General features: G+C 46.5%; 2 protein-coding genes and 1 non-coding gene across 9 annotated transcripts; 2 read left to right on the top strand and 1 right to left on the bottom strand.

Annotated features, from left to right (window-relative positions):
* Positions 1–5218: 5218 nt before the first annotated feature.
* On the bottom strand, positions 5219–83230 carry LOC101872461 (uncharacterized). 5 transcript variants are annotated; one of them, XM_031049147.2, is made up of 17 exons: positions 83162–83230; positions 71603–71684; positions 39034–39318; positions 33778–33887; positions 31924–31997; positions 31302–31387; positions 30498–30537; positions 29402–29482; positions 22264–22371; positions 18007–18116; positions 17070–17118; positions 15544–15664; positions 14551–14645; positions 12811–12876; positions 11328–11427; positions 10026–10178; positions 5219–9808 (listed from the first exon to the last, which is right to left on the bottom strand). In XM_031049147.2, the coding sequence occupies exons 5-17, from the start codon at positions 31987–31989 to the stop codon at positions 8541–8543; spliced, it is 2343 nt and encodes a 780-aa protein (XP_030905007.2). In that variant the 5' UTR covers positions 31990–31997; positions 33778–33887; positions 39034–39318; positions 71603–71684; positions 83162–83230; the 3' UTR covers positions 5219–8540. The 5 variants fall into 5 exon arrangements, with proteins under 5 accessions (XP_030905007.2, XP_030905003.2, XP_030905005.2 ...); XM_031049143.2 differs by lacking the exon at positions 33778–33887; XM_031049145.2 differs by lacking the exons at positions 33778–33887; positions 83162–83230 and adding an exon at positions 82059–82078.
* Positions 83231–83349: 119 nt separating this feature from the next.
* Positions 83350–83422, top strand: TRNAA-AGC (transfer RNA alanine (anticodon AGC)). Its single transcript has one exon. It is a non-coding gene; the product is annotated as a tRNA-Ala (tRNA).
* Positions 83423–88336: 4914 nt separating this feature from the next.
* LOC101870386 (ribonuclease inhibitor) lies at positions 88337–101755 on the top strand. 3 transcript variants are annotated; one of them, XM_005149223.4, is made up of 10 exons: positions 88337–88513; positions 92024–92129; positions 93413–93583; positions 95308–95478; positions 96162–96332; positions 97141–97311; positions 97794–97964; positions 98777–98947; positions 100379–100549; positions 100965–101755. In XM_005149223.4, exons 2-10 carry the CDS (start codon positions 92044–92046, stop codon positions 101050–101052), a joined length of 1371 nt encoding a protein of 456 aa, XP_005149280.2. In that variant the 5' UTR covers positions 88337–88513; positions 92024–92043; the 3' UTR covers positions 101053–101755. The 3 variants fall into 3 exon arrangements, with proteins under 3 accessions (XP_005149280.2, XP_030904939.2, XP_030904938.2); XM_031049079.2 differs by lacking the exon at positions 88337–88513 and adding an exon at positions 90339–90359; XM_031049078.2 differs by lacking the exon at positions 88337–88513 and adding an exon at positions 90344–90442.
* Positions 101756–111321: the final 9566 nt, after the last annotated feature.

Here is a 111321-nt window from a genome sequence, read left to right as displayed (position 1 = left end):
GGAGTGCAGTTTTCAGTAGCGCATGTCCCCATGATGGAGGACTGCTGAGATGCTGAGTCTGGTGTTATATGGTGGGGCTGGACCAGAAAACCTCCCAACCTAGGTTGTTTCAAGTGTGAAGTCTGCAAGTACGGGCTTTGTTCCTAAGTCAGTAGCTTGTGTGCAACTGCAGGCAGGGCAGAGGGCAGGGCTACTTCACCTTAACTGTTAGGGTCTGGGGTGATGTGGGGGCCCTTGCTTGGTACTGTTACTGCACTAGGAACCTGGTGCTCATTTTCTGCAATAGAGCTTATCTCCTCTTTCACCAGGCCCTTGGTGATCAATGGGATATCTGTATCTGCAGGGCTTCAGATGAGAAGTAACGCTGTGTTTGGAGCTCTCTCGGGGGCTGGACTCCGGATAGCTCTAACCACTGAGAGTATCTTCTTTCTGGTTGGGAGCCAGAGGCCAAAGTCAAGGACCAGGAGCCACAGTTAAGGGAGCTACGGAGCTCTAGGGAGCACCAGGGTGAGGTGTCTTCACAGAGCAAGCACCACCTGCAGTCACACAAGAGCCCCTTCAGAGAGCTCTCTGCACCTCTGAGGGTGAGGTTTTCCAGCTTGCTCAGGAAAGCTCTGGGTCTGGTCAAGCCACATGTGTTAGCTGTTTGAGTGTCTTCTTGTTGCAAAATATTGTTGTTTCCTTGGGGCATTCCTCATGGCTGTGTACTTCAAGTGGTTCCACTAACCAGCCCCTCTTTTCTATGGGCTGGTTATAGTCCTATTTTCTGTATGGCTAAATCAGTGTGCTAGGAATGACTAGGATTCTGCAGGTGGACCTAGAAGTTCTTCAGCAGCCAGAGTACACCTTTATCTCAGTGCAGGTGGTAGGACAGAGCTACAATAGGACAGCACTTCAGAATTCCATTAGGCAGGTAGGAGCTGAACTAGAGGACCTGACTGATGGGTGGTGCTCTAATTCTAGCAGGTTGCAGACCAGTCTCAGTCATGTTGTGGATTGCACCCAGCACAAGTAAGGCAGCCAGCACCCTCTGTCAAACAGTGCTGGCCAGTGACATGGCTGTCTCAGGAGATGGAAGCACCACTAGTTGCTGTAATTAGAAGATAACAAGAAACCCAGACTCTCAGGTCAGTGATCAAGTCCATGCTGAAAGTTGGAGGTAGGCTGGGAGCAAAATGAGGTGCTAAAAGCTTCATACCACACCTCTTCCCCCGAAATTATGTATTAATCATGTATTAATACAGTACTGCATCTTTGTTCCAGGAGGTTGGCTTCAGGAGAATCACGACAGATCTTCAGTGTGCACTAAGATATGTCAGCTCTGATCTGATCTTCAGGGTAGACACAAACCAGATTGTATCACTTCACTAAGGTGAAGCTGTTACTTCAGCAGTGTTTCATTTGCTGACTTGGTGCTGCTTATGTGGGTACAGATTAGCAGCTTGCTGGTCATGACAGGCAGGAGGTCAGTACATGAGTTTACGTGTTCTCTGCTTGTTATTTGAACTTGAGTCTGAAAGCAGTATCAGGGTTACATTTTCATTAGAGTGAATGTAGGTGTGGAGAAGGAGTTGCTGGGTTTGGAGTCAATTTAGTTGATTTTCCCCATTGTTACTTAAGGTGCATTTGTTCTAGAAGTACTTGGACTGGAAGATGGGGTTTTCAGATCCTGAAGTTGTTTCCCTTATGACAAGGAGTTGGTTGCCCATCTCAGTTCTACTTCTGTGGCACAAGCTTAAGTAAGCAGGTTAAGTACAGTTATTCTGAAGAGCCATTCCTGTTGCATAGCTGGAAGCTGCAGAAGTCCACAGAGGTAAGCTTTTTGCTATATTTGGGAACATCAGCTCATATTTGGCAGCTGTGATCTCTTCAGCTGGTCATGACAAGGCTGGCCTAAATGTGGTGCTGTGCTGTGGATCTTGGGCAAGTGTGAACACCACCTCTGAGAAGGCTTCAGGCAGCATTGCACTGATTATCTGTTGAGGCTATGTCTCTGTGATGGAGGAGTGCCACCTTTGAACCTGTACTTAAATGATGGAATAGCTGAGGAGGTCTGGTCTGGTTGGGTCCCCTTGTCTCAGGACTGATGTATAAGCTTTTCTTTCCCACATAATTTAAGCACCCCACACCCTATTACAGAAGGGTTGGGGCTCCAGAGACATCACAGCTGAGTCAACTGACAAAACTGCTTACAAGTCCTTAAAGATGCTGATTAAGTGCTAGAACAGATCTTTTGCCTTTTGGTCTGCGAGGGCTTCCACAGGAGCCTATTCCTAAGCCAGCAGTGATGGTGACTCCAAAACACATGAGCGCATGGTGCTTGTGGAAGGCTTTGCAAGCATCTGGGTCAAGTATGCAGGAGCTGGCAGCCGTGACTCATTGCTGGAGATATACCTGATAGGCAAAGAGGGGGTAGCTGAATCAATATCTTGAGTTTTATGGAGCAGCCCTGGCTAAATGCTGTCCTCGTTCCCCTTATTTGCAGTGTGGTTGGGTGAGGAGGAGCAGATCATATTTCTCTTCTGGACTACAATCCAGTCTGTTACTGCAGACCTTTCCAGTTGAGTGGTTCTCCTGTATCATTTCTCCTTGGCTCCAACAAAGCCAACCATGCACAGGGCAGATGAGGATTTGCAGCCCATCTATCTGTAGGTACCATTAGGGACCTGATACCAGTTTTGGAGCAAGGATGGAAGTTTCTTACAGTTCACTTTTCTGTGTGTCTTATGAAGAACCTGTTTTATTGTGTGAAAGAATAGGGTGACTCCACTCCCTTGGACTCATTTCTTTGTGTGTGCCTTCAAAGCTATCTCTATGCTCATCTTGGGCTCTTCTGTAATTGCTGCCAGTGAGCAGGGATGCTCAAGGGATGGGACCAGCTGCTGTGTCTCCCAGCGAGATAATGGCTGAGTTGTTTCAGCTCTCTCTGGTTTGCTTATCACCTGTGCTGTCATGGTGCCTGTGTCCTGTCCAGGTGAGCATGACTGCCTTGCTACCAGGAGGATGCTTAGTATATGCCCTGTGGGCTTCCTCAGCTGCCAAGGGTTGTAGATTTGGGAAATGGTTTGGGGCAGACCTTCCTTTTTCAGCTGCTGGGCTATTTTCTCCATGTGCTGGTTTATACCTAATGACGTACTGTAGAAAAGGGTGGCATTTCTCAGAGGATGATGTGACACCAAGCCCCTGGCTACCAGCAGCTGGTGGGAGCTGGGTTATGCAGATGGGCCTGGCTCCATGTGCAGCTTTGTTCCCTTTAGAGCAGATGAGCCTTGTGGATTGAGTACAGGGTGTGTGGTTTAGAAGGGCCAAGGTACCGGCCCCAGCCAAGGCTGCTGGGGCTTGGACTACATGCTCTGCACTGTCTGTGCCCTTGCTTTGCTTCCCACCTCCCACCCTCCACGCCACAGCTCCTTTGCAGCACTCCAGCAATACAGCAGCATGTGAGCACAGCAGCACGTGTGCATCATGCAACTACCACAGCAGCAGGTGAGCAGCACAGCAAGCCAAAGAGGAGGAAGACTCCCAGGGCCAGCCAAACTCTCCGGTATTGCCTCTTCCAAACAGGCTGGGGTGCAAAGCTGCCAGACACAGCTCACCCATCTCTCTCCCCTGCTGCATCCCAGAACCAGCCCAAAGCCTTGCTCCCTCCCTCGGCTTGGCTTTGCTCCAGGCTCCACTTAGCATCACTTATTCAGTGCTGACTTGCTGCTGTTTTGCAGAGGCACGCAGCAGGGTTGCTGAGCTCTTAGCCATTGTGGGTGGTGGGCAGGGAGGAGGATGAGGAGCACAGCTGTGGCTCGGAAGAGAGCCAGCGAATGACAGGATGAGATGTGGCCTGTCTGCCCCAGCTCCTGGCACTGGGGTTTGGCTGTTGATGAGCCAGGAAGGACAAGCCATAGGAGGCTGCCAGGACACCAGAGGTGAGGGCAGCTTGTGATGCTTCTGGGTCCATGTTAAGTGGTTTTTGGGTAGGGACCAGCACGGGGACCAGGGAGCCTGAGAGCTGGTTTAGGAGTTGTCAGCAAGCTATGAGGAGCAATGGCTCCAACAGGTAAAGGAAGGGCTTAGTGGGAATTTAGTGCAGAGGGAGAGGTAGTGGGAGGACCTGGCTGACAAGGCCAGTTTCATTTAAGCAGCTTCTACAGAGTTCATTTGCTACTGGTCCCAGTGCTGTGCAGCAAGTGGGTATTGGTAAGCTTGGGCTTAGAAATACACAGCTATCCTGTTCTTGGTCCCTAGAAGCAGTAAATTATTATTTGATGGTGTTGATGGGGTGATGCATAGGGATGCCATGTTCCCTGCATTACCCTTTGGTCCCAGGGTGGCATGTAGTTAATTGTGGCTCATCCTTTTTGCTGTCAGGCTTTCTGCTCTCTGGTAGAGACAAATGATCCTGTGTTTACTGTAACCATGTTGTTTAAGTACCAAATGGTACCTTTTTCATAGGAGAAACCAGAATACTGCCCAAATTTAACACCCCAAAGAGAACAGTACCATGGTTTTCCAAGCACTGGCCGTTAAACTTAGGGTGTGCCAGAGGTACTGCTCACACAGCCTGTTAAAACCCATTTTCAGCTGTGAGCAGCACCACCTTATGGTCCCAGTAACTGGTGGAAGCATGACTCAGTCCTGACTCACATCTTGCCGCTGGAGTTGCACCCGCCTGCCTTGCAAGGAGCTGTGGCTGCCGGCTCCCTGTCCCATCCCACCCTCCAGCGCTGCCTGCAGGCAGGAAAACAAACTCCAACCCCAAAATCTCATCCAAATGGGAGAGCTGCAGGCCGGGCTGCTGGCCACCGGCCTCGTGCTGGGAGGGCTGTGCAGGGGGTAGGGCCAGGATGCTTGCCTTGGCTCAGGGAGCTGGGAGGGGACAGCGGGGTGTAGGAAGAAAGAGTTTTCTTGCTGCTGGGGAGGCCTGGATTGAACCTCGGCAGAAAAGCTGGGGAGGAAGGGGGGGGATGGAGTATGTTGGACCCACCGCAGCTGAAGCATGCCTGGTGAACCAAGCCAAAAACCAGCAGGAGACGGCAACCGGTCTTCTGTAGCATCTGTCGACGCAAGAAACCTCATGCAGTCTGATTTTATGCTAAACATCTTTAACTGTTATAATTACAACCATGTAAAACACAGCATCAAATACTCTGGACAGTCTGTGTGGATCGGTGTAAAAAGGAATGATTGGCCTTCCCCCCCCCCCCCCCCAAAAAAAAACCCTGTCCTTATAAAAACCCACCAAAAAAAATACTAAAGAAAATTGTTTGTTGGTTGGTTTTTTAAGTAATAATTATAATACATTAGAAAGAGTCACGGAGGAAGCGTTCCACGCTGTAAACAAAAATAGCAATTAAAAAGAAAAGCAGATGGTAGCCAGGCTATTCAAGGCCATGGCCAAGAGACCTGACCTCAACCACCATCCTGTGCTGGAGCTGGGCCCCAGCACCAGTCTCTGTGGCTCCTGCTGCCCACTGGTGCCACAGTCACTCAAAGTGCTCAATTACAGAAAAACCCCAAAACAAACAACAACAAACCCCAAACCCACAACACTGATCTTTAAAACTACATGGAGGGCAGCGAGGTGAGAGTTATCCCAGGGCTGGAGGGCAAGGATGGGGAGAGCAGGGAAGCTGTTTTCCTGAGTTTGCTCACGGTAAGAGAGGCTTTTGCTAAGGGGCTGAGGCTGCTGTAGGAGACTGGGGCAGGGGTGTGAGTGGCTTGGGCCAGTTACTTGTTCTGCTGAGCTGCCATCCTTGCCCTTCTTCCCACCTCCAGCGAACGCACTGAGGCTGGACCACGTCCTGCCCACCCCTGGTGCCACAGACCTGCCATGGCCACACCTTCCTCTGCAGCAAGAGGCAGAGAAGGAGCCAGGATCTCCTGTCAATTATGCTCTGATGTGCTGAAGTGAGAGCATCATTACAAGGAAACCAATGCACATTGCTGGCTCCCAGGAACTCTTCCCAAACCTGCCAGCTTTCAGGGGCTGCAGGCTGGAGAAGAGCTGCTTACGTGGCACAGTGAAGAGCTGACAGACCTTCCCAGCAAGAAGCACACTACAGTGGGAAGGAAGAGCCTGTAGCTGCCTGGTCCAGAGGTCATTGCAACCAGCTGGTGGCTTCCCTCAGGCTTGGAGGTGAGCAAGGACCTCCCTGCTCATTCCCATTAGGATTGGGAGGGGAGGAACCCTCTCAGACTCTTGTTGAACACCATGCTATGGGTACTGTGCATTTGACAGCTCTCCAAAACTAGAAGAAACCACCTTTTAAAACATGAATACTGCAAAACATCCCAAACATGCACTGGGTTTAGGAGCCCAATGCACGTGCAATACTATGTGCAAAGGCTGTGTGCCCAAAATGTGGGGGAATAAGTTAAAATGAGGGGAAAAAGACATCTCAGCTCTTGCAAATGAGCAAAATGCTCAGCTGTCTTAACAGGAGTCCTGCATGTGCTTCAGAGAGAGGCCAGACACCCCCCAAGCTACAGAAACCAAGCCAAGAGCTGACCACCCACCCTCAGATGCTTCTTGTTGCTTCCCAACATGCTCCAACAGCCAGTGGGCTGCTAGCAAAGGGCAATTGATACCTGTCTTGAAATACTACCCAGGTATTTTAACACACAAATGGGTTTAACTACTGCATGGTTACTGAAAAACACTCTAAAACCAGTTCAAGCACCATTGTCCTAGAAAGGACCCATGGTGTCCCAAAACACAAATGTTGAACATTCATAACCACTTCTCCTCAAAGAGCAAGTGCTGACTCCTCACAACTCTCCTGTGAGGTAGCTAATAGGGTTATCTCTGCTTTGCAGAGGGGAAAAAGATGGGCAAGGTTAGAGACTCAGCAGAAGATGGGGTCTCTGACAGCAGGGGTTGCAACAGAAGCTGAGGGTGCTGTGTCTGTCTGGTTACAGCCAAAGGTAGGGTGCTCCTTTCAATGCTACTCCTGCTGCTAACAAAAAAGCCCCCTAAACTGATAAACTCCACAAAGTAATTTAGTGGAAGTTTTCTGCTGGGCTTCCAGGTAGGCTTCAGGTCAGGTTATGTTACTGAAGCAGCCTGTGAGATAAAAAAGTTTTCAAAGTCTTCTCAGAACTTAAAGGAGCCCAGCATCTCCATTGAAGGGATGGGAATCACACCTGCAGTCCCACCTAAGGAGACATCTGCAGCCACCCCTTCTGGACAGCACAGTCAAATACCACATACCTGGACTAGTTTATTTCCTGCTGCTTCCATGTATCTTCCTTAAGTAGATACCGGGAACAGGAATTTGGAGCAGCTCTTTCAGTGGGGTGAGCTTTCCCTGGGTCCCTGGACACCTCCACCCAACGGTCTGGGCTGTCCAGCAGCAACACCCTGGGATCAGGAGGGGATGGACAGGCCACTAGGACTTGGTACATGAAGGGCAAATGGGTATGGGGGGTACCCATCCTGTTATCTTCTCAGCAATAGGCTGTGGAGATGTTGATGCTCTACATCATCATCTTCCAAACTTCTGTGCCCAGATTTCCTTTCTTGGTAGTTAATTGCTGGGTGGACTAAACCAGAAACGCTGATATCAAGTTATGGGCAATGTGTTCCCCCTCCCCAGCACCTATTCCATTTCCACCCTGACTCATAACTTGAAGTATAAGCAGACTTCAGTTTCAGCACCGTGATTAGACACTACCACACCACACATCCAGCAGCTTGCTAATAAAGGCAGGAAGTTTCCCAAGGCAGTAGCCCATTTTCCTCAAGCCTGCCCCCCCCCCTCTGGACCTGAGCAAGAAAGGTCAGCAGAAAGGCCATTCAGCCCAAGAGCCCAGGCTCTACCTTCACTGTCCTTGTCACCTTGAAAACTTAGGAAAGAATCACCCTGCTGGCAGTCCTCCACCAGGGTCACACCAAGGAGACTGCCCAGGGACTTACCTGTTGTTAAACCTCCTCTCCAGGACATCATCCACCACTGCAGCAGAAGCCAGTTACAGCTGGGCTGTGGAATTGCATAGAGTAGGCAGTGGGGTGCCTGTGTCCTGCCAGGACACCATGGTCCTGCCTGAAAATGCTGCTGCCTACACCTGCAGGTCTGGGGAAAGAAGCTATTGAAAGATCTATTGCTATAAAGGCCTTTGAAAGCAATGCTGTTGGCTGCACTGATCGAGCTTTTTAAAGAAAGCATTCTGGACTCCTATGCCTTGTACCCACTTCCACGCTATGGGTACATGTGGCAGGCAGGAGCAGAAGGGAACACACAACACGTTCACCAGCCCTGCCTCTCTCCCACACACCGTGAGGCTTGAGAAGCTTCAAGGAACACAAAATGAAAGCGGTGTCTAATTTGTCCATAAGAAAGATGCAAACCCAGTTTGCTCATGCCTCCTGGTGCTGGCAGCCACGGCTCCATCTTCTTACCAGGTGCTCGTACCAAAGCACAGCTCAACAGGCGATGGCTGCTGTGCTGTCACCCTGACACAGCCCTGCTGAAGGAGGGGGTTCTGAAAACAGGGCAAGGGTGCTGCTCCAGCATCTGCTTCCTGTCCTTTGCCTCCCCCCATTTCCACTAAAACGTCACGGATTTGGGCAGCTTCGCCAGAGAAGAAGAGCCGGAAAGGAAATTGTTCTCCGAGTGGGATTTGGCAACCTGTGGCAGTAAGTTTGGTTTGGGGCTTAGGGGGGGTCGTGGGGCTTTGAGCGCGTTTAATGGTTTCTGGAAGCTTTTTTGGGCATCTACCTCCTCCGGGTCCAGCACAAGAGGTGGTGGCACGGAGACGGCAGGCAGGGGACATCCAGTCTCGGGCAGTGGCAGTGCCACCTGCTTCCTGTTTGCTACATCCTGCTCTGTTGCATGGGCTAGGTGGAGGGGAGTGGTGGTTTTGATAACGGTGTAGGGGCTGTTCCTCTCCACCATGGGGGACAGCGCTCGCTGTAAGGGATAGCCCTCACCCAGCCCCACTGCTTCCACCTTGATGCTGGATAAGATGGGCACGCTGCCACTCGCCAGCCCCTGCTGCCAGTGCATGGTGGCACTCTCTGGCCCGTTCTGCTGCAGGCTGGTGAGCTCCCCCACAGATGCAGCTTTGGATGCCAAGTGCTTCAGGTCCATTTTGTCTGGTGGTGCTGCTCTGCAGCGTTTCTCAGCTGTCTCCTCCTGGTGCTCGTTCTCAGGGGAACTGTCATGCTGAGACTCACTGGAGAGATGCTGTGAGCCACCCAGCAGAGGATGAGGGGGTGCCTCGAGCACTTTCTCTCTGCCGAAGGAAGATGCTTGTTCTCCCACCGGCAGGGCAGCAGGATTTAGCTGCCATACAGCATGGTCCGTAGCAGAAAACTCAATGGTGCTCGAGTCAGGAGGACTCGATGTATTTTGGAGAGAGGAGTCTGAGGAGCCGACCTCAGCAGAGGTGGGGAGGGAAACCAACTCATGGTCCACCATGGCACACACGGAAGTGAGAGGAGTCTGCTCCAGAGGCAGGGCTGTGGGCAAGAGGTGATGATGGGCCTGTATCTCGCTTGCCTTCAAAAGAGACGGTGGCTGTCCATCCCCTGTGGGTTCCATCTGACCCTCCTCTCCCAGTGAGACCCCGCCAGAAGGACACAAGTGGATGTCTGTCACTTCAGCTGCTTCACTGCCTTGGAGGGTGGCAATCCCCACCTCTGCCACCATCTCTCCTGGAGCCTTGGGAGCTCTGTGGGGATGTGGTTCCCTGTCCACAGGATGCTCACCCACCCGGCCATTCTGGCCATTGGCTGCCACGTTGCCCTTCATGGGTACTGGGTTGAGGGAGAGTTCTAGGCCCAGGGGTTTCCGTGGGAACTCCTCAGGCTTTGCTGCATTGGAAGCAAGAGAAAATAAACCCCAAATTATGCATCAGTTCATTTTTGCACCTGTCATGCAGATGGAGGCAGATGCTGTACAGTGGATGCCAGCCTGTCTGGGCTGCCCCTGGCTCCCAGAGCATCACACCAGAGGGGTGCTCTGGTCCCCAAGGGACACGGGTACTGCCAACCATTGCTGCTGGGCTGCCCGTGTTTCCCTGCTACCCACCTGGCGGGGGGAGGTCACATTTCATCTTGCGCAGTTCAGTCATGGACACCTGCAGCTGCTCGATGACAGCATCATCCTCGTACTGCAGGGAAGCGGCGATTTTCTCCTGCAGAAACTCCCGTAAATCTTCCAACGTCATCTTCAGTAAGCGCTCTGGGGGCAGCAGACAGGAGGAATGGCAGTGGCATGGCCAAAGCGTGGGTTGCAGTGCTTTGGTTTTATCTGGGATTCTGCTGCTGTTCCCACTGTGAGGTGGGACAACCTGGACATTTCTGCCTCTCTCCTATCTTCCCGATGTTACTCAGGATTGTTGATACATTTACATGCCTGTGCCACTCTGGGCAGTAGCTCAGCAATGGCTGGAACCTATGCTGACCAGGATGCATGTTTTAGGCCATTTCTGCAAGTTCTCAGCAATACCTCTAGGAGGAGGAAAAGCTCCACGATATAGACCCGGAGTGTCAGACTGAACAGCCACCAGGCATGGATGCAGGCACAGACGCTGAACCACCCCAGGGATGCAGCAAGGGATGGGATGCAGGCAGGGATGCCAATCCACATCACACATTCCTTAGGAAGGAGAGATTATTTCTCTCCTTCTGCCTGCCTGCCAGTTTCCCAGTCTTTGCAAACAAATGGGATACCTGAAGATGTATTATTTCTTGATAGCCTGTTTTTCACTCAACTGAAGAAAGAGCAGGATGGGTGTCTGCAGAAGCCATCACATGCAGCCACATAAATCCCACTGGCCCAAAGATTCCTAGCATAAGCTATCAGCATCTCTCCTGTCCCAGATTAAAGATCTAACAGGATGAAAAAGCAAGACTGCTAGCTTATGGGAGCAGAGGGGTTCAAAGTCCCAAAGATCTCTGTAGAAACATTGCTATCTTGATGTTACGTAAGAAAACCAGGTTTTGGTCATTTTAGAAGCATATTAAATGGATTTATTTCTCCCTCTACAGCTTTTTCAGCTGAAGTGCCACAGAGCTTTGCAGACAGATGGGTTAATGTCTACATTGCCCCTAAACCCATGGTAATAAAAGATGTAGGGCGCAGCATGCATAAAGAGGCAGCTGGGAGTGTTTCAGCTGGGGGTTGCTGTGCACAAAGCACAGCATTTCAACCCTTGTGGCATCTCATTTCCTCCCCAAAGCATCATCATGGGATTGTCCTTTTTTGTGGCCAGCACAGGGCACCAAGCAAGCTCATAGTGACCAGCAAGGCTTTCTGGGTCAACAGCATAAGGGTGGCCTAGCACAGAGCCATTTCTGCCATACGAGACACACTCTACTAGGACCTTACTTTTGTGCAGTTTGAGTATGGTGTAAGCCATGGCCGTCAGCACCCTCTCTCCTTCTAGGATGTAGATATCCCACAGCCGCAAGGTGAGAGTGAACGGGGTCTGTTTCAAACATAAAATCAGCTCATTAGCATCACACATGTTAGCACTGATTGATTGAACAATTGTAGTGAGGTTGTTGGCATCACTATGTCTCCTTGCACCAAAACACACAGCAGGGCAAGGCACTGGATGACCAGGATTCATCTGTAACACAAAAACCTCTTTGATCAGCTATGGTTTTGCCTTAAAGCCAATACCCTTGGGTGGCTGCAAAAGTACTTACAATCCATCCACGAATGCAGAAAAAAAGGAGAAAGTTTCTACACAGGCATGCTAGCACATGGGTTTGCCTACACACTCAGCCTTGCCAGTGCACAAAGCCACTCCTGTATCCATCTATATTGCCCAGACAGATGTAGGGCTATTTATGGGACAGGTCTGAAGGCATAAAGAAAAATAAATAAATAAAATCACTCCTTTGGTGCCTAGAGAAGTGGTCTTCCTTATATGCAGGCTTATTTATGTCTTCTAGACAAATCTCTGCAAGAGTCTTTCATTTCCACCCAGACCCAATCTTACAAACAGGGGTGAACTAATGATGGAGCAGCCCATTATCTCCCAACAAAGATTCAAGGCATGACACCAACACAAAAATTAATACTAGTTCCACTGTGACATCTAAGTTCAAATTTAGGATGCTGTGCTTACTCTCCAGAGTCTGGCATGACGGCCATCACAGCTCTTTTACCACGTTACTGCAGTTAAAGGAACTTTTGCATTTTATACAGCATTCAGGGACAGACTGCAAACCAGGAGCTCCCTCTCAAGGGGAAACGGTCATCCACTGTTTTATAGGAGATGGGGCAGCAGAAAATTGACACACAGACATCATAAACATGAGCAAGTTTGGATACTGCTTTTAAGTGTGCAAGCACAATAGTGCCCCTAAAAATAAATTAGTCTTGGCTCAGGACTGGCAAATTAGCTCTGGACAAATCAGAGCAATTTTCTCACACTTCCATGTGTCTCCAGTGCCCAGTCTGCTCCTTTGCCTGCAATTGCTGCAGTGCTATTTGTTGAGCTTTGTGCCTCCAGCTCTCCATCTCCCTATGTTGTTTCCAGAGCCAAAGTGAGGTTAATTGCCTTTGCACCAGTGCCAGTGGGCAAGATAAAGATCTCTCCCAAGTTTGCAGCTTATACTGCTGCTGCTGAGCCTTCTCCCAGTGACTTCTTGTGATGAGGCAGCATAAACTGGCTTGCCATCAGTGACATTCAGTTATTTTTAACTTCTCCCTTATTAAAGTTTTTGCCTTATGAGTGGGCACAATATTCCACCTTACAAAATACCAACACTTCCTTCAAATTATGATACATTTATAAAAACAGGCAGATTAACCATGCATGCAAGCAGCAGGGCTGCAAACAATCCAAAAGCATCCTCACCCGGTCGATGAAACACTGCAAGAACCACTTGGTTGTATAAATCCCTGTAGTCATCTGCTCCTTGTCCTAGGAGGAGATAGCAAAAAGAGAGGCAGGCGTTTTACCAAGCTGGCTGCAGAAGGTTCAAGCAACTCACAGGGCTCTGGGGGAGGCTGGCTGGCTGATTTGTTAAAGCTGGGGTCTGGGTGAAGGATCTCTCTGCAGTCTGTCTGTCTTCCAACAAAGCCCCTGCTTCAAATACCGGTGTTGAAGCCCTGCTCTGGGTCTTTGCCCAAGAGTTGCACTGAACCTGATCCGTGATATGGCCAGACTTCAGCCACAACTTTGGAGAGGGATTCCTAGAAGCTTTCTCTGACTTCTACCTGCTCCAGGGAGTTACAAAACACTTCCATGAATCCAAACCATGCACTCCTTGCAGACTATCTTTTTTGTTTCCATAGCAATTCCCATGTGAGCCTCTTTGAGCACCACAAAAATTATTAAGCCCAAGTATTCCACAGGTAAATCCAGACCAGCAGTCAAGCCAGCTTTGTTAGCACTACCTAATTTGCATGTCATGGCTGCTGCAGGAGCAGGATAGCTTGACAGACTAAGGAAAACTTTAAAACCTCACCATCACCACCCTGGTCTATCACTTTTCCATCCCTATCTGAGACCCAGCACAGCACTCATGCACAGCTTTGCTTTTTCTGGCATAGCTGATGGCAGGGCACAGCTGGTGCTGGGATGCACAGTGCCCTGCAAGTGCATAAAGTTGATGTGACTGTTCCTGCAAAGCCAGCAAGGCAGTGAGGATGGGAAGAAAAAGAAGCCTAGGGGATTAACACCCAGCTCTGATCTTTGCTTTGGCTAGTCTTGGGCACCTGCAAGCCTGCGGAGCCTTTGGGAGCCAGGAGGCACAAGCAGCTTTCAGAGAGTTATTTCCATCCTCCTTGCTCATCCTCCCCAAGGGCACAATTAGGTGAAAACCTGTCCTGACTCTGTTTCACTCTTACAGACAGGGCCAGCTCATTTGCAGCACAAAGCAAGAGCTGTTGCAGATGATGGCAATATAAACAGCTTTCCCTGAAGCTGGACTTCCAAACCCCTTGGGAGCATAGGAAACCTTCAGAAGTCTGGCCACTGAATACCAACTGTCCACAGCAAATGCAAGAGGGTGGGGAAGGGGAAAAAGAAAAGGAAGCAGGTGTTGCAAAATAGTAGCCTAGACATTAAACTGCAGTTGATGCATCCTGCAGATGCTCTTCCAGACACCAAATGGGCTCCTACCATCTGCCAGAGAGAAGAACAACTGGACGTGCCCAAGCAACAAAACACACAGCAAATCTTATACCCCTCCTGTCTTAAAATAACAGCAAACCTGTTAAATGCAGTCACTTGGGGCTAATAATTATTGAATTAAGTCCAGCATCACCTTTTGGGCTTTGCATATGGTATAAGAACACAGCCCAGGCTTGCTGCTGTACAAAACAGCTCCTTTTGCTGCAGGCTCTGTGAGCCTTCCTGACTGGCTTTCTGAAGGAAGCTGTTAGATTTTAGCAGTTCCTACACTCATGATGACCAGCAAGCAAATGATAACCAAGATTCAGGCACCCTATTTAATAAATGCTTGCCTCTTTGCAGCTGAAGCAGTTCTACATGGTTAGAAATATGTTCAGTAGTGCATATCCCTGGCAGAACATTACACTAATTGCTCCAGCATTAAAACATTATTATTAGCATGGGATAGCAGAAGTATACCATGTGCTTCTTCAGTTTTGGAACCATCTTGCTTAAAATCTGCTCGTGGTGAGCCTGGAATCTCTGCAGCTTCGGGAACCCAGGAATGAAAAAACCTAATGAGAAAAGATGGGAGAAATAAAAAATAATCAGAAAGGCTCTGACGTAGTCATGGGGGCAGCCTGCTTTTCTAGAAACTCATCCCCTGGCTTTGCCTGTTGAAGTCAGCAGGACTACAGTGCACCCAGCTGCCTCCTCTGGCATCCCTCCAGAGCCCACCCTTCAACCCATTCCACATGGGCAACAGCACTCTCGGCACTAGCCCCAGCACAGCAGACTCGCTCACCACCCCACCTGAGCCTTGGCTTGGTCAAGACCTCTCTCAACACATCTTGATGCTTACCGGGAAAAGTTGATGTTTGAACAAAACCTTGCGCAGCACTCCATAATCTAGTAGGACATGCATTTAAGACTGCCTGGAGCTATCAAGCCGCAAGGCTTAGCCCTCCGCTGATAAAATAACCTTCTGTGCATAGATTATTGCTAACCACAAGTAAGACAAAAGGATCTCTAATGTGTTTGAAATAAAATCATTCAGTACATTTGGTGGAATCACATCTTCATAAAAACACAAGGGTATGTGGCTCTGGCATGCTAGAAACAGAGCATTACGTGATGCTCTTACATGTACTTCTGTGAGACTTCTTAAAAAAACCTGCAACCTTGAGTTAACTGACTGCCAAGGGCAAGGCACTTGGGAGGGAAGACAGCACCTCTGCGAAAGCATTGATTACTGAGCACTAAAGCTCAGTGCTGATAAACCACATTTTTCTCTGATGAACTCGTCTGTCTCCAAGAGTGAAGTTCAGCTCCATAATCGGGTTACATCAGCACGTAACTAAGTCTTACCCATTTTAAACAAGTATGTAGAGAAAAATGAGTCTCTACTGACCAACCCAAACAGCCTTCCCTCCCACTGCAAGAGCTCCCATCCGCGTCCCACCCCAGCCTTACCATGCATGGCGTGACGCTGATTGGTCAGCAGCTGTGCCAGTGCCCAAAACGCATCCTCTTCGTTTAAGTACATCAGGAGAATGGCTGCAATCTGGCTCATCCCTTGGCAGTAGCTCACTTCCTACAAGAGCCAAGAGGGGCACACATGCTGCTATGCTGTCAGACCCCACCATGATGCTAAACCTGCAGAAGCAGGTCAGTCTGTCTGTGTTTACCTTTCCTCTGTCTCACTCTAAGGTCTTTATCGTTTATGCTCAGATTCACACCTCCCGTATGTCTGCAGCATCTACCATGTTAATGTATCATAAAGTGGCTTGGGTTGGAAGGGACCTTTGAAGAACATCTAGCCCTGCCGCGGGCAAGGACACCTTCTACTAGACCAGGTTGCTCAAAGCCCCCTCTAACCTGGCCTTGAACACTTCCAGGGATGGAGCAGACACAGCTTCTCTGGACAGCCTGTGCCAGTGCCTCAGCACCCTCATTGTAAAGAAACGTCTCCCTTATGTCCAATCTAAACCTATCATCTTTTGGTTTAAAAATGTTGCCCCTTGTCATGTCACTAGAGGCCCTGGTAAAAAGTCTTTCCATCTTTCTAAGACCCCCTTCTATACTGAAAGGCTAAAATAGGCTCCCCCTGGAGAGCTTTCTCTTACCCAGGCTGAACAACCCCAGCTCTCAGCCTTTCTCCATGGGAGAGGTGTTCCAGCACTCTTGACCATTTTTGTGCCCTTCCTCGAGACTAACTCTAGCAGGCACTGCCCCCCACCATGCCGCTCTCCTCTCCAGCCCTGCTCAAGCCTGGAAGGTGAGGGACAGAAATCTCAACATAAGAGGTGCCTTCAGCTACTTCAAGGAATAGGGGATGGGATGACAAGGAGCATGTGGCTTCAATCCTGTTTTGGATTCCTTCAGCCACATGAGCACTGAAGTAATTAAAGAATAAACAAATCTGGTAAGCATTTATCTGGTATGAGGGAAGGTAGGATCTTTCTTTCCTTAACTATCTCCACTTAGCATCTTTTGTGTCTTCTGCGGTAACTGTGCCCTCCTGGAGATGGAGACAGTAAGTTCATCTGCTAATTTAGTCTCATTCCGACTGTGCCCTTCAGCTAAAAATGATTGGTTTGCTGCAGTAAGTTCAGTATATGGCAAGAAGTGAGAACTCAATGGACTTTCACAGCCAGGAGGTTAGTCTTGCTGCAAAGTCAAAGGGCAATCCCCTTTGCTGAGACTCAACCAAAATGCATCTGCCAGATGTCATTTACCAGATGACAAAATGAACTTACTGTGCAGTCTTGTGCTGCTTGTGAGTCTTGCAGCTGTCTGTACAAACCAGTATTAGGACTTAAAATTAGACTTGCCACTGGCTAAGTGTGGGGATGCATAGACACAAATGCACATAAATAAATATATGTGAATTCACATATAAAAATATATATATAAACCTTTTTTAATTTTTATATATACATATATATATATATAAAGCACAACACTATTCACTTCAACTAGACTAACTTACTACTTACGGTGTTATAGACTGAGTATGCTGATAGGACATGGAAGAGTGCCTGTTGCCTGGGGAGAAAGAAGGATATTAAAACACCTGAGCACGAGGTCTCCAGATTTATCTGCACACCAACGCATAAGCACAGAGAGCAAAAGCTCTGAAAACACCCAGCCAGCTGGCACTTATGCCTTTTGCAAGGAGCAGGGCTCACAGAACCAGATAGCACCTTGATGGGCACGTGGGACAGCACCTCTTTCTTCAGGTGGGAGTTATCAGCAGACCCACAGAGCAGGGCTGAATCAGTCTGCTCCATCACCAGGTCTCCTGGAGAGACATGCATGTACCTAAACACACTGTGTTCAACCTTTTGGTTTGGAGTGGTGGTGGGATTTTAACAGACTTGCAATCAAGCAAGCATCAAGCATTATACGTCCTGGGGGAAGGCACTGACACCATTTTATTAGTAGGCTGCTTTCTCCCTTCCCTCCTTGCTGAAGAATACATATAGATACAGAGTGCAGGCTTGGTCCTAGACAGGTGACAAAGCCACTTTGTTAAACCTCTTCAACCCCCTATGTTGTGGAAGCCAAGTCCACCCCATACCACCCAGCTCCTGAAGGACCCACCCTGTCATCCCAGCCATCCCAGACCAAGCCCTCTACAACTGCAACCCTAGCACCTTGGGGAACAAGGCACCACAACAGGCTGATGCTTGGCTCAAGAAATTGGGATGAACATGGTCCAGTGTGGACTTTTCCAAAGACAGAATCAGAATCCCAACATCTGTGGCTCGTATCATGTGCTGATGGTTTGTGAAGCAGACAGACATGGCTTTGCTTTCCTGTGAGCTACTCTGAGCCAGGGTACTGGTGGCCACCACAAACCAGGAGGCTGCTGACCACCCCATCCAGCTCACCCCATGCATACCCAATGGCTCTGAAGCCTCCCATACTTACTTCACTCCATAGCGATCCCGAAACATGATGTGGTTTCGGAAGGTGCGGTTAACATCCAAATCTATCTGCTTGATTTCCGACGAAAAGCTCTTTGCTTGTTCTTTCATTTGCTGGGAGAGGGGTAGACAGAAAGGAGGAGTCAGGCACCATTTCAGCCCAATGCCTCTGTCCCTCCACACAGCAAGAAGGCATGCTTCCTAGAGCAGGAGTGTGTGAGCTGCACAGAGCTATCACAGAGCCACTTGGGGACGCTGCCATCTTGCACTGAGCAACAATCTGCATCCCAGAGGCGAACTCCCAGCCCCTCGGCTGTGCTGCTGGCTCAGTGAGAAGGGGACAACCCCACACTCACAATCCAGCCATTGCCCATGTTTTAATGCAAAGTTTTCAGAATTTAAAATAATCTTTTCAATAAGTTCTGCTCTGATTTCTTTGATTTCTTTGTGGTATCCAGTCTGGCTGCCTTAAAGCATTAAGACCTCTGCTGGTGCTTAAGGAATGATACACTTCCTTAAGGAACCAACACAGATGATGTATGCACCAAGTCCCTGAACTTTTCAGAGGCTCAGCTATAATAAAATCTAAACTGTTATGATGGGCTCTATGAAGTGCTCTCCAACTGCTACTTCCCCTGCAGAAGAGAATCATCTTAGGTTTAAGAAACTTCCCCTAGGAAAGCAGTTTTGAGGTATTCTCTTGGACTGGTGCAAATGGTAAGTAAGAGTCCAGAACAGAAGCTAAACTCAAAGCTAAGAATGCCCATGTTCCCTCTGATGCTGACTAATCATTTAAGGAAGCATCACAGAGATAAAGGACTGAAGTCCACTGCAAAAAAAAGGAAATTCAAACCAAAGCTAAGCCCATCTCAACCAATTGCACCCTTAGTGTCCCAAGTTGAAGATGGATGAATGGACGAATCCTGCTGCAGTCCCACTTGTAACCCACTGTTCAGCCCTGTGCATGCAGGCAAGGACCGTTTTGCTATTACCAAGCATCTCATCTCACAGCCTTTAGACAACACTGGTGATTATGCCCCCCTTTAATATCTCTTCAGGGTCAATATCCCTCCTCCAAGTTAGCTGCATTAATAAAATACATTTTGTGACTGTCTTCAGGCAGCCTGAGATCCACCAGCAGGTTGGGAGAAGCAGAGATGAGCATCAAGCCCAGCTTGCCTTGAGTACAGGATCAAGACCCATCCTTGCTCACACAGGAGACAGAAAATAGTACATCTGCATAGATACTTAATCATCTGCTCCAGCAGCTACTATCCTTGCTTGTCAGCCTGATACAAAGTGCTTCCAGGCTGCTGTTGACCTCCCAGGATGACCACATCAGCTCTGGGGAACATCAAAAGGTCATTAGTACCCAGATGTATCCAGTACAGCCAACACTCGGGGCAGTCACAGCATCTTGGGAATATTAACTCCAGCCTTGAAAGCAGCTGTATGGATGAGCAACAGTGCATAGGCTATTTTGAATTACTGCCTGCACAAGACAAGGGAGGATAAAAGTGACAACAGAATGAAGATTTGATTAACATCATTTCCCTGATGTAAATCCCATGCTCTCTGCATCTTACAGCTCCCTGCCCTCTATAAAGCAGCCAGAATACCTGAGACAAGATGACTATTCATATGCACCGCATCACTTCAATTCAAATTTCCCTGCTAAAGCCCCTCTTGTTTTCCCTGCCAAAGCAACACAGAAACCTCTCAAAGACTGTAAAAAATCCTACTCTGGGCCTTTTTTAAATCAGTGCACCTAAACAGCAGTGATTCTGAATAGCTGAATTGCAGGTAGGTTGCACTTTGTCACCTCCATGCACCCAGAAGGCTTGTTTACCATTCTGCAGATAAACAAGAAGCCCAAGATGGGTTGTTCTCCTTTTTTCCCTTAAGTAACCTGGGGACTCTGCAGATCCTCTGATGAGCTCATTAGTGCTGCAAGCTGGTGGCAGACCACAGGCTGGGAAGCTGGAGGTGCCATCCCAGAGACTTCTTATAAAGCAGCAGATAGTCAGGATGCCTCTGCTCTGCCCCCTGGCCAGCATATTTCTCCTGCCACCTTCTCATCTATCCTCAAGCCCTCTCAGTTGTGGCTATACAACCCCAGGGAAGCAGAGCACCACACCCACATTAAAACCAAGTGTGGCATGTCCCATAGTAGCCTCCAGGCTCCTGAAGCATCAGGGCAACTGAGCTGCCATGACCTTGAGGGAGACTTGGAGACTTGCATGGAGAGGACTTGGAGGACAGCTGGGAAAAGATAAAGCACTGTGGAAGCAACAGGACCCATCTTTTTAATTGCATCACTCTAGAGGCAGCACGGTCACAGGGGGCAAGGTATCCAACGTGGCTGGGAAAGTAGCTCCTCTACCAGCCCAAGTGCAGGGGACATCTCTGCAGTGGGGAGCATAAAAAAGATAAAACCACCTGGCATGGGCCAGGTGGCACACTCAGAACTCCAGGAGCATGCAAAAGTCAGGCTTTTGTGCCATGGTTCACAATCAAAAAGAAAGGGAGTGGCCTTGGGACCAGCCCCTCCAGGACACAGAGCTGGAACTGACGCTTAGTCCCTTCCTGAAAGCAAACCCCCTGCACTAAGGACCTGCACTAAGCCTCTTCTGGAGGAAATCAGGGGAGAGCTAATTACTGGTGGCAGGTGGCATCAAAGAAGAGGTAGATTAAGAAGAGCTTGTAGAGGGTTTGCATCCAGCAAAGCCTATTAGGCCTGAAGCTCCTGTTTATCACAGACCCCTCTGGAGCACAGATAAACTCCTTATGACTTTCATTTGTTTGGACTGCTTGCTGCCTGCACAGCACAGCTTCAAGGGAGGGAGCATGATAAGAATCTGCATTCTGGGAGAGCTTTCTTATCTCTGCTTATTACCCTAAGCCCAGCGCACCTTCCCTGAGCCCCTGCACGTGACTCCCCCCAAGTGGCATCTCACTATTAACATCTATGCTTGACTAACTATAATTAATGTTAGCATCATTCTGCTTAACAGGCAGGGATTTTTAGGAACACCTGCACGAAAGTAGCAGTCAGCCTCCTGCCTCTGACAGGCAAATGTCTCCACAACAGCCTGATCTTCACTTGGGTACCTAATGCAAGCTAAATGGTAACACAAGTTTGGAAAATAGGTTAATTATCAACCAGGGGGTTCCACACACTGCCTATGGAAAAAGGCACAGTAAAGGAGCTGATATGCTCCCCCCAAACCAGCAAAATACAGGAAGCACCATCATTCAAGTTCTTGTTCAATACACACTACACAAATTGCCTCTTTTGTACCAAGGGATCCACACCTACAGCATGCAGTGCTCTGGTAGGAAGCAATGCAAGGCAGGCTTTTATCCTATCTGCAGAGAAAATTGATTTTAAGAGTGAATTTTAATAGAAACTTTCATGACACTTATAAAAATATTGAAGATAGAAGATAAAAAAAAACACTTCAATCCAAGTTCTTCCAACACTGCCAGCTAACTTCCAGCTGCACACCTAAGTTGTAAGCCAGGACCCTGTGCTCAGAAATCCCCTCACCAAGCTTGCAAGACCCACCCTCACCCAACCCTTAATAGGGTTTCTTGACTGATGCTCCATTTTCGGCTGGTTTAAGGCTTTTGGCCTTGCTGCCCATTTCAAAATGCCCCGAGTGAAAGTTTCAAGCACATGGAGAGGTTTGGGTACCTCCATCCAGCACTTACCCACTTCAGAGTACTTGTGGCTACTCCACAGTTCCCCAAGCTCCCTGGAGTGATATGAGCAGTACCTTTCCTAAGCTTCCCCTCCCTCTTTCCTGCAGATGCAGTAACATTGACAGCATCTTTGCTCACAACTACCAGTAGAATAAACAGAAGCAGCATATTAGGGAAAGTAGCAGAATAACGTGTTGAAAAGCCCCAGCCTAATATATACACATGGTTAAACAGTTTATACCCTTTGCACTTTCAGCCTTCACTAATTTTAAACCTTTCCTTCTCAAGGTCACAGCAGTTCACAGATGGATCAGGCCCCACCACCAGCACACAGTGTACATTGCTCAACACTCTGCTAGTGTGTGAAGGAGGGTGCAAGGGCTGGATGTCCCCCAGACCATCCCTGTAGGTACTCCCATTTCCCTCCTGCCCATGCAAGTGGAGATGGAGGTGCCTGCATCCACCATGGGTCCCACTTGCCCTTGCTGATGAAGCCCCACCAAACCAGTGTCCCCATCACCTTGCTCCAATTTTTTTTGCCAGTAACAGTCCGTACCTCATATTTTCCCTCGTTCTCTTTCTTCATCTTCTCAACATCCAGCAGAAGTGACCAGACCTGGCCTCGCACCTGAAGTGGGATCCCTTTGTACACTCGCCGGCACATCTGTGCAGAGGGAAACGTGCAAGATTAGCTGGTCCTGCTGATGGCCAAACACATTTGCTCCTTGGTTTGCTGCTACAGAGCACCAGCCATCTGAGGGGACTTCCCAACCAATCGCTTCTTCTGACTGCACTGGTGCAAAGAGGGCATCTCCAACCTGACAGATGAGCTGAGCACCTGCATCCAAAGACATACTCAGCCAAAATCAAGCCACATCTTATGCTTTTATAACCTTACTGGAAGACCTGGAAACAGACCATTTATATGTGGAGACATCTCAGGTGCTTCACCGTGATCACATTCTGTGCACACAAGCACGCACCCAGACTCCTTCCCAAAGGCCAGACACAGCACCCTTGGCTTTGAAACGTTTCATTTGAGCTGCCATGGCTGGTAGCACCTGGATCCTCAGAGATTGGGAAAAAAAAATACATTTCTCTTTGGAAAGGAGAGCCCTTATGACAGCCATAAGGATGAGTCTACAGCAACTCTCACAGCTTGACAAGCAGCAAGGAGACTGTTGGCTACACCAAGGGCACTCTCTGGAATGCACAGGGTACTCTTTAGACCAGGAGGAGGATTAGAGACAAACATGCATGTGTCCCCTCCTCCTGCCTCCGCATGTTTACTTCATCTCACAGATGCCTCTTTCCTTTTTTCTTGCCATAAAGCCCTCTCTCTCTCTCTAAAGAGACCATTAAACTTCCAAAGGGAAACAGAAAAAAAGAGCTTTTGTTCCATCCCTGACTTCTCCCATTGAAAGAAAAAGCTCCGAAAAAAGAAAAAAGCCTTATTTCTGAATATTTTCCACTCTTTCATTCATCCTACCCACGAAATGCCTTGTAGCTGCACTACAAAGCCAACTGTGGCACTCCAGGTTCCTGAGGACCTGGAAGTATGCTGAAGTCCCTGCTGCACATGCCCAAGCTCCAGTTGTGGAGGAGATTTACACTGCAACATGGTGATCCACCAGGACTAGACAATTCATTGAGAGGGGACAGAGGATTTACGGGAATGAGCTTGGGCCTGAGCAGGGCAGTGCCCAAGCAGACAATCTGCTGGCCTGGCATTGCCCTGGTACAAATGCAACCAACCTCCTCCCACATCCCTCCTCTTTTCCTTTAGGGTGCTCTACTTCATGCATTTCAGGCTGATGCAAGATAAGGCCTGCAATTTATAGGGAAGCATCAAGATTCTAGCAGAAGATCCTTTGGACATGGTACTGTGCTCTCAACCCACCTGGGCTCAGAGCCTCTGAGAGCAGAGACCCATACACACACCCATGCTCCTTGTTCTGCAATGCACCTAACCCATTACAAAACAGAGCAATGACAGCTCTTGTCCCACAGGTTTAGTATGATATAAGACAGAGGGTGGGGTTCAAATAGACAGGATGGGGACAGCAAAGAAATAACACCACTGTCCCAGTCAAAATAAGTATATAAATTAGCTATGCAATGAATGCCAAGACCACCATGTAGTTCTAGAACAGTTAAATGTGTACTAGAACACCTTTCCACCCCATTATGGTGAATATTTCAGTATTTCTGCCGACACGGAAAGTGTCAGTGTAATGTATCCTGATCCTGTAAGTGTAAAGAACATTTAACATTTAAACCATCATTCTCAGCACTTGCTAAATGCTTGCTCTGCCCCAAGTGTTGCTTAGCACCTGTTTTGAAGGTCCAGTGCATAGGCAGGACCATACCCTACAGATATCCTTTGCCAAATGCTGCCCTCCCCTCTGTGTACATCAAATTAGAGCTGTCCACTAAAAACCATCTCATTACTACAATGCGCCCATGGAAGGCTACCATCTGATTCAACAGCACCTAGTGTTTTAAGTGGGACATCACTAATTCACTGCATGCACACCCAGGGGAGTCACTCCTGCTCATCCAAGCTCACACAAGGATGTGTTTCTGCAGGATAGAAAACCTTCATGCCATGCAGGAAAGTTTCATTCCCATGGCTGAAAGACCAAGGAGACAAACAAAAGATTCCCGTTCCCTGGAAGTCACTAAATCAGGACAAAGTAAGTACAATGTATCAGGAGACACAAAGCAAAGGGGCTATATGAAACACATAGTCAAAGCAGTAATGGTAAGGTGCCCACAAAAAAACCTGGCTCCTGCAAGCATTTGTGACTTCATGAAGCAAAAGCTGAGATGGAATCAAGAAAGTGGAATATGTACCAATTCAGATATAACCACCAATTCAGAAGGAAATTCTTTATTTCCAGTGCATTATGAGAGGCCAACTGACAGCTGCACAGGTAGAAGATGATACTCAGCTCTGTGGGAAGAAAATAATTTTGGTTTGAACCCCTAGAGCTGGTATTGTTGTTCTTTCATGAGTGCAACCCTCACTGGCATGTAATAAATGTCTCTAATGATATTCTCCACATGAGTGTGGCAGGAACAAGGGAGATACAGAACATGCTGAGATGGAACTGAACTGAAATGCCTCTCTGTTATTTATCCAGGGGCTTTCCTCCTCCCACCACCTCCAGACATGAAAGTGATAAAACCTCAGAGCTGTTAGTCATGTGGAGGAAAAATGAGCAATTTTCCTTCATCATGAAACTTGAAGGGAAACAGGGAAGTTATCATTAAAAGCCACATTTAAGCTGGGATGAACTGACAGAGGGAATGCAGCAGGTGATGGCAACTCCTGCTCCATGTGAGAAAATAAAACCCCAAACCTCAAGGTCACCATCTTCTGTCTCTCATAAACCTCTCAGCCCTTACAGATGGTAAAAGAGCACCTAGACCATGCCCCATGCAGACTAACAGACCAACGCATGGCAGAAAGAACAGGCATCATCCTATCTCACAAATGGCTCAAAGAGCAATCTTTCTGGAGAGGAAGGACTCCTTCACTTTCTCCACCAGTCATGTGCCAGGGGAGCTGAGCTGTGAAAATCTTCACCACCACCACCACCCCAGAGAAGAGGACTTCTTTTTTGTACCACAAAGTCACTGATAATATGACCACGCAAGACACATGGCAGCCTAGACTTCACTGCACGTGGTTTTCTTTTTGTATGGATAATGCTTGTTCCCAACTCAGCTGTTGTCCCCTGCAGCTGGAGCCTTGGCTATGCCAGATGGGGTGCCAGCAGATCTGCAGGAGATTCATCCACAAAGCAGGGGAAAATTTAAATCCTAAAGTTAATGTATAGGCATATACATTTATTACCAAGGCTACCTCTGGGGGAGTGAAAAATGCTACCTGCCTTTCCAAAACGGCAAAACCCAGCAGCAGTCACCCTACAGCTCCCAGGCACAATTCCTTTTCTTTCCCATGGCATTTGCGAGCAGGAGACCTGACTTCAGCTGACCCTGCCATGACAAATGTCTGCTAGCTATCCCCAGCACTGGCAGATTATTTGCTCTTGGGGGCCTGTGTGAGTGCACACAGATCTCCAATTCATCCTAAACCACTTTGCTGGCATGCACTGGATTAAGTGCCCTGCACTCCTGTGACCTCAGCAGAGACAAGGCCACCCCTGTGCACAAAGACAGGCTTTGCCTAAAAACCAGGCAACTCTGGCCAAAGACATTGCTCCCTCTAAAGGTCCCATCCCGCACGGCCCACAGGCAGCAAGAAGCAGCTTGCAAATGACGCAGAGATCATATCCTCTTTCTAAGACTGATACTTCTGGCTTAAATCCACTTATTTCAGTGCTACAATGAATAAATTACCCCACTACTGGAGTGCATGCAGCACAGACTCTTTCTCTCCACAGAACTGTGCTGCCTTAATTGTGTAGATTCTTACATGACACCAACCGTTTCTTAATCTTCCCAAGCAGAGTCAGATTGGGATTTCAATTCAGGTTTAAAACAGCAGTGAAGAAGATACAGATCACTTGAGCCTCCCTGTGCTGAATCCTGAATTACACAGTGTAGCACTTTGTTGCAGGTTTCATGTACTGTAACTGCAAAGCAGCGTGGTGCTTGCATAGCCTCCTTTGTTTTTGTACCCCTTCCCTTGTGGAAGTACAGCCAGGGAAAGGCACCACTGAGTCAGTCTAACCCCATCCATACAAGGAATTGTGCTGGTGTCACTTTTTGTTGCTGTTGCTACTGAAAGTAAATCAGATCATTACAAAACGTGTCTAAAACAGAGATGAAGACAGATCTGATGTGATGATGAGCATAAGGGACCCCAGAGCATTGCTTCAGTTAAGATAATCCTATTTGTTACTCCTCCTTAAACAGGTTATGGCAGGCGATGCTGTTTTATGAACTGCAAAAGGCCCTCCTCTTTTCTTCGGCCTTATTTCCTACAGTCTGTGACAGCCACAATGCTCAGGCTGCAGTGAGCAGCATGCAGGGATGCACACTGGCAGCAGATAGGGGAACAGAAAGCAAAACCACCTGCTCTCTGGCAACGGCTTAAACCAGGAGTATGAAAAAGCTGCTTCCTGGCCTGCTGACAGGTTGTTGCTCTGGGACAAGTGTACACAGCGGGTACACAACCTCTCTCCCTGCTGACATTTCATAACACAGAAGCTGAAACAACAACCTAAGCCCCAATTAGGTATTAAGACAGTGCAGAACACAACAGCCTGTTTGATAAGCCAAGAGTCTCTCTTTATCAAGCACTTGATACGGTCAAGCTGTCTGGCAGCTCTGGCACATTAACTGGAACCCAAAAGGTTGCCCCTGAAGTCTACAAAGTCCCAGCCTGTAAAATAAGATGGGTTTCTACATCCCAAAGTCAAGGCAGCTTCCCCATTAAACTGTCTGGGGCTCCTGCAACAAGATTATTTCCCCTTGTAATATAGTGCAGACTACCAAAATTAACAAAGGGAAGGCTCCTGCCTCCAGTGAGAGGTTTGGGTTTTTTTCAAGGATGACATCCTAGTCTTTATTAAAACAACACAAGCTGCTGTCTTGTGACACTCAGGCTTCCTTCACGTCAGAAAGTGGCAAAAACAAACCTGAAGGAAATGTGCAATGCAAACATGACAGCATGAGTGCTCAGAGAAGGAACAAAACCAACCCACTGTGCTTTAGAAAAAAACAGATCAAGGGTTTGTCACATTTGCTTTAGCTAGAAAAAAACCCATAACCATCTGAAGGGCATGATTGTGCTCTCAGCATAAGGTCCTTGAAATGCCATGTCTGAGCTGCATGGCAGCAGGAATCCTTGAGCAGCTTACATGCTCCTGACACAAGAGGTCACCTGCACATCGAGGTGAAGGATATGAAAGATACAACCTGGTTTTATTATTGTTTAAAGCACTCTTTTTATGCCTGTCAGGGGTTTTGCACATAACACTACATGGCTGCTCCAATGCACAGACCTTCCTGCCTGCACCTGCACTTGGTGCAAGGCAGCAGAGTGTTAGGGCTACATAGGACTAAAACTTCTTTCTACTCCCTGGGGTCACCAGACTGCTTCTTTCCTGCCAGGGGGCAACTGCTGCTTCTCTGTTTGCTGGGAGGAGGAGACAGCCATTTCCAGTTCCCTAGCATGGGGACAATGCCATGTCTGTGCCCAAGAGCCATCAACCATTTACAGGCTGTTATAAATAGCATCATTTATTCCATTACAAAAGCTCTGTGATTTTCTGACTTAAAACCCTTCAAAATCCACTTGCTAGCCCTTTGCCATTCAGCAGACCTGAGCAACATTGGCTGCAATGTGCTTAATACCCACTAGTTATCAGGGTAAATCCAAAAGACAGATGGGGATCACTGCTACTCCACACACCCCTTACCAACTGACCCATGGAAGCCCAGGTGTGTTAAAAACATTCAATACGCATCCCAAACATCCTCCAGGGCTTCAAGGAGTTTCCTGCACTCTGCTGGAATTTGGTGTTTTACCCAAAAGGCCATTAACCAGCTAGTGTTAACTTCTAATTAGGGAAACCAAAGCCATGGGAGAGCCCTTTTTACCTGTGGAGGAGCACTGATGAACAAAAAGAACAACCCTGAAATGAACAGAAGGATTATAAAATCCTAAGCCCATCTCTACCCCATCCCAGCTGTAAAATTAAGATAAGGGGTTATTTTTGTTTTGTTTTTAAAAAAGGACAAGACTGCAGCTGGTCTTTGGCTGGCTGAACCTGACATCACTCTGGATGGCCAGCTGAGGGGGATGCTCTGCTCAATATGCCCCCTGCAGCTATGCAGATATCCTCTGCACAACTTTTCAACTGAGCTCAAGTCTTTCCAGAGGACTCTCAACAAGTCCCAGAAGCAATAGAGCCAAACACCCTGATCCTCCTGCCAAACAAGAAGGCTGCAAAGGCCATGGTGACAAGGTGACTCTGGGCTTCAAGACCCATTCCTGCGCACAGTGTCCTAAACAGAGCAGGTCAGGCATAATGCTCTTCCTCATACCTAACAAGGGTCCTGTTGTTAGGTTCAAGGGTTTTCTGTTTCAGTAGGTTTGTAATTGGAATATATTACAAATATTATTTATTAAAACCAACATAGTTTTGCAATAGTGCTTGGTGCAGTCTCTTTTAAACACCAAAGCCGAGACACAAGGTTGGTTTCTCTGTCCTTGATTTCCACAGATGGGTGCACACAATCTATCACCTAAGCAGCTTCTTAGGCACAGCTAGAAGCAAAATGCAAGATCTAGGTGATGTCCTAGAAAAACAACATATGAGGAACATCAGCTGAACTGCATAGGTCACATCTCCCATGCCATTCCCAGGTGGTGGAGACAGAAACAACCTGCAGCATGCAATGCCCCTTGCTCCTATAGGGAAAGGACCCAGCTAGGCACACAAACATCTCTGCTGTGCACAGGGAAGCAGAAGTGCAAATGTGTTAGCAACATTTAGGAAACCATTTTTAAAACTATGCTTGTCAGAACAGGCCTTTTTCCTTCTCTTTTCCCCCAGCAACTTCAAGGAAAGAATTAAAATATTACAGACCAACTGGAAAATATTGCCTAATTCTACCTGTGATCTCTGATCTCTGTATCAACTTTTCAAAGCCTGACTCATTGGAAGGATGCACTCCCCACCCACCAGACACATGCTCTTTCTTTTCCTCTTTACCTTGTCACTGTTTCTGTATTTGCTCCATTTCTTCAGCATCTTCAGCCACTTGTCCACACGTTCAATTTCCTGCTGTTTTTGCTGGTGGAAGGGGGAAGAAGACAGGACAAATTTAAGAAAAAAAGCCCCAGAAGATACCTCCTAAACCCACAAAACTTCATTCTCTTTATCTTTAAACTTCTACACAAAGACTTCACATTGGGGATAGGAATAATCCAGATACTTGCAGGAACTGGTAATTTCAACCCATGGTAATTACAGCAGCACTGGTAAAAAGGAAGAGACACTCAGGCTTAATGTAGAGAAAGCATTTCTAAGAGGAATATTCCCTGACAACAAATATCTTTGCAGGTTCAGCTAGTCTCAAATTGTATCATTGTATCAGCCTGGCAGAAATAAGACGCTATTTGGTTTCAAGTAGCAGGATCCTAACAGAGGACACACTCTCAGCTCAGGGGAGATGGGGATGGAGATGATGTTACCTACAACCTCCACTGCTTTTCCCTTTTCAAGCTACAGCTGCTGAGCACTGTGCCAAAGCAGCCTGGGAAAGAGAAGGCTCCATGAAGATCTCATAGCAGCCTTCCAGTATCTGAAGGGGGCCTACAGGGATGCTGGGGAGGGACTCTTCATTAGGGACTGTAGTGATAGGACAAGGGGTAATGGGTTAAAACTTAAACAGCAGAGGATTAGATTGGATCTAAGGAAGAAATTCTTTACTGTTAGGGTGGTGAGGCACTGGAATGGGTTGTCCAGGGAGGCTGTGAATGCTCCATCCCTGGCAGTGTTCAAGGCCAGGCTGGATGAAGCCTTGGGTGATATGATTCTATGATTCTATGAAAACCCCAAAACTGCTTTAAGAGGTGCCATTACAGCGTAACATGGATAAAGGGAGATGCCTGACGCAGCAAAACAAAAGCTCCAACATTTGAGCAACATGCAGTTTCCACCTCTGCATGAGCAGCAATGACCAGTGGACACTGTTTGCCAGCTTTGCTCTCACATGCACATTTGCTTCCTCAAAATCCATCCCTTCCCCAGCTGGTGTGACAAGGATCTGATCGATACCCATGATGACAGAGCTGGCAGCTCTCACCTTCTCTTCCAAGGCGGTGCGGGTTGGCAGCTCCTGCTCGCTGGAAAAGCAAGAGGTGACCGGTTACTTTGTGGGCAAGAAAGGGTGTGGACGAGCACACAGGGTGCTGCAGCTCAGGGACCACCTTGCGCACTTGAGGAGATATGGCTCAGGGGCTTCCTGCCTTTCCTACAGCTGTCCCCAATGAGAAGAGGGCAAAGGAAGGACCAGACAAAACCCCATCATCCTACAGAAAGGCTCATGGAGGATCTCTGGAGAGCAATTGCTTTGAACCCCCCTCCTGCACTAAAAAAGACCTACTATAACAACTTTTTGTTCAGATTTAGAATAAAAACAGTTCTTTTAAACATTCTCCCCAGGCAGAGGCCACCTAAATCATCTGTGCCCTGCTTAAGATGGGGATTTTCTAAGGGAACCAAGAATGACCACGTATATTTTCTCATCTCTTCTTACACCTCACTGAATCATCAGCTGCAAACACAAGAGCATATCCCTCTGCAACAGACCATGGGCCTTCACGAAGTACAGAAGCACCAGCTTGCACCTTCTGATGCCAGGCTTGTGAACCATTGCAAAATGGTTTGCAAATGCAAAGCCATTTCTGAGTCTTGCCTTGCAGCAGATTCAAAGCATCAGAGTATTTGAATATGTGTGGCTGAGGGAGGAGGCACATCTAGTCTTTCCTCCTGCATCTGGGACTGATCAAGCCAAGCCACAGAGCAGCTTATGGGTCTGCCATGCTTGGCGCAGATGGATGCACAGACATGTGAGTCAGAGAGGATAGGAGAGGGTAGGAGGACTTACTGCAGGAATCCAAACCGGTCCGTAACTTTATATAGTGTAAAATCAGCATCTTCCCACAGGTCAATCTGAGCTCCCTCCTGCCTGCCCTGAAAGCAGAAAGGACACCTGTGAGCCAGCTCCAGCATCAGGAATGCCCCAGTGCCTGAATCCCAGACCCAGTGCCTGCATCCCACCCCGTGGCACGCTAAAAAGCATAGAGCTAGGAGACCAAAACCTGCTCTAAAGAGATAAATACAATGCAGGCAAGAGAAAAATGTGCAAGTTCAGCCTATCCAGCATTCCAGTGTGCCTCTGCTATAGGCTGGGAAGGGCTGTATATCAGAGAAACTAGTGCTGTCAAGCATAAGCCATTCTGGTGCTAGGGAGCACTGATGTACTGGAAGTCCAGGACCTTTTGGTATCTGTGCTGAGCATACAAGGGATCTGTGAGAAACTCTGGGGATGTGGTGAGAAGGGGTGTGCATGCAGAAGCAGGTAGGGGGAGCTGGCACAAGGCCTGATGGCATGAGGGTTACTGGGGTGATGCTTGCAGGGATGCGAAAGTTCTTATTCAAAGCAATCCTAATCAGTAAAACAGCTTCATACTTAGCCTGCATTATGGGGAGAAATATAAGGTTGGTACCTTCTCATACTTAGCAACAATCTCTGCTTTTTCCTGGGCTATTAAAGACTCTATATCTTTCTTCATGTCAGAAGCTGTAAGACACAAAAAAAGGGGCGTGGGTTAAGTAAATGTGTACACAGCATGGGAAATTTAGGAAACTGCTGATAGAAAAAACCTTTGCTAACAACTTCAGCTTCCAGACATATCCTATAGCTAAAACTAGGCTGAGGTTGAAAAGCTGCATGCATGTACAAAGCATGCATGCAGCTTGCCTGCACATAGCAGGACTGCCAGGCTTCCTTCTCTCTGCACACAACTGAATTTGAGCAAGGGGGAGTCCTGTCTGCTGGAAGACAAGACACTGTGCCTTTGTTCTTAGGCACACACATGCCTGTATGAAAGACATCGTGCTTTTAAATCAAGACATGCAAACCAGACACGGAGCCCTTGCACTGCACAGGTCATTCACCAGCTGGGTGCTACACAGCACAGTGTTTGTGTGGATGACAGCAAACTACCATGCTCTTGACCTCAGCGATGGATGTGAAGCTGTGAGATGCTCAGTAGGGGCATCCAGAGGCAGATTTAACACCAAAGGAGAAACTAAAAAGAGAAGGTTTTGCCTACTGAAGTGTGCATACAAGTAGATTTGCCTCTCTAGATGACTGCCTTCTATACACCCCCTAAAAGAAAAACAACACAGCAGCAAGATGACCACGGAGTCCCCATCTACTCTGAGATGGGCCAGTCTTGATATAAACAAGACTCAGTCTAGCTCTCTGGGGTCTGTGCCAACTGCTCTGCTTTGTCCCATACACATAGGTACAAGCAAGATAACTTCCCACATCAAACGTGACTCGAGTGTTGTCTTGTAGAAACCCAAAGGAGAATGCTTCCTGTAAAGCCATAGGTAGTTTCCTGCTGTTCACCAAAGAAAAAGGCTGATTTAACACAGAGGAGAAAACATGGGCAGACAAAACCCACAGGGAACACAGTCCTCAGGAAGAGGGCAGAGGGAAGGTTTACCAGGTCCTCCTTCTCTGAAATGATGATTTGTGACCAGCCCAGCTCAGACCACACAATGACTATGGCATCATCTAAAGCCAGGCTACTACAAGCCACATTACCCAAACCTTTGTGCTTCAGAAGCAATGCAGTAAACTTGCTCTTGAGCAGCTATTGCACAGTGTTTTTATCTGTGGATAGCAATGACTCTCTTCTCTTGAAAGAGGTGGTCACCAGCTCTTCGGGATAGGACCAGAGCACAGCAATGCAGGATTTACTTTCCAGCTTCAGATGCAACATGGAAGTCATCTGTTCTTTTTTATTTTCAAAATTCTGTAATTTCTCATACAAGGCTTTCAAGTCTGTTCTGGCAGGGGGATCACAGATGTTCCAGGGAGCTCCTTTCAGCCCTACAAGCAGCCTCTCATCTGTATTACTTAATTTGTTTAGCTTTCATATGTTCTGGGTAAATCACTGGATCGTTTGTAATGTGGCAGTGGGGAAAATATTTTAAGGCTGCTCAAGAACAAGTTTGCTTCAAGCTGCCACTGCAGTTCTCTAATGGACACCAAGTACTACCCTGACCTCCCTTCAGGAGGAACCTGAAGGGTTCTTGTAGGATATGCTATCCCAGCTTCTGAGTGAAGCCGCATCTGGATGGCAGTACTCGGCACCAGATGAGCCAGAGCAGCCAAAGGTGTTGTACTTGGAATGACCTGAAGAATGCAATTTTTCCTTGAGGGTAAAAACCCAAGAGCAGTAAGAAAGAACTGGGAGAGCTATGATGAGCAAAAGCATCAGTGCTCTCCAAGGCTCAGCCCGCTTCTCTGTGTCTTCAGACATCCATAAGTGATTGTCTCATCTTACCAACTTCTTAATCCAACCTGCTCGCTGCCACCATGTCTTTCAGGCACAGATGGAGACTGCCAGGAGATCCATCTTTCCCAAACTCTTCATTTTGAAAGCAGCCATTGCTCCTGGTGTGACAGAAATATTAAACCATGTGCAATACCCAGGGCAGCTCTCCTGTGACACATTATCAGTCAGCAGCACAGGCAATTCACTGCTTTACACTCACTAACAGACACCAGAAAAAAGCAAACTCTTCAAATTCACAGCAAGAATGGGTGTTGTCTTTCCCCATTATTAACTCCACAACCAAAACAAAGCAAGGATGGAAATATTAAAGCAATTTTGTTCCCTTATTTTTCCAAGCTACATCTCTTACTTCAAATGTTCCCGTGAATTTTGCTCAATACATGTTAATCACAGCTTCATTTTTCAAAGTAGCAAGGTCTGAGTAACTGTCTCTGAGTAACAGTCTCATGGTGTCATCTAATCTAGCTTCATTTTCTCCTTCTCACATCTCTCTTATGTGAAGTTTAACTCAAAGACAAATTCACTCCCCCACTTCTGACATTTGTTTCTCAGTTGTTAGCTAGGGGGCCAAAGAATTCAAATTAGGTCCTTTACATGCAGCTAAAAATACAAATATTCTGCAAGCTTGAGGGAAAAAATAAACTGTGCGTCAAATTAAACGGTCATTTTTTCCAAGACGTTTGCAAAGAGAAAGTTATTCTGAAAGTCTCTGACCACACTCTGTAATAGAATAACCAAAGGGAAGGCAGTTCAGTAACATGGATGTGTTTACAGAGCAGAAGACAGCAGGAAGACCACATATATTTTGGCATCTGCTTCTGCAAAAGCCTCTCTGCAGCCAGAAATGCCAGAGTGGTGCAAAGGAGACAGACTGGCATCTCATGCCTGGAACATGCACATTTGTCTTCTCTTTCTGCTGTAACAGCACAAAAGCCCAAGTTTAGGAAAACTAGAAAGCAGACTATGTTGATGGCAGGATGGAGATGGCAGGTGGCTGCACCCGCCTTGGCTTCTGACCACAACCCTGCTGCTTTCTGGAGTACAAAGGTGTCACTGTGTTTGACTAGGTAGTTTTCAAAATACTCTGGAGAAACAACAGAATAGAGCTTAGCTCTGTAACAACCTGTGCTGAATAAAGATATTGAATATGGGTATTTTTATTATTTAATAAAATAAAGAATGTGGATAGTTTGAATATTGTATATATAATACAACTGAATGTATGAATTTAATTTATACATTGAATATGGGTATATTTATTATTTAATATGAGTGCATACTATAACTCGAGTAGCTTGACACCATAAAGTTATAGCATTTGCTTGAGGGAAATGACACATTATTTATATGAAAACTACTGAGACATTTATTTTCTGGAGAGCCTGAAGATACGCATCATTCTGCCTGAATATAAATAGGCTACCCATAAATAGGCACAGCCTGTAACTGCCACACTTCTCCATATATTTGTATAAGACTGAAGACTTTTTAATACACCACTCAAATTATTTTCTCCAGCTTGCCACCCAATTTCTTCTATGAGTTGTGTATTTTCTCAGCAAACAGGGTTGGGGTTTTTGCATGACAAACACACAAGGTGAAACAGCTATGAAAAGGAGCAGTAAATAAATGTGAACAACGTGAGAATAGTATTAAATAAATTTACCAGGATGTAAGCAAAAGATAGCCCCAAGACATGCACACTTAAATTCAACTGGGAAACAAAGTCAACAACTAGCTCCTTTGAAAAAGAATGAGTTGAAAACCCCCACCATCTGTCATCTCACACCAAAACTTGCAGCTTCCAATTCAAGGAAGTAGAAATCAATACAAAAAAACAGTAAGCTTGAAGATACTTAATGAAAATGCATGTTACTGCCTACCAGTATGGAACTCTATCTAGTCATCAGCAAGCCTGAAATAAAATATCCAAGTTTTGAATGAGAACAACATCCCTGGAATTAATCCACCAGCTGGGATCTCAAGTATTGGCAGCAGAAGGAAGGTGTCTGCATCAAAAATCCAAGACTTGGTGCCAACACTGTTACCTGTAGATCAGATTTACTATTATTACCTTCCCCCAAAAGTCCTGTGTTTTTCCAGTAATATCTGCTCCCACTGCCTCTTATGGGGCGGAACCCATGAGGACCAGCCTGGCCAGGAGCATGGGAACCTCTGGCCACCAGGCATTCAAATCTTGTGTTGCAACCCTGCTCACTGCCCAGAAGAGGAACTGAACATTTCCCATGGCCCCGTGACAGTGCTCCTCGTGCCACAACCCAGGACATCCCCTGTCACCCTCAATCTCAACATGATGCCTCCTGCTTATAAACCCATTAGCAAACACCCTGCCTGGTTTGCTCCCTCTGTGCCAGGACCTGCAGAAGACACAGACACTGCCACCTTCTTCCACAGAAGTCACTTGCCAAAGTTGTCCTCTCCCCACTGCTCAATTTATGTGCAACAAGGACAAACTTCCATTAAACATCACCAGGATGTGAGACAAGTATGCAGAATCTGATCCATCAGAAAAGCAATTGGATATAGACTGGAACTGAGACATCAGTCCTGCAGAGGGTTGCAGGTGGTTGCACATCAGCATGTCTTGAGATGACCTCTCAGAAATTCACCACGACCATGATTCCAGATGTGACTCTTCTAGGTCCTCCTTACAAACTGCTTTTACTGTTGGGACCTTGGCCAGAAAGCATTTTCTCAGCCTCTGAATGGAGTAGGTGCGGTGATGTTACCAAGCAATCCATCTGAGCTGAACTTTTAGTCTCTCCAAGCCCTTTCTGCCTTCTTACAAAGAAAGTACAAAACCTTTACATGCTTTTATACTGGTTTTAGGTAAGTTTTATACTATCAGGCTGCACAAGCATCATACTTAGTTTGCTTGACTTCACCATTTTGCTGTAAGGTGAACTGTAGATCCAGCATCACCTGGCAGAAGGGCTTTTGAAAACTAAAATATCAGCAAAATCTCCTCTTTTCAGGAAGTACACCATAGCATCATGCTCTCAACTGTGGGCTAGGTTTGGGGATATTCTAGAACCCAATTTTTAAACATTCTATATTGCAGAAAAGTCACTCAAGCCACTTGAGGTTACAGACTATATGTTTTGTAACCTCCCCCTTCCCACTGCATTCACCAGTCAAAGCAAATTAAAGGTAAGCATGATGCAGGCACACAGCCACATACAGTCAAGTTATGAAATTTTACCTGTTACCCCTGCCAAGGAGAGTCAGTTCAACTGCTGCACCCCTCCCCAGCATGACAGATCTCCAGGACATAATGTACAAAATTTGCATTTTTGCTTCAGTAACCTCTCATAGCTTGTAGTGTTTCCCCTGCCCATCTGCACCCAAACCCACAAAAACATATAATTTTTGTTCGGCAAGCTACTGCAAGCAGAAGGTCATTGAAAAAGGAGAAATGGAGGCAACTTTTGACAGCCATACATCAACACCACGCTGGCGTATATCAGACTGAAACTACTGCTGTGGAATAAAATCGTAAAGGTACAAACTTAATACAGCCACATCTACTGCTGCCGAAACTCAACAAGTTACTGTTCCTGTTTCTTGTTCTATTTTAAAAGCATATTTTAACACAGTGTTTTATGTTTTCAGCCATCTAAGATACAAACCTGTGATTTCTCTTCTGGTGGAAAAGGCTTAAAATAAATGCTTAAGCATCTATGCAAGTGAAAAAGCTTATACAACATCTGCTAAGAGATGAGACCCCTGCATGAGGCGCACCTGCAGTCTGCACCACTTCTCAGTAAAGCACTGCTCTCACTTCTAAAGCTATTACTAATTGTAACAGTGACTCGTGCACTCACACACCCTGGAATAAACCATGTGAAGTGGTGCAACAGGCTGCTTGTGAAGCGGCTAAAGCAAGCTGCAGAACATTGAATAAACCCTATGGGGGGAGAAGGGGGTAAGTGCATCAAACAGCACCTTGACATGCTTCAAACCATGCTATTAGCTTTGTGCCACCTCCCCATCCCGATTGCCTGGTATAATTAGGAGGGCACAGTCAGTGGCTGTAATCTGAGGAGCTGTCATCTAAGGCTCTTCTCTCACATGCTTAAAGGCCTCTCAAAAGCAAAGCCAGTTAAACCACCGCATATACCTACCAAGCACAGCCAAAATGAGTACGGCTTTGGGTCTGCTTCAGTTGCATTGCCATGGCCCAAGGAAACCTCAAAGCCTCCTAAGATACCAAGGAGGAGCTGCAGGCTGCTGCAGGCAGGTGCTGGCACGCATGCGCGCGTGCCCAGGAGGTGACGGGCCGCAGAAGGAAGTGACAGCCACGCGCTGCCAGAAGCAAGCAGAGCTTCTGCTTCACAAGACATGGCTCCCCACATGGAAATCAAGCTGCTACTGAGGTCTTGGTACAAGACTGGCCAGCATGCCCACCTCCATAGTCACAGCTGCCACGGTATTGCTTACTAGAAACCCAAATTTCAATCCCAAAATGGACAACACACTCAAGAACCTTACACTGAGAACTTCTGCTGATCCCCACCCACAGCTCCTCTCTCATTAACAAACCCAGACTGCAAACAACCTGGCCAGGCACCAGCTTCAGTACTACACACCACTGACTCCACTTCACCAATCTTAGCCCAAATCTGGCACTCACTCACAACCCTTCTTCCAAAAAGGAAGCCAGACTTGCACTCAGTCAATTATGACTTCAGGAATGAAATTACTATCAAGCAGGATGAACCAAGATACAGGAGATCCTGTTTGCATGTTTATTTCCTTGACTACAACAAAAACTCAGGAGCACACAAGCAGGCTGGTTTGGGTTTTTTTTGTTTAAGGGCATAAGGAGCAGTTACCAGTTGAACTGCAAGGAGGTTTATGATTTAACTGTCTCAGGGTCTTTGAAAATGACTGCCCATAAGTCACTTTAAATGAATCAAATATGTGCTACGGAAAATTCAAATGAGCTCCCTGTATCTGAAACTGCACTGGATGCTGTGTTGGACAAAAACATGCTCACTTCCCTTAGCAGAGCCACTGGGAACACTCAAGTAAGAACCTCACTTTGAGGACACTAACAAAGTCACAGCACCATCACAGACAAGACCCTGCAGATTTATCAGCACAATGACCCACAGCACACAACAGCTCTTGGGGTGATTCTCACCTACTCTGGAGCCACTTTGGGAGTTCAGAGAAGAAAACATGGAAATAAAACCCAGCTCCCAAGCAACATGCCCTTACCTGAACCTGGTATCTGGTGCCGAGATGCATCAGCTCAGCTGCACTCGTCCTCTTCCCTGTGGGCATCTACCCGGCAGGAGCTGGTTGTCTCTGCCGTGGGGTGGCGAGGACCCCCAGCCACTGCAGACCACTGATCAAATGCGCTTTGTCCTCACCCGTGCTGTCCAGGTTCAGTGACGCTCTCCCCTTCCCTCCTCTGGCACATGAGAGCTCGCTGCGAGTGTCTGGGAGAAAAGGCAAGGAGGGAGGTAATCCACACGCAGGCTCTCTCTTCCCCTGGGCTCACTGCAAAGGAGATAAGGGAGTTAAGTTTTCCAGTTCTGGTACAGCAGAGGCACCATCATTTACATTCAGGGGAAAGACAGGTTGCATTGGAGTGGGCAGAAAGGCAGTATCTCAGCCGGCTGGGGAAGGAATAGGCTGTATTTGGAGGGTACCCAATGGCAGAAAAGAAAGTACACTCATCTAGGCTGCAAGCAAAGCCTTGGTGTAGGTCATGCTCAGATTTTGTTGATTTGGTGGTGTTCTCAGGATGAGTTTCCTCCCCACCCAGCTCACAGCATCAGCCCAGCCAGGACTTGTGCTAACACAGAGGGCTCATTATAGTGATTTTGTTTGGGGCTGGGCAGGAGTTTTATAACTATCTGACCATACATGCTAGGTATTGAAAACCAGCCTGCGTGTGCTTCCAGCTGCTTGCTGGGAAGGGACTCTTCATTAGGAACTGTAATGGTAGGACAACGGGTAACAGGTTAAAAGTTAAATAGAGGAAGTTCAGGTTAGATAAAGGAGGAAGTTCTTTACTGGGAGGGTGGTGAGGCACTGGAATGGGTTGCCCAGGGAAGTTGTGAATGCTCCATCCCTGGTGGTGTTCAAGGCTAGGCTGGACAGAGCCTTGGGTGGCACGGTTGAGTGTGAGGTGTCCCTGCCCATGGCAAGGAGGTTTGAACTAGATGATCTTAAGGTCCTTTCCAACCCTAACTATAACCAATTCTATGATTTTATGATGCTCAGCTAAGACACAACTCAGCACCTGGTTTGCAGCAGGGGAGCTGTGCTTTAGCCCATTTTCTGGCCTGACTGTGTGCCAGGTGATGGAGATCTTCCCATACAGATCTCTGACTCTACCGCACTTTTGTACCAGCAAACACATGCTACTGACAGCTCAGCAGGCAGAATATGTCCCCTGCCCAAGCCGAAGGCACAGTATTACACCTGACTTCAGCCAATCCAAGAGTATGTTGCTGCCAAGAAGGGATCCCATGGAGGATCCAGGCCATTCCTCCAGGACTTTGCTCAGGTTAAGACGAGTAACACAACATAACCAACCCGCATGGCAGAAGAGCTGGCACCAGCAGTGCCATCTGAGCCACCTTTCAGCGTTTGCAGTACCTACCTGATGCCTCCAAACAGCTAATGCAGTTCAAAGGACACCAGAACCTAACATATAGCTATCAGTTCTTTTAAAGCAAGTTTTTAATTCTCACCTTAAGCAACGTGCTGGTTTCACAAGCGTGAAATCAAGACATCACCCCAAAGTGCAACACTTCTGTCTAAAGCCAGTAAGTGCTGGGAGGCGGAAGTGTGTGTTGATGCTTGGGAGAGGAAGCACAGCTCCTTTTCGTCAGAAGCAGCCACTTTAATAACACCACCTCTCCTCCGATCCCTCTCACAAGCACCTGCAAATGGACTTTTCTCCATATTCCTGGGCTGTCCTGTGCTGAATTTCCCTGCTGTCACTCCTTCAGCACCTAGATACAACTACTCAGAGATCCCCAAAGCACAGAAGACTTCACACCCTTTCAGAGTGTTATTATAGGTTACTTCCATCAAGTAGCCTGTAATACAGATTACATTATATATACATTACCACTGAGTAACTTATAAGACTTACACACATTATAATACAGATTACACACATTTCCCAATTTCCTTCCAAATTTGCACCAAGCCACCAACTTTTTAAAGTATGATGGCAAGCTGTGGCCACAATGATTAATAATTCTTTGCCACTAGACTATAGCAATACAGTGAAATCTATATACATTGGCCAAGTCTTCTAGTTATAGAAATCACCAAACATAAGGCTGCAATTACTTGCTATGCACACTCCCCACAATGAGCTCACACAGCAACACTGCCAGTAAATAAAACCTCAACCTTCCTGTGCTCTCAGCACGACATCTTGCTCTCACATTGACACACATTTTTTGTGCTCTACCTTAGCACTCAGGTTAAGGTCTTCTGCCCTAGGATGGAGATAGGAGGAGAGAAGCAAGACGGCTGATAGAGATTTGGTCTCCTCCTTGCTTACACTTGATAAGCCCAGCCTTGATGCTTCTGTGAACTCTCAGCTGTTGCAACGTCAGAAGACATAAGCTAAACCCTCCAAGCAGAATAGTGAGTCTACAAGCAATTCCTCGTCAACCTCTATTTTTAGACCTCAGGGGGAATAAAAGAGCATCCAAACATTTTTTTAAGCTCTTTTTGACAGGAACTCATCTTCTCCAGACAACAATAGCAAAAAAACCCCAAACAAACCAGCACAAATAAATCCTAAGATGCTTATGTTTTTATGGACTTACATTTTTTAAAAGCTTCATTATTTGAATGATGTCTCATTAAAAAAGGGAAGCAAACTAAAGAATGCAAAAGCCCACATGCTGCTTTGGGAATTGAAGACTAATTTTCTCTTTGCATTCCCTCCTTTCTCCCTTCCAGTGTCTATAAAAAGGCCAGAAATGCTGAGGAGGAAGGGGAGGGGGGAATGTCAATGACCATCCCCCTTTTTTGGATGATGCACTGACCTAGAAAGAAACTACACAAACACAGAGCTAAGGAACCAGCTTCTTCTATTTACTTAAGACTGGAAGAGCAGTTCACATTTCTTTAACCGTAAACTAAAGGAAGCTACAACGATGGTCATTCTCCACTTGGACATGCATTCCTCTGAAAGTACTGTATTTTATTCTTTTCACTCCATGTACAACACCACAGGACACGCTACTCTTCTCTTTTACCATACCCTGGTCACTCTTGCCTCCAATTATACATGACAATTTTGGGTAAGCTAAAAGCTCTTACCACATCTCCTTTTGCTATTTAAAACTTTACTGCTTTTCAGCTCAGCAGCCACTGCCAGCTAGAGGCCACCCACATGGAACATGTGCCTGAAGCAGCAGGGTGAGGACACGTATCCTCGCCATACCTAAGATGCTACCCTGGGCACTGTGGAGCAAGTGAAGGTCACTAACCAAAACCAAAGGAACAAGGATGCAAAAATAAGCTACCGTGCTGCCAGCACCCTGTGCTCTCCTTTGTAGAGAGGGGTGGCATCTTTTTTAAAACACAAATAAGGAAGTAACAAAAAAGTCACTGGGGCAGCTGATGAAATAAATGGGTAGGAATCTAAAAATACCTAATAATAATGAGACGTAGCTTGTCTGTCGAAAGCTCGCCCAAAATAATCCCTGAGGTAAATGATTTATAAGTTACAAACATGTTAAAGTGAGACCCATGCTGACTGTGTGGGTCCTGCATTGCCTGCCAGAGCCCCTTGCTCCACCCCATGTTTGGAAGGGGAGGCAGCTTGAGCCATTCGCCTGACCCTGAGCCACACTAATGCCCATCCTCTAGGAAAATATGTATTTTAAATGAGGTTCTCTGAGTACACCCTCATTCCTTCAGCTGCTTTAATGAGTTTATTCAGCTCACATCGCCTCCAAATACACATCCCCATACAGTAAATGATTTGTATTTGGCAGCCTCTGCAGAGAACACTCCCTGACCATTTTGCTGGCAGTACCTTGGACTTGCACTACCTTCAAGCAGCATCTCAGGATGCTACTGAGATATTGTTCACTTCTTTTCTTCTACCAAGGCCCCTTGCAAGCACATCTAGTAACAGAAAATTTCAGGAAAACAATAATATTTGATCTGACATTGGAAAGTACTGAGAAAATGTCTCCCAGAGCTCTTTTACAGCCTTGAACCATATGCAGGGCAGCATTAGGATACACATATTTTTAAGGAGTTTGAAAACAATCTTTTTTTAATTACAACATAACCTTTCCCTTCCTTTTTGCTTGTTGATAATTCCTAAAATTACCCCAACTGAACAGCCACAAGAATTTTTGCTTTTTTTGTGTGTGTGCAAAAGCAATATTTTATATAAAAAAGAAAATTTGATACTTAGGCTCCCTTTGAGGAAACTGGTCACACAGGAAGTCCTCCCCTCTTCCCTTTGTCAAAAACATTAATAAAATCCAACTGGAGGTGAAGACTTGAGGCACGTGTAACGCTTCAGCTTACAAAAAAAGCAATGCTCGTGTAGAACACCCTGTTAAAAGCAGCTTGTCAGCTTTGGACCCTATGTAAAAATAACTGTTTGTTTGCTTTTAATAGTGTTGAAATCAGTATCTGTGTCATTTGGTCAGGGCTCCAAAAAACATCTTACAATCCACAATGTATTTGGCTGTACCACTTCACTGTAGTCAACATAAAATTAAACCTGACAGTATAAATGGATCCACTGAGACTGCTGGGGTTGAAAGACAGATAAGCGACTTTCCAGCCAGGGAAATGAAATGGTACTGTAAGTACCATATTACTGCAATGACGGTTTCTGTACTTCAGATGTAAGTGCAATGAAATTATGTTCTGAGGGAGTGGTGGAAACACAGCTGGGTGGGTTGGTGCTGGATGTGGGTAAGAGCCAAGTGTGAAAGAGGATGCCAATCTCCTGCTTACTGGCGAAGTGCCACACTGGCCAGTGACCTGCAGCAAGCAGGATCAGCTCCCAGCCATCAACAGCAGCTGAAACCATGGTCCAAGTCCACACCACCAACCAGAAACTCATGCAAGCATGGTGCATTTCTCATCACTGCAGTGGGGAGTCCCAGTCCAAGAGCAAAACCATGCTAGTCGCTGGTGCAGTGGGTGTAAACAGCTGACACCTTTTCACATCTGCTTGCGGGATAAAACGAGTCTTCCCCCCACCTCCATTAGCACCATGTTCACCCCAAAGACCCCAACAGCACTTTTTTCTTTGCAAGTGCACCCCCAGCACTTGGGGTACTTCCTAAATAGCTGAACAGCAGCCTCTAGAAGGCTCAGCCGCAACTGCTCATGTCCCCATGCTGCTGTCCCTGAGGCTGTACCACAATGGCAGTGCTTTTCCCCAACCCATGACAGGGAGGCCAAGCTCGTAGCATGCACTCCTCCACCAGGGAGATGCCCAGAGCACTACCACATTTCATGGTATGTACCACCGCATAAAAACATACACCCCCAGCACCCCTAGGCCAACCAGCTGAACTTGAAATTCAGGTTTGCCAACCCAGTGTCTTTCCTACCTCTGGTTGGGAAATCTCCTACAATGATCACAACATCAGGAGCAGGTATGAATTCAGCTTGGTTTCAGGGGAAGAAAGCACATTATCTGGTTCATCCCTCATTTTATCCCATGAGACTCAAAGGTGGAAGGGTGGCACAAGGAATGGCCAGAGCCAGCCCCACATTTGGAGCCCAGCTCCATGTGATGCATGGAGAACCCTGAACTGGTCTGGTGTGGACCTGAACCCACAGGTGCCACCATGCAGTCCAGTACCAATGAGGATGTACAGCTGATTGAGCCAGATCACAGAGACATCAAACCAGACATCATCTTTCCCTTTCTAGCTTTTCAGAGGTGTTCAGGCAGCACCTTCAAATGAGTATGCTTGAGAAAGCAACACAAGGAGCTTAAAAAAAAACAATGCTCAAAAGCTGTGTGGATCAATTGCCTACAATTTTTGTTTTGCATGCCCACAGCACTTCTAACATGGACAATGCATAACAATGGAAGCAGGATAAAAGTCAACGGGGACCACAGCAGGCTCAAGTCTAGTAATGAAAATGTTTGAGAAGGGTTTTCCCAATGAAAAGGGAAAGGTAACAATGCCTGCATCTAGCACATGTAACTAAAATTACAAAACCCCTTAGATGAGCTAAAAATCAGAGGGAGAAGCTTAAGTAGATGAGAGCCTATGGCAGTGATATAAAGACAAGCAGTTGATAAAATGCGGACCCATGCAAGGCTGCCCATAAAAGTAGCATCAGGCGCTGTTCTCCCCAGGGAACAAACCAGCACAACTCAACCATCACCTGTGTTTCAAGATGCAGTCTTAGCTGGAGACATGCTCAGTTAAAATAATAATAATAATAATAATAATAATAAAGTAATTTGAAAGATGCATTTATCTTCAAGGCCGTGCTGGATGAGGCTGGATGAGGCTTGGAGCAACCTGGTCTAGTGGAAGGTGTCCCTGCCCATGGAAGGGGGTTGGAACTGAATGATATTTAAGGTCCCTTCCAACCCAAACCATTCTGTCATTCTATCATCTTAAAAATGCTTTAACATTCACTCAACAAAGCAACAATCAGAGTTCACATAAAACACATTCACTTCAAATGGTTCACTTAAAGACGCCAAATTTCAGTTAATTGCTACAAAAGACATTTGCAGCAGCTTGCGGAATGAGCATCTTCCTGTTCCAAGACCAAAACCTGAGAGAGCTGAATGCATCCTACTGAAGTGCAGCTCTTCTTGGCACTGTGCAAAAAGGCTTGGAAAAGGAAAGTTGTCAATAAATAAGTATCTGAGGGCAGTGGAAAGTGTTTTGACAGAAAAGGCATAAAGAAATCACTTGTTTCCCCCCCCCTAAAGAACAGAGCCACCACAAAGAATAAGGTCCATGCTTGAGTTAGAACATGCCTGCAGGCCTTAAAATAAGACTTCAAAATATAACGGCAACTGCATGGGAGTTTTTTGCATTTTATTTTTTTACAGAACATCAAGTCCTTCAGCAGGAATGATTCTTCCAGAGAGCAGAGATCAGAGCTGTTTTTTCTTTATCATCACCATTAGCTGAGAAGAGCCTCTGTGAGCCCACCCTTCAGTTTAAGACACAGTTGCTTCAGTCTTGTCCTGGCTGAATACAAGCCAAGGAGTATTCTTCTTGTTCCCCATTTCCCATGTAAGCCCAGAACTGGAATTCCATCTCAGCTCACTTGTTGCAGACCTTCCTTTAACACCTGCTTCAGACAGACATATGTCTGCAGCACCTTTCCCACCTGCTTCAAGCAGCCTATCCTCTCCTTACGGATCAATCCCCAGCCTATCCTTTCTTAGGCCCCACAACAGGAGGGTGTGTACTAAATCTCTTTTGCAGCAGTCAAGACTGTGCCGCACTAAAGCTATTACATGTTTATCCCACTTCCTTCCATTGACAGAAAACAAAAGCTTGTACTGTTGCTTACTGATACCACAAAGTATTTGCTTTCCCAGATTGTTTCTCCCTCTTTGTTTCAGAAGGGGTTTCAGTAGAATAACAAGCCCACTCTGAACAAGAAGCAGCAGCGGGTGATTTGGGACAGAGGCCCTTCAGAGCCCACATGGCAAATCCAGCCTGGACTCAGCTGCAGCCCAGTCCTGTCCTTCCCATCCCTGCTGGGACTACACACTCCAGCACCTCCTCCACCACCCTACAGGTCCTGCGGATGCAGGAGAAGACAATGCTTCAACTGCATAGCTTGAAGAGGTGGGGACAACTCTGCATCACCTGATCTGGCTTCAAATGGCTGCCCCTCTTTTACAGCTGCAGATCATCTCCAGAAGATGCTCTGCCCACTCTGAGTATCTGCTGTATCATACTCTGAGTATCATGCTTTGAGTATCTGCTGTTTCTCTCTCCTTACCCTGCATGGCACTTCCTTCCTGCCAGATGCTTTATCACCATGTTTCACCTCAAAACCATCCATATGAAGTTTCCATTCTTGCTGATATTGCTCTTTTATTCAGTGACAAAGAAAACACTCGCACCAGGCACTAAGCCCGCAGTGCTCCTGCCAATAAGTGATGCAGAATTAAACACAGGTGCCACATGAAAACACTGTGCCAAGCTTACAGTTCCCAAAAAAACACTGAATGCATGCACACAGTCACTTTTTATTTATACTTCTTTTCTAAACAACCAGAATAACAAATATCAGGTCCTAAAACCAAGGGCACCAAAAATCCAAGTACCATTCAGGATATTAAATACTCAACTACCCCAAACCAAACTAGTCATGGCTCAGAGAACATGTCCTTCATATCATTTATTGACAATCAGCAGAAACTCCTGACCATGTTCCTTGTCCCTTCCCTAGGCTCAACCTAAGCCAGACACTTTTCCAGCCCTATTGGCAGGTTCAACTTCCCCAGTGCCCACCATTACGCAGTTGCAAGCTGCAGATGCAGCACCAACACCTCTTGCCTGTCCTTCCTCCTGCCTGCATTCACATGGTGTGTGCCTTCTATTTACACACAGCTTAATTACTTTCCTCACCTTCCATGCCATGAAAGCACAAGCATGGAGAAGCACTTAACTGTGCAGTTCACTTTGGAAAGCCCAACCACCTCTGCTGGTAGCTACCAAGAGACAGCTAGCATCTGCAACCCAACCTGAAAACACTTCTCCCCTGCTCTTTATACCACCGCTCTTGGTGAAGTTTTTCATGACCATACTGATGGTCATGTAACACCAGCTCCTCTGACCCCAGGGATCTGTGCTTTTCAGTCTGTAGATATCAGGTGAGAAGTGCGGCAGCCTGTGGATTGATGAAGATGACCTTCAGGTTTTACACGGGAATTTGTTGGCTCTCTCATCATTTCAGAGACATTTGCAAGTTAAGTTCCAAGTGTCTCCAGTCAGCCACATAGCCCAAACCACTACACAAAGACCTAAAGCTGCCATTCCTTATGCCTGCCCTCCCATGGGATTCCTGTACTAGGGCATCTCCACCAGCAGATCATTACTCTGTCCAAGCTTTTCAATCTGTTGTCCAAATTCTTTTTTATTTTTTACATTCTCAACTGGTTTTAAGAAGCAGGCAGTGGCAATCTTACAGTTGCCGCAGGTGGGGGAAAAGCACAGCCCCCTCTCTGACCCAGGAAATGTCTCTCTCATGATGCACCCAACTTTTAACATTGCACCTTCTTAGGCACCGAAATCCACAGTAAACACATTTTGATAGCTCTCCTGCCTGTGGGCTGCTCCTCTCTCCTCTCTTCCCCCCAGCAATGTATCTTTGGCTGAAAAAGCTTCTGGAACTACAAAAATTTTAAAGAAAGTGTTAGAAAAAATGTATTATTAAGAAGAGGTCATAAAAGAACAACTTGAGAATAGCTGCAGCTAAAAATACACAGTCCCCACACCCCTTCTCCAGTGAAAACATTATCAGATGTCACTTCTCAATGGTAAAAACATGCTTGCTTTTTAATTAAGATCATATTTTGAACACTGGATTTTCTTGCCAGGGAATACAAGAGACCCTGGGAAAAGATCTTGTTTGCTGCCTCAGAGTTCCCATTTTTCTGTGCCACCTGATGGCAAGATACTGTCTGAAACTGGCACCTGCAAATCTGTATTTTCTTTTAGCAGCACCTAACTTGGCAAAAGAACCTTCTAAAGAGTACAAAGTATCCCGGCCACCCCTACTGAGTTGCAGAGTGTTTGTGCAATATGGCTTTATTTTTATTTTTTAATACTTCAGAGTATCGAGGTGGAGAATGTGGGAAGGAGATAACGTCAACAAGCAGAGCAGCCATGCAGAGCAAGCATTGGCGCCTGGCTGGAACCCGCCTCTCATCTGACCCAAATCCTAGGGAGGGCTGGAAAAATCTGCATTATGGACAAAATGAATTGTCTACTCAGTCTGCTGCATGAAATCCCGCAGCTCTAAAGGTGTAATCAACATTTAGTGGACAGCAAAATAGCCATGAGGTACAGCAACCTGATGGCTTCCTTCTGTAGTACAATGAATAAAGGGAGTCAATTAAATCCCCCCAGCAGGGAGTTTTGTACCATTTAATTGCTTAAATAAGCTCTGGTTTATTGATCACATAGAAAAATACTCAGGAATTACTTTAGGAGGATAAGGGAAAGCCTATGTGTTTACATTTAAACAAACTAAGCTTGTATAGGGGAATGTTAGAACAACACAGCACGCTTTTTCCTCCAAAGACGTAAATGAAATCCAGAGATAACTTCCGCAGAAGGTTCAGGTCACACTCTTTACTTACTAACCTTCAGCAAATACACAGCTTTCCCCCATTCAGAAATGCTCAAACCAATACTTTTTTAAGAAACCACACACAAAAAAAGGAACTTTGTCAGTCCATTACTTCGCTGGCTAAATCTTGCCCTGCTGTCCCACTCCGCCACTCCCTTCCCTTCACCATAAAACAAGCAGCACATCTCAGATGTACCCATTCCCCCGGCTCTCTGCCTGTCCATGCAGGCATTCATACTTTTAGTCCACCTGCTCCCTTGCCAAAGTTATCTGAAACTGACTGATGTAAAATCCATTAGCATTGAAGATAGAGTGTGCAAGCCTCTTGCTTCTCTGAGAAGTCAGGTTGAACACCCACCAAAAAGCATTTCAAAGGACTAACCTGAAAGCCGTGAGCAGGAAAACCACCACAGCCATGTTACACTGTTAAAATGTTTGCTAAAGGAGATGCACCAATCTGCCGGGGCAGTGCAGCCACAGAGCAGAACCACAGAGATGCACTGGGAAAGACGGAAGGCTCAGCTTCATGGCCACCACTTCCCTCCATCCGCTCAGCCCAGCGGAACTTGGAAGACGTGCCCACATGATGTCACTACTGGGTTGGCGTCTAAATAAAGGAAGCTTTTTATAGAATTTCCCACTGTCATACTTAATAGGGTAAGCCCAAAGAGCCACGACATCAAGCAAAAGGGAAGGAAAAGGGAAAACAATCACTGGGGCCAGGGCAGGTGGGTGGTGCCTTAGGAAAGGAACCAAAACAAACCCAAATTTACTCCCTAGTACCTACATGTTGGATAAAAAGCAGAGGTAAGAGCAGCGCATAACATAAGGGAGATGTGTTTTTACACCATCTGTCACAAGGAAGCACAGACTATTTCTGCACCAGGGTAGGGAAAGGAAGGATAAAGGCAAGAGGGAGGAGAGGGAGAGAAAAATTTTACTTAAGAGAGTAAACAAAACGTAATTCTAAGTCAGAGGGGTTTTCCAGCTTCATATTATTCATGTGGTAATTACTGTGCTTCCTAAGAGGGAACTGGGGTTTCTGAACAACCAGGAGACACTTGGCTGCAAACACCTTAAGCTCAAACAATCGGCAAGCAGCATTTGCTGAAAGTTCTCAAAAAAAATAAGCCTAGCATAAAAAAAAAACCCAACTAAACAAAGAAAACCTTAACGAAAACAAAACCAGCTGGCAGTTTGGTCGAGTTCATGCATGCCTGCATGTCATTCTCTTCTTCATAACTGTTCATCACTTCCACAGCGCTACAGAGCAGTTCCCCTTCCTCCTGCTGCTCCTCCTCTCTGCATCTTCAGGCGGGCATCCACATGGAGAACAGTTGCAATAGCCTAGTGACTCACGCTGCAGCAATGTGGGTGGGAACTGCTCCCAGGACCAGCTTCTAAGGACACAGCCTTTTATGGTATTTTTAGAGTGGAAGCTGTTGTGGTTTGGAGCACTTTGCCTTCTGTCTTGCAGGAGCCTCAGAGAAAAGAGCTTATGCTCCCCTGGCACTGTAGGATGCAACAGTGAGGAACTCAGGCAGGTGATGAGCAAACCCATGCCAGGCTCTGTAGACTCCCTCACTCATGGATGCTCCATGATGTTACCCACTCTGCACAGCAGCATCATAGCTCGTCCACAGGCTCTCCCATCCACACTGTGGGTTGTTTGGTGACTGCACTGCTCCACTGACAATCTCCAAACCAGATGGAAGAGTGGGACATGGGTATGAGCTATTCTGCGGACAGCTTAACTACTGCAGCCCAGCTTTCTAAGGAGTCATTCCCTGTGTCCTCCTATGGCAATACACTAACGACCTCTTCATCATCTCTAGTGAAGGGCCTCCAGATACACTGTTTCTGCTCTTGATGGGCTGAGGGCATATGAAAAGCTGGCAGGGCTGCCTGAGTCCCATCTGCCTTCCCTCAGGGAGAGTTGTCAATTTCAGACCACATCTCTCCAGCAAGTAGAAAATGAACTCTCTAGGCTTTCTACACCATAAAAAAGTGGCTGAAATAGGGCAAGAGGTTATTAGGAAAAAGCAGGCAGATGAAAATTACACCAGATTAAAAGCATCAGGGAGAAGGGCAGTGGCAAAAAAGCCACTTTGTGGGCTTGTGGACCACAGCACATACGACTCAAAAGTGGCATGGTAATGAAACAGACTCAGCTGTGTTCTTTTAAAACTGAAGGCCACACATGAAATTAAAAGAGTACCTTAAACATTACCCTGCAGGGCTTGAAACAGGACTTTGGTTGCAAATGTGCAGTGGATTACTTTACAGGACAGCTCTCTGTTCTCCTTTGTGCCTGAAGCATTAAATGCTCTAGAACAGATGGGCATGAAGTTTCTGCATCCCCAATCATAACTCCAACCAGTCCTTTTACAGCTGTTAAATTCAAGAGGATGCAAAATTATAATGCACACACACTTAAAAAGCCCAGGAGAAAAAGCTATCAGGATGAAGGAAACAGTAGCAATCAATCCTCCTAATGCAAAGCCACTGGTGTCAAAGGTATTTTTTTAATTCCTTTTGAAATCCCAGCGAGCTCTGCAAGGAGTCAACTTATGAGCCGGGACGGATGAATGACAGACCACCCCTACAGACAGATTTCACCGAGTGGGAAGATGCAGCAGAAAGCTCCTCTGGAGGCAACTTCTCACATACAAGAGACACAGCAGAAGGGAAGTTTGGAGGAGGTCTGTGTCAGCAAGAGCTACACAGCCCACAACATACCTTGGAGGTGAGCAAACAGCAGCAGACCACTGCAACAAAGCTCCCTCCCAGCATCTGCTAGACAAGATGCTCCACACCAGGGGGACAGCCAGAGCTTCCCAGACAGACTAACACAGAGTCCTAAAATACATTTCCAAGTTTAGGGAGTGTTCTTGCTCTTAGATAACAAATCAAGATTACAGATTTAAACTTTAAAAAAAATCACATGAAAGGCTCCATCCTGTTCAAAGGAATACAATGAATTTCCTGTGGTCTTGTCCTAAAGACCACAACATCACACCCGATTACTATCCCATCTTACTCCTAAGTCCTGCAGAGCCAGCCTGGTCATAGGAGAGCTGCCTTGCCTCTTTTCTCATTAAACTACTTATTTCTCATTAAACTACTAAGTGGCTGTGAAAGAGGTAGGGCAACTCAATTTTCATTATCCTTTACTTGGTACAGCATTTTCAAATTTAATTTAAAGAAAGAATCAGGAAGAAAAACAAACCGAACAATAACCAGCCTAAAGCTCCTATGACACAAAAGAGACACATCCAAGCCTGAACTTGGGTTCACATCTCCCACAACAGACAGACCTCTCTGCATGAAGCCATTAGTTATCAAAACTGCCATTCATACCGCCTGGAAAGCCAGGGAAAGGAGGAAACTCCAGTTTGCCCCAACACGCTCAACTTTGGAGTTGCTGCAGGCAACTTGGTGCCGCTCTGACCTTAGTGTGCTGGCGGACTTCAGGGACCCACAAGACCATGCACCTCCTCTTGCCTCCAGCTGTGCAGTACACTGCATTTAGCATTATTTTTTGATACTTTTGATAATCTAAGCTTTGCAGCTGACGGTGCAAGCTCTGACTCCTCATGATTTTTCCCTGCTTACCTTCTTCCTTCCCCTCCCAAATTTGCAGATGGGTTTAAGCCCACAGCAGCTTCAGCTCTGAACACTTCTCAAAGCAGTTTGCATCATCTGGTTTGAGCTTGATATAGTGACTACAGGAACCCTTGTAAGGAGAAAAAAAAATAATCTGAGAAATTGCACCCCCCCCCCAAGTTCTGCAGATGCAGGACCAAAACCATTTAAAAAAGACAGGTAAGAGACTTCCAGAAGGAGATGCAGACAGTGGCAGTAGACCCTAATCCCCAGCTTTCAAAGCCCTTTAATACGAAAAGGAAGTTCTTCATTGCCATCCCACCCAGGAGGAAAGAAGGGAACAGGAGACTGTGACACAGGTGATGCTTCAAACAGATGGTATGACAATTTACAGGAGGGGAAAGGGAAGGGGAGAAAGAAAAGCATCCCACTGTGTGCAAACCTAATGACCTGTTACCTTCACCAGTCATTTGTAGGGTCACAGCCTTCAGCTAAGGATCCGCTTGGCTAGGACCAGTTTACAAATTATATAGTAACTGAACTCTTTAAAAGCCTTGCAGGAAAATGCACCAAAATAAATAAAAGTCAGCTGGACAGGCTCTGCCTGACAACTCATTTTTTTTACGCAGCCAATACAATGCCTTGCAGAGATGCTGCATGAATCAACCCATTTTGGCAGCACATGTCTAGCCAGGAAGAGCAGGATGCATCACCATGCCAGTATATGTGGAACACCCCCCAAAGGGCTCTGTTTACCCAGCAGGAGCCCATGCAATCCCTACACAAAGCCTGTAAGCACATTTAAGGCTCAAGAGTCATCTGAAACAGGTCCATTCTCCCCTCCCACTCCCCATAAATACAGTCAAAATTGGGTCATCTCCTAACAATGAATCGGCGACACTCATTTAAGCCCCTGCTGCAGTGCCAACATAATCTAGGTCCTTTCACTGTCCTTGTACTGAAAGTGCTAAAGATGCTTTTGTACATCTTCTGAGGTACTCCATGTAAAAAAAATGTGGTAACTGGGGCACTGCATTCAGCTGCTCTTGGAAAAAAGAAAAGTCAGCATTCCCCTTCCCTCTCAAGAAGCTCTTAGGAGGCTTGGACAGAAAAACATTGCCTACTTCAAACATGGCTCCACCAGGATGGCTAGAATTGGGTGTTAGGGATGAGGACAAGCACAACTACTGGGTACCACTTGGGTCTGCAGTATGAAAACCACTGGCAATGTGACACCATACGGAGAACAAGAACCCTTACCTGCATCCTGCAGCTATGCAGCACCCAGAAGTCACATTTTAAGTTATAGCATGCCACCACAACTGCAGCATTCAATAGATAAAGCATCATATTTTCTTTAAAAGCTATTGAGTGCTCCTAAATCTCTTCAAATCTTTTTGGAGGATGAAAAGACTATTCAGTTGCACTATTTTAGCATTACAAGGTTGCTTGGTTCCCCCCAGGTGGCAAGTTTTTCTGTTATCTTTGCATGGCAGTAAAAGTTTAAGGGGTTTTGGTGGTGATTTGTTTTTTTTCTTTTCTTGCTCATTCCTAACACCTCAGAACTGTGACACTTTCCTGCATAGCAGCTTTTGGAGTTACTTTATTGGCACGGTTGTCCTCCTCCTTTCTGAAATGGAAACATTCAGAGGTGTGTGCAAAGAGATCAGATGGAAAGAACAGGGCAGCCTCCACTAAAGTAACCATTAACTGGGAAAAACACACACTTGTAAAAGGGACATTTTCACAAGATGGAAGGCCCATTATTTATTTGGGTTTTTTTAAAAAATACCAAACATTAATAGCTCTGCATTAATAAAAAAAAACCAAACAACAAACCAACACCCAACCAAAACCCAACAACCAAATCAAAACTTCGCATGCACCCATAACAGAAACTCTAACAACTTCAACATTACCTAACTGTTCCACTACCTACATACAATTCTAGCAGACTTTTTTTCCAAATCCCACTACATACTGTAATGGAGCCACATTTCAGGATTTAAGGTTTTATAAACAGACGATTTTAAATGCAAAGTCTGCAAAAATAACCCCTCTTCCCCTCAAAAAAAGGAAGCTTCAAGTCCAATCCTGTCACAGAGGCCATTCCCCAAATGATGCACAGAAAGACATTTTGTGCCTGTCTGTAGGAAGCAGCATCAGCTTTATGACAGCACTGCTGAAGAGGACTTTGTAACAAAATTCATTCAATTTTGACAGAGATGCAAGCTTGGGAGAAGACTGGGAGTTTTTTTAAAGATCACATTCTTAAATGCGGGAACTGAGGCACATAAACATTAACCAATTCCTTGTGCAGTAGAAAATACACTTCTCACTGCCATCAGTGTCATCTTTGCTAACAGCTAACAAGCTTTGCTAACATGGCAAGAGGCATGAGAGGGCTAAACTGAGGACAAGCTCAGCAATTAACTCTGAATTCCCTGACTCCACTCCTCACAGCATCCACAGTATTATTTTTCAGGAGGAAAACAGGAGAAAGCTTGTACAGGAAACAAGACAACAGCAAACTGGGGAAATGCACACAACCAGAAGGGTCAGCCTAGCTTGTGTTGGAGATGGGGCAGATACCAGCACACTTCCTAGCCATCTTGTGAGACATGCAAAGACTGAAGGTGTTCAGAAGCTGAACTACTGTGCCCTTATGTCTAAATATAGGGGAATAATATTAAAATAGTCTTAATCTTGTATAAGCACTGAATAAAAAAAGCTAAGATAACAAGGGGCTTGCATTAGATGTCCCACTGTCACTGCAACATGCATGCAGCAGGTAATCAGGGGGTTTATAGCCAGTATTTGGCATTGTTTTGTTGCTATTTTTCTTCGGACTGTAAGAGCATTCTCTTTCCTATGAAGCTTACGGGAGGAGAAAAAGTAATAGAAAAAGGCACCCCTCCTGGCACTGCTCTGGCAGAGTTCTGCTCATTCAGGCTGCTGAAGTCAGAAATTTATTATGGCAATTAATCAAGAGAGCTGACACAGAGGAGCATGTCAGGGAGCAGCAGGCTCCCGAGGCTGCTCCCTGCTGCCTCCCCTGAGATGAGTACCGCAGCTCTTGGCTGCACTCCTCTGTCTCCACCGTGGACAAGAAAACTGGGGAGTCTGCTCACAGTCAAGTTTACAAATGTTTCAGCAATTGCCTCCCCTTCAAGCAGCTGCCTGAAAGCGTAGCCAAAACTGGGCCCCCTGCCACATCATCGAGCTGCCCTAACTAATGAGCTCTTCTGTCTGCAAACCCAAGCCTTGACAGACACTCTCTGGCACGTGGGTACATAACACGCTCAGCACAACCACAGATGCTGACTGCTCCCAACCTGTCACAAGGCTTCTCCATTCCCTGCACCATGCACCTTATGAGACACCAGCCCCTTGACTTCAGATTGCCAAAGGCTGGCACTTCACGGGCTCTGCTCCAGCAGGAAGGCAGGAGGTCAGAAGAAAGCTCTCCAACAATACTCGACTACTTTGCAAAACCAGACTGTGCCAAATTTCATCCCATGATGGAAGGGACACATGGGCACACCAAACCCCACAGAAGTTTAGTTCTCGGGACAGCTAATGCTAACTACACTGTAGCAGGTCACCTGATGTGATGCATAACATCTGTCTCTGCTCTCCTCCTCTCTTCAGGAGAACGATATGTCCATGGCATACCTTAACCTGAACAGCAGAATTTTGGTGCTGTGTTACCACAAGGTTTTTCTGCAACACAAAAGGCCAAAGAAAGCTGCTTGCATTTGGAGCAAAAGATGGAGAATTCTACAGTGCTCTGCTGTGGCATGGGACAAACAGCAACCAAGTGCTTTCAGAGAGCAGATGACAACAGCCTGGTTTTGCTGGTTCTATTCCTGAAGTAGCATCGCTCATGTTCTGGTCCCAGGTGAAGAACAAATCCTGCATGCACATCAAACACATCAAAAACATGGTTTCTCACAGGAAACCATGTCAGGTACCATGGGATGATCCAAAAAGGAAAAGGAGAGAAGAAATCCTACCAAGCAATCAGCACTCAGCCAGGCAGACAGCTGTTTCCTCTGCTCAGACCCATCATGAACTAATTTAGACATCTTAGTGCTTGGGAGCCCTTGCTATGGACAAAGGCCCTTCTCAATCTGATCTAGCACCAGCCACCAGAAGATGGGGAAGGGAGAGAGTTTTAAAGAAATCCCATTGGGAATAGAAACCAAGACATGCAGGATAAGTTTCACCAAACCTATCACCATCCAGTTTCTACTGTTTTGCTGTTGATGGATCTCCAATCCTCTCAACAAGGACCAGCAAAGGAAAAACACCAAGGCTTGGCACAGAATGAGAGATCTATAGGCTTAACTTCTAGCCTGCTCCCTTCACAAGTCACCTGGAGCAAAAGCCCCCAACATATGCACTAACTGGCACAGCTTCCCCTTTTCCTCCAAAGTCCATACCAATTAATACCTCTATATGCACAAAGCAGAAATCGAGAGATGCAAAGAAAAAATCTTTGCTGAGGCAAGATCAGAAAAACCCACCACCAACACAGAGCTGTTCTCTCCATGCACCACAGTAAATTAAGCTGCTGGAAAGTGTACTTCTACTCTGGAGCATAACAATCAATTCACTAGATGCATTATTATTTCCACCAAGCCATCTCAAGTAGTACTGCTCTTGCATAGGAACCTGTGAGTTGGGCTTTGGATGCATTAGATTGTCATGAGGATGAACATCAATCCTGGCAATCTTGAGGAAACAGAGCTGGTTGTTCTTATCACAGCATTTGGAAAACTAAAATGAGTTCATTCGCAGCTTTCAGTACTTTTAAGTGAGTGACTAAATGAAGTGAGCAGCCAACTTCTGTCTTCCTCTAAATGAACCGCTGAGAGCACTGCTCTCCCTTCATTTTTAGCTGGAAAGACAGCACAGAGGTATTCAGATACAGAATAGAAACACTGATAAATTGCCTTATGTTTCAGCAACAAAACAAATGCAAGATGTGCAACAAAATGCCTGATGAGTAATAGATGTGGGGTGATGTGGGCATGTTTCTAAATTCCTTCTTTTCACTATGCTCAACAACTCCTCCAGCAAGAAAGTCAATGCAATGAAGCACCGAACACTTTTTCAACTAAGTCTGCAATTACCCTATTTTCTCTCCAATTAGAATGTCAGTTGTAATCCTCTTCAAAGCATCCACAGTGTTTGCCTAAATGCAGACTGCAGAGCAGAAGTCAAGGCAGACAGTACATTGTCATGAAATATGAAGCCATGGACATTACAAAAAAGGCATCTATGTACCAAGGTGAGAAAACAAAGCCTGCAAGAGCCACTGGTGTCATGCAAACCATGTTAGGAGCAAGGAACAACTGTTCACAGTGAAAGACCATAAGACAGCAGATTAAAGAAGCAAAGAGAAGGAAATAATTAGTGACCCACAATTGGGCTGTGGCATGTAACTTAGAGAAAGCCATAGGATGTGTCTGCAAAGTAATAAGCAAACTGCAGGACAAGAAGATACTCTGCAGCTGTTAAACCCAGTGACTCATTCTTCTTCCCACAGGATGCACTCTTGTCATCACTAGTAGGGGGTTACAGGCCAAGTTGGACCTTGGCTGGAGCCAGCAAGCAGGTCTTCCATTCCTGAGCTAACATACATTGTCATTGCAGCAAAGCTGGGAGAGGTCTGGGCTCCAGCATTTAAGCCCTCTCTCTGAGCACTTTAAAGAGACCATCTCTGCCAGGAGTCTGCAATGTGAGCAAATCAAGGAGAGAGATCATTGATGTTTCTAACTGTCCTTGCAGAGAGCAACCACCACCTACTCTATCTTGGGCAGAGAATTTGGAGGGGAAACATAATTTTCTCTGGTATAGAGCCCAGAGCAGTGAGATACATCATGTCCTGTTTTCTCCACAGCACGTCACTCTGAAACAGAAACTGCAAGTGTTCAAATGGACATGAACAAGTGAAGCAATTCCTCATTAACCCAAAGGCAGCTCAGACTCCAGGACTGAGATCCTCCAAATGAGGATTTACTCAACATCCACAACCATCAGGTCATTACAAAAGGAATCCATTCCCATTAATTGGCTACAAGCTTTACAGAGGAAATCTGAGGGCAACAGGCATCTCCATCTACCTGCACATCCCTACTACATCAACTACTGCAATCTTAGATGCTGCAACAAGCAGACCGTGCTTACAAAACTCCTGCAACACCAGGCAGGACAAGCTTCCCTGAATATTCCAGGATCACCTCCTTACACCACAAGCTTTTCCACAGCGAACACTTACCAAAACCATTAATTGATGGATGAGGCTGAACGGCTGTGAAAAATAGTACACACACAAGGAATATGAAGGCAGTACTGTCACATACTGCTGAATAGAGGGGATTTGAAGCTACTTCATTCCTGTACCTGTCCTCTAGCAGTTGAAGGACCAGAGCACTGCTCCCAAGCAGTTCCTCTGTTTCACCAAGTGTCCTAGGCAAAACCTGGCACAAGCAAACCTGACAGGGCTACTCCAGGTGTGGTTTTGCTCCAAAACAAAAATACCTGTCATTAACAGGAGAAACATTCATGGCAAAGATGATGCTGATCAGCTCCGCTTTAGAGTTGCTCTGTCAGAAGATGCATGAACACAGAAAGGTCCAGGAAACAGGTTAATGGCTTAGGCAGAGGACATCTCCATCTCCCTTGAACCAGGGACAGATGCAACACAAGTAAATACAGAGCAGAGCTCAACAATCCTTTTCCATGCAGCAACCAATCACCCAGAACAAATTAGCAGCAACAAAGATGAGGTGGAGTTCTCTTATTCTGAAGGTTTTTTAGCCACTTCTGCCCCAAGAGAGGACTTTATCCAGATCATTCAACTTGTCCTCCAAGGCAAGGTACCTTGTCAGCCTTCTGCCTTAATGTCAGAAATCACATTTGCTTGCTAGCTACTTTCCAAGAAGGTTGACAAAGATTTGGTTTCTCTGCACTCCTCCTGTACTTCCCACTCTCGGCAGCTGCTTCAAGCATTCATGCATGCTATGAGCAACCAGGCACTCTCACACCAGGTTACTCACTTCTGAATACAAGGAGCCAAAACTTGTAATAAAATGATAGGTTACTAAAATTTTATGAGGATTCTCTCACCAATTGCTGGTTAAATAAAAGACTGAGCACTATGGACATCACAGACAGTAAAAATGAGTGAACACAAAAACTCTGGACCAGGCATCTCTCAGTCCACAAAGAGGTAAAGATAAGTGACATGGCTCTAGCCACCTCCAGGGCTGGCAGAGACCATTTAGCAATGGCATGCAAACCCCTTTGTTATTGGGAAGGTACACGCAGAAACATGTTATGCTTCAGGGCACACAAATCTCTTCACCAAGAAGATTAAAACCAGGACATCCCGTCAATGGGGTCTGTGCATTCATGGTCCCCCAGCTGTGAGAAAATGAGAGCTGACAGCAGTGTCAATACAAGCAGCCTGTCCTCTCTCCTGTTCACTAGACTTATGTGCCAACAATGCAGCCTGTGGTCATATCATACCTACTATTTACACTGAGCTACAACAATCCTTCTTCTCATTTCCTCTCCCACCTCATACCAGCCAGGCTTTTGGCAATTAAAAGAGTAACCAGAATAAATAGCCCTCCTGCTCCCCTGTTTGCAGGGGTGCATCCTTAACCCAGCATTGCAAATTACATAGTAATGAAAACACTAACCTAAGCATCTCTACCATGTGCCAAACTTTCAAATAAACTAACCCACTTCAGCACAAACCTAAGTGTCCTACAGACCAGGGCTCTCACCATACTGACATGGGGAGATGCTTGTGTAGAGCAGCCAAGCAAGATCCTTGGTGCTGCTGCGCACTGGTGCTGCACTCTGCTTTACCACACAAGCTGAAAATGGAGGTGGATGCTGGGACCAGGTTCCCTTCCTCCCCACTGTACTTCTCATTGCAACCACAGTGGAGAATAGAATTAGAGCTGCCCTAGAAAGGTGCAGCTCAACTCATCTAAACAAAGCAAGACCTGATACACGATTTTCCTGCATCCTAGCTCAGCATCTTATGCCAGTCTTCCATCACCCAGATTGCTTTTGCTTAGGACTGCATGATAGGCAAATGTGCATCACCCTCATCAGGCTATGATAATGTCTGGAATCTCCGAACTGTAGGTTACTGGTCAAAGCAGTAACCCTTTGGAGGTGTCTGATGACTTGTTTTTATCTCTCTCACCTATATCATTTTATCTGAATAGCAGATGCTTCCTTTGTTAGTTTTGGTTTCTGTTCTGTTCAGAGGTCTGCTTGTTTTTCTTATTTGAGTTGCTCTTAACAAAAAGCCCAGCTCCAGGCTGTGGCATAACTCATGCATTAGGCAGCCAGCAGACTGTTCTTTTTGATCTGTTAGTAACAGCTGGTTTTTTCTTTTCAATTCCAGGGTGAGTAGCTTAGCTCAGCCTCCAGGGAAAAAATACAGCAATGTCATATCTCAAACTAAGCAGAGTGCTTCAGTGCAAAGCTTGCAAAACACACACGAGTTGGTGCCCTCCAGCACCTGCTCAGTAGATGAAACACACCAGGGGACAAGTATACCAAACTGAGAAGGCTGACAGCTCCTCCCCTCACCTCTTTGCTTCAGAAGTGTCCCAAAAATCCTCTCAAGAACTCAAGGGAATCCAATCAGCATCCATCTCCCTGCTACTTCCATTAATTTTAATTCTAGACTTGGAAAGAAAATCACATGCAACTGAAATTAATCCAAAGACTTGTCTTTGGTAGGGTCACATTTCCCACCAAAAAGGAGGTGACTGTCTAATTTGCAGATCAGTACCGCTTATAAAGTACTTCACTAAGTATGACTGCTGTGACTTTTCAAGTTCAGTCCAATATCCACATAGTTAAGTATAACATGAATAGTTATTTCTAAAAGTAGTTGTATGAGACTTAAAAAAAATCACGCTCTGAGCATTTTGCAGGGTCTTTGTATCATATCAATATATACATCTTATGTTCATGTGTGCAGCTGCAACTATTAAGGAAGTATTAAGATCTAACTTCTAAATTATTAGCACCAGGTCTGTTTTCTCACACCTCATCCTTGCAGCTTTTGCAATCTTGTGAGGGATAGCAGAGAATTATTTTATGCATACCAATACAAAGATGACAAGGAAGCAAGTACAGGAGAACAGAACTGCCTTGCACCTCTGCAACATGTCGACTTGGAAGCACAGAACCAAAGCCACTGTAGCTAAACTAGTATACCACTATCATTACCTCGACAGCACAATTAATACATTATGGCAAAGTTATAATAATAGGCTCTTTAAAAGGTAGGCAAGCTGCAAACCCTATCCATATTATTTTATGTGACAAAGTGTGCCAAGCCTGATACTGTGCTCGAGCAATGGAAAAAAACAGACTTTTAGGCATATCCCCAAGACAACCACTCACAAGCAGACACAGCAGCTGGTTTTTCCACAGATGCTGCGAGCTGGGTATGCTTGCAGGCTTTTCCATACCAGATGTACAAAGTCTCTCGACTCAAAGTTTAATCCAAAGGGTTTCCATCAGGGAAGCAAGAGTCTCTTTCATCACATGCCTGCCAAACTTCTAAGGCTAGAAAGCTCAAGCAAGCTGCATAGTCCCTGGATCTTTTAATTTTTTTTCCCCCAAATTAACAGACCAATAGCCTTGGCATCAGGCTACTTACAGAAATCTTCCCTCTCAACACTAACACTAAACATTTAGCCAAGAAAGCTTCTTAATTGAGGTAGAGGACCAGCTAATTTAAACATAATGCAGCCTACCTGGAGGAGTTTTAATACACCAGCCAAAAAGAGTTGAAGAGAGAAACTGCTGCAGCGTAGAGATGACAACTGCTCATCTCATCTTGGAGGCCTTAAGGGCATCTCTAATTTTGGTGGCAGTAAGAGAAAGAAATGACATTTTCTCTCAGAAATAATATTCAGATAACTAACTGAATTCTAAATTTAGGCAACTGTCAATTACAAGGCCTTCTGAAAATTTATTATTTTAAGTGAGCACTAATTCTAACCAGGTTTTCTAAGGAGGAGCACAATCAACCTCTTACTTTATACCTTTTGCAGTTTTACGTAATCATGATTATACCTACCTAAGGGATGCTGCAGTGACATGGTTAAGTCTTTCATTGAATTATTTCTTCATTTAACCTACATATAAAGCCTTCTAAAGGCTGAAAGTCAGTATTTTGGCTGGTATATGAAAACAGCCAAAGAAATAGCTGCTTAGAGCAACCTTAAGTGAAACAAGGCTAAAGAATGAAAGAAAGAGATCCATCTTTTCCTATGGAAATAAAAGTCATTACCATGCTTGGGGTATTACTCCAGGTCAATACAAGCAAGCACTTCCATATTTTTGAAGATAAAAAATTAATATCCCTCCACACCTATCACCAAGCTTCTCAGAGTGGCTGACACAGGAAGGCATGACTTGAAAAGAGGTCAAAGACTGAAACAGGAGGACACAACCTCCTCTACTCCAAGACCAACCCATCGCCAGCAGCAAACACACATACTACAGCTGCCCTGCCACAAAACTTAACCAAGGAAAAGCATCTCCCAAAAAAACCTAGAAAGGTTTTAACTGTGAATAAAAGTACTCAAGTTTTAAACACATGAACTCAAAAGAGATCCTCTGAGAAATGTTCCTTTCATGTGGCTTCTCTAAAGGCATTGTCATTACAGTATAAAGCAGAGAAACTAATTCATTCAACATGCATTTGGCCTCTAGTTGCTTAATCCAAACATTTTTCTATGACCATTTAAGCAGTCAGATGACATGGAGGATGTTTTGACTAGAAGATGCACCACTGTTTTTTCACATGTGGATTTTATTGCAAAATTCTGGTATTAGACTGGAAAAAAAATCTAATTCAAAGGACAAATGAGAACAATGAATTAATAGAAAGTTAATGATCTCTAATTTTGTCCCATTCTCCCCCTCCACCCTTTTTAATTTTTTTTATGTTTTCCTATCTTAAGGGGCACAACAGCTAAAGGAGCATTTTGCTCCTTTCAGTGCACCCCACTCAATCACTCAGTCGTGCCAAGTACTAGGATTGCACCATTCAAACAGTTAACACTCAGGAAACTTATCTCCTAAGCATCAGGATCACAAGCTGCAAACACTGCAATGTCATGTAATTGGCTGAGAAGATCTCAGTGACTTGTTGTGGGTGGCTCACATCCTGTCCTGAGCAGTTTGCTCACCACAGTTCTCCCACTGCTGGATCCCAGGTACCCAACAGAAGAGGAGATTTTGCCCCCCTCAACAAAATTAATGTTCGATAGCAGAGAGGGGAGAAGTTGGACACTTCCTGGAAGACACCACTGCTATGCCACAGATACCACCTATCTGGGTTGATATAACCCAGAGCCTTTCACCAGTATTCAGAACTCAAAGGGCAGGGAGGAAAATTCTAAAATGCAAATAAAGCCCAGTTCTCACTTAAAAAGGTATTTAGTTCAAAAAAACAAAAACAATCTAAGTGGAGAAATTAATTATTGCAACTCATTTTAAATTAGGGAAGCAAATCTAAGTCTTTGCACAGCCAGAAGATCACACTCTGAACAAACCAATGGAGGTTTGCAGATGGACACCATCCTGACCATAGGGTCCAGCTTTTGGGTGAAGAGATAAATGTCTTTGGTGTAAAGCTATGTCATGCCTGGTAAACGCATACTGCGTACAGATCCTAATACTAACCTGTTATTTCTGGAGGGAATGAGTGGGTGGGAAGGAGCGCCGGAAACAGGCACTGGGCTGGAAGAGGAGAACAGATTTAACACGTGGGATGCTATGTAGAAACCAGAAGTAGTGGGGCTTGTTATGTTGTCAGAAACGTTTCAGAACTCCATCAAGTCTATGAAATCCGGCTTACAGCTGAACTTAGCATGATCTTAACTGAAACCTGGCCAAAACCCAAGCAAAAACCCTGCAAGAATCATGCTTTCAGAAACTCAAATGTGAGCACTACAAAAGCAGTTTTCCTGCCTGGAGCTTTGAATACGAGACCTTCTGTAACAGGAAAGAAATATTTTCTGCAAAGTGACCCCAAGGACTCCAGAAGCATTTAGGAGACTGCTTTAGTCAAAGGGAAAAAAATAAAAAGGCCATAAAATTGGAAGACAATGTGAGTAATGTTGAGCTATTCATTCCAAAATGAAAGCTGCTGCTTGGAGGGAAGAGGAAATGCCCACCACAATAGCTTTGGAAAACACTGCCCAAAACCCTCAGGGAAGAAAGAAAAAAAAATACATACTTAGAGAAATCGAGGATGATAGAACTAACACAGAAGAATTACAGCAGTTGCACATTAGGAAATAAAGACCAAGAAGAAAATCGCCATGGTTGAGCTGTTTATCCCAGCTCTCACAAGCGTGCTTCTTACCCAGTTTAACCCTGGAGTGGATTTAGCCAAAGCCCAGCACAGGGTTTCCAGCAGCTCCCAGCACTTACACCATGCAGGGATAAAGCCCCAACTCCTCCCACAGTGGAGGAGTTTGGTCCCAGGCGTGGGACCAAACCAGCCACTGCCCTGGCCTGCTGGCACTGCGCCTTGAGGCTGTCTCTGCTTAGCACTGTACCGGGGCAGAAAACAAGGAATGAAGGATTGATCGTGGAGGGAAGGAGGCACCTCATCAGCCATGTGTGCCCCTCTCCATCCCCCATGTCTCAGAAACAAGCTACACCTCCTAACATAAAGAGTGAGGGCCCTCCCGATATGGGATGATGTGCACATGGAATAAATATGGGGCTGTGGACAGGAACATGAAAAAAATAAAAAAGGAATTTCAGGAATAAGTGAAGCACCAGTCACCTCCTTGCACCAGCATCTCTCCAGCCTCCAAAAGCTTATCACAGGCCCTGCTGTAGCAGTTTTGCAGGGCTAGAGAACATAAAGCAGAGAGAAAGTTGCAATTCTAGAAAACCACCAGAAACCTTTACCTTCAGGTTGCCATTCCCACCTTCTTCCTCACTATCGTTTTCCTGCACCTCGAGAGCCTGGTGTGAGAACCTCCAGCATCCTCTCAAGGGCACTTAAAGTCCAATCATAGCAGCATATCAGACAGATATGCCTTAACTCTGATTCTCCTCTACTGGGTAAAAATCCAGGAGCAATGCAAGACCAAAGATCTTGTGTGGCCAAAAAAAATGGAGTTAATGTGGACTGCCTCATCCATAGCATCCTACATCCCAACAAGGGATCCAAGCAAGATGCCATAACTTCAGTTTCATAAATCCCCAGCACACTGAAACCAATGCTGGTGGCTTCAGCGTGCTGGTGTTCAGTAATGCTACTGCTCTCTTTCCCTTGCCTTCAGTTACAATACCTCAAAGACCTAAAAATACTAGTTATTATTTAGCCATCCAGTAATTCTTCTGAGAGCTACTTAGGTTGAAAAAAAGAACCCTTATCAGATGTGACCAACAGCACTTCAAAGCAAAGCACTGGCCTTTGTCTAGAAGTGGCACTATTCAGACAGTCTCAAGAAAGCATTAAAATGTAGCCCAAACAAGTCTTAATGAAAGCTGTATTTTTTATCTGAGGAAAAAAAGCCAAGGGAACTACATGGAAATACAGCCAAAAAGAAAAAGACACAATCCCTTATGAACTGATAAAACATTAAATAGCACACTGCATTTATAACATAAAGGGGAAAAAAATAACCAAATAAACAATATCCTTTGTGTTTAGTTTCTTTCTAATTCTGGGATATGTTTTTATTAGCAAGCCCCAGCTTCACGTGAGAGTAATGCAAAAAGGAACACAGAAACCCCAGAGTGAATGACAACTGAAGAGCAGCCATCCATGTGGGTGCTTCTCTTTCCAGAGCAAACAGAAAGTTTTCCAGTGAGTTAACCAAGGAAAGGGAAACTTCACAAAGAGCCACAGTGGGATCTGCCTGGAGAGTATGCTCCATGCAAGTATCAGGGTCAAAACCATTCCCCCTGCCCACTACCAGCAGCCCTCCCAGATGTCCATCTTTTTGCTGTTACTTCCCTTTTCAAAACTGCAGCACAAGCTGCTGGGAAGCCTGCAGTGTGTGGCAAGTAATTACAGAGCAAAGCAGAGCAGAACAACCTCGGGATAAGCAGCAATTTAGATAGGCACTGATCCCTGACCCTCCATTAGGGCTACATGAGATCTCTGCATGTGAAAGCAAATTGAAAGACACTTTAATTGGCATCATCATGCTTAGAGGACCGGGTAAGCATGAACTGTGAAATCCTGAAAGAACAAATCTATATGCCACACCTGCTCATCTGCTCTAAACAAAGGCTCTAAAAACTGTCACCTGAACCTCGCAAAAGACAGCTCCATCCTTTGCTGCAGGGAAGCCAGAGCCAGCCTTGCCACCTCTGTAACCACACAAGCAGACCATGGTTTCAACATTCAGCTGCAGATGTGGCTGGTCCTTGCCTGCCAGACTACCTGGAACTGGAGGATGTCAGCCAAGTGAAGCTCTCAGTCTGTCAAAACCCAGCATATTTGCAAGACACAAAGGCTAGAGCAGATGAAGTCTTGAATCAGGCTGTTCAGCTTCCATTCAGCTCCTTCCAGAGCCTTTCATCTATCACCACTAGAGACAAGTTACTGCTTTGGACATAAGCACTTGAGACACGAGTTTGGTCCAACCCAGGACAGCTATTTTCATGGTGTCTTTGCCAGCAGATTACAGTATATGCCCACATACTTTAAGCATATTTCAACAATATCAGCAGAAGTTCACTGATACGAGAAATATTTTCCTACCAGAGTACTCTGAACTTGAGGTGGACACCTCCTCCTCCAAGCGCTCACCAGCTGGAGCAAAACCCTCCTTGCTTACACCCAAGGGTCAGAAGAAAAGCTGACCAAAGGATGACCTGAGATTCCTGCTCATTTCATAACAAGCCACTGTAAAAGGAAACTGAGCTGAGTATTCACATGCTTAAGGCCATTTAAAGTAGAGACTGGCTTTCTAATATATCAGGATTCTTCTGGCCTCTTAGGGCAAGAGACACAAAGGAAGAGAAATGCATTTCTTTTCAGGAATATAAAAGCACTCCTGATATAATGGGGGGGAGGGGGGAAGGGAAGTCCCCCATAAAAAACATAGAAACAACCACCCACAAACTTTCCTAAGAAAAAGCTTTAAACTTGTGAAACATCTATATCCACATGTCATCACGGGTACAAGAAACATGGGACCAACCACTAGCACAACACTGGGACACATACTAGATGTACTGCATCCCACATGGGCAGGGGATTTGCAAATAGGATTGCAAGGAGCAAGTCCCCAGGGAACCAGGGGAAACTGAATAGCCAAAACAATCCTAATTTGCCAGCTGATACAGAGGTTTTCTCAACAGGAAGATAACAGGTCTTAGGAAAACAAGCCGCCCCTGGAGAGAAGAGTATCATTTTGGCACTTAATTTTTCCGAGTCTTCTCAGGAAGAGTAGGAAATGGCAGAGACTTCCCCCATTGCATAAATTCTTTTATCAGGTTAAATTAGATTAATTCCCCCTGGGAAGACTACTGCTCTACACAGCTGATGGGTGTTCTTGCCTTGATTCTCATGGTGCTTCTATCCCAGTGACAGAGAAAGCATTTAAAAGCTTCACAGAATCACAGAATCCCCCAATTCTTTCACAAAGATATCACTCAGCTACCTGCAGGCAGCATATACCCACTTGGACTGAACACAAAATACACCTAAAAATCTATTGCAACTTCCCCTCTTTCTTCCGGTTTACAAACAACTGGAAGAAAATTGAAACTCAACAATTTCTCCTTGCTTTCTTAATGGAACCATGACAAAGCTGCCCTACAATTGTCTGCTATCAGGGGACAGAGGAGGAAAGAAGGATAAAACAAACTACAGGAGTTAACCTGCAGGAGCAAACAAAATAGTTATGTGCTCAGACATGGAGTAAAGCTGCATTTGTCAGAGGAGTAAGTATCAAAGGTTTTGAACATAGTCATTCACTCCCTGCTGTTACCCTCAGAGGGCTGGTGTCTGCAGCATTAACAGCTAATGGTAACAAATATGCTTTTGTAAAAGGAGTGGTGGAAATGTCTGGGGAGATGCAAGAACAAGAAGGGAAGATCTCTAAAGCTCTGAAGGGTAACTGTTCACATGAGAAGCCAATTCAAGACCCAGAAAGGTTAGGAGCAGTTGGTGAGAGCAGTGATGCATATGAAGAGAGTTTGCCCCTGGAGCAGCAGCTTGGGAGAAGAGGAAGAGACAGCTGCAGCACTGCCCCAGGTCATCCCACAGGGTATCTAACAAGGGTATTCAAACACAGGGGATGATAGTGCCTGAATTATCACAAAGCTCAACCCTTGGTGAGCCGCCAGTGGCCCCAGGACAGGGGAGCCCAACAGGACAGTGCAGAGCACTGTGTGGATGTACTCTTCCCATAGATGCTGTGTTTAAGGTGAGTTTGCTAACTCACTGCTGAACATCAGGACAAGAGGTTGGCTATGTCAACCACCAGACCCGGGACAGCAGCTTCCGTCCATCCACTGCTGGTCAACCTTCGTGGCAGTTGTCACAAGGAAAACCAAGAGCAACACAGACTGAATTATGCACAGCAGCAAATGCAATGCAGTTCACAAATTGCATTACCCATCCTTATGCTCTCACAACAGTGGCTTAAGCTATTTTTTCAAGTCAGCATTTAGCTTTTTTGCTAGCTAATACAACATTTCCTCTCCCTTCCCCCCATCCAAGTATTTGGTGAAATAGCTTCTTCTGCAAATTGTGCTGCAAATGCTGAACTTTTGCCAGTTAGACAGGGAAAGCCTTGTTTAAAAATAAACCACATTTCAGAAAATAGATCCTTCCCAGTATGATGAAGTAGTGGATAATGCATGCAAGCAGACCTGCCAGGAGAACACAATCTCCAGATTTGCATGAGAATCTCAAGCTCAAAAGACAGACAGCCATAATTACCATGACTTGCCTCATCTTAAAAAGCACAGTTAGGGGAAAGAAGAGAGGTAGGGGTGAGCGTGCTGGAGTAAATCAAGTTTCCACCTGTTCTGGCAAGAACAGAAGTGCCACCACTGCCACTTGCCTGTCCTCCTTGTGAATCAAGCTGCTCATAACCCACAGGGGAGGAAGAGGTCAACACACCTCTCCCTGCATGGCCACTACAGGAGGCAAAACCTTATTACAGGAAATTTGCTACAACTTGGGCTTTTGCCACCTGAGTCACCAGGAGTCTGGAGCACTGACTCACTGTCGGCTCCCTCCAACTCAGACATACCTGTGACAGCTTGCTAGCAAATGAAGGCACTCCTACCTTGCTGTTCCCCTCCTCGTTACAGTTCTCCCTTCATCAAGAGGCCTTTATGCCATAAAATTAATGCAAGAAAATGAAAGCACAATGAGAACGCTCTCATGGGAATTCCAGGCAGTGCTCTACTAAGCAGCTATGCTTTAAGCTCCAAAGCAGAGAGCACATCTGCTCACATGGTGCAATAAACCCCAGGAAAAACAGGGGAATTGGGTGGAAACAGCTCCACCCCAACTCCTACTCCTCCATTGTGTTTGTTGCACCACCCAGATAGTCCTGATGAACCAGGTTTTCAAGTAAGATTGCTTTCCATAACAAATCCATTTCACTTTTTTAGGGATCAAGGAAGCTTCACACAGCCAGTCATGGCTATCTCCTCCTGCAATCAAAATGGGCTGTTCAGGAAGACCAAATGCAAGGCAATACCATTTTGGGATGAGATTTATCAGGGACTGAAATTTGCAGAAGCAGCTTCTTTTGCTTTTACAGCAAGCTGAAGGCTCAAAGTCAGCATGCCAAGCCAACCCCTCCTTGTTCATTGATGGTTCCGTGGAAGCATCCATCTACCCCCTTCTCAGGCTTCCCCTAAGCAACCACAAATGGCAAAATATTCCACTCCAGTTCCAGTGGTTGCACACACACCTCTGATCAGCTGCGAACATAATTCCAGTTAATAAAAAAATAGGCTGCAACCCAGCCCTATATTTTCTCCTCCTCAGAGTAATGCAGGAATTGAGGTGCAGGCAGACCTGTTAGTAGCACAGTGCGGGGCGTCACTAAATGCATGTTTGGCATCTCTGCAACTAAACCGACTCAAACAGTCCACTTACACTGCCAAACAGTTTCAAAGAGCGCAGACAAGATTTTTTAGTTGAGCACGGATGCTTTAAAGCAGTAACAAATCAAATAACTCAGGTAAAGGATGCACTGGGCAGCACAGAGAAGGCACTACTCCACTGCTCCTGACAGCAATCCATGGCAGAGCAGAGCATTAATTATCCAGGGAAGAATAAGCTGCTACAGGCTGTTCTTGCTGTACATTAAGAAAACAACAGCAGATTTGTTCGTGGTTGGATAGCAACAAGCAAACATCTTCCTCCCACCCCCTCTCTGGGCTGCAGGCAGGCGCATGCGGTGGGGGAGCTACCACAGGCCAGCAGAGCAGCAGGGCAGAGTAGTGGTGCATGCAGCTGCAAGCTCACAGCCACAAGCTCGACTGGAATCCTCCAGCTGGTGCTACGGGAAGGAAAAGGCCATGTCTGCGTTTGCAAGGAGCCTGGCCTCCAGGAGCTGCTCTCCAGCGATGCTGTGGTTTCCAATGTTCTCCTCAGAGCACTGCCAGCAAGGCTAAATGTAGACCTTATCTTCTGCTTGGCGTTTCCACAACACAACTGGATGGTAAAAAACCTATTCACTGCACAATGTCCTCTCCCACAGTACCTGTCAATTCATACCTATAGGGCAAACCTTGCACAGGTTTCACTTTTGGACACATACAGGCCCTCTCCTCCTCACCAGGAGCACAGCAAACATACCTGTTCAGAGCATAGGCTTCTTTTACGGCAATGACAAGGAGCCAGAACACAATCCCCATCAGTATACAGGAACTGGCAAATCCTGTAAGCATTACAGAGAACATTAATTAGTGATAATAATAAGAACTGGCTGATGAAAGGGAAGGATGGCAAGGCAAACCTCGCAAGAGGTGGGAGAGTGCTAGATCTCAGTCCTGAAAAACCTTCTGCCTAGCCTTGGCACCACAGTGGAGGTACCCAGCACAGAAGTCAGGGGACTTCTCCAAAATCAGAGAAGGAAGCCAAGGTAAGAGGCAAGATGGTAAGTCCCAAACTAAGGCTGGTTGTCCAGCAAAGCCTCCTCAAGAGTCAATGCACTGAAGTTAATATCTAGGTATAGGAGCAAAAAAGAGGCTGATAAATGGGATGGAAGTGGTCACCTGCACAACTCCCCTACTCCTCTCCATGAGATGCTGCTGAAAATCTCCTGCTCCACAGCACTTGTGCAATTTCTTCTAGATTGCAGAGCAGGTGAATCCCATCTGATATCAGAGCCAGTCTGCTTCTGTCTTCCCATTATTACTATTATTATTATTATTGATTCATCACTATGATTTCATAGTAAGTGGTTTTATTTTTCCTACTGATTGCTCTATAAGGCTTTGGTACATCAGTCATGCAAAAGACATCTTGCAGCACTTAGCAAAAGCTGGGACAGAAGTCACCTCCACAGGCTTCAGCAACACCTTGCTGTGAGCATGCCAAAGAAAAGGCATCAGGAAAAAAAGGATGCTTTACTGGTAACAGTTTTAAGCAGCCATAAGGAGACATTTTTCTGGTGATCCAACTGAAGCAAAGATGACTGCATCTAATACAGCTTTAATTTTCCCATTTTGTTCATACAACAGTTCAGGGACAGCAACGAACATGGTGGATGAACAACCATCCTTGAGCACACTGTAACAGAGAGAGGATTTAAAAGTGGGAGGAGTTAAGAAAACAACTGTTAAGAAAACTGGGACAATTTCTCCAGTCAAAGCACCAAACCTGCAAGTGGAAGGTACAGGACTAGCCCGAAAACATCTTACGTACTTCCTGCTGACTGGTCCTCATTATGTACTGCGAGAAAGCTTACTCATGCAGCACATCGGTTTACCTTGGACTGAGAAAGAGAGACTTGCTTGTTTTCCCTAATGTCTGCGGGTGACTCACAGACAACAGCCATTGCCAGCTGGTATTTAAAGAACTGAGAAAAAAACGTAATCCATTCACCCTTCCCTCCCCTTCTCCCCTTTTTCCTTTCCTATTACAGAAGAGCTGTAAGCATTTCTTAGGACAAAAACAATGCTGAAGACCACAAGACCACAGCACAGACCTTGGACTCCAGCCTCAAGCACAAATTTTCCACCACCATTTATAATTGCTCTCCCTGTTGCTTTACATTACCACTCTAGCCAAAACACAAGAGTTATTTACTTGTGTTATGTACCTCCAAGAGGGTCTTCTGTTTTATTTCTGAAGTCAGTAACTGAACACCATTCTGCAGTGGAACATAAAGTCTCTACACAAAGACAGAAATAACATAACAAATCCAACCTGGCCAATAATCTTCTGTGGCAGCTTATTTATAAAAGTATATAAAGACAACTTTCCTCCTCTGGCAAGGAAATTCATACCTTAGCTTCACATGGCTTAAGCCTAAAGAGGCTGCATCAGCTTTGTAGGATTTCATCTGCATTGGTATTGACCCACTCCTGCACCAGAGCTCAGTAGGTGGGGAAGAGCAGCATGTCCACCATGCAGACAACCTCCAGCTCTTTTTGTCTCTAACAACTTTCTCAATGCAATTGCTACTATTAGACAACATTACAGAAACATCACAGGGAAAGTTCAAACTTGTCTCACAGCACTGCTGGGCAAGGCAGAGATGCTTGTAGCTTCTCTAAGCGCTGTTGGATTTAATCAAACCCATGTGAAGATGGCCTGGCCTGCCTTCCCAAAGCAACCTCAGCTCTCAGACAAAGCATTTTGTCATACAGTAGCCAGATACACTGAAACACAGCTAAGTGCCAGGGAATAAGACCCCTGTCCCCAAACTCCCTTGTTCCCAAAACTCCCTTCTCAAAGTGTCCAGCACCACTAGACTTAAGACATATTTGGTGGACATCCAATTTGTCCACTAAAACATGCATTTTTCAGTGTTACCACCCCAGCAACCTCTCTCTGCCCTTCACCTTGACATCATGATGTGTTGCTTGTTGATAGACTGAGCCAATGCTGCAGAGACAAAATAATATTCTTTTTCATCCAGTGTGGAAAATAAAGAATAACCACAGTTTACAAAAAAAAAACAAAAAAGGTCCGTTCATAAGTCAGACAAGAAGATAAATCTACCTTTAGCTTTACAGCTGTAAGAGAACAAGACAGCAGGATTTGTTCTGCTCCTTCACAGAGACACTAACACATCAGGGCCCTGGTCTGTAGTGTATTTAAGCAGAGATATCATATAATCACAGAGTGGTTTGGGTTGGAAGGGACCTTTTAAAGATCATCTAGTCCAATTCCCCGCCATGAGCTGGGACACCTTCCACTAGACCAGGTTGCTCCAAGCCCCGTCCAGCCTGGCCTTGAACACATCCAGGGATGGGGCATCCACAACTTCTCTGGACAATCCATGCCAATGCCTCACCACCCTCACCAAAGAAGATTTCTCTCTTACATTCAATCTAATATTCTCCTTGATATGTTGAACAGAAGGTCTTATTTAAAAGCTGTGCTCAAAGTCCTCCCAGAGGGGTACCTCCCCTTGGTTAACTGTGGAGCCAAACACTTTCAGCACATACATGAAGCCGTCAGTCAGCAGTGCACCTCAAAGGACTCTACCAATATCATAGGCTCCCAGAAATCTTAACACACTTTGCAATCCTTACCCCTCCTTTACAGGGAAGAAAACTGTTAGAAGCAAGACACGCTCTACCAGGAGCTACATGGCTGCCCTTCAGCAAGCCTTGCCCATTGCCTTTCCGTGCTCATCAGCTTAAATGATCCAAAACTACCCCTTGATGCCAAAATACAGTCCTACCTTTTCCCTTCTACCCCTTTCACACATCCCAGACATCTCTAAGCTTGTGGTAGCAACATTGTTTGCTTGATCCAACTGGAAGCCATCCCAGAAAGAAGAAAAAAAAGTGGAAGGATTTCTGGCAGGAGAACAGCCTGAGATCAGCTAAAGCTGGTGGGAAGCATGACCTCAGAAAGACAGCATAGTGGTATGTTTGGAAACCTAGATGAGGCTTTCAAGCTACCATGCTTTGACCCATTATAGCTTTGTCTTTGCACAGGAGTAAGTCACTTAAAACCGACTTTAATGGCTCCATTCACTGTTGAACACTCCCAGCCACACACTTTTCTGAAGACACATCCAAAAACAGCCTGGTGAAGTGCTACCTGAGTTCTTCAAACTAGACTGATGCCCCCAAACAGCCATACACCACAGCTATGCAAGACTCCCAGCTTACCAAGGAATACCAGTAAAACAAAATTTCTCCAAGAGGTCTGGGGATCATTTTTTTTTCCTTTGGTGTGTTTTTTCATAACTAAAGAGTGTTCTTACATGGTTTTCAGGAGAAAAGGAGCAAGGACAAACATATGTAAAGGATCTAGCAAAAGTTCTTAAGCAAAGCAGACAACAGGATGCTGAAAAGAAATACGTAAAGCCTTTTGCAGCACCAAAGCTCAAATCCATCTGGACATTTCTGAGTCTGCCACGGTAGCCCATGGAAGGGACTTTCCAATTTCTTGTAGAGAAACCCTGGGAAATAAGTACAGAAAAACAGAAGCACAGGCTCAAACTCTAAGCCAGTCCTTCATCCTGAGATATGATCTCCCCCAAAATTATCATGTGTACAGAGAGAAGCACAGCACAGCCTTATGTGGTCCCTGCAGGCTGGCTTGTCCCCAGCACAAGCCCGAAGCTCCTCCACTTCCATTCTCCATCCTCCTTCTCTGGCACAGGGATGGATGGAGGGGTCCTAACAGACCCAAGTACACCTCAGCGTGCCAGAGGGGCTGCCAGCTCAAGCCTTCCCTTCACACCAGCCACATCACCTCCAAACAGCAAGGGCATGATCCTCACCTAAAAAAGTACACACCACAAAGCTGTGCTGAGTGGATGGAGCTGATGCACCACCATCCCCAGAGGTACCATCCAAACATCTCAGCAGCAGTCCAATGGAGCTCCCCCATCCCTAGCTCTTTACAAAGGGGAAGGAGGCAGAGCTAATCCTCTTGTTTTTCTAAGTTTATGCAGCATTAGCCACACAGGCTCCTACTGAAGCTGCCCCAGGGCCCCCAACCTGTGATCACTACTGTGGTCACATTAAAACCACCAATTCCACCAGCTTTCGACACAAACAGATAAGCACAGTTTAAACCTTTACATTCAAGCCTCCTTTATACAGCCTCCACAGGAAAACCCAGAGCTTCTACTCTACTCAACGCAACAATAACAAAAAAAAATCACGAAGCTACTCAAACTGAGTTTCCATGGCATTAAAATCAATTAACCAGCTACGTGTCTTCAACAGCTTGTTCTCAGTTTTCCCAGTAACTATTACCATGCACACTTCAGAAATATCCCAAAGCATCCTTAAAAACGTTATGGACTTCATCACAAAGCTCAAGCTTTCACCTCTGCAGGAAAAAAAAAAAAAAGACCCACTAAAAAAAACAGCAAAAAACCCGATCAAACTACAATGGTGAGACCTCACTTGGAGTATTGTGTGCAGTTCTGGTGCCCTCAACATAAAAAGGACATGGAACTGTTGGAACAAGTCCAGAGGAGGGCCATGAGGATGATCAGGGGACTGGAGCACCTCCTGTATGAAGACAGGCTGAGAAAGTTGGGGCTGTTCAGCCTGGAGAAGAGAAGGCTGCGTGGAGACCTCATAGCAGCCTTCCAGTATCTGAAGGGGGCCTACAGGGATGCTGGGGAGGGACTCTTCATTAGGGACTGTAGTGATAGGACAAGGGGTAACGGGTTGAAACTTAAACAGCAGAGGTTTAGATTGGATCTAAGGAAGAAATTCTTTACTGTGAGGGCAGTGAGGCACTGGAATGGGTTGCCCAGGGAGGTTGTGAATGCTCCATCCCTGGCAGTGTTCAAGGCTGGGTTGGATGAAGCCTTGGGTGATACGGTTTAGTGTGAGGTGTCCCTGCCCATGGCAGGGGGGTTGGAACTAGATGATCTAGAGGTCCTTTCCAACCCTAACTATTCTATGATTCTACAATTAATTCAGGACAATCAATGCTCTATCAGCTCAAGCAGGATACTGGATAACCCAATCTTTTAATTTCAAAGCCTCCCACTTCCAGCAGTTGGAGAACATGGACAAGCAGCACTGTTCGGCCCACAAACCAAAGAGCAGGAATGTGTTTCCCAGCCAAGGGCTGGAGCGGCAATCACCCCTCTCCTTGCCCAGCATCTTTGGGGACGGACCTCTCTGTCCATCCAGTTGCCCCCATGCTGGATCCAGCAGCCTGCAGGAGGTAATTGCTTAATCCTTGAAAGACTGAACTATTTTGACACGCCACAGGAAGAGGGCTGACTCACAGAACTAAGAGGTGAGGGAAGAGAGAAACAGTAAGAACAAGACACCACAGATACAACATTTTTCAGGAAACTTTATTCCTAACATGCAGGTAATTTACTTACCAGCTCCCTCCTCATCTACTCTGTATTGAAATGTTTGATGAGATACACAATTCACTATCAGTGCAACTTTGCTCTGCTTAAGCCCACATCAGATGTCAAGAGCTACAAAAGCAGGAAAAAGGACACTCAAAAATTTCATCTTGTGAAGAGAAACCCACACTACTGAGCTCAAACATAAGTAGTGAGCTACGACGCAAATGGGGGAAGCTTTAAAAGATGTACAAAAAGCAACTGCACAGACCAACATCTGCATCCCCCAACATCCTGTCACCACAGTGGTGAGCAGCAGACATGGTGCACGCTTGGTCAAGGCAGCTGCTGGAGGGGTTCCACAGCACACCCTCCACACACAGGGCAAGCTGCAGCTTTAGCTGCATGCAAAGCGTGACCCTCACTGATTAGGGAATACAAATTAAGGGAAGGCGAAGCAGGAGATTTAAGAACCTGAGCCACATGATGAGCCTTAATGAGAGCCCGCTTATTTCAGGAGAGCAAGCTGGCCCAAAGTGTGCGTGTAAAGAAGCCAGACACATCTGCACAGCTACTGCAAGAGTTGTATGAGCAGGTTGTGGACTTTGGGTGGCTGATCCAGCTGCTGCTATGTCACCAGTAAAGCCTGCACCCCACTTTGCTGAATCTCCCATATCCTTCTAAGAGCAGAATGTCAAGCTGCTGAGTACACCAACAAACAAGGATTTCTGAGCAAGCTGGATTTAACCCTGCTGTCAGGATGCCGGCAGGGCTCCAAGTCCTAAGGAGATCAGATTTGTATTGATAGACACTCAGGCAAAGCTGGCATGATGGGGGTATGAAAGGGGTTGAGGATCCCCAGCACCTGCTTCCTCTTCATGAACCCTTTTTTGCCCCCTTGAACTGATGATAAAGTTTCCCAAAAGGAGAATCCTGTGCTGAGCTCCAAAAGGTGGGAGCAAACTCTTCATCTGCTAGACTTTTGGGGCACCACAGCACTGGGGCTCATGGGTACTGTGAGCTCTCACCCTGTCAGACAACTGCTCAGCAGCTGCCTGCAACACAGAAGTTCCTCTGCATAAAGCTGAACAGTACTGGCTCCTGTGTTTGACTTCCAGGATCTGAGCCACAAGGAGAGCTAAAAATATTCCAATTAACCAGTCCTTTTCAATGCAGGAGTCGCTGATGATGCCACGAGGGTATTATACAACTGCAAACAGGAAGATGTGGTCTGCAGAAAAAATAATAATAAATTGAATGGGCTGAAACAGCTGGCCAGGACAGTAACCTCCGAATTCAAGTGTGGATGACACCATCCAAGAACCTGGAGGAGCTTGTGCTACTTGCAATTGTGTTGCAATTCCAACATTTAATATGCTTGCAAGCTTTCTGGTGTGATATACACAGGGAATCATTTTTGCTTTGCATTGACTATACACAGAGAGCTTGTTCTGGCTGTATCCCACGCAACCTGTCTCCTGAATCGGTTGGCTGCTTAGCTGTGTATCATTCTGCATGTCAGGAGTTAGAGCAGGAAACTTTTATTGCTAGTAAAATCCTTTGCAGGGAGACGGGTAGGCTCCTGAGCTAAGGATTTCTTCATGTGCAGATTTAGCACCTTTTTTTTTTTAGCTCTGCCTGGTCTTTATGCTGACATCCAGACTTTAAACATCATCTGTGGGTAATACAGGAGTATATTACTCACAGCAGCACACCTGGGAGAACTAGCAAATCCTCTCCATTTGAGCCAGAGTGTTGGCTTTACTCTGGAATTACATTTATCTCTCTAGCACTAGGCTCCCATTAATGGAATTACCAGGCAGGCTGCTTCAGAATTCACACTTGAGAGAGGCAGGCTGGGATGGCACCACTCCAGCCTCAACTCGCAAAGCCAGCACTGTTTCTCCATCCTCCATCGAGCTGCCGCCCTAACAAGCCTGACCCCATGACGAGAGGCAGGGAAACAAAAGAAACAAACCCGAACTGTCCAGGGCAATCAATATCTTTCTAGGAACACCCAGGCCTCTTGCCAGCTCTCTTCCAACCCCAATTTAGCTCTCCTGCATCGCAGAAGGGGATGGCACGCGCAGGAGCAACCCAGCAGGATGCCAAGCCAAGAAGCATGGCTGGTGCTCAAGGAGACACTTAGGGAGGTGAATCTGCACTGGTCCCTCTGCAAATACCTGATGCTGAGAGTGTCAAAGCAAACCCACAGCTAAGGACAGCACCCATCCACCTCAAAAGTCACAGAGCAAGTACTGGAGTCTGAATAGTTGTTTCAGAAATACCCACTGCTATGTAAAAATGGGAGGCGTAGTATAGCAAATGAATCAAGACTGGGTATGGGAGATTATCTTGCACACATTAGAAAACTGCCTTCCATCACACGGTAGCTACTGCACTGCCATGCTGAGCAATCTGCATCATGGCATGAAACACTCCATTAAAACCACCCCTGCACTACCCAACAAAATGGGCAACTGGGAGCAGTGCTGCAAGCTGCCAAAAGCTAAAGGGGATGCAGCAAGCAACCCTGCTGCAAAGCTACACTGACAGCCCTGCAACTTCTCTGGGGGCTGTTTTTTGCACAGAGCAGCTGTGGGTTTGTTTAGGTAAGGTTTTTTTTCAGTCACCTGCAACAGGACTTCTCTGTCCTTGACAAGGAGCAAATGCAAGGAGAAAACAAGAGATTCACCACCACCTGAACAATGTTTGCCCCAGGTATGGAGACCCAGGTGCAAAGTACTGCCAAAGCAAGTAAAAGACAGCAAGGGGAAAGCTTATTTGCAGAGTATAGACATACCCTTACAAGAGCTTGAGCTGTGGGAGCTGAACTACTCTCTCCTGTAATTAAAATGTAGGAGAGGAAAGCACAGGAATTACTCCAGCATGACTGTGAACGACTAAAAGGCTTTGAGCTTTAAAGTCAATCTTAACACATGCTCTTCACTGCAATTTTAATTCTAAAAGAAAAGAAAAAATAGAGGAAAAAAGAGGTTTTGCTGTAAGAATAGATCCTGTACAACCCTGTTATTAAACCACACAAGGAGCAAATGAGAGAGACTGGCTGGGGCTGACAAAGCTAGGCTGAAGGCAGCCCTCTCTTTTCCCCCTGGCCCTTCATTTGCTCTGCTAGTTGCTCTCGGCAACAAAACGATTCAGGGAGGCAGACTGCCCCGTGACAGGAAAAACATATGTAACACCCAGACGGTGAAACCTCGCATCTGAGAACAGCATCTATGCAAAATGCAGCTTGAAACATTTTTTCCAGCTCCACAGAGTCGACTTGATGTGCTGCAAAACCAAGCTGGTGAAATGCTATTGCCTGCATCAAAGGCAAGATTCACCAGCAGGATATACTCTCAAGCATCTCCCTGTTTTCTGCAGGTTAGCAACAAACAAATAAATACATAGATAAAAGCCTATGGGCAAGGTTACAGGGTCCTGCAGCTCAGGGTGATGCAAGAGAGATGAGAGAACATCAAAAAGAAACCACATATGTTCAACGCTCTTCAGCCTGGCACCTGGAGAACAGCTTAGCCAAGAAAACTGCTTTCTTTCCAAAACAACGATGAAGGTAAGGAGCCATCGGAATTATGAGTCAAGCTCCAAGATAAGAAATCATACTGGTGGATGGGTGCGGCTGCCTGTTTGGGGTTTTTCTACAAGATAAACTTGTCTTTTGGAACACATTTGTTGGCCAGTCTTCCCTCTGCTGGGAAGAACACCCAAAAACCAAAAAGGAAGCTCACAACCCTGAAAACAACAAATGAAAGGCAGGTCAGTTTCCAAAAAGACCAGATCATGCTTCACAGGCCCTTGAAAGTAAGATGCAACATATTAATATGTTGAAAAGGACAAAAGAGGAGGAAATCTAACATTTCAAATAGTCCTATAAAATAACATTCAGAGAAGCTGTTAAGGAAACTCTGCAAGAGGCAGAGCCCATTCACAGACCAGAACCTGTCAAGTAAAAGAAATAAATAATTTTTAAATCTATTTTTCAACTGTAAAGCTGTGGGTATATAGGAATATTTAATCAGAAATTCAGTCTGGAGGATGCTAGCTCCACACATGTATCCAGGGAAAAAAAAAAGTAGCTTTTGTACCAGAGTAAGAACTAATGCAAATCCCTTAGGAAGTGTGTGAAATTGCGCAGAGAATGGTTTTGAATCCAACAGAACAAGGTGTTGAATGAAGCTGAGGTAGGAGTACACCAGCACTGCAGGAAAGCAGAGTGTAAAGCACCCAGGAGCTCAATGGAGCAAAAGCCACAGCAGGTCATGTCTCTCTCTCCAACTTTGCCACTGCCCATGGAACTGTAATAACTTCAAGACAGTCATCGAGGGCCCTGCCGGCTCAGCCCAGGACCTTGCTGCTCTGCAAACAGCAAGGTGTTAAGCAGCCATCACCGAGGTTATACAACAGGAACTATTTTGCAATCCCTTCTGTATAGAAAGCATTTTGCATTGGCCTTCACAACAGTTCAGTTTTGCCTTTTCTTATTCAAGAACACAGTGGGGAAGAAAACTGACTGAGCACAAGACAAGCAACTTACTAGAATGACAGGTTGTTAACTAAACCCTGCCAAACACAGCTTTAAATTAAAGCAGCAAGCCTGTGAATAGCTTCCTCTTCTTCAGCACAGCACTGGCAGAGAAAGGTCCCAACACTCGCTATGCTACGCAGGCCCTTATCGAGCACATTCCCTTTTCCCAACAAAACCAGGGCACCAATTCCTGGCTGGACCAATGCAGCTCCGCAGAAGGCTCCAGCACACATGCCCTTACCCACCATTTTGACAGGCGCCAAAGATCCCTGCTCCAGACACAGCATCTCCTTCCTCATCCAAATGAGTTGACCTTAACTCTAATTCAGTTGGAGCACAAGAGCAAATGGTACCATTTCTTGAGGGAGAAGACCTCCTGATTCACCACGATGCCAGATTTCACTTTTTTGGGTGTTGTTTTTAAAGGAAGTATTGCAAGGCAAGGGTGGGGAAACCAACTGCAAGCACCGCGTTTGACAGTTCAAGCACTCAAGCTGCCACATCTCCACTGACCCTGCCACCAGCCAGCACCAAACCCACCCATCCCACCAGTGCTGCCAGCTATGTCCCACGCAGCAGGGCATTTTGGAGGCTCCCCCAGCTGCCCTTGGGACACCCAGTCCATACCTGTGCCACCCTACACGACCCCAGCGAGCAGCAGGGCTGGAGAGAACAGGTCACCATCCCGTGCACATAACTGCTGGGAAGGCAAAGCTTCCCATAACAGCAACTGAGGTGAACAGGGGCAGCTCCTGCACTGCTCCGTCCAGTGGGAAGGGGGGAACAAACAGCATTTTGTTTCGCTTTGACCTCCATGCGGCCCCACCACGACTCAAAGGACTGCCTCAGCTCCTGGCAGAGTCTCTGCGGGGTGCACAGCCCCATGCTCCGACGCTCAACGAAGCCCCACCGTGGCAAACATCCCTTTGCAGCCCCATTCCAAACACACAGCCCTCTGCGGTCCTTCACCCCACAAAATGCCTTCCCCTGAACACCAAGCCGAGCCCTTCACAACCTTCCCGAGCCTCTCATTTGTGCAGCCTCTGAACACCCCCCGGCACCTCACGCTTTCCCGTTCGGGGTGCCCCAGACACACACCTCTCCACAGACCCCAAGATGCTTCCGGGCACACACACCTTCACAAACCCCCATGCCGCTGGGCACACAGCTCTCTGCACACCACAATTCCCTATGGCCCCACACACTTGCCCTTGGCAACACCACCAGCCCCCCCCCCCCCGCCCAGTGCTTCCCCCCAAGCGGACCCCGCTGGGTACTCATGCCTCTCAAACCTTTTCTTTTCCCGTCCTGTCCCATCCCATCCCGTCCTGTCCCCTCTGATCCTTACCGTGAGGAGCCTCGCGGGCAGGCGCGGGCTCCCAGCCCCGCCGCGCATCCTCCCGTACGCGCCCAGCGCCCAGCCCGCTCCCGCGCAGCCGCACTAGTGAACATCGAGCGGGACGTAGAACGGCCAGCGCCACACGGCGTCTCGCGAGAAGAGAGTAGAAGTGCACCAGCAGAGCTTGCTAAGAGGAAGGGGAATTAGCTCAAATGGTAGAGCGCTCGCTTAGCATGCGAGAGGTAGCGGGATCGATGCCCGCATTCTCCAGAGCTTTTTACTGTGGGTTGTTAAAACTTCTATCTTTACTGTTGACAGGTTTTGCTTATGTCTTAAAAATTTTATAAGCTCTTATTTGCTTCCTTAAAATTCCGAAAGATACATTTGCTTAACCCGTGGTTAAGGCAAGGAGAGTGCTGTCTGCTGTACGTGGAGCATTACAGGAGGCTCGTTTGCTTTCTTATTTAGTATGGGACAAGGCAGCAACAGGGTGCAGCACCCACTCCCTTCAGCGTTTCCTATGGCAGTTTAGGCTTCAGCCCTCACCTGCTTAACTCGTACAGGAACAGGAGAGCCCCAGGGATCCCCTCTCTTGGAAGTTTCTGATAGACCCAAAACTTGTTAGTAAATTCGAGAAGGAATCAAAATGCCTCAAGAAGGCATTGATATACATGCCATTTAGTAAAAAAAAAACTGGCAAGATTTTACCCAGTGAATTTATGCAGGTGTAAAGTTGAGCCAAATATTCAAATCCTTACATGTTGCTATTATTCTACTGCAATGAGCCAGAAAGAAAAAAAAATAATAATTTAAAGAAGAAAGAGAGTGGTTTGAAAACTGAGGACATATGGAAAAAAAAAAACAAAAACCAAAAAACAACCCCATAGGAATACACTCAGTTGGCATTTCCACCCCAGTCACAAGCTGAACTGGAAACCAAAGATGGAAAAAAATTCTGTGCACTTTCTCTGGTTACATACGTGAGGAAATGATCTTCCTGAGATATTTCAGCAGCAAAGAGTGGAATTCAGCTTTCAAGATGCTCACAGATCCCATCCTACACCTGAGTAAACTGCAAACCATCCCCATCACCAGATGTTTGCAGTGGGCCTGGGGCAGGCTCACCTCTCTGCAGAGCATACGCATGAGCCCTAGGGTGGCTGATGAGAGAAGAGATCAGGCTCAGAGCCCATGCTCTTTAATCCCAGAGGACTTTGCAGCATGGACCTGGGGCAGTGGAAAACATCCAGTGGGTGCCTTCCAAACTGACCAAATTCTTCTACAACAACCTTCCATTAAACCACAGCTTCAGAAACAGGAAGAAGCCTCAATATTACTGCATCTGCCTTTGAAAAGAATAAACCCAGGGAATAATTTTTTGTCTGAATAAATCTCGTGCAAAGATTTTTGCAGAGCAGCACTATTTGGCCATGGTCTTTTTGTCCATCTATAGCCACATCTGCCTGAGGCTGAAGTCCTGCCTGTTTTACCATTTATCCTGCAGGTCTTTTAAAGTCCTTCTAACCCCACTGCCCTTTTTTTATAGGCAGCGTAAATGTTTAGATAAGCTAATCGCCAACAGCCCAAAGGAAAACTGTATTGAAGGGAGGATGAAACAGCTTTTCGAGCAGATTATTTGTCACAAATACCCATGAATTCTCATAGGTAGCCTCAGGAAGACTGGAGAGCCATGTCTCCACCACCAGTGGACATCTTCCAGTCCTTTCCAGAAAATGACAATGGTAACATACAAACTGAACTCTGAAAAACAGATGAGTGTATGGTTGTTGGGGGATTTTCAGCCTGAAGATGCTGTTCTTGCCTTTTAAAGCTGATTTGCTCTCAGGCTTCTGAGTCCCAGACAAACTCATAAAATAACAAGCTGTCACTATAATGGTCTTCAAAGCTTCAACAAACAATTTGAGTCTTCCTGTGCAGCAGGATTTAACAGGAAAGTGAAATCCATCACAGATCACAGTCTCCTATTTCAACAGCTGCTATGCAGGCGGCTTGAAAAGACTGTATTGTGAAATAAATTTGTGTCTATGGTCTGGTCCTTTCATTTTTCCCTCTAGCTTTGGCCTCATCTCGACCCTCAACCCCTGCAATATGTTGGTGACCATGGGCAACCTCGGGATGATGGAAAGCTAAAGAAGGATCCCAAGTCTGGTCAGACTGATGCTGCATCGCCCTCTGCAGACTGGCAGGCAACAACTGCCACGGGTTGCGGCAGAAGATGCAAAAGGAAAGCAGGGTTAGGCAAAAAATCCCATCCCACACCCCCACACACCACACCTCACATCCCCCCCTTACTTTTTGTGCAGGTCTATGCAGTACAGTGGTTAATGAACTCGTTTGGAAAGCCCCATTTTCTTGGGGTCCGTTTTTCACTAGAGCCATGGTGAAAGCCTGTATACCCAGGGATAAAATACTATGCATATACACACAGTATTATTTCATTATAATGATTCCCATTCCCTTTAAAATTAAAACCAGCATGAAACAAAGAGACCAGCTTTTCTTTTACAAGAACAAGATGACCACATCAAAACAGCTAAAAATTCCTCCCTTTCTTGTGGGAATCTGTAATGAACTAGCACAGTATGGAGCATTCATATGTGTGCATGCACACATGAAAGTCAGGATGAGCATTTGCCTGTATTTGCCAAGGGGCTCAAAGCATGCTTGGCCACCTCACAGGTCTGAGATGTCTCAGATGTTACCAGCATCTGTTTACTGACCTCTCTTTTATGTTGCTCCCAAGGCATCACCTGAGCCATAGTGTTGGGTTCTCCACTTTGCCTCACAAACACTTTTGCTCCCCAGTGCTTTTATCAGTTCACTGGCTTTTCAGGAATGATCCTAGTTTTGCATTTCCTCCGCCTACAAAGCCTTACTTCAAGTCACACACAAGATCAAGGAACATATTACTTCAAGCAATGAATCAAGTAGGAGTTAAAGCAAGGCTGTCAGTGCACCAAATGGAGCTGGGTACATGCTGAAGTCTTACTGCTTGGACCCCGATGGCTGAACTTATGTAATGAACTTGCTGGTAGGCACTGCATGGTCAAGTTAGCAAAAGATCTGTCACGACCCTCAGAGTCTTACTGTCTTTAATTGCAGTAAAGTACATACACAGAGGCATCAAGAGAGCAGAGAGGACACAACAGGAAACTGCTAGAGGGGGGAAAAAGGCAAAGCTTCCCACTTAGGCTGATGAGATTAATTTACGCATCCTCTTGCAAGTTTGCTCTAGGACTATGTGCATAAATTTAGGTTTAAGATGAAGCAATCTTACATGTGGAAACACACCTCAACTTCCCCAGATCCCAGGATCTACCCTTGCTGGGTCCATGCTAGCCATGGCCACAAGTTGCAGGCAAGAGGTGGGCTGCACCATGCGCTCCCTCCCTGCTACAAAGGCCCTAAAGAAATTGGGAGATAAATGTGAGTGACCTTAAAAGGGACAGGGAGAAACTGTGATAAAAAAGAAGGGAACACAGGGCAGATGTCACTCTGAGACTCCTCTGGGAGTCAGACCTGAGTCTGTGCAAATGCACAAATGGACATACCTTCAGTTCCAGAAGTCTTTCACTGTTTCTGTGGAAAGACACACACATACATTCCTCACCTGTGTTTGCTGTTGCCTTTCTCAGTCCCACTCTCCATAGTTTCCTCTGGACCTGTGTGAGTCTCTGTGAGTAGGACAGCCTGGTCCTGCTTGCTGGGGAAGGGCAATAGATTTTTCCTGAGATGCTTTTTGTTATCCCCACAGTGAGGGCAGCCAAAAAGACAACAGAGAGATTGAAGCTGATGACATCTTGGCATGGCTACCTGGCTTGTAAACCTAGTTTTTCACCAGCTCAGTCCAGTGTGCAGTGGATGCTTTGTCCAGGGCAGGAGGTCTACAGAAGTTCCACATAACATAAAACACTCTGAAACCTCTAACAAACACTAGCCTTTGTTCTTTAGAGACTGCTGATGTTGGCAGCAGAGCAGGAACTGAAAGCAGTGAGATGCCAGCAATGGATGCACATGGAACGACACCTTTGCTGTTGGGCTGAATGACAGACATCTGATTTCAAATTACCTGGTGGACCAAGGATGGCCTTTTGCCAGTCTTCACTAGTGGCCTTCCTGAGAGCATCATGCTGAGCAAGAAGGGCAGAGGTATCCTTCACCAGCTGCAGCACCCCACCTAACTGCCTGACAGGGAGTATCCTGGCAAGCACCAGGCTTGTGCCATCCCCAAGCTCATTGTTGGTGGTGACCAGGTTTCAGATCAGACCAAGGGGCACAAGCAATGTTGTTGTCACCCCTTTGTGTGCACAATCCTGTGTTTCCCAGGAGGTAATACAGAAAATGTGCACCCTCTGTCATTCAACTCTCTTCTGAGCACTAAGGAAGGTAAGTTTCAGCTCTTTGAGCCTTTCTGTTAGTCTTTTCCCTACTCCTTCAAAGGAAGGGTAATAAAGGCAACTGGAGTGACACCCTCTAGTGCTCCCCGTGAAGTGTGGGTGAGCTGCTGGTCAGCAGCTGTGAGAGGGAAAATCTTAGCTGGTCTTTTGCCTCCAGCTCATTTGCAGTATATGGAAACATTAATTAACCTTTCCAACGTTGAAGATAGGTGGAGAAAGTGAGTTACTGTGACCTGCAATTAGCATGTGATGCATCTTGACGCATGCATGGTAATTCCTGGGGAGAAGAAAAGCCATACGGATTTTGGGAGGAGAAGGTGTAGGACTTGAGTCCCTGCTTACTGCCAAGAGGCAGTTTTAGGGAGGCATGACCAGGACTGTGCTTGGGAAATGCTTCCAGGCCATGTGAGCGTCCAGCTTGTGCAGGAGAAGAGGCTACCAATGCCCTAGCCCCTGAGGGGGGGTTAACCCCCGGGTGAGGTGGCAGGAGGCAGTAATTGCTCAGCATCACACCCTGTCCAGGCAGCACAAGGCTTGTGTGACGAATGGAGAAACTATGCAAACTGCAGCATCCACATCCACACTTTAACACTGTGGTGTCCTCATTTTTTTATAGATCCTTCAATGGCAATTACTCCCTTGCTCTGGGCTAAACTCTGGCAAGTGGCTACGTGAACAGGGGTACAAAGGTATAGTTGCCTTTAATCATCACCAGGTTTTCTGCAATATTTGCTTTGTCCCTAAGCCAGGTACGACCGCGTACGAAGTGCAGCTCCGTGAGCCCCAGAACAGCTGCCCTGGGAGGAAAAAAGCCATCACAGCCCAAAATTGTTCTCCCTCTAGCAGGCACCATGTGTACAACAGAAGAGGTTGCGTAGTAACGGCAGCAGGAAGGCGTCAGCTCTGCCTTCCTCGCTCCCCGCAGAGCGCCGAGAAGAGCGAGGTACGTATCGGCAGCAAAACCGGGCTCTTAAACTCCCTAAACTTTCCTTTCTGCTTACCGAGGAGCACGTAACGATTTCAAAGCCGGGCAACGCAGAGGCTGCTCTGTGGGGCACTGCTGGTTGTGCTTAATGGAACTGTTGTGTGAGCCACAGGGTGGGGTGTTCGTAGGGAGAAGAAACTGAGTGAGACACTAAGATTTTGGGGGGAAGGAAGGGAGGCAACTCAGTACGAGCTCTCGGCACTTCAAAACCTTTCTCTCTCTTCAAAACCTTTCTCTCTCTTCAAAACCTGCTCCGTCTTGTGAAAGTCTGAACGAGTCGTTACTGGGGATAAAAGTACTAGGAAACAAAAGGGAGACAGGGAGTAGCCGGCAGCCGGAGGAGGAAGCCAGCAGGGCGATGACGAACGCCTTCCAGCCCCAACCAGGCGCTGGGATGTGGAACGGGTGTGCGGGCAAGCTGGTGGCCACTGGGGTGTCCGGGATGCCACGGCACGGCGGGGGGACCGAGGCGGGCAACAGTCAGTGCAGCGGCAAACTCCGGTGCGCCCGTCCTCTATGGCGCTGCTGGTTTTGTTTCAGAGAGCTTAGAGAGAGAGGCCTTTGCCTGTGAGGTGCAGCTCCTGTGATCGTCAGCGTGTTGCACCAATGAAGGAGATAGAATATGAAAGATGAGTCACGGATAGGACTGGTGAGGGATGGACGGGAGAAACATCCCAGGCCCTCCAAGCTGGAGCCATCTGGCAAGCTGGAAGTCAGGGAGACAACTGTTCTTATTCCCTGTTCTGAGCTCCCTGGACAAGTACAAGGGAGGTTCTGTCTCCCCTGGCGACGGCTTCCTTCAATGTTGCCTCTCCTGGGTGACCTGCATGCGTCCGCGTTATACTCCGGATCCCAGCACGGGGCAAAGGCTGCCCTCCTAGCCGTGGTGGGACACCTTCCCATTTAATATTTGATCCTCCTATCCCTTTTGCACCCCTTCACTTATAGGGATTTCCCCCTCTCCTGTTTCTTTTTCCTGAATATCCCAGTGGTCCTGCTGTGGGGGGAGAGAGGGGTGGATGGGAAAAAGGGGAGGGGGGAAAGGGAAATAGAGGAGAAAGAGAAGGAAGTGGGGAAGAAGTTTAAAAAGAGGGGAGAAATAGGGAAAGGAGAGAGAAAGGGGGAAAAAGGAGGGCAGAAGGGGTGGAAAAGAAACAAAAGAGGGAAGGGAAAAAGAAGGAAGGAGGAAAGGGAGACAAAACATGGAAAAGAGGAAAGCACAGAAAGGAGAAAAGGAAGAACAAGAGGAAAGAAAAAGGAAGGGGAGGAGGGAGCAAACGGAAAAGGGAGAAAAAAAAGAAGAAAAAGGAGGAAGTGGGAAAAACACAAAAGAGATAATGTGGAAGGTGAAAATAGAAAAAGAGGGAGACGGAAGTGAGGAAAACGCGAAAAAAAATAGGTAATATGATACAGAGGAAAAAGATGAAGAGGGGAGGGGGGAAGGTGGCAAAGGAGAAAATAAAGAGGGGAAAGAGGAAAAGAAGGTGGGAAGAGGGGAGAAGCAAGAAGACAGGGAAAAGGGATGAAACGTAAAGGTAAGAAGGGGGAATGAGACGGGAAAGGGGCAGAAATGGCAAAGAAGGCAGGAAAAAAATGAAAGGAGGAAGGAAATGGGGAAAGAAAGGAAAAGGAGAGAAAGTGGAAAATGGGAGAGGAGGAGGAGGAGGAGGGCAGAACGGGACGACTGCTGCGCTCCGCTCCTCCCAGCTCGACTCCGCTCCGCGCTGCTGTCCGCGCCCGGTGGGGCGGGACTGGGGCGGGCGTCGGCGGCTGCGCGGTGCGGGGCAGGGCAGGAAGCGCTGCGGTAGGAGCTGCCGGGGGGGGCGGCAGCAGCAGGGGCCTGCGGGAAGTTGAAGCAAAAACCCGGGGAGCTCCGGTGGAGCTGAGGTGCGAGGAACACGGAGGGTGGGGGAAGGAGCGCAGTGAGCAGGGGGGGCAGCGCTCTGCTGCAGCAGGAGGCCAGGAACAGCCGCGATGGCCGATGTGCCCGCTGGGTAGGACCGAGCCTGTGCTCGGAGATGGGGGTCACCCGTTCCTCGGCTGACGGGAAGGTGCAGGGCTTCGCGAGGGGGAGAAAAACCCAAACTTTCGTTTGGTCTGAGGGTGGTAAACCAGGGGAAATACAGAGAGCAAGTTCCTGTATCGCCTGGGAGGCGTTTGCTGAGTAGTGTAACTGCGCTGTTCTCTCACTTCTTCATACTGGTTTGGGCCAGCGCTGATGTTAAAACACCACTGATTCAACCGGCTTTACACGTGGGGTTGTGTTGTGAACCCACCGAGGATGTGTCCGTGATTTCCAGCAGCGTTTTGCTGAGGATTTGAAAGAGGAGAGGCCAAGAATGCACATGAGCTCTGCTAACGCTGGCCTCGGCGTCTTGGTTTCCTTCTTGTGTTTTAGGAATATGGCCTCGGTGCTTCCCTGCTCTCGTGGCACTTCACCTCCCCCCATGGATGTGGGACTTGTTGTGGATGAAACATGATGTGTGCTCTGATACCAGGCTTATGTCTGTGGAAAGCCTAGTTTGGGATAGCCTTGATTTTATGGTGGCAAATGACTGAGGTGGGGAAGAGAGTGATGAAATGCAGTCAGTAATGCCTTGATGGGGATTTTTTTGCTGTTCACATTCCCATGTGATAGCTCAGGAGACTTTTTTTTAATATATAAATATCCCGTAGTCTGAGTCATGTTAGCACAGCCAAGACACCAAGAATGCATTTTGTCACCCACTGGAGCACTGCCTTTAATGCTATCCCTGTCAGCTCAGCCAGAGCTCAGCTGTCTGGGGCTGCTCTGCGAGGTGCTGTTTACATCAATTCAGAAATGCAGTTTGACTTCAGAGGAAGCAAAAGAGTGTGCTTATCAGTTTCTCTGTACTTGCCCAACCAGAGTGACTTTTCAGAGCTTGGCTATCGGATCATGGAGGAGCACTCCTCTCATCTGCCTTGGTTCCACCTCTCACATAAGCCAACAGGGTTTTTAATCCAAGCCCAGGCAGTTCTCTGGCTCATCTTCCTTGTTCTCGCAGAAATACCCTAATTTTAAGTATAGCTCAAGGTCCCACAACCAGTCAGGTATGCCACACTGGTAATACTCAGTGTCTGTGTGGCTCAGTAGTGTGATAGTGAACAAGTAGCACTAGTGCCTCTAAAATACGAATTCTGGTTAAGCTTCCCTGGAGAGGGAAGGGGAATGTCTTATTCTCACAACAGCAGCCTTCAGATAATAAGGTGTTGCCATATTTCTCCAGAATCCGTGTACTTTTTGCCTCTCAGGAGAGGACCTTGCTGAGCCCTAGACAAAACCACTCCAGTGCTGCTGGCTCCTACCAGTGCTCGCAGCAGGCTGGTGTTGGACAAACACAATCTGTCCTGTTACGCAGTGGCCGAGAGCTGGGGGGTTGGAGAGGATTGGTGCTTCTCAGAAAGTGAAACATAAGTTTTTATTTTATTTTTTTCATTTATTCTCAGGTCTTATCTCAGCTGTTAAAATGGAGCTTGACATCCAGTGTGAGGAGATGAGCCCATCAAGATGGGCTGAACTTCTGTCCACAATGAAATCCTGCAAAACCATCAGGTAGTAACTAGTTGCATATTATCTCTTCTAAGTAAGAAATACTGTGTTTCTCTCCTGTTTTCTTCAGCTGCAGAACTGCTGATGAACAGCTTAGAAATTGCCCAGTAACCAGAATTATTCTTCCTATTTTTTTTCCAGAAGGTTAATTTAAATGGGAAGGGGGGAACCACCCTCTTGCAAAGTTTTTCAGCTACAGATAAGCATCCTTTGGTATAAAGTGATGCTGCCCTTGTTCTAAGGCATGCGAAGAACTCAGCCAGGTAATGCGGTTATCTAAACATTTGATGACTGCTTGTAATTCTGTCTTTCACTTTCTCCCTTTCCCTCAAGAGAGGGAAGACATCTCTGTGCTCATTAGGTTGCACACTCTCAGGGATGCAGGTCAGATGCTGTCAAATAACTGTTACCTTAATAGTCATGCACAAGCTACAGCTTTTAATTCTTCACTTGGACTTCTAAAGTATCGGCAGGAATTGTTAACTGGTGTTGAATGTGATGCTATAGGGAGCCCAGCCTTCTTCCTAGAGGAAGCAAAGGAGAATCCTACTAGAGCCTCAGTTTTCCTAGTGTTGTCTAAGGAGAAGTGACCAGGCAACTCTTGGTAGTCCTGGCTGTGGCTGTACCTGGGACTTGACACCGTCCTTTTGCCCCAAGTCTTTTCTGCCTCTCTGTACACTTCCATGGCTTTTCTGGGCTCCCAGTCCTTTCCTTGCTTCTACTTGCAATTCGACTCCCCGCCATCAGTTTAGCAACAGTGGGAGAAGCCAATGCAGTTCGTGTACTGAGAGTCATGCTGGAGAGAGACAGTGCAGACTGGTCTGGCTCACCTGCTTGAGACAAAACTGCTGATGGGTGTCTCTGGGGCTGGCTGAAGACCCAGCTTGGCTGGTGTCAGGGCAGAACTAGTCTGACAACCTGTAAGCTGGCCTCTCGTTAGAGGCTTCAGACACCAGTAGTTCGTCGCTGTCAGTGCTTAAGTGAAGGTGCGTCCTTCAGCTGAAGTCCTGCCAAGGGAAATGACTTGCATCATGTGCCCTCTTTTGTACACACGGAGGTTTGTGGCCTGGGGATCTGCTGTCCAATCTCTGCTGTACTGCAGCCCTGCAGAGACAGCACATCTAGATTTGGGCCATGCATCGCCCAATGGGCCATGCACATACTTATGGAGGCATCTAGGGACTGCCAGGGAGTAAATTGGTCACTTTGCTTCCATGGACTGTGCTCCAGCCAGGGAAAAGAGCAACCTTGAGGACTAAAGTGCTCCTTCTCTCCTTCTCTTACAGGCTGGATGACTGCAATCTCTCCAGCAATAATTGTGAAGATCTCTCCTCCATCATCAGTACAAATCCATCCCTCACAGAGCTGAAGCTGAACAACAATGAGCTGGGAGATGAAGGCATTGAATACCTGTGTAAAGGGTTGTTGATGCCAAGCTGTAGCCTTCAGAAGTTATGGTAAAGCTCCACTGATTGTTTTGCTGCAACATGCTTGCAGTCTGCTGCAGGTGAAGTCATGAGGCAAACTAGTATGTGACGATAGTAAGAGCCATGCCAGTGCACCTCATCAGTTGCCTAGGTCAGCTGGTTGGAAATGTGCAGATGTTTTTATGTAAGTGATACATTTACTGTAAGACTCCAGGACCATCAGTATGTCTTCCTTTGTCTTCCAAAACTAAGAGAAGGACAGGTGGGGTTTTCCCAGCCAAGTGAAGGCTTTCTGGAGGCTTTGTTTTAGAAGAGGCAGCTGAGTTATTGTTTAGGCCAGTTTAAACAAAAGAATGACCACAGAGGGGCCCACTCTGCCATTAGCACATACCTGACATTTTCAAAAATGCATTTTCAGAGGCTCTTCTGCCAGCTATAAACAGTGTTTAGCATCTGGTCCAGTTTGCTCGCTCCTTTCTCTAGGAGCCAAGCAAAAGGATGTTCTCGTGAGCCTTGGCATTTCAAGAGCTGTCAGTCTCTCTTCTCTCTACCAGACTGGCTGTGCCTCAAGCCTCTTCTCCTCAGTTAGGCAGGGACAGCTTGTTTCAAGACAGCATGTTTTGCAGAGGGACCAGCACCACATTATAGCAATAGTGGGCTTCCCTCAGCAACCACGATGCAGCAGCTTTAGTCAAAGCCAGTGGCTGCTGCCCCTGCTCCTTAGTGGCCCACAAAGAGATGCTGCCCTCTCTGTCCATATCCCTTTTGCAGTGTACTGGCATCCTCTAGGTCCTGAGGTGGGTCTAGGATCTTCATGGCACCACACTATAATTTGCCTTTTAGGCCTGATATGCCTGCTTCAGAGTCCCTGTGCCCCAGCAATGAGGACTCACTGACAAAGAGAGGGGAAGTTGACTGTGAAGCTAATCAAACTGCAACTTTCTGATGGGCCTTCAAGAAATAACCGTGATACTCTCTACTGGAAGACTAACACAAGTCATTTTTTAGAGAGTTTGTCCTAGCTTCAGACTTCTCCAGATGGCCAAGTAGCTGCCTGGATTAGGCTGTTTCAGTTCCATAGAAACACAATGTTCCATTTTGGGGGTTCTGGTAAGGTGCCTTAAGGAATAAAAGAGCAACCAAACACAAATCAAATTTAATACTACATGCAGAGAACCTCTGTATTGCCATGAAGTCTTGTCCAATAACTCTAAACAGCCCATAGCAATACTAGTGTGGTTCCTACGTTACTTCTCCCAGCCTGAGTGCTGAAGGATCAGCTTCATAGATCCTTCTTGTAGTATACCATTAAAATTCTAATGATACCCAGATTTAAGCCAAGTTGGACAAGATTTTCACTTTTAGCTACTCTGGATCATATTTCCAGAGGTGGCAAGAAATCATAAGATGCCGTTGCCCTGTCTCCAGGATAAGCCTCATGATGATTGACTTCTATAAAGCAGTTGCAGTGCTACTTAATGTAGGGTGGAGCCTTCTTCTGCTAGAGGTGCTGTAAGAGTAGTTACACTGAAGGAAGCATGGGAGCTACAGGCATAATAATAGCTGATCAGATATTTTGGCACATCTGTAAACCAGTAATACTAACCTGGATGTGCCGCCTTCTAGAGCATTAGGCACTGTCGGTGCAATGGAGTCCTTCCTAAGATCAAACCTCAGCATGTGCACCTCTCTGAGAAGAGCCTCTGTAATTCCAGGAGTGCATTTCCCTCACCCTGGTCGCCTCTCCCCTTCAGGCTTCAAAACTGCAATCTGACCAGTGCCAGCTGTGAGACACTCCGCTCCGTCCTCAGCGCACAGCCATCCCTGACAGAGCTGCATGTAGGGGATAACAAACTGGGGACTGCTGGAGTGAAGGTGCTGTGTCAAGGGATGATGAACCCCAGCTGTAAGCTGCAGAAGCTGCAGTAAGTAGTCAATGGGTGCTTTTGATCATCAAACAGATCATGCTTGTCTTTCCCTGTTTCCCTGTTTCCCTGTAGACAACCAGTTTTGTTGCCAGATATGGATTTCTTCCTTATTTGTCTGAAATTGTGTAATGTTTATTCATGCTGGTAGGTCCTGTGGGTTTGTAAGAGCTGGGTGCCTATTCCCATAGGCTTTGTTTAGCATTCCTGGCAGTGGTGGCTGTTAATACAAGACCTCTCAGACACCCAGGGAAGGTCTGGTTCTGCTGCACGTGGTCCTTGTTTTATGTCTGAGCAGGATCCAGGCCTATTCTCAGTCCCCAGTTATTTCTTCCTGGGAAGGCTTGGTGGTGATGCTGTGTGATGTGTTGCAATGCAAAACTCAGTCATGTGTTCCAGGCAGCCTGTGCATTGGTGTCACAGATGACTAGTGTAAAAATGGGGTAGGTAATTAGTCTTGCTAGGGTTCCTGGGGTCTAGTTTAGGAATTAATGCTTCCTGAAATGAACAGGGATGTGCTGTTAAAAACTCTTGTAGTTACCTCTCTTTCCATGTGTTGCCTGGTCTCAGCTCATGCTGGCATCTTTTCTGGCTAACACACACTTTGCCCAGCTGATGCCTTGTGGATAGCAGGATGTGGTGAAGACAGTTGTTTTACCTCTGGACTTCTTTTCTTCTTGCAGGCTGGAGTATTGTGAACTCACAGCTGATATTGTGGAAGCTCTCAATGCTGCTCTGCAAAGCAAGCCCACCCTGAAGGAGCTCAGCCTGAGTAACAACACGCTGGGAGATACAGCAGTAAAGCAGCTGTGCCGAGGACTGGTGGAGGCAAGCTGCAACCTAGAGTTACTACAGTAAGGAAAAGCTGGCCGACTCTAGCTGGAACTAGTCCTGCTACTAGTTATACCACCCCCAAGACAGCAAAAATTATTGTCAGGAATTCTTGAAATTCAGGGCAGTTTTCTTGCTGGCTCAGATTTCTGTAGTTGGAAACTGCAAGCAGATGTCTGGGGCTTTCATTTTGGGGATCTTTTTGTCCTTATTTTTTCATTGTATGGGATTCTGAGCTTACTCTTATGTCTGCTGGGACAGTGTGAACGTGTACCCCAGGTTGAATCTGCAATGACAAGGGGTAACTGTTAGCCAGTATCTCAGAGCAGAGGAGCAATAATCCTCAGTGGCTCCAGTTCTTACCCCTGAATTACCAGCCAGCTGAGTATGTATATTTAGGTCCCCTTTTTGCTTCAAGACATTGGCCTCGTGTCTGGGTTAAAGCTGGGTTTAGGAGAGAAGCATGATTCATTTTATCTTGTCCCTGTGCTTCAGCAGGGATAGGGAGCCAGGTACTCACTGTGAGGTACAGCCAAAAGTTCATCTTAAAAAGGACAGTGAATACAAAGGGACAATCTGGTGAAACTGATCCTTGCATTAATGGATGTGAATGGGTCAGTCAAAGTGCTCTGCAGCCTTGTGGAGTGCAGGAGCTGTGTGTTGCCTCACTCAGACCCCACCTAGGATACCTGTATCTGAGTCTTGCAGGGTCTAGCAGTGTCCAGCAAGGAACCAGCCCATAGACCCTCCTCGTTCTGAGCTGGGGGTGTTGGGCTGTATCTAACACCGCGGGTCTGGAGCAGCAACTCCAGCTGTGCTCTTTTTCTGCAGCCTGGAGAACTGTGGCATAACCAGCAATAGCTGTCAGGAGATCAGCGCTGTTCTCAGTAGCAAGTCGTCACTGATAGATCTCTCTGTGGGGGATAACAAGATCGGGGACTCCGGTCTGGCTCTGCTGTGCCAAGGACTGATGCATCCTAACTGCAGAATCCAGAAGTTATGGTAAGGGTAGACAGAGGTTACTGAAATCTCTTTTGCGGCCTCTGAGCAATCTACCTGGTGCAGCTGGTTTGCTCCTAAGCAGAACGTTTCTCAGTTACACCCCCTAGTGAAACAAGAATGTCTCTGCTGCAGATTTGTTCTCAAAAGTGGGTGGATGACACCATGTGAGAGGAGAACCGCACTGAGATCGTTTGGAACAAACTGGGGAGAGGGTGAATTGAAACTGGTGATGGCATTGTCTTGGCTTCCTGTCGAGCTGTCTTTCTACTAGAATTGCATGACCCTGTTTCTTTTTTGTGAGCTTTTGGTGCAATGGGTAGAATGTAAGGAGAAAGCTGTGTGGTATGAAGCAGGAACGGGTTTTGTAAAGGATAGAAGAAAATGATATGATGTAACAAGACATCAGAATGCTAAAATAGGACTCTGTTTTCTATTCTTAAGCCATTTTTTTGGGAGAAATAATACTTTGTTCTTCCCTGTAGGTTATGGGACTGTGATCTCACAAGTGCTAGCTGTAACAATCTCTCCAGACTCATCAGTACAAAAGAGAGCCTCACAGAGATCAGTCTGATAGACAACAATCTGAGAGACTCGGGGATGGAAATGCTGTGTCAGGCGCTCAAGGATCCCAGATCTAAACTCCAGGAGCTATGGTGAGCTGCTGTCAAGTTTCACATACCCACTGCCTTTGGAGACAAAGATGCAGGTGAAGTAATGGCCACCAGCTAGATCCTCAGTTGCAATGGCCTCCCCATTCTCATCCTGTTGTAAACAACAGGAGACCAAGCATCACTTGTGGAGCTTCTGGCTAATATGTTTTACACTGCAACAAACGGCAACTAAGAGACTTTTGAAGTTTGAAAGTCCTTATGTATGAGCAAATTGAGTGCTTTGATCAGATATCTCAGGTCCTCCACTGGATTCAGGCTGTTTCACTGATGAGCCAAAAGAAGGTTTTAAAGATGTAAACTGTTCTCAGCATCCTCTCTGCTGACAGCATTGCCTTTTATGCTGGGATGTTGTGGTTTCACATGGACAGGAGAGGAAGATTGTTCTTTCACCTAGAACTTGAACAAGCAGCACTTGAACATTCCTAAACTGGAGTTCCAGCTCCTGCCCCCGCTGGGTTCTTCTCCTGCCCTGGTGGCCTTGGGAGTTGATACGGTGCCTCAGGAGTGCACAGTGGAGCTGAGAGCAACTATGAGAGCAGCACACATCATTCCTGTACTTTATGGGCAGGTGCCTTCCCTAGATGCATGCTCCAAGACAGACATCCCAAATATAGAGTGGGAGAGGTGCTGTTTAGAAAGGGTTGAGCTGACAGTGGGTTGAGAGTGGTGATTGTAGGAAGGCTCTGGTTCCTCTGGTCCCCCTATCTGGGCTCCTATGAAGCAAATGTGAAGTGAATGATGCCTGATACTCTCTAGATCCCCCATGTACATCTCATGTCAGTTTTGCCTTGCAGGGTTAGGGAGTGTGGGCTCACAACTGCTTGCTGCAAGGCCGTCAGCTCTGCTCTCAGCGTGAACAAGCACTTGAAAGTACTGCACATGGGTGAGAACAAGTTGAGAGATGCAGGTGTTGAACTCATTTGTGAAGGGCTGCTGCACCCCAACTGCAACATCCAGTCCCTATGGTAAGGTGCACCCTCAGAAATCATCTTCTCTCTTGCTGTGTTACCCTTCCAAGAATAGCATGTAGAGAGAGGAAGATAGCAATAGGTGGTAGCATAGTATTTTTTTTCCTGTACCTTCAGGATCTGAAGCAAAGGGTGGGGAGGCTGCAGGGATCTTGCTTTGTTCTGTGAACTGCTCACCATAGAGCTTCCTGTGCCCTTCTCTGAACTCACCCACAGGACCTCTCTCAGATGTGACACTGAGATGGAAGAGCTGCTGGTCCAGGTCTGGCACATTAATTCTCATGCCTGCCAGTCACAGTGCAAAGCCTGCCTGAATTCACCAGTTGCCTCTTGCTTTCCATAGTCTCTGTGGGTGCTAGCGTAAGTGCTGATCCAGTCTCACCAGTAGGAGGAGGAGGATCCTGTCCAGCTGGAGCATCCTGTGCAGCTCTGTGGTGGGACTTGCCTTCTCTGTCTGCCTGTTCCCTTCCCAGGTGGGCACCAAGCTCTGGACTGGTGTGGCTGTGGCCTGCATGGTGCTCAGAGCACCATGCTCCTGCCCTCCACGTCATTTGACAGAAGCTGGAGCTGTGCTGCAATGCCTGAAGCTCACAGTGAGGGGGTTGAGCAAGAGACATCAGTAATACTTGAAGTCTCTGCCCAAAAATATGTGTTTGATGACCAGTTAAAGCTACTTGTTTCTCAGCTGAGAGTCCTCAGTTGCCCTTTTTAGAGAAGTGGTAGCAAGTTTCAAGTCATAAACTTTAGAGGCACTTTATGATCACTTGAAACCAAAGAGAAGATTATGCATGATGTTGGAGTTCACAGAATCATTAAATTATAGAATTGTTTGGGTTGGAAAGGACCTTAAAGATCATCCAGTTCTGACCCCTGCCATGGGCAGGGACAACTTCCACTAGACCAGGCTGCTCAAAGCCCTGTCCAACCTGGCCTTGAACACTGTCAGGGATGGGGCAGCCACAGCTTCTGTGGGCACCCTGTGCCAGTGCCTCACCACCCTCATAGTGAAAAACTTCTAATATCTCATCTAAATCTCCCCTCTGTCAGTTTAAAGCCATTCCCTCTTGTGCTGTTGCTACAAGTCCCTCTCCAGATTTCTCATAGGTCCCCTTTAGATATTGGAGGACTGTTACAAGATCTCCCCACAGCCTTCTCATCTCCAGGCTAAACAGAAGTTGGGAATATATTCTTAAGGTTTCTTCTCCAGCTGAAGCCACATGCCTTTGAGCTTTCAGGGAGGACTTTTATGTGTTCAGCAGTCACAAGGAGGGCAGCTGTCTCTGTGGGAAGACCATGGACCAGCCCCTGCTGATGCCTCAAGGATACAGGGATCTGTAGTCCATGCTAGGGGCATCTGTGCTTGCTGCCTGGATGTGGGCTGGTCTCTGGAGCCATTGCTTACTGCAGCTGTCCCTCCTCTCTCTGCAGGCTGGGTAACTGCGATGTCACATCAGCCTGCTGTGCAACCCTCGCCACTGTCATGGCTACCAAGCAGTGCCTTACAGAGCTGGACCTGAGCTACAACCCACTGGAAGATGAAGGCATGAGGAAGATCTGCGAAGCCTTGAGGAACCCCAGCTGCAATGTGCAGCAGTTAATGTGAGAGGTGTTTGTGGTCCTGTGTGTGTTCCCCCGCAGGTGGTGGGCTCAGGGAGGGAATGCAAGCACCGGCTCTCTGGGAATTCCTCTTGAGGGCAACTGGTGGCCTAGGGAGGGGGTGGTGGGTCAGGTGCCATCTGCATGGTGCAAAACCTGTCTTGTCCCTTCCAAGTGACATGACCACAGTGCTTTGATCTGCTTTGGTCCGTAGGGCCCAAGAACAAGGAGGTGATGCTGGGGAGGGAGTAATATGGTCCTATCCTGTAAGGCGTGTTTCTGGCTGCTGGGCCAGTCTCTTAAACCTAGATGGGGCTCTTTCTGTTATATGATCTTCCCATATTGTCCATTTGTGCATCTTTCTCTTTCCTTAGCGGAGGATGCTCACTAAACCAGCTTACCTTTCTGTTTGGGTTAGTTTGTACGACATTTTGTGGAGTGCTGAAGTGGATGATGAACTGAGAGCGCTGGAGGAGTCCAAGCCTGAGTTGAAGATCGTTTTCTGAGTGGTGACTGCCTAAGGAGAAACGTCAAAGCAACGTCCTTGTCTTAACCTGAACTTTTTTATTCATAAAGCTAATTAATTTAATAGAGAATTTGCTTGTACCAAAATACTTGTGGATTCCCTGGGTGGATGTCCAGGGAGCTGACAAACCTTCTGTGCATCTCTGGATGTACTAACTCCAAGGCTCATGAAAACATTGTTCATTTTCACTGCAGCATTACTGTCCTTGAAATAAACAATTACTGGGCATCTTCTAGAAGTGGGTCTTTACCCTTTAGGAGCTCATTAATCTTATAATCCTTTCTAATGCATTAGTCAGGCTCTAAAAAGAGCTCCTTTCCAAAGGCAGGAGGAGATCTACCTATTGTATTATTACTGGTTGGTGCTTTTATCAGGTTGCTGGGGAAGGCTCTCCAAAACCCAGGTGTTTTCTAATCTAAAGTAGAGCTCTTCCCTGCCTTTCCCTGTAAGAGTACTTGGAACTCTGATACATATTCCAGTATTGGCCAAGACAACAGAGTAGGAGGAAATGAGCAGCTGTTCAGCTGCATGTTTTTTTTTTAAATTGGTATCCCTTGAAAAGGAGTTTTCCTACAAACAAAAGATGAGTTTCTGCTAGTACAGAAAATGGTTCAATGGTTTGGTATGTGCGCCAGGGCAGGAGTGGTTCCGCAGGAAATATAATAAAGTCTGTTTGCAAATAATTAAATGTGTCATTTTTCAGCTTGTGAGGAGAAAATGAAGATATTTCTCCTTTAAGACCAATCCATCCTTCATGAACTACAATACCACTATTAATAACTTCTTTTACCCGTTAGCTTTTGGTAAGCTCTTAGTGGAAGCATGTCAGGAGAAGGTCTTAGTCAAGGCCTCAGGTGGACAGCAAACCTAGAAGGCTGGTGCCAGGAGACACTGACTGGGTTTTCTTACCCAGTCAGACTTTTAATAAACCTCGTTCCAAGGGAAAATGCAGCTGTTGCACACCTGGAATACAAAAGAATTAACTTGGCTTTAAGAATGTAAGAGACAAACTTGGCGTTGCCCTGGGGTGGGTTTGCGGGAATGCCATCATCTCTCTTCCTAGAGCAGTCACTTTGGTGTTTTGTTCACTTGTAAATCCTGCCTGTGCACCCAAGTTAAAGATGTTCCTAGGCTTTGGCTTCAGATGCTCACACATTCATTCTGTAGAGGTTGTAAGTGGCTTTTCTTTGACTTAAGGAAAGCTTTGACATAAGCATAGTTTCTACTACAGCCTCCACAAATACCAAATGGTGCACAAGAAGTAGCTTATTTGTGTCTTCAGGCAGGTGTGAAGGATGGGGTTTACTTTTTCCGTAACATGTCTTTTTTAGCATTTTGGGTAACCTCAAAGCCACTCCTTTTTGCTTTAAGAGCTATTTGGTCTTCTCCTTCAAGGGCAGCAGTAGTTTGTGTATTTAGAAACCTACCCATCCTGAGCAGCTCTTAAAAATAGTTTTTTCACAGTTATGGTATCTCCTGGACTTGGTGTGTGTGGGCTCATTTCAAGCTAGGAAAGAAGACTGGGCTGAAGAGGGACAAGGGACATATAGGGGCATGAGCACAAAAAAATCAGGCATCTCGATGGGTGTAAAGACAGCACTCCAAAAGAATTAACAAATACCAGAGGTGGATTTCTGAGAGTAGATGATGTGATGGATAGAAGACAATGTCTGCAAGGGAAGCAAAGGTGCACCTGTGCTGCTCCCAAAGCAGTCATGGTCAGGCAAGTTGAAGGTGAGGTAGCTTCCAGACAAAGCCTCCCTTGGCACCATCTAGCAGGCAGGATGGGCTGAGGACTGTGTCAATCCAAGTCCAAGCTGGGCCAAACTATCCCCGAGCCAGCACCTGCCCATTGGCAGTACACATTCCCTGCAGCATCGCCCGTGCTGGATACCCAGGGGGTGGCACTCTCCTCTTGCACTCAGCCCAGGACACTGCAGCCTGGGAAATGCCTCTTCTACCTCTGCTGCAGGCTGAGGAGCACCGAGATGCACAGGCAGTAAGCTCCTGTAACAAGAGACACGGTCATAAATAAGACTAAAGTAATGCTTTATATCCCTTAAAACTTACCTGGTTTATCTATTGGTTGGCCCAACTCACTTCTGTGACAAACCTTGTCACAGCCATGTCTTTGTGAGAGTTGACATGCAGAACAATTTGCTTCCACATTTTAGATGTGTGGGTCTTCACCATTTTAAGCTAAAGTGAGTAGGCAGTAATTGAGTCACAAACATTTCATGTGGGCTAAGGTATTAGGCTGGCAATCAAAGCCTTGCTCATACCAAGTTCACAGATGGAGCACCCAACAGCTCCCGGGATACCACAGCCACATCCTGGTTCTTTCAGGGCAAATGGCTGGGCCCACTGTACCAGTGGTTTACACATACTGACTTTCTAACTAGCCAGGGTTAGGTTTCACCTGGTATAATGAAGCTTAAAGATAAAATTATGAAGCCAAAATAAGAAACCAGGCATGACTTTCAGTTTTAAGCAAATAGAAGAAGCTTAAAAACATGCTCCTTGAGATCAAACAGCAGAGAACTTGCATCCAGAGAGAGCAAGCTTGTATTTTAAATCTCAGTAACAGCAACACTGCTTTAGAGGGTGTTAAAACTTCAGGTTTCTGCCAGGAGTTTAGCATGCTGCAATAAACTTGTTTTTCCATTCATGGCAGCATATGGCCTTGGGCAGGGTGGTCACAACGTTCCAGTTAATGTTGCCAGAGCAGTTAAGCAAAAATTACTGGCCTGGTGAACAGGTCATACCCCACTTGAACCTGGTACTGGCTTTGGAAGAACATTACGTCACAGCTGCCCTGACTGCTCTTTTGCTGCCTGGGGTTTTGGAGAAGGAGCTCCAGCACAGCAAGGCCCCAGGCACCAGCTGCAAGCAATATAGATGCTAACAAACAGCAGTTTCAGTGCTCCAGTTGAATCTCAAAGGGGAAATCAAGCCAGCTGTGTTTGAAGGGTTAACCACAGCTCCCCACTTTCTCTAAAAGCAGTGCTTGCCAGCTGAGTCACTCCCAATCCTCTGCTAAAATAGTCTGAAAGGGAGTTATTTCTTGCCTGAATTCCTCTTTTGCATAGAAAATTATGACTTTTCATTATCATTGCAAACATACATATCTTTCAGTCAGCTTAGCTCCTCAGTTACCCCTTCCTCCCCAGCATCTCCTCTTCATGTCATCTATTTTCCCAATGGGGAAGACACACACCAACAAAAAAACCCCACAAACTAAGGGGAAAAGTCCCTCTCCCCATAAAGTAAGGAGAGCTTTAAACTACTTTGCCTGTTCCCCTGCTCACAGCTGCAAACAAATCACAGACATCTTCCCTTTTCCTTCCTGGCCACAGCATCACAGCCTCTCCTTCCTCACTTCTCCTGCTTGTCTGCACCCACACCACAGGTGCTGCAGAACACAGGTCCCCATGCTGGAAATGACTTACAAGTTGACTGCTTTATGATTATGTCTTACCTCTCTCAGCTAAAGCCAGCTGCATCCACCAAGGGAGGAAACACAGGCCCTAGCAGGAGGAAGAAACATGCTAGGTCAGCAGCCTGAGTGACTGATAAGCCTTTCCAAGCCAGAGAGCACATCAGTGGCACATGCGATTCAGGTGTACTGGGGGGGGGTGGAAACTTTAACTGGTCAACATTGTATCTTGACCTATTCCGTCTGCAGTTAAAGGCCGGTATGCAGTGGGAGAGGTGAATTGTAGGCAGTTCCTCAAGCCCTTGAACATGTTCCAGAGCAGAAAAGCAAAAAAAGCCCTCTGAAGGGCTGCCTGGCCCTAGTATCTGCAGAGGGAAATAAAGCAGCAGCGCAGATGTTGGTTGCACATGCACCCTACAAACAACTCATGCCAATCTTCTGGTGTTGCTTGCTGTTTCCTACCTCACTGGTAATTACGACACCCCGAGAACAACATGCCATCAGGACAGTGTACAGATCCAAAGTATCCCACAAAGCCAACTCTTCCCATGCTAACTTCCTTACACCATTCATATTGGTTTTGCCTTGTTTCACACTTAGATGCTTAGTTGAGACCCTAAATATGCTTTACAGGTGATTAAATCACCTCTACTTCTGGGTACAGGAATACTCCTCAGGCCATGCTGTAATTGTCTAGGAAACATTGCTTGCCATGACTTCCAAGTTTGGTTTAGCTAACTGACTCCTTGTCAATGCATCAACTCATCTCTAATGTGCAGTAACAGCAAACCAAGTAGTGAGGCTGCACTTGGCGATAATTGGAATATAAAGCACCAAAGAGTTTTCTCTGTGGCACCTCCCACAAAAAGGGAAAATAAAGACTGTTTCGTTCAGCTCTGGCTGCAGTGGGGAGCTGCTGCTTTCTTCAGAGCAGGCTCCCAGGAGATCCACTCCCCCATCCGTGCCACAGGATGCAAAGCAAATCTAAATTAGATATGCTACGTGGCATGTCTCCTAACTGCAGCAGGATCAAAGGTAGCTATAATCCCAACAAGGTGGGTTAGAGTCAGCTAATGAATGCTCTGGGGAAGAAATCTGGATGGATTTGGCTGGCATGATAGAGAGCAAGCAGAGCTCCCAGGGCTGGAGAGACAGAATGGAACTGATCCAAGGCTTCTCTGGGAAAATCATCAAAGTACAGGTGGGGTAAGGAGTGAAAAGAGATGAGGAGGGAAGGAAAGCACTACAGGATGGTGTTTTGCCTCCTTTCTCACCTCCTTCCACAGTTCTTGGCTTTGTAACCTGTATGCAACTTAGCATATCTTCTGAAAGAGAGAATCTCTCCTGCTTTTCAGATGGCTCATTCCTCTAAGTGTTTAAAGCATCCTTAGACTCCTGGGTTTTATGCCTGGCATAAAATGACATTGGCACAGCTGAGACTATGGCTCTAGCTCTAGCAGCATGTGCAAAGACTTCCCATTCCCTGCTGGCATCCAGCTGCAACAGCCTCAGCTCCAACATCCACAGGACATACTTGTTAAAAATAAAACACAATGAGATCCTATTGTTTTGGATAGAGAAAGAAGAGTTAAAACAACTGCATAGCAAAACCAGATGAAAGCATGTTACCCCTAGCCCTCTTATTTATCATGTGCTTTTTATGGTCTTGCAGAGCTGAGATGACTTCACGTATCAATATGGATTGGTTTCACCAAGAGCAGCAAGAGGTTACGGATGCTCTCCACAAGCATCTAGCAGCTCCGCCTTTCTCCTTTGTGTCCTACAGTGCCTGCTGGGCCTTTTCCAGGAGCTGCAAGGAAGCTGTATGTGGAGCAGCTCTCACTGTCACCTTGAGGCCAGATTTTCCAAGCTGGCATCCAAAATACCATCCCTCCACGGTTTTGTTGGAGTTAATTAGGCCGCATCCTCTGCACCACATTGTTCCCCATATAAGCCCTGGTCTGAGCCAGCTTCATCAATATTGGCTCCTCTCTTGCTGAGCAGGGTGATAACTTGTTCTTCTAGTACAGCAAACCAATTTCTTAGCACATCAGTGGTGGAATGGCATGTGTATGGTGATTTTAACTAAGGCCCATAAGCGCTGGATAAGGCATGATTGTCAGGGAGACATTTGACTCCACTGTGTGCTCTTATTTAAGTATTAGCTCTGCAATTCATTCTTCAAAGTAACTTCTGTGGGGTGAACAACAGCCACTTAGCAAGTTTGTTTGAAAATGGGAGTGTTCACTGCCTCACAGAGAGCTCACTGGTGGTTCACAGCATTAGGAGGCTTTTCTAGGACAAGCCAGTCAGTGAATGGTCTCCTGTCCCTCCATTGCTCACTCAGCCCTTGCAAAGGAGCAGGCAAGACTCCTCTGCCTTCAGGTTGTTATCACAGAAGGATGCCAGGGTCTAGTTGGTAATGCCAAGGTGTCCTTGGCCCACAGATTCTCCAGAACTTCCCTGCCATGAAAGCCCACTCTGCACCATCAGAAATGTGCTGTTCCCCTCAGTGATGTGATGATGCTCGATTGCTATTTCCCTTCCCCAAGACAGACATCAAAGACTTTAACCTTCCTGCTATTGTGTGCACTGAGAGAACACCCAAGTATCACAGATGTCAAGGCAGACATCTGTACTGATGGCTTGGTAGCTGCTGGGTGAGTACAGAGACATTATGGGCACTTGTACCTATGGGCAAACTCTGGCTGTGTTCTTTGCCTGGAGGTTCTAGGGGTCTTCTAAGCCTGCTAGTGGAAGGAGGCTCAGAGTCATAAGGACTGGTTGGCACAGAAGGAGGAGGTGGTGTTATAAGGCCCCCTTCTAGGAAGAAGATTTGCTAGTCTAAAGACAGTATCTTGTTGCAGGTTGGTAGTGAGTTAAATTTCTCTGTCAGTTTTAAAGGCTCCTCCTCTTAGTCCTGTTTTTTTCAGGAATCAAGTTATTGGGAAGTGTTTATTTAGACTGAGATTTAGGTCTCACCCACAGGAGAATATTTCTGCCAGTCACCTCCTGTTCTCTTTGCTGTTTCTAACTCCAGCAGTGATTGCTGGTGCTGTCTTGCAGTGTCCCACCCAGTCGGTGATGAGAAATCACAGAAGGAAATACATCAGCTTGTTCTGCGGTAAAGAAATCATGAATATTCAGTTTTTCTGTGCAGGAAGTTTGACCAATCTGATTTCTGCTTTAAAGATTGTTTTGGGATGCATAAACAGCAATTTCTTATCCAAAATTGAGCACTGTTTCTTGGCTGCTCTTGCTTGCTAGAGGTGGGTAAAGCGTTGGTTTTTCTGGCATGATCAGTGTTTTAATTTCATCTTAAGCAATCAAGAAAAGAAAGACAGCAAGTGCTGTTCCCTACCAGATCTTTATTGTGAACAAGCGTAAAGGCATGGACAGGAAGGGCTGCTCATACATGAGCTCCCCATCCCTTCTCCTTTCCAGATGTATTCAGTCCTCTCCTGAAAAGGGTGACAAAACTCTTAAGGGTTTTTTATCCTAAGGGCACTGGATCCTTTCCTCTCGTCCTCATTTTGATTACCCAGGCTAAGCAAGGGTGAAATGCTATGCCAAGCAATAGTGCAACAGACCATTTATCTTGGAGCAAAGCAACGCAGAGAAGAGCCCAGACTAAGGTGCTGCTTCTTCCTAGGACTGTCAGGTTCTTTCCAAGGGCAGCTTACAAACTCTCCAGGTCTCTTTTTCCAGATTTCCAGAGACTTATCTCCTGTTACAGAGACACACCAGGCTTTACAGCCGCCCAACAGACCCACAAGTCTGGCTTCTCCCTGTCTCTCCTCCTTTTCCCAATGTCTCCTTTCCTGCTTTAGACCTCCCAGAGTTGGCTCTACAAACTACAGGTCATTGAGTGGCTTTCTGCTTAACAGGCCTGCAAATGAGTGGCTATTTACTGCAGGCACAGCTGAAAGGAAGGCACCGAAAGCTCCTTATCTGACTAAGCTGCCTGCTGAGTGGTGTGGTAGCCCTTTCATGGCTACTGGCCAGCACACTTCTCATCAGCACAATAAGCAAGTCAAGCTAGTGGCCTTCCAGTGTCATCAAAGCAACTGAGCCAGCCAGGTGCTGATCCCATAACTTCACAAGGGGTTTTTTCCGGATCAAACCCAACAAGCCAGACCAAGTGAACCAGACAGGCATGGCCCTAGGTAGCAGAGTCTCATGGTTGCAGGAAAGAGCAGGATAAGGCCCAGGGGAAGGGATCAAAGTTGGGAAGAGTCTAGAGAAGGTGAACAGAGAATGACTCTGCTGTTCCCTTGCCAGTTCAGGATCTAGGCAAGGACAAATTAAACCATCATGTGAAAAGTCAGCTAACTAAAGGAGATAGTTCTTGTGCTGGGTGGGAGAACTACTTGGTAGGGGATGCTGTGGAAGCTAGTATCTGACAGTTTAAATAGTCAATTGAATTAGTAAATGGAATTAAAAACATCAGTGAGGCTTATCAGAAGCAAGTAAGGCCCTGAGCTGCACATGGCAGGAGGCTGGAAGAACAGTGTGGGGGAAATATCATTGTGTGCTTAACCCAGTCTGACACTGTCCCCAGCCATCTGCTGTGAGGCATCCTCAGAAAGCAATAAGCAGAAGAGCAAGTGACCAGGAGGCAGCCAGCAGTTGTGAAGCAGTGATACATGGAGGACAGGAAGTGGGATGGAAAGGACAAGTTTGTGGGAAAATCTCAGGGTTCTGGTGTCCTTTCATCTGGGAAGGCCATGAGCTGCTTTGTGAATTGCTCTGGACAAAAGCAATGCAATTCAGCAGATACCTGTCTGCGTGGCAGTAATAACAGACCTCTACAATGTGGTACTGCTCCTGTGAGCACAGGCACAGATCAGTAACATACTGAACCAGACCCTGGGAGGGAAACAAGATGAGCTCTGTGTGCTCTCAGAACAGGGAAGGAGGGGCAAAGCACTGATGCATCAGGTCAGCAGCCAGCCCCACCACAGCACTTACACACTCGGTTTCCACCCTCCATTGCCCCTCAGCCCCCCGGGGGTAGTACAAGTAGCCTGTGTAAGCTCTGGATGGCAAATTCAGGTGTTGACCTCTCATAAACAGGGCTGCTGGGGGGCTTCAGTTCTTCAGGCACGAGGTAAACACAGCAGATAGGAATCACAGCACACAACAGGGACCTTTGCTCCCGTTTCCAGGTGCGTTGAGGAGAGTTGCGGTGCTTACAAAGTCCGTTGCTGAGGGAAGTGAAAACACTGGCAGGCCAGTTCCAGGGGAATGGTTGCAAAACCTCTCCTCTCACTTGATCAAACATTAGACATCTAATTGCTTCTCCTTTACCCATCTCATAAAGCTTTACTGGAAAAGAAGCAATTGCAAGCCTTCCCCATCCCCTCTCCTGCCCCCATGACTGGAAAAGACCCGGTTTCAACTCCACCTCCAGCCTGTGCCTCTGTTAGTGGCCATGGTTTCCAGTAAGATGAATTGCTTACATTCCTGGTGACCTTCCCACAGCTGGCCAGGGCTCACTGCAGGAGAAGGAAGCCCAGGCACGCTGCTGCACCGCACAGCACCGCGGCAGGGGAGGGCTGGCTCGGCAACAGGGATGAGGAGCCAGCACCAACATACCAGCGGCAGCTGCTCAGCACAGAATGGTTATTAGAGGCTCACAGCTGCTCCTCTCTAATTAAAAGAAGAGCCAGTGCATAGGGGGGGAAGGCTGAAAGAGAGCCCTTCTTGCATGACCTGGGGCAAGGGGAGCAGCTGGTTTGGTGTGCTCGCTCTCCCTGTTGCAGCAGAGCCGTCGGGCTCTGCTGCACATTTCACTCACTGCCCAACCTGAGCTTAAACACAGCTCCCAAGCAAGGGCAGGCTCTTTCCAGCTCTTTCTTCCCCATGGAAGAAACAGGACTAGATGCTTGCTCTATGCCAGAGAGCAGTTGGAATGAGGCATCACAGAGAGACCAGGATTCAACCATCCGAGGTGCAAAGCTCACTCAGAGTGACAGGAGTGGGTGACGACCCAGGGGTGCTTGCAGGAGATGGACAGGATGGTGGTTTCTGGGTGGTGGAAGCTGTTCAGGTAAACAGCATAGTGTTTACATACAAACAGGTATCTTGTTTTCTAGATTAATAAATAAATAAGTACAAAATACCTAAATACATACAGGAGTGCAGACAGGTGGAAGATAGCTTTGCAAATCCTACCAGGAAATATCACTAGGGCTATCAAAGCACAGAGCCATAACCTTCATTTCTCCCTCATGCAGATTTCCCCATCTCAAGGCAAACACGCGGAGAAGAAGCTGCCCTCTGGCTTACCAGTGAACACGTGGATCAGCAGACAGTTATTCCACCCTCGGTATAATACGTCAGTGTGTTTATATGTTTAAACTATTAAGATAATTTACTTCCCAAACTCTCAAAGCTTCTGTAAGTGGCCTCCGGCACCTTTAGGTTTGGAGCTATTAACATGAGCTGGAGATTCACTTCCGTGCAATCGCTGGTCCTGGTTGTTGGTGTGTCTGACCGGTTTGGGTGTGCCTGGGAGAGCTCTGGAAGGTAACTGCAGGCTCAAGGCCATACACAGCGTCTCCTGCCTACCCATAGTAACTGCAGGCAATGGTGTTCTTGGGATTGTGAAGCAGAATGCCCTACTGAAGTAGCAGAAAAAGGCCTGGTGACCCACTGGAGACTCCCAGGGAACCAGCAGTGACTAGGAACGGCCCAAAGGCAGCACCAACACAGAATAGGAACAGAAAGGCTCTTGCATTTGGTCTGGTGGCTTTAGCAAGAGGTCTTAATGATATCTGATTATTCCTTGTTTTTTCCAGGGTTTGGACT

This window comes from Melopsittacus undulatus, chromosome 4 (genome assembly GCF_012275295.1).
Source record: "Melopsittacus undulatus isolate bMelUnd1 chromosome 4, bMelUnd1.mat.Z, whole genome shotgun sequence".
Lineage (NCBI taxonomy): Eukaryota > Metazoa > Chordata > Aves > Psittaciformes > Psittaculidae > Melopsittacus > Melopsittacus undulatus.
This window is presented reverse-complemented; position numbering and strand designations above follow the sequence as displayed.

Coding starts and splice junctions, on each gene's coding strand:
- LOC101870386 (XM_005149223.4), top strand. CDS start 92,044: ATGGAGCTTGACATCCAGTGTGAGGAGATGAGCCCATCAAGATGGGCT. Junction 96,333..97,140: donor TGCAACCTAGAGTTACTACA/GTAAGGAAAAGC, acceptor CTTTTTCTGCAG/CCTGGAGAACTGTGGCATAA. Junction 100,550..100,964: donor TGCAATGTGCAGCAGTTAAT/GTGAGAGGTGTT, acceptor TGTTTGGGTTAG/TTTGTACGACATTTTGTGGA.
- LOC101872461 (XM_031049147.2), bottom strand. CDS start 31,989: ATGAAGAAAGATATAGAGTCTTTAATAGCCCAGGAAAAAGCAGAGATT. Junction 31,388..31,923: donor TTGTTGCTAAGTATGAGAAG/GTACCAACCTTA, acceptor TTCTGCTTTCAG/GGCAGGCAGGAGGGAGCTCA. Junction 12,877..14,550: donor CAAAACTGAAGAAGCACATG/GTATACTTCTGC, acceptor ATCTCCTCCTAG/GACAAGGAGCAGATGACTAC.